Consider the following 127,945-nt stretch of genomic DNA (forward strand, 5'->3'; position numbering starts at 1 on the left):
GGCTTCTTTTGGTGTACCAACTCATGAAATCCTCTAAAGGTCAAATACCTAGGTACATTGGAGCAATTTGGAATAGCACTTGAGTGGGTGATAATTGTAACATGATCAACCACTTTTTCAAACAAAGATAATATCCTAGTTTACACTCTCTGATGGAAACCAAAAATTGTCAAAATGGAATTTCAAAATGTTTTGGAGTCAATTTGCAAAATGTATTTATATTTATAAATAATTTATTTAATGAAATGCTTTGCAAAAAAAAAATTAATCATAGGATCCATTCAAGCAGAGTGTGTGACATTGCATTTCACATATAGGGAAGAGGACATTCCCTATGGACGATATATAGATATTATAGGTTGAAAGGTTAAGAGAAAACGTCTTCTAGGATGAAACTTGATTAGACTTATTTCTCATATTAAACCACTTGTTTTGGGGTTCATAGGGTGGTTGAAACCCATATCCCACTTATGATTATGTGTTGGGCCAATTCCAAGTCCAATAAGATTGGGTGGGTGGTTCACAAGGTTTAACTAGTGAATTCGGCCCATTTAATTTATTACATGGTTTGAACCCACATGATTTAGTGTGAAAATTTATTGGGTCTCATGCCATACAATATTCGGGTAAAATTATCTATTTGAAATAATGAATTAAAATAACTCGAGAATGTTAATCCAATTCCAAAATTAGTCACATACTTTGTTTTAATTACTAGGAGATTGGATAATTGGATAGTTTGGATGGAATTGGGAATGGTTTGGATTTTTCAAAATTCTGGTTAGAATTGTTTCCTAGTTAGAAACTTCTAATGTTGGAAATTTGATTTGGAAACCCTTGTAGGATTGAAAAAGACTCTAGCTCTATATATGATAGAGTATAAGAGATTATCCTAGAAATCATCATCAATTCTCCTACCTCCAAACCCTAGTTTGACTAAGGCCAAAAGGAGAGCTCTCTCTCTTTTCTCTTGATTTTTCAGCAAAAACTATAGATTTATCAAGTCATTAACAACTGCATTCAACAAGAATAATTGGAAAGCACATTGATTCACAAAGAAATACATGATCAAGTTCTTGCTATTTTGTTGTGCCATCTTCAGTTTACAACTGAATTTTGGTATCACCACTTTAGGAGATGTAATTATGGTATCGACATCAAGTAACATTCCCACTTTGATCTAGACATCAAATTTGATTAAATAATCCTAGAAGAAAATTGTTTATTGTTGGAAGTTTCAATTTCTCCTTGGGGCTCAAATCAGTCCACATAACACTCAAAGCATTATGTTCTGATCTAGGACTGAAATTAATCTGGTTTGATTCTTGGTCCAAAATGTTTAGAATAGTTCTATCCAATTTGGCTAGTTTCCTTTTTATTTTGGGAATTAAGTTCTCATATTAATGGGCATATGGTCTGAATAATTTCAATTTATTTCTATTGTAATTTAACGATATCTTGTGTTGGATTCAATGGTTGAATGGCTGGAAAGTGGTGGTGATCAAATTAATTTTGTTTCATTCTAAATGAAAGCACATAAGACAATTTCCTATGTCTTGTGTTGTTTGTAATTAATTTTTGTTTTTCTTTTTAAGCAAGTTGTATTAGGATTTTTTCCAATGTAAGAATTAGAAATTTAGGTTTTTCTTTCGTTTTTCATTGGGAGAATTGGTGGAGAATTCATTATCAAGGAGTTCAAGTTTGATGCATGGTGGAGACCAAGATCAATGCAAAGAAGAAAATTTTCACTACTATCTTAATCAACACAAGAGTAGGTTTACATGCAAGAACAGCTTATCAATAGCCATATATAAACAAAACAACTCAAACTAACTTAGTTGCTAGAGTTCACAAATGATCAACTCGGGAAGGAAGATCCCAATAGTTGGGCAAGAATAATCTCAACGACTTCTTAAACAAGGCTCACCTATAAAATTGATAAAGCACAGGGATCTCTTCCTCCTCCTAATTAAAGACTCCACCTCTAATTTCTTCTCTTTGAAAAACAACTATATAGAATATGTACAAGTTATGCACAGGTTGTTTTTCACAAGCCTTGGTTCAAAACTTTGCTCTTACTTTCATGTCTTTTTGGATCAAGCTAAATACCTCAATTTATAGAGGATTTGAAAGCAAATGACCATTTGCTAGATGTTGGATGAATTTTATCTTCTTTGAAAATGATTCAAATTTCCCCCAACTTGTTAAAAGGCTTTACATTAATAGCAATAGTCATTGAAACCTTTAAATGGTCAAATTAGATAGAAATTTTTGAGAATGGAGGAAAAGAGATTGAGGGGAAAAGAGGTGAAGAGTCATAAGGAGAGGGAAGAGAGTGAGGTTTAAATTTTGAAAGTCAAAGAATGAAATGTGGAAGAACTTAGACTAAGAAGACTAGGGGATGAAGGCCATGTCGCAGGTGGCTAAGTAAATTGGTAAAAGCCCAAGAGTTGGGCAGAAAAGCTAGTGGGAAGGTAAGAAACAAGAGATATTGGGTGATGTTGTAGTTTTGAAAGTCAAAGAATGAAATGGGGATGAAGGCTATGTCGCGGTGAGCTAAGTAAATCGGTGGAAGCCCAAGAGTTGGGGGAAGGTGAGAAACAATCAATAGTGGGTAATTATAAAAGGAAAGAGAGGGGTGGGGATCACTTATTAAAAAAAAAAAAAACTTATTAGAAGTTTCAAGGAGAGAAACAAGAACAAGAGGTTGCAGAGTCTAAGGGGTATTTTTGGAAATTCTAGGGTTAGATCAAAGGGCTTGAGATTTTAGAACATCAGAAAGAAAAGGAGATGGCAGGGAACTTTGAAGGATGAATAGGTATGGGTTATGACAAAATTTGAGGAGGGTAGGAATATTGTAACAATTGGAGGAGACCCTGGGAAGGGATCCCTATGTCATGAAGATCTACAACCTAAGGAACTTTAGAGATGGGAGAGGAAGCGCCTCTTCAAAATCCCAAGAAAAAAACCATAATAGCTTAGTTGTGGTATCTCATTTAATTGCTAGAAGATTAGACTTAGGGTTGTTCACAGGTTGGGTTGGGTTGGGTTGGATTGGTTTACTGGTGTTTTTCCAATTGACCCGACCTAATCGGTTTACCTAGAAATGAAACCGAAATCGACCCAATACTAAGTAAAATCGACCTGGTCGGTTTGAATCGGTTTAGGTCGGTTTTGTGAATGATTCTCTCAGTGTGAGCGGCAAAGGATTCAAGTCTAACAAAGCAAAGGCTGGATGCTTGAAAATTAAAAATGATTTGATGGATTAAAACTAATATTTTATATATAATAGGTATATTTCTGAAATAAAGCTGAAATATATATAGTAAAACTGAAATATATCAGATATATATATAATATATCTGAAATATATTATATATAATTTATATCTAAGTCAGTTTGGGTCGATTTGGTTTTGGCTTCGAACCGAACTATCGGTTTATGTTTTTTGTAACCCGAAACCGACCAATACTGTAGAAAAACTAACCAACTCGGGTTGGATCGGACCGGGTTGGTCGGTTTGGTCAGTTTGGGTCTTGTTATGAACATCCCTAATTAGGCTTGGGTGGGGGAATAATAGCTGAAGGAGTTCAAGTTTGGATTTGTTGACCATGACACATTACTGGCCACGTTTATCTTGCCACACATCAGGAACACTAGTTGTACTTTACATCACCAATATTCCCTAAGGTAAAACTAGATGCACGTGGCCAACAATGTGTTGTGGTCAAAAGATCCAGACTCATGGTGGAGAACTTGAAACAATTCTTGCCTAGTTTGAAAGCTTTCAAGGTAGTCAGTCGTTTAAACACAGAGGTGAGTTCTACTACTTCTACTTCTCCAACTATCTTGGGGACCTCAAATAAAGAAGGGGAGGATGAAGGTTTCAATGTTGGAGAAAAGAAAGACAGGGAAAGCAAAAATAAGGGAAAATTTTCTAAATTGGGTAAAAGGGTCGAGCAACAACAAAGCATATATAATAAAGAGAGAAGAATTATAAAATTGAAGAATGGAGTTGGGGTTGAGTGGGTCATGCTTGCTTAGCCCGAAATCCCTAAAAGGTCAGGCCTGGCATAGCCCATAGTATGAGCCCAAGCAAGCCTGTGTCAGGCCAATTCTTGATTTTTTCTTGTTTTTTTTTTCATTTTTTTCTAAGTAAAGTCTAAAGAACATACAAATTTTGGGAAAATAAAAAATTTAACAAAAAATACTTAACAAAATACAAAATAGACAACAAATTGAAAAAAAATCAAAAGTTTTAATTATTTGAATATAATGAATACAAAGTAAAAAATAAATTGAAAAAGTGTAATGGAATATTAGAATTGGAATAAAATATAAAAATAATATAATAAAATTGCAAATAAAATTTATAATGGTATTGAAAAAACCATAAATAAACAATAACCTTTAAATAAAATTGAAAAGCAAATTTTACAATAATTTAAAAAATGCTATGTAATTATTAAGTATAAAAAGAATTTTATACAATAATTGAAACTTGAGATATGTTGAATTCTTTAAAAATAAACTATGTTTTCAAACCATAAAAAATGATAAAAAAAAAACTAAAATAGAATTTCAAATTCTAGAACTTGTTACCAATGATAAAACTGAGAGAAAATGAAATTTCTATAAATCCTATGGTGGAACCTAGAAAAAGTTAGAGACAAAGAAAAGAAAAACATTTAAATTCTAATTTTATTTTTTGTCAATCAATTGTGTTCCTCATAGAGGCTAAACAAAATACTCATTGTATTAAATATTGAGAGTGGCCCTAAAACCTATAATAAGTCTATAACTTCTAAAGATGTTGCCTTTTAGGAAAAATTTATAAATGATGAAATGGACTCAAAAATCTTTAATAACACACGGGTATTAGTAGATTTTCCATAGGGATTAAAAGCAAACATGTGTAAATGGGTATTTAGAAGAAAATAGAACATTGGTCATTCTACAAAAACATTTAAGGCTAGATTGATAGCCAGAGATTCAATTAAAAGGAACCATTGATTACATTGACACTTGTGCACTGGTGGCTAGAATATCTTCTATAAAAACACTCTTAGCATTAATATCTATTTATCACTTGTATGTTCATCAAATAGATGTTAAAACAATTTTCTTATATAGTAATTTAAATGAAGAATTCATAGAAATGAAAAGAAAATCTATAAATTAGTAAAATCATTGTATGGTTTAAAACAAGCACCCAAATAGTGGCATGAGAAATTTGATTTAAACATTATGTCTTTTGGTTTCAAACATAATAATGTTGATAAATGCTTTTTATTTAAAATTTACTAAGAAGTATGGTGTGATTGTGTGCCTCTTTGTTGATGAGATGCTCACAAATGGAACTAATATGTTTGGAATTAATGTAACTAAGAAACATTTGTTTTCTATTTTCAAGATGAAAGATCTAGGAGAAGTATACATCATATTGGGAATTCAAATTAAAAAATAAAATGAGGGTTTTGCATTAAGCTAATCATATTACATTGAGAAAATACTTGAGAAAGTCAAGCATTTTGGATTTAAAGAATATATCACTCCTTATGATTCTAGTATAAAAGTTAGTTGAAAATTCTGATAGAACAGTAGCATAATTTGAATATTTTAGTGCTATTGGCTATTTAATATATGCTATGCTATGTACTAAACCTAATATTGCTTATGTTGTTTGTAAATTAACTATATTTATAAGAAATTCTAGTGTAGAGCATTGGAAAGAAATTGCAAGAGTCCTATAATACCTTAGAAGGTTTATAGGACTTGTGTTATTTCATAATGATTATCTAGTCGTACTAGAAGGGCACACTAATGTGAGTTAAATTATCAATAAGGAAGATAATAAGTTTACATTTGGATGAATTTTTATCATTGGTAAGGGTATATGATTTCTTGAATATCCAAAAAACACACTTATATATATTACTCAACCATGACATATATCCAAATTCTCATAGCCTTGGTGGCTAATAGGAAGGTTGTTAAGTGGATTAGAGATTTATTGTTAAATACAAAACTATAACTTAGCCCCATACCTTCAATTTCCATTTACTATAATAGTAAAGCAACTCAATGGTAAGTTTAGGCGTATAAGTCTAAGACATGAATATGTAAACAATTAATTCATGATGGAATTGTTACAATATCATATGTAAGGTTAAGTAAAAACTTGGTCGATCCTCTTATTAAAGATTACCTAAAGAATTGGTAAAAATGACAACAAAAGCGATGGAATTGATACATTTTATTTAATTATCGGTAATGGTAATCCAACCTAAACTAAAATTGTTAGTCTTTTATTAATGGATAACAACAAGTTACTATCAACACTGAAATTGAAAAATTTTCCATCAAAATAAGGGCAAATTTCTTAAAGTACCCCTATGGAACCCACTTCTAAGTCCACTCTATTGCCAAGGTTAGTGACTAAAGGAGAACTTGTTGTTGTTGCGGAAGTGGTAGAGGTAAGGGCGCTGCATTTGTTGTAGACGTAATGGGCTAGGGTTATTCCAACAAGGGAGCTATTGATGTATATGGAATCACCATGTGGTGCAGTGCTAAATCTGATGATAGAAATCAGTAAAGTTTCTTCAAGAGCAACGGGAAAGTTGCATCTCCTAAGTGTTGATTACACTAATTTTTCTATTGCAATAATTGGGTATCTTTACAAAAATAAAAGAAAAATAAGGGAAATCCAGACATCCACCCAATTCATAGATGTCAACTATTTCAAACTTTCAGTCTTGGTGCCAGGTCATTCAGCATTTAAAGCGTTGCTTTTTAATGTTATTAATGGCTAAACCCACGCAAACATCATCCCCTTTTTTGACCCATCCGCTTCTCTTACTATTCATTATGAATTTCTGAATCTATGGAACATTTTGAGGAATTATATTTGTTTTAACGGAAAGAATTTGATATTAGATGAAATGATATAGGAGGAAAATAACGTATTGTTGACTAGATTCCATCTGCCCCAACTAGAATGTCACCTTCATGCTATTGGCCATCTTTAAGAATTACAGTAATCTGATGTGTATGAAAATATGTAGTTTAGAACATTTTGATCTCAACTTAAGAATGACAAAGTAGACTAGCTTCAAACCTTATCAGCCCACAAAGTCCACAACATTAAATCTATTAGAAACGATGTTTGACCCCATGGCATCCAATAATATGTCTTGTTCTGAACCTATTTAAATTTAAGATTTCCTCTTCTTTCGTCAAAGAACAACTATCGGTTCATTTTATCTAAGGAGTCGATCCTTTGCTTCTTCCAAGACCACCTCAAATCGGGAAGAATTTCGTTAAAGGCCTAGTTGAGTCTCCAACAATGAAAGTGAATTGCATCAATGGCTAGTCTCGTAGGGCATAGGGATAGGAACTAGCTAGTCTTGCAGAAACCTGAATCGAAGGTAAGGGTTGTGAAGAGCTTGGTCTCTAAACTAGATTTGGTGATCTAAAAAGGGAAAATATCATAATGACCCATTAGAGCAATCAAACCTTCCCCAAGCCCGAAGGTAGTCGTTAATTCATGCTTTCCAAACACACCACTAGAGATACAAAGAAAAAGCAGACTTCTACATGAATCCTCATCCATGATTTTGCTTCAATCCTCTTTAGTGTCACCTATCTGTCACCTTCTTTTGTCTCACTGTTCTCTTTCATTTTTCAGAAATTCCATTTTCTAATATAGACATTGCTTCAAGTTCCCAAAAAGTCTATGTCAATATTATCCTATTCTGTTCTCTATGCTCTGCTGAAGAATGATGAGAGATTGGGAGAGGAAAAAATGAAAAAAAAAATAGAGTACAATATTGTCTGTGGTCACATGGAATGAAGTTAGGATTTAGGATTACAATACAGAGAGGCGAGGAGGATCATGGGTGTAGTGGTGGCAATAGGAACAACAATGTTGTTTAGCAAAAGGGGAGGCTTGGGGATAACATGATCAAGTGAAGGAGGGTGTATACACTAGAGACAGGAGCTTAGGGTTTTGGGCGGTTGTCAGCCCTGATATCATTCATCTTCTACTATGTTTTCATCAATTGGGTTTTATTTTGAAAATTTTAAAAATAATAGAGGGAAAATTTGACATTTTCTTCTTTTCATCAATATTTAACGACAATAAAAATTGTCAAAAAACTCGGGGATACTTTAAGACAATATGTAAATAGTAAGGGTAGAGTTAGTCAATTTCCTAAACCATAGGGGTTCTTTAAAAAATTTTCCCTTAAAATAAATAATAATTAGTGTTGTCCATTACAAAAGGAGGTTGAGTTATACTCTTTATGAAATTCTAAAATATTAAGTAAAAAAAAATATATAATGAAATTTCATCTATGTGATGTTATTATGCATATAAGTGTTTCAGGTCTATCTTTAGAGTATTTTGTTTAAAATTTACCACTAATAATTTTGACAAGATTTTGAAATACTTGTACAAATTAAAGGTTTAAATTGGAAAGCACTTTCATGTATTCATAATAATGTAGGTTGATAGGAACTATGTAATTAATCAATTAAAGTAGGGAATTGTTGGATCTTAATCTTATTAGAAATTAAATTCAATAGGTGTTTGATTAATTAATTACGTAGTTAAGCACATTATACTTGCACTTTAAAAGTGGTTTTCATAATTCCCACTAAAACTCTTGTTTTGTCTTTTATTTTCTCTCTTTTTATAATTTGTACTTTGTTGCACATTGGAAAATTATAAGACTTGATTTATGTTATATGTAAGAGCTTAGCAAAGGAGATATAGAAACTTGATATTGTATATCCTATGCACACACAAGTGCATTTTTGTATATGACACAATGAGATGTTTTAGAAACACACATTGCTTGTAATCATGTAGTCACACGCAATGAAACTATATATTTTGTGACAACACTAAAACTGGAGATGTATCATTATTGTTTCCTAAATAACCTAACCCAAGAAGGGGGTTAATTGGGTTCTAAAAGATTTTCCCCCAACTAAGACCTTTTAAAACTATGAATGCAAAATTTGATGGAATGGAAGGTTGTGTGTACAATGTAGTGTGATGCAATTAACAAGATAAATAAACAAATAAAAAAAATCAATTGCACAAAGTAATACATATAGGGATTTATAGAGGTCCGACCAAACCTAATCCTATGTCATCTGCTTAGGCAACCTCTTGAGAATTTTCACTAAATTAATTGGATTTTTGGGTGCTACAAATCCTTCCAATAGTTGGACTTCCAGGTGCCAACAAGACTTGAATGGTTGAACTTGTGGGTGTCAACCAAACTTGAATAGTTGGGCTTGTAAGTACCAACCAAACATTGATTGTATTTACACAGATACAAATACAACAAGATAATAAACAATGTAAAACACAAATACAATAAAATTGCCTTCCTGACAAGCTGATGAAACTAATACAAGCAAACTATATAAAATGCAAAAGTTATGCAACGATGCTATAGGTTCAGCCGCTTAAAGAAGTAGTTTAAGAATTCTTAATAAAAAAACGAATAAGCCAAAAGGCTATACAAGCTTTTCTCGCTTGTATAAATTGATTAAGCTCAAAAAACTATTATTTCCTAAAATACTCTTGCTCAAAATGTTCTTTTTTTTTTTCATTTTGATAATTTTCACAATTCAAGCTCATTTTTTAATCCAAAAATATTGATTCATAGTGCTTGAGAGCAAGTAACATTATAGATTTCTTAGGAATGGATTAAACCAAACTTAGAAATCAAATTCCCAAAAAAAAATAAATACTTACTAGAGGAAAAAGTCATTGAGCCATCAAATGGTTAGATTTTTCGCCAAGTAGTCAACTATCATGAATTGGTAGTCTATTACTACACATAGTCTCTTTTATTTAAAAGTTGACTACTTCCTCTTAAAAGTTGAGTATTAGGAGCGACAAAACCAATTTGGTTCTAATTAACCAATATAAAAAACAAATGGTTGACCAAACATTCCAGTGTGTGTATGTATGTAGTATCTATATATTATAAATGAATATACATGCATTATATATAAAAATATATATATATATATATATATATATATATATATATATATATATGTATGTATGTATGTATGTATGTATGTATATATATTATTTTTATTATATATATATATATATATATTATAAATATAAAAAATTAAAAGCCTGATGAACTAAATTGGTCAAAAATTGAACCAAACAACCAGTTAACTAATTAGCTTCAATACAATTTCAATCATGGTTTTCCAAAAATCGGTGGTGCTAGTTCAATTTGGAAAATAGGCACATAGTTCGATTAGTCAAACTATAAACATCCCTAGCCAATACCTAGTATTGCCTATGAGGCATAGTCAACTATAACTAATTGATAGTCGACTATTGAGTAGTGTCAAAGTGACACTAGCCTTGGTTATTACAGATAGTCAACCATATTCTCATGGGTAGTCGACTATTGAGTGGCATCGATCTTTGTTGGTAAGGATAATCAATTATAGCTTTAATGGCAATTGACTATTAACAATTCTCAACCTTAGAAATTTTGAAATTATGATTCTAAAAGTTTAGAGATCATTTCCTTGCACTTTTAAACTTAGATTTTTCATTTTTTAAATCAATGAAAAAGTTCAACACACCTAAGAACTAGACCTAATTTTAGTCATTCGTCTCTAAGATTAAGTCAAATGAGTTTGGTCCGTGAGAGCCCATAGTGTACATCCTTTTGCAAAGGATTACATCAAGTCTTAAGAAATGAGATATAATAAAACATTGGAAGTCGATACTTATTCCTTCTATTCCTTTGTAGCATTTATCTTTTTTGAAAAATGCTTAGTTAATAAACAGATGCCCAAATCCATATGATTCCAAATTGATTCTTTATAGTAGATTATTATTCGTTTTAGTTCAATAAAAGTTTCTTGGCACAAGTACACACTTAACATTCATTAGTACTCAAAATGAATTTGTTATCATCAAAATACATATGGTTAATGGTAATCATATGTGAGATTGTTATCACAATCATAATTGCAAAGTGATATGAACATTACAAATCCTAATTGTAGGAGAGATGATCACTGTAGGTGAAATTCCATCATATTTGTAAATCACATATGCAATGGCAATCGTAATTGTAGAATGCAATTTGCAAGTACAATGACAACTGTAAAATACATTGGCAATCGCAAATTACATATGCCATGGTTTGTGAATTGTGCAAACTTGTGCAAAGATACGATTGAATATTTTTGAGAGGTCAAAACAAGACCGTTGACATTTTAAGTTAAATCCAATGGTCATGATTTGATTAGATGTAATTAAGGGACATCATTTAAAAGTTAACAATCATTAACTATGGACAATCACATACTTCAAATATGTGACTATATAGAGAACCATTTCAAATAAACTTGTTTCTTTCCATAGTGATTCTTTAGAATTTATAAAATGGGCGTGATTTAAGTCATTTTACACATAATTCACTCTGAATTGTTATTGTCCCATAAAAGGTTTTTCAATGACTCTTCAACCTTGTTGATCATAGATTCTCACCTAAGGCTCGGTTGTATTCTAGAAACAAATTTGCTTACAATCCCAACAATAAACTCAATTACTTAAATGGGGGCAAATAGCGTTTTAAATACAATATCTTTATATACACCTCAAATCTCTCCCTTGAGATTTGTAAAACTACATCTCTAACAACCATATAGGTGTTTTCTCCTTTTCTCTACATTTTCTTATTTGATTGAATGTTTTTAAGTGTTTTGAAACAATTTCAAGTAAGTTCATACATCTGGATCTATAAAAAATGTCAAAATGTACACATAACTATTATCAAATAACATTTAAAAATGTAGACAGAACCTAGGAAAACTTTGCCAAATTCCAGGGCATTGCTATTTCTTAAGAAAAGAATAACAATACCTGATGTTACGCGATCCGAGCACTCCTAGTTGTGACGAACGGCACCTGAGACGAAGAGGAGCAAGAAGGATTCCCGGGGAGCTCACCCAGCGGGAACACTCCGATGCTTAAGTTTGAACTCTGAGAAGATTCAAGGAAAATGCAGAGAAAGACTAAGAGTGCTGATAGTGCAAGCTTCAATACCTTTGCTTCGTGAGGATCGAGGTTCTCTTATACCGGAGCTCTGTCAAATCGGGTGTAACCGCCTCTGCTGCAGCCGTTGCAGGGTACAGATTCGTCAGGCATACCATACTTTTCAGAGATGGCAGGCACGACGCCGCCTGACAAGGGACGTGGGCGCTGCCTCCAAATCCGGCAGATATGGCTATGAGGCGAATCTTTCCTGCAGGTTGCTGAGCTACTTTGCACCGAACTACCTTGCACCGAGGTGCCGAGGTGCGCCAAGGTGCTTGCACAGGGTCTGGCCTCAGGCAAGTATGGATAGAAGTATTGACGGTGCTGGCCCGAAGTGTTTTTACCTCGGGGCACTTAGCCAAAGGTCGGGGTGTTCCCTTCTTAGGAAGGAAGAGCTCGAGATTCATTAAGAGGAGCTCGGATCTCAAGAGGAGCTCGGGTCTCTTCGCATGGAGGGAGCTCGGGGCACTCCACCCTTAGGGAGGATTTGGGGTGAGCTGGGTCTTGCTTCTAAGTGAGTTGCCACATCCGCCGCGTCATTCGATCGGGCTCCAGCGAGCTTGTCACGTCGAATTGTGGCCAGGCTATCATGGCTAAGTTATCACCTATGCCAGGTCATGTCCACATGTCCCTGTGCTACGAGGTCGGGCCAAATCACCCTACATCAATTGCCCCACACTCCCCGTGCTGGGGGTTCTGACCCAGTGCGGGGAGTCCACGATGTGCCAGGTGGATTTGGCTCGGGGCTTAGGCCTTCTTGTCCGCCAGCTCATTGGTCGGACCAGTTCACTACTCGGCTCAACCAGGAGCAGCCTGGGTCATGTACAGTTTACGTGCGGACGTCGCACGATCTATGGACTCTACGGACGTCAAAAAATGCACTAAACCGAATTCGCCTCGGGGGTCGTGTAGTCGATATTCTTGAGAACCGTCAGATCATTTCGATCTCGACCATTGATGCCCGCGTACAGTGGCTATAAATAGTAGGGGTCCTGGCCATTTTTCCCTCACCATAAGTTCTCAGCCTTCCTCTTGAGCTCGCGTCCAAAGCCTCTAGCTCGGGTCAGTTCTCCCCAGTTCAGTTGTCTTTCCTTGGTGAGTCACGTTAGCTTCCTTTTCTTCCAATTTCTTTTCAATGTCTAGTTTTGATAGTCAGTTAGACGAGCCCAAGGTGGGTACCTCGGCTCAGGGTGACCCCACCAGAATCCAGTCTCCCGAAGCATGGGAAGCCTCGGGTAATCTGGTGTCCACCTCTCACCAGGGCCGGATGTCAGATAGGCTTGGCCCTTCCACCATGACCTTGGAGAGGCTCCGATACCTTATCCAGCTATACAATCTGCCTAGGGAGTATACCTACAGTCTACCTATGGGTAACTTCCTATGGGAACATGGCCCTGACGAGGTCGTAATCTTCCAGAAGCAGCTTATAGCCAGGCTTCGTCTTCCTTTCCACCCTCTCATCGTAGAGGTCCTGAACCATGTCAACATCATAATACATCAACTTCACCCGAACTTCATCCGTAACGTGGTCGGAACCATTTCCCTCTGTTGTGAGTACGTCCTCCCCTTGAACTTAGATATTTTTTGTTCCATCCTGACAATAAAGAAGAACGCTTCATGCGTTCTCCCCAAGCACAGGAGGGCCTACTATTTGTCCCCTCTCCCAGGTTTCAAGCTGTTGCATAAGCTTCCTAGCAAAATTCCGGCCTGGAAGTAGGACTACTTCGTAGTCCGGAACATTGCGGGGTGGCCCTTCCCTACTCATTGGAGAGCAGCTATTCAAGACCCCGACATTATTTTGGATAAGAAGACAAGGGAGACGCTTCAATCATGGGCTAAGCTCGGGTTTAATTACAAGGACTATATTGCCGAGAGCAAGCTCATACAGGCCAGCTTGAGCCCGGGTAGGTCATCTTACTTAGTACCTTAGTCATTTGGCTTGTACTTTTTTGAGTTTTACTAGTGCCAAGCTCTGTTGCAGGTCCCATGGAAGCAAAGAAGCTTAAGGGGGAGAAGCATTTCGATAACATGAAGGGGAGAAAGATCGCATTGAGTCCCCACAAGCCCCCACCCCCGAGCCCAAGCTCCTGCAGGCTCGTACTTCTGAGCCCGAGCTCCCCAATGCTTCTCCGATCATCAATTTGGAGGAGACCTTACCACCTCGGAAGCCTGAGACATCGGCTGAGCCTGCTACGAAGGTAGTTGCGGAGCCTAAGGTCATAACCGGGGCCGCTGATGCAGTAGCTAAAGCCTCCATCGAGCCAATCCGCATAGCCGAGAAGGCGATTTCCAGTTCGGGGAGTCAAGAGGGAGCCCGAAGCATCCTAGTCCCTCAGTGCAGCCTTTGGAAGAGCAAGGGGGCTGTCTACGCTGAAGAGGTCTCGATCTGGGCCGACCTCACTCCTACTCAGCTCGGAGCCCGAGTTGCTACCCACACAATGGTGGTAAGTTTTTATTTATTTATTTATTATTATTACCTCTTCCAGCCTTTTTGTTAGGCGAACTCTGTCATGCATGCCTTGACCCTTCAGTCTGAGCCCAACCTGAAGTGGGCTCTGACTGCCGAGGAGTCGGCTCGTGCAGCCCATACTAATTTGAGGGCAGCTCACGGCTAAATCCACCAACTAGAGAGCGATGTTGTGGCCCAGAAGAACATCATCACAACACTGATGGCGAAGAAGGAAGAGTTGGCACGTGAGAGGGACATGCTTAGGAGCGAGGTGGACGCCCTCAAGGGAGAGGCGAAAGGCCTCAAGGAGAACAAGAAAGCCCTTTTGCATGAGGTGGAGTTCCTCAAGGCCGATATTGAGCAGAAGACTAAGATCTTCACCCAAGCCATAGAGGAGACAAAGATCAAGGTTGTTACAGACTACATCCAATCAGACAAGTTCGATGTCATGCTAGGGGAGGCCTATCGTAAGGGCATCAAACTCAACAAGTGGTTAATAGGGCATACATACCCCGAGCTCGACACAAGCGCCATCACCACCTCATGGATCACAAACGACATAGCCTGTCAAGCTACAGAGGATCCGAATTCCGAATAGGAGGATGGTGACAAAGAGGCAGATGTCACCGATCGAGCTGAAGCTTCTGAGGAGGTCCCGCGCAGAGATGATGAGCCCCTGAAACAGTTGTTCTTTGTACTCCGAGCCTACGAGCTCGGTTTTAGTTTCCTCTTTCCCTTCTTTTTGTCGGGCTCATTGTATAGAACTATCTATTAATGAAATTAGCTTTTTTTGCCAAGTGTTGTTACTCGCCAAAGTGATTGCTTTATCTGAGGTGGTTTTCATGACGTACACCAATGTGACTAGACCTGTTCATGGGTCGGGCTAGGCCGGGTTTGGGCCGAGCTTTCACTTGTCACTAATGAAAATATAATAGACCTGAGCCCGAGACCGGCTCGACCAACGGGCCTATCAGTTGGGCCCGAGCCCGGCCGTGGTAAAAAGCCCGAAACCCGAGCCCGACCGTGGTAAAAAGCCCGAAACCCGAGCCCAAGAACGAAGCCCGACCTAATTAAAAAAAAAAAACAATTTTCCCTATTCAAATTAGAATTAAAAATTCTGATAATATTTTTTTCTATTTAATTGAACAATGGGCCTACAAGATGGTATTTTTCCCTTTCTTTTATATTTTAAAACACAATTTTACATTCTTAAATAAAAAAAATTATTCAAATGAACATAATCACATAACTAATTTTAAGTTTAATATTAGGTCGGGTCGGGCCGGGCTATTTTGACAAAACTCGAGCCCGGCTCAAATTTACTATGGGTCGGGCTTTTTGGCCTGAATTTAAGCCCGCGGGCCTATAAGCATATTCAAGCCCGTCCAGGGGTCGGGCCGGGCCGGGCTGTCAGGCCACCCAACCCATGAACAAGTCTAGAGGTGACTGACATAGTAAGGCATATGCTTGAGCTGTCTTCCAGTTGTACGCCGAGGTGAGCTAAGCATCGTGGAATCCATACCGATCTGCTTGCGTTTGATGAACTATGTATTGCGGTGTCGAGACCCTTAGTCAGCTTGGTATTTTAGCCCTTTAGCTGGAGGGGGGGGAGTGGCTTCAACCACTCTTAGAGTTCACTCGTGTCATAGAGGCGACTGGGTTATCACGCCGAGGTCTTTGTTAGTTCGGCATTTTGGCCCTTAGGCTCTGAGAGTGACTCATGGTCTACTCTTGGAGTTTGCCCATGCCATAGAAGCAGTTGGGTCTTATCGCGCCGAGGTCTTTGTTAGCTCAGAATTTTGGCCCTTAGGCTCTAGGAGTGGCTGGTGGTCTACTCATTTATTTATAGGTAATATTGCCTTAGGTTGACAATATTTCATACTCGAGGTACTTGTTTCCCTTTTAGGGTTTTGAACTCATATGTTCCTTCCCCGAGCACCCGCTTTACTCTGTAGGGTCCTTCCCGATTCGGCCTGAGCTTACCAACACCGGGCTCAGGCACCATAACCTTATGAAGAACCAGATCGCTGACGTGGAAAGTTCGCTTCTTGACCCTGGCGTTATAGTACCGAGATACTCTTCGCTGGTAGGCCGCGGTCCTAATGTATGCGAGGTCTCGTACTTCATCAAATAGGTCGAGGTTGGTACGTAGCTCATCTTCTTTTGCCTTGTCATCATACGCTTATAGTCTCAGAGAGGGAACCTTGATCTCGGATGGAATGACTGCTTTGGTGCCGTAGGTGAGGTTAAAGGGGGTCTCTCCTATAGCAGTCTTCACCATGGTATGATAAGCCATAATACGCTGGGGCAGCTCATCTGCCCATAGTCCCTTAGCTCGGTCCAAGCGTGCATTTAGTCCGTAGAGGATAGCTCTGTTCGTGACTTCCACCTAACCGTTTGAGTGAGGGTGCGCCACTGAGGTGAAGTTCTACTAAATTCCCATATCTTGGCACCAGTTCTGGAATTTGATGTCCTCGAACTGCTTACCATTTCGAAGATCAGGACCCGAGGTAGCCCAAAATGACACACTATGCTCTTCCAAAAGAAGTTCTACACATTCCAGGTTGTGATTGTTGTGAAGGGTTCAGCCTCAACCCACTTGGTGAAATAGTCAACTGCCACCACTAGGAACCCTCTTTGCCCTGTTGCTGGTGGGAATGGCCCGTGTATGTTGATCCCCCACTGTGCGAATGACCACAGGCTAGTGAGATATTTTAGGTTGGCGGCAGGTTGGTGGTGGATGTTGGCATGCTTCTGACACTTGTCGCATTTTTTGACAAGCTCGGTCGCATCTGTCGCAGTGCTTTCTAGGCGAGGGATCTGCCCCCCAAGTGTCCGTCGCATAGGCCCTCATGAGTATTGTGGAGGACGAACCCGGCCTTAGAAAGTCGCAGGCTACGCAAATAGGGGAGTGTGTAGGATCTTCGGTACAACCGTTCGTCTATCATGACGTATTTGGTTGCCTGACGCTCTACCCTTCTGGCGGCTTTACGATTTGCAAGGAGGGTCCCGTGTAGTAAGAAGCTCGCGAGCGGATCAATCTAGCTCGGCTCTGTTTGAACGACGGGAGCGACCTCCTCTGCCCCCCCTCCCCCCGAGAATGCTAAGTCGAGGTAAGTTCTCTACATACACGATTCTCATGGTGTTATCACTAGTGCTGACTAACCAGGATAGGGCATTGACCTCAGCGTTCTCTGATCTTGGGATTTGCTGGATGAATGTGACTGGAAGTTGAGTAGAGCCCCTCTTACTTTGGCTAAGTAAACTATCATGGTTGGCTCATGAGCTTCGTACTCACCCCTAACCTGATTGACCACAAGCTAGGAATCAGTGCAGACGACAATGTGCTTGGCTTTCACTTCCTTTGGCAGATCCAGTCCAGCTAGTAGCACCTCGTACTTTGCTTCGTTGTTGGATGCCGCGAACTTGAAGCGTAGTGCATACTCCAGTTTCACACCGCTTGGCCCGTATAGAATGATCCCAGCTCCGCTGCCTTGCTGGTTTGATGAGCCATCTACGTGAAGGATTTAGGGCTCCTCATCCCAATTCGTGCTTGGCCTAACTAGGAGAGATGCCGCACTGGTTGCTACTTCGTGATGCTTGAGCTCAACTGGCCTGGGAACCTTGGGCTCGCTCGTGCTGGGGACTTCAGAGCTAAAGGTGCATTCTGTGATGAAATCTGCTAAGGCTTGGGCCTTGATAGCAGTTTGCGGCTTGTACTGGAGCTCGTACTCGTTGAGATCGATGGCCCACTTCGTCAACCTTCCAGAGACCTCGGACTTGAGCAAGACTTGCCTCAAAGGTTTGTTGGTAAGGACAACGATGGTGTGAGTTTGGAAGTACGGATGAAGCTTTCAGGCTGCTATGACCAGTGCATAGGCTAGCTTTTCTATCTCTGGGTACCTTGTCTCTGCTCCCTACAACACTTTACTAACATAATAAATAGGTCGTTGGACCCGATCTACCTCTCTTATTAGTACCGAGCTGACCACCTCGTCACTTGTCGAGAGGTATAGTTCTAAAACATCACCCTCTTTGGGTCGGGTTAAGACTAGGATGCTGGCAAGGTACTTTTTGAGCTCGTTGAATGCAAGCTGGCACTCTTCGGTCCATTCAAAGCCTTTGCCTTTTATGACCTTAAAGAAGGGCAGGCAGCGATTTGTTGACTTGGACATGAAGCGTCTCAAAGCGGCTAACCGGTCGTTCAATTTCTGAACCTCCTTCAATTTTCGGGTTGGTCTCATTTCTAGGATGGCCTTGATTTTGTCCGGGTTAGCCTCAATGTTATGCTGGTTAACGAAGTACCCTAGGAATTTACCCAAGGTGACACCGAAGACACACTTATTCGGGTTTAATTTCATATTAAACTTACGTAGAATTTCAAATACCAAATGCAAATCTTGTATTAAATCATGTGAAAATTCGGTTTTGATGACCATGTCGTCTATGTAACACTCTATTTTTCTACCAATTAATGGCTCAAACAAATTATTTACAAGTCTCTAAAAAGTTGCCTCAACATTTTTCAACCCAAAGGGCATGACCTTGTAAAAGTACAGGTCGAGCTCGGTTATGAAGGCAGTCTTTTCTTCATCAGCTGGGTCCATCCTGATTTGGTTGTAGCCCGAATAGGCGTCCAAAAGCTCAGCAACTCATGCCCCAAGGTCGCGTCCACTAGATGGTCGATCCTAGGAAGTGGGAAGTGTCCTTTGGGCAAGCTCGATTCAGGTCGGTGTAGTCGACTTACATGCGCCATTTACCGTTAGACCTTTTCACCAAAACGGGGTTGGCCACCCAACTCGGGTAATGGACTTCCCTGATAAAATCGGTTGCAAGGAGCTTCTTGACTTCCTCATCAACTGCCCTCCATCGCTCTGGGGCTTGGTTGTGTTTCTTCAGTCTAACGGGCCTAACTATATGATCAGTATTAAGCTTATGAGTTATAATGCTAAGGTCTATGTCGGGCATTTCTGCCACGGACCATGCAAAAATATCTAAATTCTCAAGTAAGAAACTTATCAGTTGAGATCGCAGAGGCTCATCAATAGAAGCGCCGATCTAATGTGCTTGAGCTGGGTCTCTGTTGAAGCCGAGATGGAGATGGTCTCTTTGGTGGGTGCGGCTCACTCCGCGCACTACTCTATGGGTCGCTCCAGCTCGAGGTCATCTGCTACCTTGGCTTTTCCTTTGAGGGCGGCTACATACCACTTGTGGGACTCAAGCTTATCACCTCGTGCCAGCCCGACTTCGAAGTCTATAGAGAACTTCATTGCCAGATAGTAGGTAGAAGCCACTGCTCGTAAGGCGTGGGTGATGGGCTGACCTACTATTGCATTGTACGGGGAGGGAGTGGCGACCACCAAGAAATCATGGTTGAGCCTTACCACACTAGGCCAGGTGCCGACCTCCACAATTATAGTGACTCTTCCCAAAGGCCTGACCTCCTCTCCGTTGAATCCGACCAGTGGAGTGTTTGTGGGCTTCATGTCACTTTCTTGGAGCTGAAGTTGGTCGAATGATGCCTTGAAGAGGATATCCGCTGAGCTGCCCCAGTCGACGAGGACACGCCTGACTTCAAAGTCGTTGATCTTTACCTTTATGACGAGCATGCCATCATGGGGATAGTGGACACCTCGCGTTCCATCCTCTATGAAGAAGATCAGGTCTTCCATCCTTGGCCGCTTCAAGGGATTCTGTTCTTCCCTGGCGGCCTCGCGAACTGATGACCGAGCTACAGCCGAAGTGCAGCCCGCTACAATTGAACCTCCGGCAATTACATGGATAGTCCCCCGGACTGGTCTCTCTTCGGGGGGCTACCTCTGCGGCTGTTCTGCCTACCTGCTGGATCGGGAGCATCTTTACTCTCTTCCCCTTGCCGACCTGCTTTATTACTATTATTGTTTTGTACAAAATTTCTCAGATATCCGCAATGGATGAGTTCTTCTATCTCATCGTGGAGGTTTTTACAATTCTCGGTACTGTGATCGTGATCTTTATGAAAACTACAATACAATTTTTTATTTTTAACATTAGGGTCAACCTTCAACCTAGGTGGTCACTTCACATACGAGGCTTCCTTAATCGCCATGAGGATCTCGGCCCGCTTCACGTTGAGGGGCGTGTAGTCCCTTTCTATTGCTGGAGCTCGAAAAGGCTGATTTGGCTTTGCCCTCCGAGCTTGGTCCTTCTTCTTCTTGTTGTCGCCCTGAGCTGGGGGCTCTGGTTCCCTCTTTCTTTTCTCAGGGGCTTGCTCACCCTTCTGGTTGATCTCTTCCTCCGTCTCTATGAACCGATCTACGAGCTTGAGGAACTCGGTCACGGTCTTGGGTTGGTTGACAACCACATGCCACTTGAACTCTTTATGAGTGATGCCTCGCTTGGCCGCAGTGAGCCGAACTACGGGGTCTAGGTCAGGTATTTGTAAGCAAGCGTCATTGAACCACTTGATGTAGCTTCAGATGGACTCCCCTTCCTTCTGAACTATGCCAAGGATGCTATCTTGGGTTCTTGGGCACCTCTTGTTGGTGACAAAGTGGGAGGTAAAGACTTGCACGAATTGCGCCCAACTTCTTATCAAACCGAGTGCGAGGTTTCGGTACTAGGTGCGGGCTACCCCTTTGAAGGTGGTGGAGAAGGCCACACACATGCAGGATTCACTGTCTCTTGTCAGGTGCATCTGAGACTAAAAGGCGTCCACATGATCATTCGGATCGAAGGGTCCATCATACTTGTCTAGTGGAGGGATCTTGAAGTCCCTTGGCATGGGGATAGCAAGGAGCTCTGGTGACAGAGGGGAAGGAACTGAAAGAAGCGGAGTAGCTTTTGCCTCACCCGAGCTTACCTCTTCCTTGCGTTTGAGTTCGGGCAGATCGTGGGTGGCATCTCGGCGAGCTCGGCGATGCCTTTGCTGCTTCTTAGCTGGCTCGGCGTTGGTGATGCTGGCCTTGGTATTACCGAGCTCGATGGGCCTAGGGAAAGACTCATACTACTGTTGGTAGCTGCGAACAGCGTTGTCCTAGGTCGGCGGCCAGCACCTCGAATCAGTTTTTGGAAAGTGGGAGCTCGAAACTGCAAACGTTGAGGCAACGCGGGCCTAATTGGCTGGGAAGCCTCCGACTTGAGTTGCAGGCTGCGAGGCAAGGGTAGATGGCCTCTCCTTCCTCCCGTGAGACGATAACGAGGTCTCTCCCCGATGGGAAGGAAGTTCGTTCCGGCGACAGGGCTTGGCTTGCTGTGTGGCTGGATGCCGAGGAGGGAGTGAAGGAAACTATTGCTGATACTGGTATTGGGAAACCTAGTGTAGCACTTGCTACTGATAAAGCTGAAGCTGCTGGAACTGTTGCATCTGAGCCTGCATGGCTCGCATGCACTGCATCAGGTCCTCAAGCTGGCCTTGGCTAGCCACCCAAGGGGGGATGGTGGGTTCAGCGTAGGTTGTTCCGATCGTAGAGGGAAGTGGAACATTCACGGGTGCCACTGTCTAAGGCACGTTCAGACTGGGAACTCCGTCCACAGAGAGGGGGATGGTGAACTGTCCGATGCAGATAGTGGGAAACTGGGGTTGTTCCTCATAGGCGTTTTGGCGTCCGGCATTGCTAGAGGAAGCCATGGATGCTGATGAGTTCTTTGGAGAAGGTTGCACAGAGATTAGAGGAAGGCCTTTTGAAGCGTTCCCACAGACGACGCCAAATGATGTTGCGCGATCTGGGCACTCCTAGCTGGCAGGAACCTGGCTCCTAGCTAGCAGGAACCTGGCTCCTAGCTGTGACGAATGGCACCTAAGACGAAGAGGAACGTGAAGGATTCCCGGGGAGCTTGCCCAGTGGGAACACTCTGATGCTTAAGTTAGAACTCTGAGAAGATTCAAGGAAAATGCAGAGAAAGACTAGGAGTGTTGATAGTGCAAGCTTCAATACCTTTGCTTCGTGAGGATCGGGGTTCTCTTATACTGGAGTTCTGTCAAATCGGGTGTAACCGCCTCTACTACAACCGTTATTGCCAGGGCTGAGGTGGCGGGTGCAAGCAGTCGTTGCAGGGTACAGATTCGTTAGGCATACCATACTTTTCAGAGATAGCAGGCACGACGCCGCCTAACGAGGGACGTGGGCACTGCCTCCGGATCTGGCAAGTACGACTGTCATGCGGATCTTTCCTGCAGGTTTCCGAGCTACTTTGCACTGAACTACCTTGCACCGAGGTGCCGAGGTGCGCTAAGGTGATTGCACCGAGGGCTGGCCTCAGGCAAGTATGGACAGGAGTATTGACGGTGCTGGCCCAAAGTGTTTCTACCTCGGGGCACTTAGCCAAAGGTTGGGGTGTTCCCTTCTTAGGAAGGAAGAGATCGAGATTCATTAGGAGGAGCTCAGGTTTCCTCGCATGGAGGGAGCTCGGGGCGCTCCACCCTTAGGGAGGATTTGGGGGTGAGCTGGGTCTTGCTTCCAGGTGAGTTGCCACTTCCACCAAGTCATTCGGACGGGCTCCGGCGAGCTTGTCACGCCGAGTTGTGGCCAGACTGTCGCGTTGAGTTGTCACCTATGCCAGGTCATGTCCACGTGTCCCCATGGTACGAGGTCGGGCCAAATCACCCTACATCAATACCAAACATGACCAATATATTATATGTATTAGATAAGGGTAAATCTCTTAAATTACCCTTAAGTTTTAACAAACGAACTAAAACTTTCCCTATTGTTTGCAAAATCCCTTAAAGTACCCCTAGGTTTTCTAACAATTGACATCACCATTAAACATTAACAAAAAAAATATTGAAAATGTCTATTTTACCCTTCATTGCTCTTTAAAATTTTAGATACATGCCATGCATTTGATAGTGCAATAGTAGAAAAGCTAAACAAAAATCCTCAAAATTCTTAAAATGTTTATTATACCCTTCATTATTCTATATATGCCTTGCCTTTGATAATGTGATAGTAGAAAAGCTATACCAAGTTCCTCAAAATTTTTAAAATGTCTATTATGCCCTTCATTATTCTTCAAGTTTTCAAGAAAACCTTGTACATAATCACCACCCACCTCTCGTCTCTCACCAATCAAATAAGTGAAAGAATAGAAAATAAAGAACCCTTTGTGGTTTTCTTAGTGGTTTATTCAATAGTTTCTTCATTAACCTTGTATGGCTAATGTCTATAAATGATCCATAAAAAATTACATCCCAAATCACATGTCAATTGATAACTGAGCCTTCTTTGTAAATGGAATTTTAACCGAAGATTCAACTAAGCAAGCAAATAACCTTGCCTAACTACAGCATTGGTCATTGAAACACTTTGAGCCACTACTTGTTTCAGGTTTTCATCATTTAGACTTTGGAGACAGAACCAAAAGTGAGAGACTATTTATTCTTTTGATTTTGATAGGGAGAAAGTTGGTCAATGGGATTATGGTTCCTATTAACCAAGTTACCCATACTTTTTTTTTAAGATTTATGTGGGGGCCCTGGAAAATTAATTTCTTTAGGTATCACTATCTCCTACCTCCTAGGTAGATAAGTAACTTTTTCACTTGGGAGAGAAATAAAAGAACATGGGTAAATGCATTTACCCGTATAAGTGTTTCTTAAGGAACACATACCTAGGTAAATAACTTATTGAAAAGGGGAAGATTAGAATTAAATGCCCATCAATGAGTATTGAGTATTAGAAAAATGTATTTATAATTTAGATCATATCATAGTCATTTGTAAATGAACTCTGACCTCCTAAAATAGTACTTCAATTGAAAATAGTGGGAAAAGATTGGTCTTCAGCACATAGTCTTTGATCTTATAACATCTCAAGCATAAAAATGCTCAGTTCAATGGATGATAATTTTTGCCATGATTGTGGTAGAGTTATCTTGATCGAACCTGATGGTGCGCAATCCGGCCGGTCCTATCTGTCAACGATCTTGTCTCTGACTGAAGCAACGGGGAGCCTGAAAGATGAGGGAACTCCGGGGGGAACCCGGTGTGATAACTCCGAAGCTCAAGTTAGTATTCTCTCAAAGGCAAGATAAAGACCAGATGGCGCAAAGTTCACATACCTTGTTGTTGGGGGTAGGGGGCCTTTTATAATTACTTCGTGCACTCACTCTGAGGCCTATGTTAGGTCGGGTATGATTACTTCTGTGTTTCTGCCAGTTCGGGTATCATCCTTTCCGCTGGGACATAACTGCCACTGCTCCTTGTTGGAGCCGTCTCTATAACTGGAAATGGCAGTGTCAGGTGGCAGTGGCAGATGGCCATTTGAAGTGTGGCCGTCAAGCGTCAGATCCCAAGTCAGTCAGGTGTGCCGCCCCTGGATATGAACTTCCTTGGTGTCAGTCATGGTATGGTTTGTTCAATTTGGCGTCCTGGAGGCGAAGTGCTGGAGTGGTGAGCGAAGTGAAGTCTTGAGTTTGGAGGTATGTCCTGAACTGCCATAGGGCAGGCCAGTTCGGTGAGGTGTGTCCCGAACTGCTATAAGGCAGGCCAATTCGGAGGTGTGTTCCGAACTGCCATAGGGCAGGCCAGTTCGGGTTTGGCTCGGGGCCTAAGGGAGAGTTTGGGTTCCCAGTAGTGAGTTCGGGCTCCTAGTAGGGAGTTTGGACTGCTAGTAGGGAGTTTGGACTGCTAGTAGGGAGTTCGGACCGCTGGTTCCTCCATTTGGTGCTCGCGCCTTAGGTGTGTTGTTGTGCCGAATTGTTGCCTTTGCCATGTGTTGCATAACTACGAGGTCGGGCCAAATCTTCTTTCATCAAAACCCAAAACAAAACTCGTGAGCTTTTTCTAACCATCATCTTCCTACATTTTTCAATTATTGTTGAATTTCCATGTTTTTGTGCTGGCACCGTTATGAATTGAATGAACTATGAAGAGGGCAAAATTGGGTTTCATAAAAGTTATAACAATAACGTCTAATCACATGTGAACGGAATATGATAGCATATTAATGATAAGTGCAGAGTTAGTCAATTGTTAGAAAAGTTAGGAATAATTTAAGGAATTTTGTAAATAGTAGGAGTGTATAAGTCCATTTCCTAAAACTTAATCATAGTTTAAGAGAATAGTTTAAGGTATTTTGGTTCGCATATTTAATATTTTACATTCTCACTCTATCCTTGTAGAGAATCTCTAGATTTAAGTATGATTGTCAATGGATTGGGTCTGAGTTGGGATAGGGTAGAATTAGCCCCAAATTGATTGGTTTTGGACCCAAATTTAGACCTAGAATTCAATTGATCGGTTTTGGACCCGATTTTAATAAACCTATTAAAAATATTATATATTTAATATATATAGCTCGGTTCGAAACAGGGTAGAACCGGTCCCAGTCCAACAATAATGATGACCAATAAACAATAACCAGAACCGACCCTCTCTAAACCCTAGAGCCAGAATCGATACAGTCGGTTCGGTCCTGTCGGGGTCTCTCGGGTCAGACCCGACCTATTAACAGCCCTTTAGATTTGAGAACGCGTTTCACGCTCCGAGAGCGCGCTGATCTGATCTCGGAACTAGTTCACATCAACGTCCTACAGCACATCCCCATATACACTGCTGGATTCCTGAAACTAAGTGTCTCAAATCTCACAATTCACATTTTCAGAGAAACAATGGCTTCGATGAACGGAGCAGTATCCATCGCCGAAGAGGATCAAGAAACTGGCGTTGCCTCCGTAAAATTCGGCAGCCGCGAAGCCCTCGAGCAGATCCGCAAGCTCACTGATGTTGGCGCCATGACCCGTCTTCTCCATGAATGCATCGCGTATCAGCGAGGCCTGGATGTCGAACTCGAGAAACTACTCACTCAACGCACGGATTTGGACAAACAGCTCCTCAATCTTCAGAAATCGGCCGAGGTTCTCGAGATTGTCAAGGCTGATTCCGACTATATGCTCTCCAACGTCCGCTCGACTTGCGACCTCGCCGACCAGGTGAGCGGAAAGGTTCGAGAGCTCGATCTCGCTCAGTCTCGTGTTCAGAAAACGTTATCACGAATAGACGCCATTGTTGAGAGGGGTAATTGTATTGAAGGGGTGAAAAGAGCCCTAGAGACTGAAGATTATGAATCGGCTGCCAAGTACGTCCAGACGTTTCTGCAGATCGATGCGAAGTACAGGGATTCGGGGTCGGATCAAAGGGAGCAGTTGCTGGCGTCGAAGAAACAGCTCGAAGGAATCGTCCGGAAGAGATTATCCGCGGCGATTGATCAAAGGGACCATCCGACTATTCTGCGCTTCATCCGGCTCTTCCCCCCGCTCGGCCTTGAAGAAGAGGGATTGCAGTTTTATGTTTCTTATTTGAGAAAGGTGATTGCTATGAGATCGAAAATGGAGTTTGAGCATTTGACCGAGATCGTGGATCAGAACTTGGGTGCACAGAATCAGGTTAATTTCGTTGGCTGTTTGACAAACCTATTCAAAGACATCGTGTTGGCTGTCGAAGAAAATGATGAGATCTTGCGTAGCCTTTGCGGAGAAGATGCAATTGTCTATGCCATCTGTGAGCTTCAAGAAGAGTGTGATTCTAGAGGTTCTCTCATCTTGAAGAAGTATATGGATTACAGGAATTTGGGTAAATTGGCGTCGGATATCAACTCTTATAGCAAGAATTTGCTTTCTGTTGGATCTGCAGAAGGACCCGATCCGAGGGAGATTGAATTGTATTTGGAAGAGATACTGTCGCTGACGCAGTTGGGCGAGGATTACACTGAATTCATGGTGTCAAAGATAAGGGGATTGAGTTCTGTTGACCCGGAGTTGGGACCCCGAGCTACAAAAGCATTTAGGAGTGGAAGTTTTAACAAAGTAGTTCAGGAAATTACTGGGTTTTATGTGATTCTGGAGGAATTCTTCATGATGGAAAACGTGAGGAAGGCTATAAAGATCGATGAGCACGTCCCAGACAGTCTTACTACTTCCATGGTGGACGATGTGTTTTATGTTTTGCAGAGTTGTTGCAGAAGGGCCATATCAACATCAAATATCAACTCGGTCCTTGCTGTTCTTAGTGGTACCATGAACTTGTTGGGCAATGAGTACCAAGATGCATTGCAACAGAAAATAAGAGAGCCGAACCTTGGCGCAAGACTGTTCTTGGGTGGTGTTGGGGCTCAGAAGACTGCAACGGAGATCACAACGGCTCTAAACAACATGGACGTGAGTGCTGAGTATGTTCTGAAATTGAGACACGAGATTGAGGAGCAATGCGTAGAGGTGAGTAACAAATTTCCTTTATTTATCCATTCATCTGCCAGTTAAAGTAGTGGGACATGTTTTCCTTTTCGAATTTCATGAATAACCATAAAAAAAATACAATGGCCTTTAGTCAGATTATCCAGTTGAGAACTCCAAGGAGCAAAGGGGTTTGAATATTCTTAGATCTAATTCTATAGGAAGGCTAATTGGTTGCTTTTACCTTTCGTTCCAAATGATGTGGATTCTTGGTGATCTATCAGGCATCCAGTAAGATGCTTCTGGTGCTAGTTAAGCTTAGTCTACCTTCCAAAAGCTATATGGGGTAGCTCTTGCCCATAATCTTTTTTTTTTTTTTCTTTCTTTCTTTCTTTTTGTTTTTCCTCCTTAACTTCTTCAATGGTATTTACTTGGAAACCTAAACTCAACAGAAACCTTTAAGAAATGGAGGTAGATGATATTAACCAATCTAAGCGGATCCTTAACAAGGCATTACTTTGTACCTCGTGTGTGACAAATTATTATGACCCTTTGTCATCTGCTGGGATCTCCTGTCTATTGCCTTAAATGAGTTCAGGCTGTTCAGTATATGCAGTTTATTTCAAAACGGAAGGAAAAGTATACTTCAGGTAAGAAGGAAAGCCAAAGGTACATGTGCTTAATGTGTAAGAAGGATGTGTTTACCATGAGAAAAGGAAAAAAAAAATCATTAAGGAAGAGCTCCTTAACCTAAAGCATTATGGTGAAATTCAAACCAATGGTAGTTTATACAGTGGCAGATTGAGACTGGAGCTTGCTTCATTATTGTAGTTGCAGTAACCAGTGGATATGACTGATATACCAAAAGAGCTTGTGCTTGATGGTAGGACAGATAATGGGAGCTAGATGGGTGTATGGCCTAGGAGAATGGCTAAATAACTATGAATTGCAGATATAAGAGGCTTATTCGAGCCATGTAAGATGTATTATCTTAAAAGCAACTAGAAAAATTCACAAACAACAACAAATAGAAGAAGGCAATTACCTGCACTATTTGTTTGAAGAATATTGATCTATTTGATCAAAATCAAAGAAGAACAATCCTTCTACAAAAATTGGTTCTGGAGAAAAAGTGGCCATCTTTGTTTGCCATCAAGGTTCAAAGTATCGATAAGCCTGATACTCACAAATGTATGTATTGGGTGTTTCTCTGACGTGCCACTCCTATTTTTAGCTTTTTTTTTTTTCAAAATTTCACAGGGGGTTGGTCTCAGGCCAACCTACACCATGAAAAACATTAAACCCCGAAACAACCCTTATTTAGCGTATCAGGGCGCTATTAATATGATACGATATGCCCCAATACATTGTGATTTTTTTAACCTTGTTTGCCATATATGGCTATGGTTCATGGTCTATGCTTTCTCCTACATTTGTTGTGTTAAAAAAGCAACGTGTGTCATTGTTGTCTATATGTTGGCTAGTAGCGGTCTTTGGTAATCTTCCTTGGGAGTTTTGTTACTGTCAGGGAGAGGTGGCAAAATATTTTTCTCTTTTCCTTGAGTGATTCCTTAATAAGAAAGCAGGGGCAATTTGGTAACAGCCGAAGTTGCTGAACTAAATTACTTATTGCTTTGTCTTGGATAAATCAATTAAATAGTAAAATATTCAATGGTATAGTAGCCTATCCAACTTCAGCGGCAGCATTAAGGAGCCCTTGACTTCCTTAAAATCTTATTCACTAAAAGACGAAGCAATAAGCTTCTCATGTCAGCCACTTCAGCTGTTAAGCTGTTATAAGAAAAAGACAAAACTAGACACTTCCCACCTTTATCATGACTCTACCATAACTTACATGTGCCTTAAGAAAAACTCGTGAAATTTCAACCACATATTGCACCCTGGGAAAATCAATTGCTGTGCCCACTTCAAAAAATACATATATACTTCCACCATTATCCATTGGCTGCAACTCAGTTAGTACTAAAATGGCTATAAACACATAACACATAGGCCACTAGGTGTAAGGGTACTTTTGTCAGTGTACCTTGTATTATGTTTCATCCTAAATACATAAGAGAGTGGGGCACCAACTGCTCTGATTTTTGGCTCTTAAGAAAAATACAAGGGGCTTTTCATGCTCAGGCACAAGGCACACTAGGCACACACCTTTTCAAAGGGGCCGTGCTTGAGCCTAGGCAAGGCATATACCTTGAAATGCACATCGTCTGTGCAGCCAGGCATGCCTTATTTTTTAAAGGGGGCTAACCATAAATTTTATTAACAGTCCAAGAAATAAACCCCGGGGGGGGATGTAAAAGTCTTACCCCTAGAAGAAGCTATGCACCGAGGTTAGCCCTCAAAGCAGCTAGAGGGCATGTCTTTTAAATCACTTGTTGTCATGGTGCTGTACAGTCACTTCATCTCTTTTTTTCACCTTCTTTTGGAATTTGGTTAAGACAAGACTGAACTACATCGGACTTGACCTATAAATGGTTCTAGGTCCAGTTCAGCAGTCTGCTGATTTCTCTGCCAGCGTTATCAATGTGGTGAAGGGCTTACTAGTTGTTTTGGCCTCTTTAGTCAATACAGTTACTAGTCACTAGTTGATGAAAAATATATGTTCTAAATTTAAAATATCAATATATTCGCATAAATAAGTTAACATAGTTGTGTTAGGCAGTCAAGAAACGACAAATGTCCAGAAAATGAATGTGGCAGAAATGTGAATGCTAAGATGGTTTGGGCACATGCATAGAAGACTGCCAACTGCACCAGTTAGAAGAAGTGATTTGTTACACATTGAAGGGGCTAGAAGAGCTCGGGGTAGACCAAAAAGGACATGTGTAGAAATAGTAAGAAATGAGTTAAGCACTAATACTTCACAACCTTTGGGATAAGGACATGGATGATGATGATGAGACTGCAACCATGTAATAAAAGAATGATATTTAAATTTAGTTTGCTTTGTTTTCCAAACATAAAATGTTAAGCTGGATAAGCTAGGATAAGGTATTACCATCTTTGTTCTTTGAAGAGTCAACTTTAACCATTCTTTGTGCCTTTTGTTTATGGAAACTCTGTACCAACAGGCAACTGATTGAAAGAAAAGTAGAAAACTTAAAAGAACTCCTTTACTACCTTATTTTATTTTATTTTATTTTATGTCTTTTTTCTATTTTATATATTTATATATTGGTAGCCAGAGTTCTAAATTGATACCACAAAGTCACCTTCTCACATCCCTTTTGTTTATTTGCATAACTTAATCTCTAAGTAGACTCACTAATATGTTGTGGAAGTCGACGAATTGTAAGTGAGAGATGTGCATTTTATCCCTTCCCACTTGAAAACCTTTCACCAAGTTGAGAAGAATTGACTTGTCAAAGAGATTAAGAATTGAGGTCGTTGAGTGGCGTGAGAGGGTGAGAGGGTGAGGAACTAAGATGGGAGGGAAAATGAAGGGGATGGAGTTCGTGCAGGCAGGTCAGTGGAGGAAATCCTTGAAGATAGAAGCAAAAAATCTCTTGTTCGAAGAGATGAGAATTAAGGGGAAGGTAAGCTTGAAGGTAAGGGAAGCGAAAAAGGGTACAATACTGCTGGAAGGATTAGAAGTGATCGAGTGGCTAAGAGAGTTCATAGCTGGAGCCTGTTCAAAAGGTAAGCAGATAAACTGGCAGGATTTTAGTACATTAGAAGGGAGAAGATATGTTGTTGAATGTAAGAGGAATAGAAAGGGGTTCTTCATAGCTTTGGCTGAATTCTTTGGTAAGGGACAAAGGCAACTGGTGTGTCTACCAGCAGGAAAACAGAACCAAGGTTGGGGGGAAGTTGACTGGTTGCTCAAAGAATTCTTAGCTCAAAGAGTAGCAAATGAGAAAAAAGCCTCCATAAGGGAGGAAAAGGTATATCTCAGCTACAGCAGGGTAGAACAAGGGCTGGTGGTCATGGCAAAAACAAAAGGCTATTGCAGAATGGTGGGAGGTCTAGAGAGAGAGGAGTGGGATAGTAAGCTTGTGATACAAGCCAAGGAAAAGGTTAATGATTGGAGGAGGGTAGCTGACTTACTGGCAACCAAGTTGAAGCTGAAGAGTGTCTTCATAGTAACCCCCTTCGATAACTGTAAAGCCATCCTAGATCCATTAGAGAATGATTTGGAAATATCAGCTATCAATGTTCAGGCTGAGTTCAGATCATTCACAGTCTTCAAATGGAATCCAACATCTAACTCCAAGGATTTTTTTGTCGAAGATGGTGTGGTGGTGCGTGTAATAGGTTTGCCATTCCATCTATGGAAACAAGAAATAGCAGAGTCTATAGCTGTGTTGTGTGGAGGAATCTTGAAAGGTGCTTTCTGGGGAGATCTTTACTCAGTAGCAATCCTGCTAAGTGGTGTGAAGCCAGAAGACATTCATGAAAGGTAGAGGTACGAACAGAGGGGAGCTTTGTCTCTGTATGGTTAGCTTCCTCCATTGAAGCAGTGCTGTGGAAGGAGGCTCGTATGGTTGGAGGGGAGAAGGAGGAAGAAGAAGCACTATGTGGACTTGTGAGAGTGGTTAATTCAAATGGGAAGGGATGTTTCACTAAAAAGGGCCAACAAATTCTGGGAAGCCAAAAAGTTGTGGGGCAGTTGGAAGGTCAAACCTGGAGAAAGAAAGAAAAAATTATGACAAATGGCAGATCATTTGCGCAGGTGGTGTCAGGGGAAACAAACAAAAATTCACTAGTTTCGAAAGGGAGAGGGCTGAACAAGAAACCTCAGATAGGGAAGGTTGCTGGTTCGACCATTAAATTAGGGGGGCGTGACCTTTTAAGTGGTCACGTGGGACGAAATGAAGGGCCCAATCGAGTGGATCTTCTTGATGAAGGGCCGGAGAAGGCATCTCAAATAAAGGTTGTAAAGGTGGGCTCCCATAGGCTTCAGCCCAAGGCCCATTACAAGATAGATGGGCCGAGGGGTACTTTAAGTAAGCACGTGACTGGGAGGAGGGACGAGTTGATAGACGAAATTAAGCGTCTATCTTCTTCTACCCCGAACCCCTCCTCTCGTTCGAATAGTTCATGCGTAAAAAAATCTCCAGATTCGTAGTCGCGAGGCTCTCTACAATGGGTCCCATCCAACCTGACGAACCGTCTCTCACCAGATAGGCGCAACCCGAGATATCTCAAGCCTAGTGATGAGAATAGAACATGGATTGAAGACTGGTCAAGTGAACAAAACAGCAATGACGATTCTGATAGAGACGAAATGCTAAGTCTGGGAAGTCTGTCTCTGAAAAGCAACAATGATTTTTTTGAAACAGAAAGTTTGCATACAGAGCTGTTGTTTCTAGAGGAAGAGACTGAAGGGCAGGTGGCGAGAAAGCTAGAAATGGTGAAGAAAATGGTTCTAAAGTTGTGAAAAATCCTCCTCCCTTCGTCGAGGGAGCTGACCCTAAGTCTAATGAACTACAGGATGTTGGTGGAGAGGGACAAGAATCGGCTGTGAGGATGGATGCAGGTATTCCAGTGTCGGAAACACAGAGAAAGGTCTTCCAAGTGGGTAGGTCGTCAAGAAGTGATTCGTTCACCATGTCTACTTCACAACCTTGTCCAAAAATGGGAAAGGCTTTAAGACCAGTTGCCGCCTGTCAGCAAGTCATTTCTAGTGATTCTAGTCCTACCCTCGTTCTATTAGGTATGGGTGTCAATTTTGTTTTAGGTACTGACTTGTTTGCTCTGCCTGTAACAGATATCCCAACTTCCCATCTTGGAGGTTCTGATGCAAGAAAGAGGGTGATAATGGAAGGAGGAGAGAGGGTGTTGGAAGGAAGTAGTAAGGGGGAGGCGGACAGAATTTGGGAGTTGATCTATACAATGATGGAGGAACAAAATAAAAAGGAAGGACTCGAAGAAAGATGCTGTAGCCAAAATAAGTGTGAGTAGGGTAAAATTCTTCCTCAAACATTGGCTGGAAAGGATGGAGAAAAGAAAGAGGATGATTGCTGTATTAGGAAGGGGGGGGGGGGGAAGGAACAAATAAGAAAAAAAGATCTGAAGTGGAAGGGCTAATTTCAGACATTGAGGGGGATTTAGAATTCAGTGGTAGAGGGGATAGGAGGAAGGGCCTAAAATAAGGAGAATATGGCCTCTTATTGGGTTCTTTTGCTACTTTGTCTCAATGAAAATTATTAGTCGGAATGTAAGAGGGTTAGGGAGTGCAAGGAAGAGAAGGGTGATCAAAGACCTACTCCGAAGGGAAAAACCTGATATTGTGCTGTTACAAGAATCCAAATTGATGGAATTAGATGGGAGATGGGTGAGGAGTTTTTGGAGGTCTAGAGGTTTAGGTTGGAGCTCGGCTCCTTCTTGGGGAGCCTCGGGGGGGATTGTAACACTGTGGAGGGAGGATGTGGTGGAACTAGTGGAAGAATTGATAGGCAGATTCTCAGTTTCCATTAAGTGCAAGAATGTAGAGAATGGGTGTGTATGGGTTTTAACTAATGTTTATGGTCCTAACTTTTATAAAGAGAGGAATGAGATGTGGAAGGAACTATATGCAATCAAGGGGCTATGTGATGGTCCTTGGTGCTTGGGTTGGGATTTTAACGTCATTATATTCTCTAATGAAACCAGTAATCCCCAACAGGTAATCTCAACAAGCATGAGGAAATTTAATGGTTTTATTGAAGATTGTGATTTGAAGGAAATACCTCTGTTGCAAGCCAGTTACACTTGGTCCAACCTTCAGGAAACCCCTTTGTGCTCGAAGTTGGATAGATTCCTATTTAACCTTGCCTGGGAGAATAGTTTGGAAAACTTGGTTGCTAGGGCGTTACCCAGGGTCACCTCCGATCACTCGAATAGAGAACTTGGATGTAAAGGAATCTCACAATGGGCTGACCGAGGAGGACAGAGTGTTAAGGAGACAATTAAAAAAGGATTTGGAAGAGGTGTTATTGAGGGAAGAAATTAGTTGGAGACAAAAATCTAGACACAAGTGGATTAAGGAAGGCGATGGGAACACTGGATTCTTCCATGATTTGGCAAATGGGAGACGAAGAAAGAATTTTGTGACCAAGCTAGAGATAGGAGAGGAGGTGTTTACCAACCAGGATGACATAGCCAGAAAATTTGTGGACCACTTCAAATCGATTTATAGAAGGCCTTTGAGAGAGAGGACAGTCATAGAAAGGGTGGATTGGCCAAGAATTGATGGAGTGGCAAGGTGGCTGGAAAGGGATGTCGAGGAAGAAGAGATTAAGAAAGATGTCTTTATAATGGATAGATCCAAGGCTCTGGGTCCAGATGGCTTTACAATAGGTTTTTATCAAGACTGTTGGGAGGTGTTGAAAGAGGATCTAGCTGAAGTCTTTAAGGAATTTGCAGACAATCACACTATAAGCCCTGGAATTAATGCCACCTTTTTGGCCTTGATACCTAAGAAGAATGATGCCAACCACCCAAAAGATTATAGGCCTATTAGTCTGGTGACAAGCATCTATAAAATTCTGGCTAAATAACAGATCATTAGTGAAACCCAGGGGGATTTCATTCAAGGGCGACAAATAACAGATCAGATCTTAATTGCGAATGAGTGTGTAGAGGAACTGAAAATGTCTAGTAAGAGAGGATTCATTTGTAAATTGGATCTTGAAAAGGCTTATGATTTGGTGGACTGGAAGTTTCTTTTTGAGGTTATGCAAAACTATGGACTTGGGGACAAGTGGTGTAGTTGGATTTTTGGGTGTATCAGTACTTGTCATTACTCTATTCTGGTAAATGGTACGGTGAGAGACTTTTTCCCAGCTTGCAGGGGTGTCAGGCAAGGGAATCCACTTTCACCCTTCTTTTTTACCTTAGTAGCTGATGTGATTAGTAGGATCATTACTAAGGCTGACAGCGAAGATGCCAATAGGGAGACACCAAGTCCCCGTTACCCACCTTCAGTTTGCAAATGACCTAATGATTTTTTGTGAAGGAGGTATTAGTGAAAAGGTAGCAAACCTAAAGGAGATAATAAAAGGATTTGAAAGTGTCTCTAATTTGAGAATAAATCTGGAAAAGAGCTGCATAGTGGGTATAAATTTGGAGGTAGGGGAGGTCGAGGCTATTGCGGAGTGTCTTGAGTGTTCTACCTTTGCTTGGCCTATGTCATATTTAGGGCTTCCTTTAGGGGAAAATCCTAGGGAGAGTAGATTTTGGACCCCAATGATAGAAAAGTTTGAGAAGAGATTAGCCTCATGGAAGAGGAACTATATCTCTTTAGGAGGGAGAATTACCCTAATAAGAGCTACCTTTGGCTAACTTACCTACCTATTATTTGTTTGTCATTAGGATACCAGTTAGGGAAGCCAGGAAACTGGAGAAGTTGATGAGAGACTTCTTATGGGAGTCAGGACAAGAAAAAAAAGGATCACTTGGTTAATTGGGAAATTGTGTGCAGAAGTAAAGAAGAGGGGGGCTTGGGAATTGGGAGGGTAATTAGAAAGAATCAAGCTCTGTTAGGGAGATGGTTGTGGAGATGGCCTCTGTAAAGAGAGAGATTGTGGCATGAGGTGGTGGGAAGCATTCATGGGAGGTCAGAGAACGGATGGGATGCTGGTGTATCGAGGCAAGCTAACCTAGCAGCACCGTGGAAGGCTATTCACAACACCCTTCCTCAATTCCTCAATTTTATCAGGTATGAAGTTTGTTCTGGCAACTCTGTTCTTTTTTGGGAGGATATTTGGGTAAGAGACTCACCGTTAAAGGACTTGTTCCCTTCACTTTTTCTATTTATTTGTACAAAAAAGAGGTGGTCTCAAAATTTGTTTCACCTTTGGGAACACTCTTAGATCCTACTTGGGATTTTGGGTTTCGTAGAGGACTTAGGGATGCTGAAATTGAGTCTCTTTCTATTTTGCTTGGTTGTCTTAATCAGGTTTGTTTGGATCCCTCCAAGCCAGATAAGAGAGTTTGGACTCCTAGACCCATTGGAACCTTCTCTTGTCCTTCTTTCTTCAAGTCCATCTCTCAACTTTCTTCTCACCAACCCTTTCCGTCTAAAGAAATTTGGTGCAGGCCAGTCTCCCCAAAAATTATGGCTTTTTGTTGGGAAGTATTCCATGGGAAAGTTAACACTTTAGACAACCTACAAAAGAGAAGACATTTTCTCTGTATTTCTCCTAATTGGTGTATCCTCTGTAGAGCTCACGGTGAGGATTGTTACCATCTACTAGTATCTTGTCCCTTTTCTGCAGACCTTTGGGCTTGGCTACTTTCGTTGTTTGGGGGTAGTTGGAGTCTACCAGCAGAAGTTCACATGCTCTTCAACCATTCTACCTTTTATTGGCCTACAAAAATAGGGAGAACTATGTGGAGATGTGCTCGTGCTGCTTTGACTTGGACTCTTTGGGAAGAAAGGAATCTCAAAATTTTTCAAGACAAGGAAAGGAACAACCAAGATTTGAAAGACTGTGTTAAACAGGGCAATACATTGGCTGAAGACCTTGGAAATCTTCCATCAATTCTCCTTTAATGACCTTTGGAGAAATTGGTCAGCAGTAGCAAGGTGCTCATCTTTAAAGGACAAATCAATTACAAGCTGGTCTCCTTCACCCGAAGGCTCTATAAAGTTGAACTTTGATGGAAGCAGCACGGGTAATCCGGGATTATCCGGAGTAGGGGGTGCTTTGAGAAATGAGAAGGGAGAGATTTTGTTACTCTACTCAGGTCCCTTGGGAATTGGGAACCCCATCAGGGCAGAACTCTTAGCTGCTGTACAAGGGGTGCAATTTGCAAACCAGCTGGGGGTACAACACCTAATAATCGAGGGGGATTCCAAAGTGGTGGTGGGTTGGTTAAAAAATTCTGAAGAGGCTATGTGGCGATACAAGAATGAAATGAAGAAATTTAGTTGGTTGACAAGGAATATGTTGGTCACTGTACAGTGGGTGGGGAGATCAGCAAATACTTTGTCAGATGTGTTAGCTAAGCAAGGGGAAAATAGGGAAGAATTATTTTGGGCTCAGTTGTGATTATTGTTTTTCTTTCCTAGTTTACTTGTAAAAAAAGGAGATTATCTTGGTACTCAACATAACCCAACCCCCTTTACAGAGGAAGATGGTTGATCTCCTAGAATTAAGAACACAAGATGTTTAACATCACTCTAGCTACTTGAATTCTTGAAGCAATGCAAGTATGCAACTAGGAGATAAATAAACAGATCAAAAGTTTTAACATGTTTGAATTTTTAAGTGCTTGAAGCACTTTAGTACAATCCACATATTTTGCTTTTACTTGTACATTTTTACTTTGGATATATTTTATGTCTCATGTGTATATATTTTAATTTGAACCACGGGCTTCTTAAAATATTTAATTTCTTTAATATTAAAGTTTTTATTTTTCCATTTTTTATTTTTTGATAAAAAATTTGCACCTCACTTCGAAAAGGAGTGCACCTCACCTTGTTCCTTGAGTGCTAAAAGGTTGTTGTGCTTTTCTTGTGCGTTGCCCTTTTAAAATATTGACTTGGATCAATCACAACGGATGTATCTTAAATTTGTGCTCACAGCTCACATTGTTTGAGGAGTCTCAAGGCTAATATTATCTAGCAAAGAGCCAAAGGGAAAAACTATGGCTGTAGGAGAGATACAAAACATAGAAGATATGGCATTGATGCTTGGCTGTAAGTTGGTGCACGTCCCTCAACCTATCTAGGGCTACCATTGACTGATATATGTATATCTAAGACAATTTGGAAACCAATCATAGAGTGTTCTGAAAGGATGCTAACATCATGGAAGATTATGTATCTTTCAAGGATGGTAAACTGCATTAATCAAAAGTGCTCTAGCTAACTTACCTAATATTCTCTCTCTCTCTCTCTCTCTCTCTCTTTTCCTATCAATAACAGAATTCCAGTAGATTTATGATAAAACAATTACAGGAATAGGAGAGGTAAACTTTCTCGACTCTCCAAAGTAGAACTTTGCTATTACAATTGAGCCCAAAACAAATGATTTCTTCACACTCCTTGCTTAGCTAATACATCAGCAAAACCATTCGCAGTTCTTTTAACTCAACTGAATTTCACATCCATATCTTGTTTCAACCACTTAAATCATTTATTTTCATTATTAAAAACCCAAAATCCTTTTTCTTCTTTTTGCAGCCACTCCACTACCAGCTTTGAATTGCCTTCTATATAATCAGCTTCCTTAGATTCATGTTGCCTTTGGCAGTCCCTCCATGACAGCCATAACCTCAGCCCTTAAAGAATCACCTACTCCAATTGGGTTGGCCTTACCTAATATTTTCTTTCCCTATTCCGTATTCCATTTGCAGTGGTAGAAAGATTGGAAAAACTCCAAAAGGATTTCCTATGGCATCACTGGAGGGATGGGTGAGTTCAACTTAGTCAATTGGGATAAAATTTCTATACCTAAACAGAAAAGTGGCCTGGGTTTGAGAAGATTTTAGCAAGTTAATATTTGCATCACTAGAAAAATGTTGGTAGAGGTTTGGCTAAAAAATCAAGTGGCATATGGAGATGAACTGTGACTGCTAAATTTGGATACCAAACTGTTGTAATGTGTAGCGGCATTTCTGCCCTTTCCTCTTGTATTTCTTATGAGCTGTCGCCCTAAGTATAAATACTAACTTAGATGCCGCCAGCTTTAGATTAATAGAATAGATTCTTCTCTTTTCTCTCTTCTCTGTCGAACTACATGGTATCAGAGCATCTCTGATCTGGGCGCAAGCTTCTCTTTTCAGATTGTGGTTTCTTTCCTTTCCTGGAAATCTGTTTTTTCTCAGAATGTGGTTTCTTCTTCTGGGCGCAACCTTCAGCCCCTGATTTTTTCTTTCTTCTCTCTTGGTTGCTATACCAAAGAGAAGAGTGTGGTCAGCCAAATGCAGTAAAAGATCTCTCCAGATCTTTGGTGGCAACCGGATGTAGTAAGAGATCTTTCTAGATCTGTGGTGGCAACCAAATGCAGTAAGGTATATTTTTGGATTTGTGGTGGCAGCTGAATGGATCAAAACTTGATTTTCTGAGGGTTTTTCTATGTGCTGTGGGTCGTGGAAGATAGGTATATATTATTACATTCATACATAAACATTTGACCACTGTGAATGTCACAGTTTTGAGGCTGTAGGAACAGGTTGTCTCCTCCTCTTGTAAACCGAGGTGTTTCAACTAAGAGTTATCACCTACAGTACTGTTAAACATTTTTTTGGAGACTCCTTTTTTTTTTTTTTCAGCCGAAAAACCCTCTAGGCCTCTATACCAGATTTGGTTTTTGAAAAAAAAAATAAAAACAGCAGTAGATTTTCTATGAAAATGGCTACTAAGGATTCAGCAACCTCTAGTATTACTTCCCAGCAAGGAAACTTAAATGGGGGGATGGACAGCATGAATTTCTCTATGTCTATTACCCCCTTTGATGGTCTGAACTATCTGGAATGATCCAAAGGCATCAAACTTTATGTTACAACCAGGGGGAAGGCTAGTTATATAAGTGTGGAAAAATAAAAGAACCAAAGTTTGGTACTGCTGAATATGATCGATAGGATCAAGAAAACAGCATGATTATGCCATGGCTATTAAGCTCCATGTTACCTCATGTAAGGAAAAATTTCATATGGACTGACACAACCTGTGAAATTTGGGAACAAGCCAAGGCAACCAATTCTAAACAGAGGCACTTTGCCAAGATTTATCAACTTCAAGCAGAATCATCTATGTGTAAGCAAGGGGACCGTAGTCTATCTACATACTACTCAACCCTTACATCTGTCTGGAAGGAACTAGACTATTATCAGACCATTGACTGGAGGAATGATAAAGATGCACAGGACTATAAAAAACTTGTCTCCCAACAAGTTTTTGCTTTCTTGCATGGGCTGAATCCGGCTTATGAGCCTCTTCGGGTGCAGATTTTGGGAAGTAGGGAACTTCCTTCAGTTCAGGAAGTATATGCTCTAGTCCAATCTGAAGAGAGCAAAAAAAATCTTATGAATGTTTCTAAGGGGGAATAATTTGTTGCCCTAGTTGCAAGAGGGGATAACACAGGAATGAAAAAGGGAGAACCAAGGAAAGGTGAAGATAAAGACAAACTGTGGTGTACTTGCATCTAGAAGCCTAAACACACTCAAGAAACTTGTTGGGAGATAGTGGGCAACCAAAAAACGAGACACTTCAAAGAAGTCTCCTCAGAAGAAATTTACTTCTGCAAATCTGACCACACAAGACTATCAACAAAATAATCGAGCTACTATTTTTCCCCCAAGAACAACCCAGTGGTTCCGATCCCAAGGAAGACATCATCAACTCCTTCAGAGATCATTTGGAATTGTATGGTAGGACACTCAGGCAGATAGATAGGTCGGTTCCTACCCCCTTCTACTTCATTCGCTTCTACATCAGGTAAAGATGCTTCTGCATTTCATGTGTGTACATCTGCTCCCGAGTCACCTTGGATCATTGACTCAGTGGCATCAAACCATATGACTGGTAAGTCCAATCTCTTTTTAGACCTACACTCTTCTCTCTGGAAGGGATAAAGTGAGACTTGTTGATGGGTCTCTATCCACCATCGTTGGTCAGGGATCTGTGTCCCTTCCTGATGGCATTATCTTATCCAATACCCTTCATGTTCCTAAACTTCCTATTAATTTGTTATCTATAAGCAATATTACTCAGTCCTTAAACTATTGTGTAACTTTTTCTCCCCATTCTTGTATTTTCCAAGATTTAACCTCGGGGAGGACGATTGGTAAAAGAAATATGGTTGATGGCCTCTACATCTTGGAGAATAAAGTTGGTCCTGCGGCATCAACCTCTGTGAGTCTTATGAATCAATCTACAAACAGTCAACTGTGGTTATGGCATAATTTCCTTGGTCATTTGTCCTTTGAGTCTTTGAAAGTTGTGTTTCCTGAATTGTTCAAGTCAAACATGTTAGTTGAGCAAGCATTGTAGAACAACTTTTTCATTAAATAATAAAAGATCTACTTTGCCTTTCCATGTTGTCTTTTCTGATGTTTGGGGCCTTGTAAACATACCTATTGAGGGTGGGTACAAGTACTTTATCAGCTTTATTAATGACTATTCGAGATACACTTGGCTATATCCCATGTATTCGAGAGAAGAGGTACCCAAGATTGTGCAAGATTTCCATTGCATGGTTTTCACTCAATTTCATGTTGAAGTCCAAACCTTCCAGTCGGATAATGCGAAGGATTATTTCCATCATGACTTAGCCGAGTTTTTCTCCTCTCATGGGTCTCTTCATAGAAGCTCATGTGCTAGAACACCACAACAGAATGGCGTTGTTGAAAGGAAGAACCGCCATCTCCTCGAAGTTGCCCATAGAATGATGCTTCACATGCATGTTCCAAAATGGTTTTGGGTTGATGCTGTGATGGCTGTAGCTTATGTTATTAATCATATGCCATTGTGCCTCCTACAATACAAGGCCCCACATCAACTTCTTTTTCCTCAATCTCCTTTATTTTCCATTCTTCTACATGTGTTTGGGTGTAAGTCTTTTGTTCATAATCTCTCTCCTAGTCGGGGTAAATTGGATCCCAAATCTGTTCCATGTGTTTTCTTGAGTTATCCCTCTTCTCAGAAAGATTACAAATGCTTCAATCCGACCACACATAATAACTTGTGTCGATGGATGTATCATTCTTTGAATCTGAACCCTTCTTCCAAGCCTCTCCTCAGGGGGAGAATAGTGTGAAGGAGGAGAGGCAAGGTCCAATTCCTCAAATTTCTCTTCCCTTTATTCCTAATTCCTCTCCATTTCATGTCTTCTTGAGGCGCTGTAAGGGAAAGCTGAATTCAAAGGCTGTGGAGCAACTTGAGACTATACATCCAACACCATCTGACTTCTAGGTACCCTTGTTCCTTTTGATATTACTGAACCTATTGCTATTGATGACTCTACTAATGATCTTGATATCCCAATTGCTCATAGAAAAGGGGTTTGATCATGTACCACTAAGCATCCTATTGCTTAGTTCTTGTCCTACGAAAACATTGCTCCCTCATTTCGTGCCTTTTTGACTTCCATTGGTTGTGTCTCCATTCCCAAAAGTGTTGCAGATGCCTTATCTATACTTGAATGGACAGAGGCAATGAAGGAAGAAGTTAGTGCTCTTCACAAAAACAACACCTAGGAGTTAGTGAATCTTCCTGAAGGCAAAGAACTAGTGGGATGTAAGTGGGTATTCACAGTAAAGCATAGAGCATATGGGTCAGTTGAGAGGTATAAAGCCAGGTTAGTTGCAAAAGGGTATACTCAGGTGTATGGGGTTGACTACGCTAGGACTTTTGCCCCAGTTGCTAAAATGAACACTATTCGGATTATACTATCCTTGGCTGTTAACTTTGATTGGGAGCTCCACCAATTTGACATAAAAAATGCATTCTTAAATGGGGATCTGGAAGAAGTGTACATGATTCAGCATCCTGGGTTTATAGCACAAGGGTGTGAAGGAAAAGTCTGCAAACTAAAAAAATCTTTATATGGTTTGAGATGTGATTCAAACCAATAAGATTAGTAGAATATTTTAGAATTAAGCAAAAGAAATTAGGGAAGAAGAAGACAACAAGAAAAAGAAGGAAGATTGGAGAAGAAAGGAGGAGTTCGATAATCTCCTCTTTCTCCCACTAATCCTTTTTAATAAACTTTCTTAAGTTACATAATTTACAAGATTGCCCTTAAGTAGGCGTCCACATCAGCATTATACTTAGAAAACATAAACAAGAGCTAAAGGCCCATAAAGAAAAGGCCCAATAAGAAAACATAACAAGAAAGAACCAATTAGAAAGACACGAATGGGGTAGGGCCCATTCGGCCTAGTCTCTTTACACTCCCCCTCAAGTTGAACATAGATATCCATCATGCCCAGCTTACTTATATAATGAGCCAACTTTCCTTTAGGAACACCTTTTATTAAAACATCAGCCAATTGTTCTTCAGAAGCAACAAATGGTAGGCAGGCTTCTCCTAAGGCAACTCTCTCTCGTATAAAATACCTATCAACTTCAATGTGCTTAATTCTGTCATGTTGAATATAATTATGTGCAATGTTGATAGCAGCCTAGTTGTCACAATATAACATCATTAGCTTCTCACAGTCTATACCCAATTCATCTATAAGTGATTTCAACCACAAAAGTTCAGAAACTCCATGTGCCATTGCCCTGTACTCCGCTTCAGCTGAAGATCTTTCCACTATAGACTACTTACTCTTCCATGATACAATGTTCCCTGCTACCATAACACAGTAACCCGAAATAGACCTCCTATCATCAATACATCCAGCCTAGTCAGCATCAGTGTATGCTTCCAGCTTCATGTGTCCATGCTTAGCAAATAAGATACCTTTTCCCTGGAGTCCCTTTTAGATAGCACAAAACTCTCTCAGTAGCTGCTAAATGTGCATCTCTGGGAGAATGCATAAATTGCCTGATTACACTAATTGCATAGGAAATATCTAACCGAGTCATGCAAAGGTATAGTAGCTTTCCGACTAGTCTTTGGAACACTCCCTTATCAAGCAACAGTTCACCTTTAGCTGTTGACAACTTATGATTTAGGTCAATAAGAGTAGAAGCAGGTCGAGCCCCCAGTTTCCTATTCTCTACAAGGAGATCAAGAACATACTTCCGTTGAGAAATGAAGATACCGTCTTTAGATTTGACAACTTCAATTCCTAAGACATATACCCCTGGAGGTAAAGACATATAGACCTCTTCATTTAGGTCTCCATTCAAAAAAGCATTCTTTACATCAAATTGATGAAGAGGCCAATCAAAAGTAGTAACTAAAGATAGCAAAAGTCGAACTGAAGTCATCTTGGCTACTAGGGTAAAAGTTTCTAAGTAGTCAATACGATACATCTGAGTATATCCTTTAGCAACCAAATGGGCCTTATATCTCTCGGTAGTACCATCAGAATGATACTTAATAGTGAACACCCACTTACAGCCAACCAATTCCTTTCCCTCAGGCCAATCCACAATTTCCCAGGTATTGTTCTTATGCAAAGCATCTAGTTCAGTCATCATAGCATCCTCCATTCTGGTTTGGACAAGGCATTTGGGACAGATCTAGGAGTTACATGCGTGGAAACAGAGGCAAGGAAGGAATAGTAGGAAGGGGAAAGAAGGCTGTAGGACAGGTGTTTGGAAATGCAATGAGTTGTACTTTCCGTTTGCCTTTGTGAAGGGCAATAGGGAGATCAAGGTTAAGGAAGGTATCCGAAGTAGTAGAAGAGGGTTGACCTGTTACCTCAATAGTGATGGGAGGAGCAAGAGGCACATCTGAAGGTGTAGAAACAACTTGCATGTCTCTGAGTCTTTGTCTCTGGTACCACCTCTGGGTAATAGGATGGGAAGGAAAAGTAGGGGGATGAAGTAGGAGGAGGAGGGCAAGTAGGGATAGATGACTCAACTAGAGGAGACTCTATAGAAGATTCAATGGGAATTGGAAGAGGAACAGATGGTGACAATGCAAACAACTTGTCTAAATGCTCTCCCTCAAGAGAAGTAGCAAAAAAAGGAATAGACTCTGCAAATGTGACATCTCTAGAAACAAAGCGAGTGCCACGAACTGGATCAAAACAACAGTACCCCTTTTGTGTGGAGGCATATCCCAAAAAGACACACTTGTGTGCTTTAGGTTCAAACTTATGTCTTTGATGACTATGAATATGGACATAGCAAGTACACCCAAACACCCCGAGAGGAAAAGAGAAGAGATCCTCATTTGGGAAAAGCAAGATAAAGGGAGTTTTAAACCCCATAACTCGAGAAGACATTTGGTTTATCAAGTATGTAGCTGTAAGGACAGCATCACCCCAAAACTTAATAGGAACATGGGAAGTAGAAAGGAGGCTCCTTATAACCTCAATCACATGTTTGTTTTTCCTTTCCGCCACTCCATTTTATTGAGGAGTGTAGGAATAGGAACTCTAATGAATAACCCCAAATGTATCAAAGTAGGAGGAGAGATTCTTCTCAAAATATTCCTTTGCATTATCAGATCGGAATATTTTGATCCAAGTGTTAAACTGGGTAAGTATAAGTTCATGAAATTTTTGTACAATATTTGGTACTTCATCCCAGGATTTCAGATGGTAAATTCATGTGTAACGGAAGAAATAATCAATAAAAAGAATGAAATATTTGTAGCCCCTCATAGCAGGTAAATGATATGGCCCCCACACATCAGAGTGCATAATATGGAAAGGAGAAACATATCTTTTATTGCTCACTGAAAAAGATTGTCTACAATTTTTTGTAAATTCACGACTCACAATGAAGACTCGATAGGGATATTCCCTTAAACATTTCTAGAAACAAATGACTCAAAGCTGGAAAAGTCAAATGACCAAATCTGAAATGACATATCACGACTCTATTAAATGAATCTGATAAAATAGACTCCAAAGCTACTCCACTAAGTAATCCAGGACTTTGACCGAAGACATCTAGCAAGTATATCCCATTCGCCTCATGGCCACTCCCAATCGTCCTCTGAGACTTTAGGTCCTAAAAAACACAATAAGTAGGAAAGAAGGTTATGCTGCAGTTCATTGATTTTGTTAAACTACTAATAGATAAAAGGCTAGTGCTAAGTTTGGGAACACGAAGGACAGAGGATAATACAAGTGAGTCAGAGGCTTTAATATTCCTCTTGCCAGAGCTGAGAGCAAGAGACCCATCGGCAAGAGAAATCTTCTCTCTACCTGAGAGGAGCTGGTATGAACAAAAAAGGTTGGGTATGCTAGTCATATGTTTTGGTGCACCAGAATCTATGATCCAAGGAATTCTACGATTACCTGAGGCTATAGCATGATTTGCAGAAGCACGAATGCTTGAATGGGCAAAAGTGGATGTAGAAGGGGTGCCTGAGGAGGAAGATGCAATAGTAGACTCCAAGTGGTTTATCAACTTCCCTTCTCTCTCAAATTCTACCTTCACTGTTGCCAACTATTCCATAGCAAATTTTTCTTCACATTCAGACAGTGTAGCAACATTTGCATTCTTGGGTTTTCCATACTGATCACCCTTCTTAAAGTTGTTGTTCTGAAACTTCTCAAGAAGAAGATCTGGATGAAGCTTCCAACAAGAATCCTTAGTATGTTTCGGCTTCTTGCAATATTCACATATCACCTCTTCTTTTTCATTTAGCCCCTTTGGTTTTATTCTAGCATGTGCAAAATGTTCTGGAGGAAGTGGGGTCTGTAGCTATACCTGTTGCTTGTTCTCTTCACTGCTCACCATAGAGTATGCTTGTGCAAGTAACACTTCACTGTTTCTTTCCACAAATTTCCTGAAAGTTTCAGCATCTTTGGTGCTTTCCCATACAAATGCTTCCATAACATCTATCTCCTGCCATAGTGACTTCAACATCGAATAATAGACAGCCACACTCTTCTCCCCCTGTCTTAAATTCTTCACATCACTCTTTATTTTGCAGGCCCTTGCAACATTTAATTTTTGAGAGTATGTCTCTGTCACACTATCCTAAATCTCTTTGGCTGAAGTCATCCATAGATAGTGTTGACTTATATGGGATTGCATAGAATTTACCAACCACCCAATAACTGCATATTTTATCCTGCATCCATTTCTCATATGTAGGATCAGTCTTATCCGGCATCGCCTTACTACCCGTTAGAAACCCTAGTTTACCTCTACTATAGACATGGATCTTAATAGATTGTGCCCAAGCAAGGTAATTTGTTCTGTCAAGTTTAATTGTCGTCATTCTTGTCAAAACGGAATCTACGGGATCAACCTCCGACACTGGGATCTACTTCACCTCACTTCCAGATTGCTCTATCAATCAGACGAAAATAAAAAAACAATGTTTTTAACCTTTATAGACCTAACTAAGGTCAGTCAAGCACTCAAAAGTCCCAAAACTAGGGTTTCACCGTACTTGGCCTTAGGGGAGAAAGAGAGAAGAGGTAGCCGCTCAAACCAGAGTTATCCAAACCACTTTCAACTGCAACTGCCCACTTTTGGAGATAAAAAGGAACCCTCCAAACCTTGAGCGCCACACCCAAATAGCCTCTTCAACCCGTAACTGGAAATTCTCTAATTGGCTAGGGTTTTGGGAAAAAAAAATCTGCAGTCCCACTTTCTTGGCAATCTTTAGCCAGATTCTGACTCTCCAAACCCTCTACCAACTAGGCAAATAAGATCTCTGAATAATCAACAATTTATCTCTTCATACACCTTTCGATTAGAAAAAAGAGTGTATGGAAAAAAAAAGAAAAAAAGGGGAAAACGGAAGGGAAACCTGCTCTGATATCAAGATGTGATTCAAACCAATAAAATTAGTAGAATATTTTAGAATAAAGCAAAAAAAAAATTAGGGAGGAAGAAGAAGACAGCAAGAAGAAGAAGGAAGATTGGAGAAGAAAGGAGGAGTTCGATAATCTCCTCTTTCTCCCAGTAATCCTTTTTAATAAACTTGCTTAAGTTACATAATTTACAAGATTGCCCTTAAGTAAGCGTCCACATCAGCACTATACTTAGAAAACATAAACAAGAACTAAAAGCCCATAAAGAAAAGGCCCAATAAGAAAACATAACTAGAAAGAACCAATTAGAAAGACAAATGGGCTAGGGCCCATTCAACCCAGTCTCTCTACAGTTTGAAACAATCTCCAAGGGCCTGGTTTAGTAGATTTCACTTGGCCCTTCAGCAAATTGGGTTCAAGTAGTGCCAATTTGACCATACTCTATTTGTCAAGAGAAACCAGATGAATGTTGTGGTGTTAATTGTCTATGTTGATGACATTGTGATTACGGGGAATTGGGACTCTGAGATTAAAAAGGTCAAAGAATCCCTTGCAATGCAGTTTGAGGTGAAAGATCTGCGACAACTACGTTATTTCCTTGGTATTGAGGTTGCTCACTCAAAAAAAGGCATCTTCATTTCCCAAAGGAAGTATGTCCTAGATCTCTTGTAGGACATAGGAAAGTTAGGAGCAAAGCCTGTAAATTCTCCTATTGAGGAAAACCATCGGCTTGGTGATTGTATTGGAGAACCTGTGACAAATGTCAAGAAATTTCAAAGGCTGGTAGGAAGACTTCTCTACCTATCAATGACTTGGCCAAATATAGCTTGTTGTTTATGTACTTAGTCAATTTATGCATGCACCAACATCCTCTCATTTAGAGGCAGTTGAGAGGGTTCTTAGGTATCTGAAGAAGTATCCAGGAACTGGGTTACTTTTCAAGAAACATGATTATATGAAAGTGGAAGTCTACACAGATGCAGATTGGGTTGGGGCAGTTGATGATAGGAAATCAACTAGTGGATATTGTACCTTTGTTGGTGGAAACTTGGTTACTTGGAGAAGCGAAAAACAAAGTGTTGTGGCCAGATCTAGTGCTAAGGTCGAGTATAGGGCTTAGCACTAGAGTTGCTGAAGTACTATGGGTAAAGAATTTGATTGGAGAGTTGGGTCTCTCTGTTGATGGCCCAATGTCTCTCTATTGTGACAACAAGGCAGCCATAATATTGCTGCCAATCCAGGTCTTCATGACAGGACCAAGCATATTGAAGTTGACAAGCACTTCAGAAGGGAGAAACTTGAAAAGGGGCCGTCTGTACTCCTTACATCAGTTCCAAGGAACAATTAGTAGATGTTCTTACAAAGGGTCTTCACTATTTATGGCATAATGAACTATGTAACAAGTTGGGCATGATTGACATATATGCTCCAACTTGAGGGGTAGTGTTGTAATGTGTAGCGGCCTGTGGCCTTGTAGGGGTATTTCTGTCCTTTCCTCCTGTATTTCTAATGAGCTGTTGCCCCAAGTATAAATACTTAGGCGCTGCAAGCTTTAGATTAATAGAATAGATTCTTCTCTTTTCTCTCTTCTCTCTTCTCTCTTCTCTGTCGAACTACATAAACAAAGTCAGAACCTTGTTCAGTTGCATTCGATGGCAAGGATTTGAGAAAAGTTGATTTGATACTCACATACATCTTTGCCATATCCAGAGCCAGGAGGCATTGGTAAGTGAATGCTATATGTTGGGCCCTGAGGCATTAACCACGTTACTCAAATATGGCAAGGACCAGGCTCGATAGGGTATTGGATATGAAATTTCTACTAACAACTCAAGTGCTCAACATATGGCACCCTTGTGCAGGTATCAAGGTATCATAGATAATTGATTATGAATATGAAGTCTTCTGATAATTAATTGTGTCCTCTTTTCATGAGTATGCAAAAAGATAATTAAATTATATCACTAATCTGGGATCTGGTCCCTTTTGGAGAGAGAAATTTTTTTTCCTTGTTTAAGCAAATCTTTTTCCTGTGTTCTCCTCTCCCTTGTCTTTCTGAGTGATGGAAAATCTCCAGTCTTTTTAAGAGTTGTGGAACTTCCAAGTTGTGGAACTTGAGAATAGAGACACCCCTGATTTAATTAAGAAGCCCATCAAGACTGCTGCCAACCTCAAGTTATACAAATGATATTCCCTGCTTAGTTGAAACATATGGGACTCTTGCTGATCTGAAAATCAAAATTCTCTTCTTGCCTATTATGCAGAACTAAGTGGGGTGGAGTTACATGCTATTTCCTGATGTGTCAAGATTTTTTAAAATTCCTTTTCTTGAGAGCAATGATTGTCAAAGAACATTCCATTATTATATCATGAGGTTCAAGAAACAGTCCTTGGATACAATGGGGACCATATTTTTGATATTTGCCAATATCTGGTAATAGTTCTGCCCATATCTTAGAGGATTCTAGTTTGGTGTACTTGAATGGTGTGAAGGCCTAGTTGGATCAGAAGTTTGAAATTACAGTTTTCTGTTGGGCTATACATGAACTGAAAGCCATATCTTAGAGGATTGAAATAACAGTGCAAAGGCCATTTCTGTAATGAGTGGGAATCGATATTATTAAAAAAAACATGACCTTTCTTCTCTTTTCTTTTTTTCTGGTAAAGGGCATTATTGTTCCACTTCTCTCTTTTTGTTTATGCAATACAACTAAACCACAATAATCAAAATATTTGGTGCATACTTGAGGAAATCAGTTCCATTTGACTGCATTCGTACTGTTTGTTTTGGTAGGCAAGTGGGCTACACAACAGGGGTAGCCCTCCCCCAACCACCCCCCCAGCCCTGGTGAAGGTGGGACTTTGATCCCAGGTCTCCGGTACAACCAATTGGAGACTTTGGGCCCATTTGGTGCGTTTGGTTTGTGGAAGATCTAGCCGCCAAAAGCCAGAGCACTGAAAAAACGCGAGAAGCTCATTTTGGGCTGATTTCAGGAAGCTCTTTGCGTCTTTCACATTTTATTCTTATGTGGAAAGACACGGAAAGACGTGTATCTGCCAAACTAGCTTCGGGCTGCTCAGATCTTACCAGAAGATCTTCCCAAAAAAACTTGCCAAACGGGTCCTTTACCAGTGAGATAGCCAGTGCCTCTGACTGTATATGTAATTTGGTGATACAATTTGTTCATAACCACATGTATTGGTTGGCTCTTATATAATTCACCAGATTGTGTTCTTGTGAACATAATTGGGTCTTAGCTTGCTGTAGTTTGTACATTACATGATTATTATGATTGAACCTAAGCCTGTGTTTGGTTTGAAAGATAAGGTAGGGAAAGGTGGGGAAACCTATACAAACCCTTCCGTTCCCTACCTTTTCTTTTCTTTCAAGCCAAACACAGCCTAAAGGAACTTAGTTCCCTTTACCATGTTTTCAGAACTGCTATTGCTGGCTCTGAAATCATTCACTAGATTGTGCTAGTACACATGATTGTCTCTTTGCATGTTTGGAAACATCATATGTAGTTTATCCATTAACATGATCATTAACTTTTTCATCAGGTATTCCCTACTCCAGCTGACAGAGAGAGGGTGAAATCCTGTCTCTCTGAATTGGGTGAGATGAGCAACAGTTTTAAGCAAACCTTGAATGTTGGCATGGAACAATTAGTGTCAACTGTGACACCCCGCATTCGTTCTGTGCTGGATAGTGTGGCTACCATTAGCTATGAATTGTCTGAAGCCGATTATGCAGAAAATGAGGTAAATGACCCATGGGTTCAGAAACTACTCCACGCTGTTGAGACCAATGCCGCATGGCTTCAGCCACTGATGACACCCAACAATTATGACTCATTTGTTCATCTCATCATTGACTTCATTGTGAAGAGGCTGGAAGTCATCATGATGCAAAAGAGGTTCAGTCAGCTTGGGGGTCTGCAGCTTGACAGAGATGTGAGGGCTTTGGTGAGTCATTTCTCTGGCATGACCCAGAGGACTGTGAGGGACAAGTTTGCTCGTCTAACACAGATGGCAACTATTCTCAACTTGGAGAAGGTCTCTGAGATATTGGATTTCTGGGGTGAGAATTCAGGACCCATGACCTGGAGATTAACTCCAGCAGAGGTAAGGAGGGTGCTGGGCCTTAGGGTTGATTTTAAACCTGAAGCAATTGCTGCTCTTAAACTGTAACCTCCCTTCACATAGTGTATCTTATTCATCTCATTTTTTTATTTTATTATGTAGTTGAGTTTCTTCTTTTTCCTTTGGTTGGATCCATTTTGTTAGCTTTACGTTGAAGGAAACATATTAGGAAATGGAGGAATACCTATCAATGAATATATTCTCAGATCTCCATTTTTTTTTTGTTGTAACAAGGAAGCAACAAAGAATAAAGATTATAAATAGGAACCATCTCAATGTTTTTCTGATCTTGCCCATTTGGTGTTTTTCATGTTATATGATTCTTCTTCACATTTGACATTCTCAACAGATGATTACAATACTTAGTTCCTTTACCATCTTCCTTTTATATCTCCGTTTGATCCCATCGTCTTGTAACTGAGAGGGACAGAATTTCACCCATTTCCATAATCAAGTTCATGATTTTCATCCATCTCTTTTTATATCTCTGTTTGATCCCATGAGTTAAAAGACTTGAAGCTTTTATTTCCTGTGCCTCACTATTGAGATCAACAAGAATTAGCATTCAACAGAATAATAAGAATCATTGCCACAGTCTGAACAGCTGTGGAAAGGTATTTGAAGAATCATTGCCATAGGACTGGGAGAAAAGCTTGGCTATTTGAAGAAAAATAATGCTTCAGCTGTTTTAAAACTTCTTCCACGAGTCCAAATTTTCATTCTCTAAGCCAGTGAGTTTGACTGATCTGTTGATCAATTTAATTTTTTGTGCCTATTTGCAAGGTTCAAGGTATTGTTACGTACGGGCTGATACGTATCGTTCAGGTACCCTTTCGATACGCCCCTACAGTGGATGTATCGGGGGTCTGACCGGTTCAGGGGATGCAGGGGTCTTAGACCGGCTCCCCTGAACCAATTTTGAAAAGAAAATAAAAAAATAAGTACCAAAATGTCCAATATGCCCCTACCGGTGTGTCGGACATATCGATATTTTGCCTATATGTAAAATGTCCAATGGAGGATTTGGGAAGGACAAATATACTTCAAACATTTTTTAAAAAACTCAGATCTCCTATCCACAAACTCTTCCCATAGGACACTACATCTGGACATTGCAAATCAAGGTTTTTAAAACCGGACCAGACAGGGAACCATTCTGGGTCCGATTTCCTGGTTGAATGACTTGACCGTCTAGTCCGAATGGATGGCCTGTTCTGACAGAAAAAATAAAAATATAAAATAAAAAAAGGTCAAAATTTGTTGTTTGGGTTGATGGTTCAACCACCTGGGTTAGTGGTTCGTTGGCCAAATCAACGGTTTTTGATCAAAAGCAATTATGGGATAAAACGGGGTGAACGGTTCCCAGTTTTTTCAGTCCTAGTATCTGGTTCAATTCGGTTTTGGAAACTATGTTGCAAATATCTCCCTTGTCATTTATGGGGAAATGTTTTCAATACATGTGGACATGCGGTAGTGTCTCGTAGAAGAGCTAGAATGCTATTTAAATTCAGCCATGTCATTTTTGTAATAACACAGAGAGGCATGGGAAAGGTGATTTTAAGACATTGAGATATATGCTTTGGACATGGTATAAAAAATTAAGATATATATGCCTGTATGGATATGTTAGAAAAACTGAAATAAATTATAAGGGTAATAATTTTCAACTCAACCTGGGCTTTGGCCCACATCAAGTCTGGAAATTTGTGGGTCGGGCCTGGGCCCAACACTTCAGGCCCAGCCCATCTTGTAATATATTCATAGGCCTGGGCAGGGCTGACCACAAGGCTAGGCTATGGTAAGGTTTTAAAAATTAAATCAGACAGAACTGTTTTGACCACTGGTTCCCGGTTCAAATGGTTCAGCCAATCAGTTCAAACAGATAGTCGATTCTGATTTCAAAAATAAAAAAACAGCCAAAATACTTTGTTCAGGTTGACAGATTGACAGTTCGATTGCCTAGGTCAGCAGATTGCTGACCAAATCAATGGTTTTTGGCCGATGAACAGTTTTAGGGTGAAACAGAACCAATTATCTAGATGGTTTCTGGGTCAACCAATCTAACCATCTGATACAGTCCGGTTTCAAAACTATGGGCTAGCCCTTACCGATCCTGGCCTCGCTTATGATATATACACATAAGAAACATGTTTTAATAGTTTATGTGAAGTGTGAACTATTTGGATACGTTGAATAAACATTAGAGAATAGTATAAGAATCAAAAGATGGCTTAAATTAAGAAAACTGATTAATTTCAACAATCAATTTATTATTTTTATACTTTTGTTTCACATTAAGTTGACAAAATTTGATGAAAATGAATTACAAAGTTAGAACTTAAAGCACATTGTGACTTGACAAGTTTTTATATTATAGTCTTGTATCAAATGTTGGTCTCACCTATTTGGAGCCTTAGAAAAGTTCAAAACATCTACACTTGATACAAGGCATACCATATAGGTATCTAAAGGTAGGGTATGGACCTGCTACATGGGTCAATAGATTGCAATTATAATCATTGCTAAAAGCTTTTAACCGCTAGCATAGGTCAATAGATTGCAATTCAATATTTATCGGAACTTTTTAACAGTTTTTATAGGTTGTCTTGATAATCCAATTACATTGGCAATCCAAACTTTGTTTGATCCATGAAACTTTCCCGAAAAATATGGAAAGCCCAAGCATTAGTGATTTTAATATATATTATAAATAATTTTCATGCAAGAAAGAACTATAATATGGATTCATCAATAGTATATTAAATTCATAGACCTAAGAATAATTTATGCCAAAAATGATTTTTTCTTAATTTTAAAAACAAAAATTAAAGAATAAGTTTTTTCTTTAAAAGACGTGGTGCTAAAAGAGTTTTGACCAATCAAAGCTCCACTATGAATTTTGATGAATACCACCTGATTGGTCAATCTCTTTTATGATATTGGTTGATTGGGTATAAGTTTTTTCGGTGTTACAGTTGAACCCTTTATTTTAAATATTCTAAATGATTTTCATGATAAATGAGAACCATAAGATGGATCAATCAATGATATATTAGACTCATTGATCTAGAAACAATTTGATATGTCTTGTAATGGATTTTTAGTAGATTGGAAGCTCAAATATTGTTTGTTGTTAGGATGGCAATTTCTACCCTATCCAATGGGTACCTACCCCAACATGGCAGTTTTTCTTTTTTTTTTTTCGCTTTAAGGACAGGTTTTGGTTTGGGAATGGGTTTTGGGCTTCTACAACTTGTACATGCATGGGTAGGGTACGGTGTTAAGCTAAACCTAACCTTTCCTGACCCGCATATTGTTAGAAAACATATAAACTTTATGCATTAGGCATTGGATTTAATAATATTTTGAATTTTATGTGAAGGATAATTGATAGTTTACATATTTTTTAAAGGTCTTAATCAAAAGATTGAAAATTTTTTGTTTGTTTTTGTTACTTTACTTATTTGTTGTTTATATCTAACAAGAAATAATAGAAAATTAGATGTAGATTCTAAACCCAACCACCCCTACCCTTGAATGCAGGAAGGGTAGGGTCAAAGAGGGTTTTGCATTTTCATGTGCAGGGGGAGTTTGAATTTTCAAAATCCAACCTGCTATGGGTTTTGGGGCATTTACAGTGGGGAGGTTTAGAGAGGCGGGTAGGGTCTAGAATTTATAGAACTCTCCCCAAACTTACCTTATTTTTATAGTATCTACATTTTAGACTCCCATATTGTTGATTGTAATGTTACTAATGTATTCATACAAATTATTAAAATGCATTTATGAGATTTATAAGACTTTCTTATTGTATCTAAACATATATATCCATATCTTTCTACTCTTATACATGTATATCCAAAGCGCATCCATATCCAAGCTTTCAGACATAATACATGATAATGATATTTTGAACCTTGGACCTTAGTAGGGCGGATTAGATTCAACCATAACTTTTGGCCTTTTATTTCTTTTTTTTTTTTTTTTTTTATAACAAGGTGAATATTCTTAGACTCGAACTTCTGTTCTCACGCTTGTCAGCAGGTTGGGTCAGGTCCCAAAGCATCAACCTTAACCCAAACAAAAGTTAAATTGGGTCCATATTTTAAGTATAACCTGAATTTCAACCTGACCCAAATCAACCGCTTTTTGTCACATACAGGCTATACCACCCAAATTTGTCACATACAGGCTAGGAGTACAATTAGGGCGGGTTGAGAATTTGTCAAAATTTGAAATATACCCAACCCAAAATCTCAAGTCCAATACAGTGTAAATTCTTGGTAAAAGACTTCTGTGGGTGTTTATTGAAAAAACTCTGCCACATCAATGCAACTTAGGCATTCGTGTTTTATTGTGAATGAGCCGTTTGGGAAAACTTCAAATTCCGATTTCTCCTAATGACCCATCATTTATTGAAATGTAGTGTTGGCCTACTGCATTGTAAATTGATGTGAAAAGATAGCTTTATGGGGTGTTACTTGAAACATCTAACCAAACAACAAAAAATAATAAACGTTTAAGTGATGTTTTTTGATAAAACATTTATTTGAGAAACAACCCATCTATAAATGCCGATGGAATCAAACACATACTTAAAACTTCCTTGAAATTTATAATAAATACTAAAGCCCCCTCTTATCCTTAATTACCAAAAAGAAATACTAAAACCTCCACTCTTTTTGAAAAAATCTAAGACCTCCCCTATCAAATTAACAGAGTTAAAAGACAAATATACCTTGGACAGAAAGCAAAACCTAATGTAAACACAACCGAGTTTGACTTTTGTAGACTTTTTTTAAGCATAAAGATCCATTTACAAGCATATCAAAAGTGAATACCATTTACACAGTATTTCTTTGAGACATGAAAAATCGCAAGAGGCAACAATTCCATGTTTGTAGATTGCAGACGACAATTCATATTGGTTTGTAGTGGAAATCTGAACAAGATAAAAGTGTTATATCTGATCTAAATTTGCATCCATTTATTTGTAATCATATGCAGAATTTGTACATTTACACACACCGACAGTGCAAATTTTGCACCACTTTACTCCTACCTCAATTTTCTCCCTATAAAGTTGGGACTGCATCATCTTGCTTCTTACCTAACTCCCAAATAAATAATTCTTCTGTTACGTCCATTTGTACATTTTACACGCACTGGTAGTGCAAAATTTGCATTCCAGAAACCAATGCAAATTTTGTTCCACTTTGTTCCTACCTCAATTCTCTCTCTCTGTTATAAAATTGGGATTGCATCATCTTACTTCTTACCTCACTCCCAAATAAATAATTCTTCTCCTATCTCCATTATCTACACTCTCTTTCATTTAAGGTGGAGATCAATACTTTTTACAAATAGATAGGGGAAGTCGAATTTAAAGCAAAAGTACACCATGCACTTCCATGCATTTACATCCAAAACAAACTGACCTTTAAATTACTCGATTAGAGTGTAAAATGGGCCGTGCTGCCTGTGGCCCGACACAAACTTGGATTGGCCTATCACGACAGTTTGCGGGCCATGCTAGGCTCGGCACGACCATGTGGGCCGTGTTGGGCTTGAGATTTTAGGTCCATGGGCCGACACGATCCATATATATTTATATATATTATATATATTTATATATATTTTATATTGTTATAATTATATAGTAATATATAGTATATAATATGTTAATAAAATAAATATTTTTTTAATTTTATTATACTAATTTGTTTAACTATTGCATATATAAACAATTTTATACACAAAATTCATATAAAATTAAAATTTTAAGTTTTTTTATCAAATTTTCTAAATAAATAGCTTTGGCCCGATAAACGGCCTGACCTGGCCAAAGGCTTGGCCCATGGGTCCACATGAGCTCGGGCCATGGGTCGTGCTGGCTTGACCCCCAAAATTTTCACAGGAGAGAATGGCATGGCCCGTGATGGCCCGTGAGCCAGCACGACACAGCCCACACAAAGTGCGGGCCGCCCAGCATGGCCCACTTTACACCTCTATACCGAACGTGCCATTTGTTGGAAGTTATTTGTCATTTTGCAATTTGGCTTTATTCCTACTACAATTCATAATAATTACACAAATTGTCAGCAATTTTTCATTTTATCTCATATTTAAATAATGTGTTCTTACCATTTCAATAACTAATTATCAATTTCAGATGTTTGCTATAAAGTAATTTTATTAAACTCTAATTAGTTTGCTTCAATTTTTACTCATCATCATATATAATGTAATTTATTGTCTAGATTTTTTTTTTTATTTCTTTATCAACTACGATGCCATGATACCGGAAAAACTTATAACCAATCAGGTGGTTTTTGTCAAAATTCACTGGATTTTGATTGTCATTGATCTTCCGGTATCATACCTTATTTAATTTTTTTTTTCTGTATTTCTGTTACCTCATCCGAGATTTCGGCTGCAAGATCGGTGAAAATGGTTCCGTTGTTTTGCAGCCGAAATTCGGTATTTAACAAGTCGGAATGTCGGATGGCCTGCCAAAATGACGGAAATTTCGCCCTCAAACTTCGATCGGCTTTGTTCAAGTGGTTGGAAACCAATCCGTGATTTTAGTGTTGGTGTCTGAAATGAAATGGGTTACCGGTGTTCGGTGGATTCGACTCTGGTATGGACGCTAGAAATGCGAACTTTCTTGTAAGTGCTATTTTTCCTTGCAAGCTTCTGAATTCTGATCTTATTCTCTTTGTATATGGGCTAAGAATTGCCATCTGGGTTTTGATCTGGAGTGTTCTCTGTCTTGAAAGTGGCTGATGTACTGATATGGTGGCAGATGGGATCTGGTTGTGAGAAGAGTGTGAACAGGTTTGTGTGCACTGGAAGCAGAGCATGGAAGGAAGAGACTCGCTTAATGTAGAGTGAATTTACTGGTTTTGTCAAGAATGGGAGGTCCCCTGCTATCTTTTCACTAAATCTTGGGTAATATTATCTTTTTTCCTTTTAGAATTACTTTGTTTTGATTGTTATCAACTTCATTCACTTTGATTTGGACTAATACAAGCAACTGTTGTGTAAGAGCTCGAAATTGTTTGGGTATTGAAGTTAGAAAACCACTTTAGAAATAAAATATGCCAATCACCGATGCTTAAGATCTCAATGATATTTGGAATGCTAAAATGGTTTTGTCCTAAACAAAGTAAAACAACAAGTAGGTGGATTTTTAAAAACTTTTGAAAGACCAATTGAAGGGGAGAAAAAAAAATCTCAATTCCATGAAAGTGAGATAGAGATTTATAATTTATAATGGTTTTGTAAGAAAAGATGCAGTAGGACATGGAAAAGTGAAGATTATAGGAGGAACCACTTTGAAAAATAACTTAGCTTCTTATCATTTTCTATGCTCTTCCTGAGAGGAGTTCGGAGAAAAGTTGATGAAGACCAAGTGCACTGACAATTTCACAAAAGAGAAGTGTGGACCCAGATAGAGAAATATTGATATCACTATGGAGAAACATAAGCGTACTTAGCCTTACTAGAGACCACGAACTGATATTCAGCTTCTACACTTATGAGAGACAATATATTGTTTCTCTGCACACCAAGAGACAGAATCAAACCCTAAAAAAGTGCAAAAGGGCTGTAGCCCGTAGTCACATGGACTCTCCTAAAGGATGATATGTCTATGTCAGACACATTGTTGGAGTTTGACACTTAATGGATTCTTGAGGACACTTCTACATAACATTTCCTTTTATCTCTTGGCTTATTTGACATAAATGAACAGATAATATACAAGACAAATTGCTATTTTTCATATCAGACTTTACTTAGGCTGCATTTTTTTGAAGGTGTTTAATGTTAGAGTTCAAAAAATATGAACTATTTTATTATATACTTTTCCATAGATGTTTCTGCAAGTCTACATTTTCTCACCTTGCTGAATAAGACTCTTGGGCACACACTCGTAAAAAAAAAAAAAAGATTCTTGGACGTACATCGGATTCTGATTCCTGTATCCATGTGACACTATGCTGTAGTATTGTGATGAATGTAGGGCAGCCAGCCTACTCTGCATCTGAGAAACCATAAAGATGATGACAACTTTGAGGATGAATAAAGAAACCCAAATGCAATGTTCCATGAACATGAAGAAGAATGTGCTTAATAGCTTGAAATTCACCCAATTGCGAGATCATTCATCTTCCGGTAAAGGAAATATTTGGTCATTTCATTGTTAAATATTGTGCATTCCATAATACTACAATAGAAAGTGATATCAGGAAAGGGGTCCTTTGGAATAGCCATTCCCAACAGTGACCCCAGCCAGCTCTCTGGAGCCTAAAGGGGGTAGATTAGATACAGAGCTAACATTGAGCACTTTTTACATAAAATGACCACTCTCACTACATTCTCACACCTATCAGCCTGACATTTTACCATCAAATTTAGAATAACCAATGTATTTTTTTGGAGCCATAGGAGCAGTAGGGTTTGCAACCATCCATCTGTCTTATTCAATAAATCAAGAGCATGTTTAGGCTGCATTTAGCATTCCTTATTTTAAGGACTTATCTCCTTTTTGCAGTTAAAATGCCCCTATGAACACTGAGTTTTTAACAGAAAAAAGGAGATAAGTCCTTAAAATAACGAATGCCAAATGCAGCCTTAGATTGTGTGAAAGTACTTATTAAAAGAAAGATTGTGTAAAAGTCATTCTAGAAGAAGAACATTATATCTTAATACCAAGAAAAATACTGCAGAGGTCCTGGGGGACTGAGATCTTTCATGGAAAATCCCTTGCCAAGTTGAATGATGCACCAGGCTTCCTCCATGCATAAAAGCAGTAACTTAGGGCCCGTTTTGCTTGCAGGAATAGGGGTCTGGAATCAGAATTGGAATGACCCATTCCAATTCCAACTGTTTGGTTGGGCGGAATTGGAACCCCATTCCCATTCTTGGTAGAATGACATTCCCCTATTTGAGGGAATGGCCATTCTCTCCCCCTCCCTTGGGAATGAAATCCCATTCCAGCTGATTCCAATTCCCATTCTGATTCTGTCTGAACCAAACAGACTATGGGAATAGACCATTCCAGTTCCGATTCTGACTGTGAGCTAAAAGGACCCCTAGTTCTCTCAGAGGATTGGAATACAAAGAGGAGTCAGCACGGCTACAAATAAGCCTCATAATATGAATATTGTCATGAAAGAAACCAAACCAGACCTTCAAAGCACATAAATGATCTTGAAAATTAGGATACTGGAATCCTAGATATTGTATGGAGATTCATTCTTATAAGACAATGTTTAAAAATGTGGTATAAGGTGAGGTACCAAGGCCGTTTAATGTATAAGTCATGGGAAACCTAGTTTTAAGAAAAGCATCGAGATGAAAACTAACCAGCAACTATTTCTTCCCTTTAATCAGAAAATACAGCAAAGAAAAGAAGTATGAGAGCAAGAGAGTAAGAGAAGACAATAGAGGAGAGGAAAAGGAGAAGAAAAGTCAATCATACTCTCTCTCTCCAGCCCTAGTATCTTTTATTTAAAATAAATTAGGTGTAATTGTAATCACATAAAACACCCTTGATGGTTGGCTGCTTCTAATACTTAAAGAAAAAAAGGTTAATAGGCCCATAACTAAAGGTCCATTAACATGAAAAAAAAACATAAGACTGAACTAAGCTATGGCCCATCCAGCCCAATATTTCTACAACCCCCTCAAGCTGAGCATAGATGTTAGTCATGCCCAGCTTGCTTACGTACTACTGCAATTTAGCTTTAGGAACTCCCTTGGTAAGTACATTGGCTAGTTGCTCTTCAGATGCAATGGAGGGTAGGCAAACTTCTCTAGACAGCACACACTCTTTCTCTCTAATGAAGTGCCTTTCCACTTCAATATGCTTCATCCGGTCATGTTGGAAAGGATTATGTGCTATATTAATGATCGCCAACATCAGGGGCTTTCATATTCAACACCCATCTCCTCCATCGAAGACCATAACCATAAAAGCTCAAATACACCATGTGTCATGGCTCTATATTCTGCCTCAGTTGGAGACCTAGCCACCATTGATTGTATTTTTCTCTTCCAAGAAACTAGATTTCCAACAACCATAGTCCAATACCCAAATGTAGACCTCCTATCATCAATACATCTTGCCCAATTTGCATCTATATATGATTCCAGTTTCCTGTGACCATACTTTCCAAAGAGGATATCTTTTCTTGGCGTACCCTTCAAGTAACACAAACTCTCTTTGCTGTAGTCATATGTGTATCTCTAGGGACATGCATAAACTAGCTAATGACACTAACAACATAAGAAATGCTAGCTCCTAGTTGTGCACAGGTACAACAACTTCCCCAAGCAACCTCTAGAACACTCCCCTATCCTCAAATAACTCTCCATCAGAAGCAGAGAGCTTATGATTTAAATCAATAGGTGTGGTAACAGGTTTGATCCCCAAGTTTGCCTGTTCCGGTAAGCAACTCAAGCACATACTTGCATTGGGAGATGAAGATGCCATCTTTGGAGCTAGCAACTTCAATCCCCAAGAAGTATCTCAATTTTCCCAAATCTTTAATTTCAAATTCAACATTAAGAAAGTGTTTGAGGCTATCAATTTCTTGCATATCGTCACTAGTAACTACAATGCCATCCACATAGACAGTTAAGAAGGTAACCAGAGCACCTCTCTTCTTTACAAAGAGAGTATGGTATGAATGTGTCTGTGTGTATTCAAAGTGAAAAGGGCAGCCCTGAACCTCCCAAACCAAGCTCTCAGCAGTTGCTTAAGGCCATAGAGTGACTTCTCCAATTTGCATACCTTACCCTACATTTCTTTCCCATACATCCTAGGAGGAAGAGACATATACACTTCTTCATGCAACTCCACATTCAAGAAGGCATTCTTTACATCAAACTGATACTGTGGCCAATCAAAATTAGTTGCCAAAGATAATAAGACTCTTACAAATGTCATCTTAGCAACAGGGGCAAATGTCTCCAAGTAGTTTATCCCATATGTCTGTATATACCCTCTAGCAACTAAATGATCCTTGTACCATTCAATAGATCCATTTGCATGGTATTTTATACTGTCAACTCATTTGCATCGAACAAGCTCCTTGCTCTCAGGTAAATGTCAACTCATTTGCACGGTATTTTATAGTGTCAACTCATTTGCATCAAACAAGCTCCTTTGCCAATCAAAATTAACTGTCAAAGATAACAAGACTCTTACAAATGTCATCTTAGCAATAGGGGCAAATGTCTCCAAGTAGTTTATCTCATATGTCTGTATATACCCTTTAGCAACTAAATGATCCTTGTACCATTCAATAGATCCATTTGCATGGTATTTTATAGTGCCAACTCATTTGCATCGAACAAGCTCCTTGCCCTTAGGTAAATCAACCACATTCCAAGTAGCATTCTTATGCAATACCTCTATCTCAATTTTCGTAGACTTAGGGATAGGCTGATATACTGATAAAAAAAAAGTGCCTCTGATAGACTTAGGGATAGGCTGATAAGAAATAAAGGCTAAGAAGGAATAATATGATGGGAAGAGCAAACCATAAGAGAGATACTTTGAGAATACAATGTGTAGTGCATTTTCTGTTACCCTTTCTTATGGCAATGGATATATTAAGGTCAGGGAAAGGCTGCTGGAAAGGTATGGGCTCAATACCTGTTGTCTCTTCAGCAACTTGGAATGTAGGAGGCTCAATTGCAGAAGTGGAAACAACCTATTCATTCCTAAACCTTTGCTGCTAGTACCACCTTTGAAGGATAGGAGGAGGCACAAATGAAAGAGGACATGGAGGCAATGGTCAAGGAACTGGAATGGGATAACTAGGAGATGGCTCAATAGGAGGAGACACACAAGGAGGTGACTCAACAAGAGGCTCAGATGAAGTCTCCCCCTTAGGAGAATGACTATAAAAGGGAATGGAGACAAAAAAAAATGCCACTAATAATAGTAACCCTTTTATGTGGAGGCATAATCAAGGAATATATATCTATAAGCCTTTGGTTCAAATTTGTGTCTTTGTGAGTTAGGGATATGAACGTAGAAAATGCAACCAAAGACATGAAGAGGAAGAGAAAAAAGATCTCTATTTGGAAATGACAGGCTAAAAGGAGACTTGAAACCCAATACTCTGGATGGCATACGATTGATAAGATAAGTTGCTATAATAGCAGCAGCCCCCCAAAATTTGGTAGGAACATGTGAGGCAAATAAAATGCTTCTAGGTACTTCAACAATATGACAGTTTTTCTGTTTAGCAAGTCCATTTTTTGTGGAGTGTGTACACAAGGGATTTGGTAAATAGCCCCAAAAGTATCAAGATAAGAAACAAGACTCTTCTCAAAATATTCCTTTCATTATCCAATTGGAATATCTTGATATGAGTATCAAATTGGGTAAGGAATTTTTTTTTTGATAATTGAGAATTGAATTCATTAATCAAAAAGAATAAGACTTTACAAGCATCCCTTGGAGAGGCGCGAAATGCAGCCTCTCCTAAACATTATAGAAGACCAGAAAGAGAGATTACAGAGCTGCCCAAAATAACCCATCCCTAGAGGACCCTTATTTAGCAAGAGTATCAGCCAAAGCATTTGCCAACCTACCCACCCATTGGACTCTAAGAGTTATGTGTCTGATTAAGCATTTGACTTTTTTTATGATATCTTTATAACTCCAAACAACTGAATCTGGATTCAACAACCAGCCCACAATCACCTTAAAGTCCCCTTCAATTAATAATTTCTCTACTCCTAGTTGGTTGGCAATTTGGATTCCTTGTATTACAGCAAATAACTCAACCCTTCATGAAATTGTTTCACAATCTTTAGGACTTCATCACATGAACGCATCAAATATATCCAAGTGTCCCAAGAAAAGTCATCAATAAACAAAATAAAGTATTGGTAACCACCCATGGAAAGTAAATGGTAAGGCTCCCACAAATTAGAGTGCACAAATATGGAAAGGAAAAGTAGATCTTTTATTACTCAAAGGATAAGTGTTTCTACAATGCTTTGAAAACTCACATAGCTCACAATACAAACTTGACATGCCAACTTCTCTAAAAAATTCTAGAAATAAATGACTCAAATCTGAAAAATACAAATTACCTAGCCGAAAATGGCATAACATAACATGACTGATGGACTCTGAAGAGGAAAATCCAAAAGCAACCTTCAAGGGTTGTCATTGGCATTGCTCAGGAACATCAAGCAGGTATATTCCATTCACCTCATGGGCACTCCCAATCACCTTCCAAGATTGCAAATCCTAAAAAAAATGCAATAAGAAGGGAAAAAGGTTATACAACAGTTTAACGATTTAGTCAGGCTACTTACAGACAAAAGGTTGGTGTGGAGTTTAAGGGCATGAAGGACAGAGGTAAGGGTGAGGGAATTTGTGGTCTTGATGTCTCCCTTGCTAGAAATAAGAGCAAGAGAGCCATCGGCTAGGATTATTTTGTTAAGACCAAAAATTAAGTTATAGGAATTAAATAAGGTAGAAATAGTAGTTATATGATTAGAAGCTCTAGAATCTAGAATCCAAGGAATTCTACAATTACCTAAGGTAGTTGCATGGTTGGCAGTAACACATATACCCCAATGTGCAAAAGTAGTGGAAGTTGAATTACTTGAACGATTAGAAGCTGATGCAACTGTGCTCTCAAGGTGATTAATCATCCTCCCATACTTTCAAATTCGGCCTTCACTTCTGCCAACAGTTCAATAATAATCTTTTCATTAGAACCCTTGTCACTATCTGGAACCATGGCTGCATTAGTGTTCCTGGTCTTTCCATTTCCATCTTTCTTATTGTTATTAGCATTCTTGAACTGAGTCAGCAAAAGTTTTGGGTGTAAGTTCTAGCAAGTATCTGTTGTATGTTTTGGTTTTTTGCAATACTCACATATAGCATCCTTCCTTCCCTAATATCCCTTAGGTTTCACCCCTACATTAGCAAAGTAGTTGACTAGAAATACCCCTTGAACCTATACTTTCCTTCTACTTTCTTCACTACTCACAATGGAATAAGCTCGAGAGAGGGTTACATCATCCTTTGCCAATAGATTTTGTCTAGTAATGTCATATTCTGGATTCAGCCTTGTAGAAATTCAAATGCTCTATTTCTTTCTACAAGTTTTCTATATGTTTCAGCATCCTTTTTACTCTCCCAAACAATTACCTCCATCAAATCAATGTCTTGTCACAACTTATTTTTTATCAATGACAAATAGCTTTCATTAGCAAATAGAACTTAAGTATAAGATTTTTTTTTTCATTAGCAAATAGAGTTCATTTTGGCTACAAGAGCAAAGGTCTCTTGATAGCCAATCTCATATGTTTGGGTGTATCCTTTTGCCACCAACCTAGTTTTGTGTCTTTCAATTGATCCATCAGCCCGATGTTTAATGGTATACACCCACTTGCAGTTCACTAGGACTTTGCCTTCAGGAAGAGGAACAAGTTCTCAGGTGTGGTTTTTTAAGAGAGCCTCTATCTCTTAGTTCATAGCATCCTTCCATTGAGGTAATTGCACTGCATCTGAAACATTATGAGGAACAGAAACAGAGGAGATAGCAGTAACATAGGCATGATAGGAATGTGAAACCGTGAAAGAGCATCATAAGAAACATAGTGATGGGGTAGGCAGTGCATTTCCTTTTTCCTTTTCTAACTGCAATGGAAAGATCAATGTCAAATTCTGAGACATCAGGCTCAATAATAGCAAGAGAAGGAAGTTTAGGGTTGCTTTCAGAGTTACCTGGAGCCGGGTGATTTGATTGTTGTGGACATTCAGCCTTAGGAGTATCCTTCTATGCCTTATAAACCACTGTTGCCAGGACCGTTGGAGAGGAATAGGAGGAGGAAGAGGAAGAGGAGTAGGAATACTATTACTACAAGGGGAAGACGAACTAGGTATGTCCATAGAGGTAGGAACATGAAAACAAAAGGGAGTCCGATCATCACAAACACTCTCCCCTGAAGAAAAGGACGAGTGGACTGAAAATATGGAGTAGACTCAAGGAATGTAACATCCTTAGATACATACCTTTGGCCAGTATGGGGATCAAAGCAGTTGTACCCCTTTTGGACTAGAGAGTAGCCCAAAAAATATGCATTTGACAAATTTAGGGTCAAGTTTCAGGCGAGAAGGACTCATGTCATGAACAAAGCAATTACATCCAAAGACTCTGAGAGGCAAACTAAAAATAGGATCTTTAGGAAACAAAAGTTGATGAGGTGATTGAAGAGAAAGGGATTGTGAAGGATGTCTATTAATGAGATACATTGCTGCTTCAATTGCACCTCCCCAAAATCGAGTTGGTACGTTCATCTAGAAGAGTAGGCCTCTTGCCACCTCAACAACATGTCTATTTTTTCTCTCTGCTACACCATTCTATTGCAGAGTATGAGAACATGAACTTTGATGAATTGCTCCCTTTCCTTCAAGGAATAATCACAAATGCTTTTCAAAATACTCCTTAGCATTGTCAAACCATATTATCTTGATGTGCCTTTCAAATTGTGTTTCCACCATCTTGAAGAAGTTTTGAACAATGGAAGGGACCTCATCTCTACTCTTCATCAGGTAAAGCCAAGTATATCATGAGTAATTAATCATCAATGAACAATATAAAATATTTATAGCCGCCCATACATGGAATAGAGTATGGGCCCCAAACATCAGTGTATATTAAGTTGAAAGCAACATCGTTCCTATTACTTGCAGGATATATAGTTCTACATTGTTTTGAGAGATGACAATCTTCACATTGCATACCCAAACTAGACCCAGACTGACATAAGTTTGGAAACAAAAATTTAATGGACTTAAAAGACACATGACTGAGGCGACAATGCCACAACTTCAAAAGATTCAAATTTTCATCATGACATGACTCAATCTGGCACAGTAATCCTTGCTCAGAGGTTTGATAAGAAAGGTAAACTCCATCATCTTCATGTCCAATTCCAATCGTCCTTCTCGTTCTCAGGTCCTGAAAAACACAATGAGAAGGGAAAAAGGTCACTATAAAGTTATGTGATTTGGTAAAGTGCTAACAGATAAAAGATTCTTGTACAAGTGGGGAACATGAAGGATAGAGCTTAGGGAACAATCACGAGTAAGCTTAACTCCCCCAGACCAGAGATAGGTGTATGAGATCCATCAGGTACAGTGATTTTTCCTTCCCCTGGAGCCAACTTATAAGAGGTGAAGTGGGAAGACATACCAATCATATGTGCACTAGCTCCAGAGTCCACAATCCAGGAGCTAGTAAGAGATGATTGACAAGTAAGTGCAGTACCTGTTTTTGCAAAAGCATTGGAAGAATTACTAGAACTAGTAGAGGCAAAGGGCCCAGACTTCTCAAGCTAAGTCAACAGAATCCTAAGTTTCTCCATCACATATCATGTGTGGGAGCCTATACATTAGGAGGGCAATCAGCTCCAACAGTAGCAAGATGAGCATTAACCTTCTTTGTGGTTTTAAACTTGTCAGGCTTTAAATGTGGATTCAATTTCCAACACCTATCCTTCGTATGTCTCGGCCTCTTGCAGTAATCATAATCACATACCACATCATCATGCTTTTCATTAGTACCCTATTTGTTTGTACTCGGCTTGGACCTTGAAGACATGTAGGCAGAATGATCCATCACTGGGGTCTGCATCATAGCAGCCCTTGTACTCTCCTCTCCCTGCACTAAAGAGTATACCGTAGCAAGGGAAACAATATCTGCACTCAAAATGTTTTATCAACTAAAATCATTCTCACCCATTCAATCCAGCCAAGAAGACAAACACTCGGTTCTTCTCAACATACTTCCGATACTGTTCACTGTCCTTAGGATTCTTCCATTCCAAGTTCTCCAAATGGTTCATTTCTTCCAATAGAGACTACAAAGAAGAGAAGTACATGGCTATAGTCCTCTCCCCTTGACGTATATTACAAGCTTCTCTTCAGAGTTAATAGACTCAGGCTGTATTTTTTGCTTGAGAGTATGTGGCTTTAACACGATCCCAAATATCCTTGGCAGTGGAGAGGAACATATAATTACAGGCAATATGTGATTGCATTGAACACACCGATCATGACATAACCAAGGAATTATCCTGTTCCCTTCTAGAAAGTTTGGGGTCATCATCTTTTGGCTTCTCCTCTCTACCAGTAATAAATACCAGCTTACCCCTACCTCCGATAGTAAGCTTGGCTGATTGAGACCACTCTAGGAAGTTGGTTTCATCAAGTTTTTTAGTGGTTATCATACCACTAGAGACATTGGCATTACCCGGAAGCACTCCGGAAACAGTTTGTAACTCCTTAGGCACTTCCATTTGAGATGGGTAAGCCTCTTAACAGTTCTACAGCACTCCAACAACCAACCGACACACACAAGACCCACAAAAGATGGGAAACACTTGGCTGGAATCCAATGGGAGGCCCAAAACTGAACTGGCGGCAATATAGGAAGGAAAAAAGACCTCCCATAGAAAGATTAGAGGTTATAAGGATGTGGAACCACTTCCCATACCTTTAGCGATGCCAAATAAACCAAAACCAATAAGTTTCAAGCATGCATTGAACTTAGACAAGGAAGAAAAAATCCAAACATCGAACCAGTATTTTTCTGTAATTTTTTATCGTAAAATCCAGGAAAAATCAGACACATCAGATGAAGATAAGAACCATACCAAAATTACCCTAAAATCAGGGCGCACCAGAGTATATCAGATTCAAGGGTTGCCGCTGATACCTGTACGGACTTCTGACATCATCCAGCGGCGGTCTGACGTCAGCAGATCATCTTGAGTTCAGGAGTTGGCGTCCAAGACTTCTTCCCGCTCTAAGTTGTCAAGTGTAGGAAGAGGAGGAAGAGGAAGAAAGAAGAAGAAGAAAAGAAGAAGAGTTACGAGAGAGAATGGGGTGTTTCTATTCACACCCAGAATATTTCATTATATATTAAGTCAGAAATTACAGTCATGTCCCTATAAGGGTGCCCAAAATACAAATAATAGGAAAAGACAACAATACCCCTAAAGCCAAATGCACATTCTCAACAGAGTCAAAAGGATCAATATGAACTAATTCATATTCAGCTCACAAGTCAAGGAACCCAGCATAATACTCCTTTTATCTTATCTCCTTGAGAATAAGCAAAGATTTCAGATTCTATTTGATATTGCCTTGACATGTTGGACTGACAAACTTTCTTCAGGTAAGCATACAAGACTAATTTCCTATTGTCAAGATTCATTGCTGAAAAGCTTTCACTTCAGTTTCATCTAGTTTAGTAACAGTCCCATTCAAGTAACCCTCTAATCCTTTTCCTTCAACAAAGAAGTCGAAATGGAACTTCCACATGGTGTAATTAGTTCAATCAAACTTCACAGGTATGATCCATTTTTTCAGCCATCTTCAAGAAATAAACACAGTCAAGAGAGAGAAAACAGCACTGAAATCGATATTAGAACTGAGAAAACCAAGCAGACTACCAACTAAAACTGATCAGGTTCTGTTAGACACTTGAGAATACTAACCACTGAAGGAGAAAAAGATTCTTTAAGAAAAAAGTCCTTAACATCAAGTTTTCAGTGATGACAGTCCAAAAAAGAAAGGTTTCAGGACTGCCGATCCAAAGGAGGGATCAAATACCCTTCAAAAAGTAATCCAAACTCAAATGAAACAATAGGTATGATACATAACCCTAGGGCAACACCAAATCAGAAAACCTAGGATGATTGGATCAGCTGATTGATAGAAAACTATAAAATACCAACCTGCTAGGCATCTTTTCCAGGTAGAACAATAGCTTTTTGGACTGATCAAAACAGCCTCCAGAGAGCTCTCAATCCAGCAGCTGAAGATGGAATAAGAAGCCCTGGTTGAAACACTTCTAAACCCAAGAATCAAACTTCTTTCTCTGTTGATCAAATCACCAGATCTGATACCATGTCAACTTGGTGGTTGAACAAGAGAGAAAACAAACATTTTAGGGTTGTTAAGAGAATGACTCGACCCCCACCCCCAAAGAGCCCCTTATATATATACAATTACAGAAAAGCCCTTACAGGACTAAAGAGAAAGAAAAGAAATAAAGAGTACATAAAATACAATAGGGGCTATGATAGTACAGTATATCATCAGTAGGGGTGATCAAGAAAAAACGAAAAAACTGAACCGAACCAACAAGACTAAACCAAAAATTCTGGTTGACCGAACCGATCGGTTTGGTATTTTCAAAAAACCGAAGGTACCAGTTTGGTTTTGGTTAACCAATATAAAAAACTAGCAGTTAACCGAACCGACCGGTATATATACATATTTATAGCATATAACATATTATTTATTCTTTACAATATAATCTTTTATATGTGTTTCTAAAAGTTTTACTATATATTTGTATATTTAATTATAATATATTTTATAAAAATAAAAAAAATAAAAAACCAATGAACCAAACCGACAGTTAACCAAACTGATCAACCGGTTAACCGATCAGCTTCAATTCGTTTTGGTTACCAATTTTCCAAAATACCGGTACAACCAGTTCGGTTTGGAAATTAGGCCCACGGTCAGTTAACCGAACCATGAGCACCCCTAATCATCAGGATTCTTCACATTTAGCATGAGAATGCCACTCAAGTGGTTCTCAAAATGTACCAAGTAGCAATTTAGATGCCACCTACATTATGTGCTAACAAGACTTGATAACTTGTTCCACATATGGCTGACATGAATTTTGTTTGTTGTAAATGGGTCTTTAAAATTAAGTTATGATCTAATGGTTCCCCAAAGTATTTGAATGGTCAATTTGTTGTTAAAGATTGTAATCAAGTGGTCGTTGTAATTATCATTATTTTTAGATAGCTTACCTTTAGCTTAATCATTAAACCTACAATGATACAGTTAATTCTCTCCATTGATATTGGTAGTGGTTAGGAGGTTTAACAACCTGATATCAAGAATACTATTTTTTTTTCTTTGCATTGATGTCTTAAAAGAATCAGTCTTCATGGAATGACCTCGGATTTCAAAATCCTATATTTCCTGATCATGTCTACTCGTTAGTAAATGCTCTGTATAGTATTAAACAAATTCCCAGGCATTGGTTTGACAGATTTCGTGGTTACATCTTAACAAAGGGTTTTTGTTTAATCATACTAATTTTTCATTATTTATTTGTTATTCTTTTTATGGGACTATTATTTTACTTCTTTATGCTGATGGTATTATTGTTGCTAACAAAAACGAGTCATTTTTGGATTGGTTTGTTTTTCAGCTTAGGAGGGAATTTATTATCAAGGACTTGGATCCTCTTCATTATTTTCTAGGCATTTGATAAAAAAAATTATTTTCTAGGCATTAAGGTACATCGTTCTCCCTCTACTATGGTCATTGCTAAATCCAAATATTCTCTTGAGAAGATTATTCTTGTTTTTTTTCTTATTTCTTATTTTATATGTTGTACATATATTAGCAGGCAAAAGGGTATTTTTTTATACACACTTCATTTAAACAATAAAAAATAGGGCTGCACACATAACCCTAAGAGGATTCTCTTTTCCTCATTCTCTCTTCTCTTTTCTCTCCTCTTCTTCTCTTGCTACTGATTCTTTATCAAATATTTCTCTGTTTTTATTTTGACTAAAACTCTAATCTGATCAAACTTTCAAGTTTTGTCAGAGCAGAGTTTTTTCTCCTTTCTCCCTTGCATTTGGCCCATGTGCTGCTCAGATCAACTAGGTGTATGGGGCTATGAGTTGCTGATAAACACTGCTCTGGATCACCTGTTTTTGTGGACGGTTTTGGAGAGTTTTCAGTTTCAGATCTGAAGCCTAGAGGATGTGGCTGCTGGGGTCTAGTTACCTTTTTTGTTTGTGGCACTTAATGCTCTGTCTGTTTGATCAGTTGGAACTAAGGAGGAAACCATAGTGATAAGTTCTGTTCTCTGAGTTGCTTATAGGTTGTGGCACCTGTTCTCCAGTTTAAGTTCAGGTGGTTTTTGATCTGTGGAGACATAGAAAGGTGACTGTAGGTCACTTCTGTTTTCCAGGTTAAAGATATCAGAGAAGGAGAAGAAGAGAGGAGGAAGGGAGAAGAGGAAGAGAGAAGAGAAAAAATTTTGGATTCAAAATCCCATAGCTGGCACTGCCAGCTATTAGCTTTTAAATTAGGGTGACCCAACTAATAATAAAAATAAATAAAATTACAAAAGTGCCCCCTACGGCACTAAAGGACAGAAATATAAATAAAAACTGAAAACAACTAACTGATTTCAACTCTCCCCCTCAAGTTGGGACAGATATCATCATGCCCAACTTGTCACATAAATCGTTGTGCCATGGATGATGTAATCCCTTGGTGAAGATGTCTGCAAGTTGATCTATGGAACTAACATATGGAGTGCACACTTCCCCATTTATAACTTTTTCCCTAATAAAATGCTTGTCAACCTCAATATGTTTAATTCTTTTATGAAGCATTGGGTTGGCAGCAATGTTGATAGCAGCTTTGTTATGACAATACAAGGATATGGGACCATCAATAGGAAATCCCAACTCATTCAACAAGTTCTTTATCCACATTACTTCAGCCACTCCATGGGACATTGCTCTATATTCAACTTCAGCACTAGACCTCGCCACAACATTCTGTTTTTTGCTTCTCCAAGTAACTAGGTTTCCTCCTACAAAGGTACAATACCCACTAGTAGACTTTTTGTCATCAACTGAGGATTCTATTGGCTGCCTCTAAGTGTGTTGTAGTCTTAGGAGCATGCATGAATTGGCGAAGAACACCCACAACATAAGCAATGTCTGGCTGTGTCGTAGACAAATATAATAGTCTACCCACAAGTCTCTAGAATTGTTTTACATCCTTGATAGTCTCACCTTGACAATCACATAATCTGTGGTTTGGATCATGGGGGAGTCAACAGACTTGATTCCAAGTTTTCTTGTATCCTGTAATAAATCTAGGATGTATTTTCTTTGAGAAATGAAGATCCCCTTTTTCGAACGGGCCACTTCAATTCCAAGAAAATACTTCAAGGGACCCAGATCCTTCACCTCAAATTGAGTGGCTAGTAACTCCTTTAGTCTCTGAGTTTCCACCTTCCAGTTTTCTGTGATCACTATGTCATCAACATACACTATCAAGGCTGCAATTTTTCCCTTTCCTCTTTTCACAAATAATGTATGATCAATCTGACACTGTTTATAGCCAATCTGTTGTACAACTAGGTGAAACTTGCTGAACCAAGCTCTCGGTGATTGTTTTAGTCCGTACAATGACTTCTTTAACCTACACACCTTTTCCTCTTGGTCTTGGGCATAGAAACCAAGAGGTTGCACCATGTACACCTCTTCTTCAAGATCACCATTTAGGAAGGCATTTTTAATATCTAACTAGTGGAGATCCCAATCAAGGTTAGCAGTAAGAGAAAAAAGAAATCTGATAGAATTCATCTTAGCAATCAGAGCAAATATCTCTGCATAGTCTAATCCATACACCTGAGTAAACCCTTTTGCCACCAACCGAGCTTTGTACCTTTCTATTGTGCCATCAGCCCTATGCTTTATTATAAAAATCCACTTACACCCTACTGGTTTCTTTCCTACAAGAAGATCCACTGATTCCCATGTACCATTTTTATGTAAATCATTCATCTCTTCTTTCATTGCATCTGTCCATTAAGGTACTAAAAGAGCTTCTGCCACATTTTTGGGGATAGGGACACTGTTAGTGGAAGAGAGAAAAGCACGAAAGGAGGATGAGATGTTCTCATATGATATAAAGTGGGAGATAGGATGTTTGGTGGTACATGACCTAACTCCCCTCCTTTGAGCAATAGGGATGTCAAGGTCATTGGCAGAAGAAGAATCGATAGCAATAGGATTAGGAATGCCAACATGAATAATAGTACTTGGTACGATGGGATCTGTCCCCGGTGAATCTGATGATGTTGGCGGTACAGTTTCAAGTTGCTCCACAGCTTTTGACCCCGGCTGGCCCTTGCGGTGATGGAGAAAGACACGGAACAGAGGAGAGTCAGGTAGGGGAGGTAGCATTTGAAACTGTTTCTCCTCCACCCTATTCTCCTCTTGAGGAGAAACAAGAAAGAAAGGATCACTCTAAAAAAAAGACACATCCATGGAAACATAGTATTTCCAAGAAATAGGATCGAAACAACGGTAACCCTTTTGAGAAGGGTAGCCCAAGAATACACAAGGAAGAGCATGAGGGTCAAGCTTACCACGGGTAGGAGACAAGTTTTGAACAAAACAACAACAACCAAACACACAAATGTGAATAGAAAAGAGGGGGGGAATAGGAGATGATGAGGGGACTTGTACCCTAACACACGAGATGGCATATGGTTAATGAGATAGGTAGCAAATAACACAACATCCAACCAAAAACGTTTTGGAACACTCATATGGATTAGTAACACACAAACCACTTAAGTAGATGGTGGTTTTTTCTTTTTGCAACGCCATTTTGTTAAGGAGTTTTTGCACAAGAGTTATGGTGGATAGACCCACACGAAGCAAAGAACTCCATGAGATCACTGTGGAAGTTTTTGACAGTATGGCCGGCCAGAAATAAGAGGAAGAGAAGAAAAGAGAAGAGGAGAAGTGAAGAGAAGAGAGGAGAGAAGAAAGAAGGGTTTTGCAATGTAACAGTGCTGGCGGCACCAACCTTTATTTTAATATATATAGGGCGGCAGAAATAACAAGGGAAAAGACCCTTGTGCCCCTGAGTACAATAACAGACATAACAGAAAGAAAAAACGAAATAAAAAACACTTTAATTAGCCAAACAGACCCTAACATCAGCAACTAAATTATTTTAACACTCCCCCTCAAGTTGGAGCATAGATGTCAATCATGCCCAACTTGTCACACAAATCTTTGTGTCGCACATGATGAAGACCTTTGGTGAAGATATCTGCAAGTTGTTTTTCTGAGCTGACATATGGTGTACACACTTCTCCACTTTCAAGTTTCTCTCTAATAAGATGCTTGTCCACTTCAATGTGTTTCATCCTATCATGCAAAACTGGATTAGCAGCAATATTGACGGTAACTTTATTGTCACAGTAGAATGACATAGGATTGCTCACTATGAAACCCAATTCACCTAACAGATTTCGTATCCACATGATTTCCGCAACCCCATGTGCCATCGCTCTATACTCTACTTCAGCACTGGATCTAGCCACCACACTTTGTTTTTTGCTTCTCCATGTGACAAGGTTTCCTCCTACAAAGGCACAATACCCACTAGTAGACTTTCGGTCATTGACTGCTCCTGCCCAATTTGCATCAGTATATACTTCCACTTTTAAGTGATCGTGTTTCTGGAACAACAAACCACCTCTAGGAACTTCTTGAGATATCTCAAGATCCTCTCTGCAGCCTCAAAGTGAGTTGTCCTAGGGTTGTGCATGAATTGACCAAGGACACCCACTGCATAGGCAATATCAGGCCTGGTCATAAACAAATACAAAAGTCTCCCCACGAGTCTCCCAGTTTGTGATTAGGTTCAATAGGTGAATATCTGGAACATCTTTACATCTTTACATCTTTCAAAAACTCTCCCTGATTGTCTCCCAGTTGGTGATTAGGTTCAATAGGTGAATCAAATGGTTTTACCCCCAACTTGCCTGTATCTTCTAGTAGATCTAGTAGATCAAATGGTTTTTCAGTCTCCGGATTTCAGCCTCCCAATCTCCTGTGATCACTATGTCATCCACATACACAATAAGAGTTGCAATTTTAACTTCACCTCTTTTTACAAATGGAGTATGATCTGACTGGCATTGTTTGAACCCCATCTGTTGAACTGCTAAATGAAACTTACTGAACCAAGCCCGAGGTGATTGTTTCAACCCATATAGAGATTTTTTTAACCTGCACACCTTTTGTTCACTGCCTTTGGCACAGAACCCTGGGGGTTGGGTCATGTACACTTCCTCTTCCAAGTCACCATTCAAGAAAGCATTTTTGATGTCCAATTGGTGAAGATCCTAATCAAGATTTGCTGCCAAGGAAAGAAGAATCCTGATAGAGTTCATCTTGGCTACTGGAGCAAAAGTCTCTGCATAGTCCACTCCATATACCTGTGTAAAGCCTACCTTTCAACAGTTCCATCAGCCTTGTGTTTCACTGTGAACACCCACTTGCACCCCACTGGTTCCTTTCCTTCAGGAAGGTCTACCAACTCCTAAGTGCCTTTTTTGTGTAAAGCATCAATTTCTTCCTGCATTGCATTTGTCCATTCATGTTTAGACAAAGCTTCTGTCACAATCTTAAGGAATGGGGACACTGTCCACAGAAGATAGAAAGGCACGGTATGAAGGCAAAACATGCTCATAAGACACAAAATTAGAGATAGGATGATTAGTGGTACATGTAGAGAACATTGATGTGGGCCCCACAGCTGTGGTACCACTCTATCCGTAGGGTAGAATGTATCTAGTCACAGCTGTGGTTATTTTGTTGTTTTGTTATTTCTAGTTTCAGTTTTATATTGGTTGTTATCTAGTCACAGTTATGATGTAAACACCAAGGGTAGATATGTCCTTTCATGTAACTAGCATAACCTATATATATTAACTTAAAGTGGCGGCGGCAGAATGATTGACATTCTGTTCTTCTCCTCAAAATCTGTGTTCTATTGCTCTTCCGTCACTCTTTCTTCTACATCTTCACTTTCTCTTCTCATTGAACCTAAAATCTCTTAGTGATCAAGACTGAATAGCAGTCTTGAAAACCTACATGGTATCAGAGCCAAGTTAGGGTTTTTCATGTGAGTCTAATACCAGCCGACCACATGAGAATCTCCTAGGACTGAAAGCTGAAAAGGAGGAGTTCGCAGACTGATTCTTGGAGATCGCCAGAGGTACTAGCAGCTGTTAGAAACTTGCTAGGGTTGCAGAGTGTTGGTGGTCAGGAAGGATCAGAGAAGACTAGGGTTCAGGTAACCCTAGAAGGCAGCGAACTATTTTTTCCTTGTAAGTTGTTACTTTTTAATAGAAGTTCTTTCAGAGAAGATAGGTTGGACCTATCTGGAGGGAAAGGCCGAACCATTCTAGCTCTTTCTCTCTTCGATTTCCTAGGGTTTCTTTCTACTCTAGGGTTTGAAAGTGATCTGCGGCAAGCTCTAGTGGTTGACTGAACTCTGTGATCTACCTAGAGCTACTCTTAAGTTGATTGGTAGATCCGATCAGATTCTAGGGTTTCTTATTAACCCTACTGCAAGCTCATCTATACAGTTTGGACTGTGCGACTGAATTGCTTCCTCTCAGGACTGATTAAAACCCTACTGAAAGCTCATCTATATAGTTTGGACTGTGCGACTGAATTGCTTCCTTTCAGGACTAATTAAAACCCTAACTTTCCCTAGCATATCAGTTTTGTTTTAAAGCTGTTCTCAGAGTTCTAAGGGGGTTAGAGATCTACAGACAGCTACTGTTGTGTTGGCTAGTTGGTTTCAGATCAGAATTACTTTGGTTTTGCGCACATACACTGAGAATACAGATCAGGCCTATACTGTTTTGATTGTGATTGGTGATTCAAGTACTATTTTGAGACTTGACAGAAATGGAGTCTAAAATTCAGGCAGAAGGCAGTCTTGGGAACATCAGTTATGGTGGTATTTCTGAGATGGGTGGTCAGATTACGACCGTAAAGTTTGATGGATCAAACTATTTGGAATGGGCCCAATCAGCCATGATGGCTATTGGTGGAAGAGGTAAATTAGGGTACCTCCTGGGAGATATGAAAGAACCTTCCAAGGGAGACCCGACATATACCAAGTGGATGCAAGAAAACTACTTGGTTATGACATGGCTGTGTAATTCTATGCAGCCTCATATTAGCCGGAATTATTTGTGGGCAAAAACAGCTAAGGAGATATGGGATGTTATGAAAGAAACTTACTCCCAACCCCTTAATGTTGCCAGAGCATATGAATTGAAATGTGAAGTGAACACCCTTAAACAAAGAGAGAAACCGGTATCGGTCTACTTCTCTACCTTGAAGTCCCTGTGGCATGAGATTGATCACTTAGAGACTCTTGAGTGGGAGAGTCCCAAAGATGCTCAGACGCATAGAAAGCACATCGAGACAAACAGAGTGTTTGAGTTCCTGGCGGAACTGAACTCCGAATATGATATTGTGAGGCCGCAGATTTTGACTAGAGACAATGTGACCTCTCTCAGGCTTACACATTTGTACATAGTGAAGAAACCAGAAGGAAGGTTATGATGCAACCCATATCAGCCTTTGTAGCGGCTACACCCAAATCAGGGGGTGATTCAGAGAAGGACAAGAGGAAGGAAGACAAGAAGGATGTAGTATGTGAACATTGTAAGAAACCCAAACATACAAAAGAGACATGTTGGAAACTGCATCCCCACTTGGTTCCTGCGAAGTTAAGAAACAAGAAGGGCACTGCTCATGTAGCCATGAACACTGATTCAACATCCTCATCTGGCACAAAAGGAACATCTTTGGAGACCTTAGCTGCAGTTCGGGCTGCCCTAATACAACTAGAAAAGGAGGTTGGAAATTCAGCTCAGCCACCGCAGCCTCCATCAGCCCCTGTCACATCTGCCTTCGCCCATTCAGGTACTCGAGCTTCAGCCTATCATGCCTCAGCTCCAGGTACTACTGAACCTTGTTGGGTAATAGACTCAGGTGCATCTGATCACATGACTAACTTGCCTTCCCTGTTTACTACTTACCATTTGTCTTCTGGTAGGGATAAGGTATCTATTGCTGATGGCTCCTTAGTTCCTATTTCTGGGAAGGGTGACATCAAGCCTTCAGATACTATCTCCCTATCATATGTTTTGCATGTTCCTAAGCTTGATACTAACCTTCTTTCAGTCAGTAGTATTACCAAGCATATGAACTGCTCAATAACCTTCTTCCCTAACCGATGTGTTTTTCAGGACTTGGAGACGCAGAAGGTGATTGGGACTGGCCATGAGACGAATGGGATCTATCTGCTCGGGGAGCGGTTTCGTCAGGGAGAGTTAGTAGAGAAGTTGTCTTTTGTTTCTAAGAGTGTGAGTCCGGTTATGCTTTGGCATAACCGATTAGGTCATTTGTCTTTTCGATCTTTACAGAGTTTGTTTCCTACTTTATTTGAGTCTATTGAGTTGTCTCCGCTACAGTGTGAAAGTTGTGAATTTGCTAAGCATTGTAGAAAGCCTTATTTACTGAGTAATAAAAGGAGTGATAATTCTTTTGATATTGTGCATACTGACGTTTGGGGGCCTTATCATATCCCTTCCATGGTGGGTACAGATATTTTTTGTTATTTGTTGATGACCATACCCGCTTTTCTTGGGTTTATCTCATGCGTTCACGAGATGAGGTACCTTCCCTGACCCAAAATTTTCACCAAACGAACCTAACCCAGTTTGATGCCAAGATCAAAGTTCTCCGATCTGATAACGCAAAGGAATACTTTGCTAAATCATTGACATCTTATCTTCTTCATCATGGGGTTATCCACCAGAGCTCTTGTCCTCATACACCTCAGCAGAATGGAGTTGCCAAGAGGAAGAATAGGCACATTTTGGAAGTGGCTAGAAGCCTCATGTTTACATCTAATGTCCCCATTCGCTTCTGGGGGGACGCTATCCTCACGGCGGTATACCTTAATAATCGGGTCCCTTCCAGGGTCCTTGATATGTGATCTCCTTTTTCGCTTCTACACCCACGTGAGAACTTGTTTTCTATTCCCCTTAAGACATTCGGTTGCACTTGCTTTGTTCAGCTTCTCGGACCCCATCCCTCCAAGTTCGAACCCAAAGCCTCCAAATGCATCTTCCTTGGTTATGCACAAACTCAAAAGGGTTATTGCTGTTATGATCCTGTCTCCAGGAGGAAGTTTGTCTCCATGGATGTCACTTTCTTTGAGGGGACACCCTATTATCCTCGGGTTGCCCCTCAGGGGGAGAGTAGTGAGAGTGGGGGTTTGAGTTCTTGTCTTCAGGGGGAGAGCAGTGAGAGTGGGGCAGTTCCTTTACCTATTCCATTGGGTGATGAGAACTGCAATGGTGAGGGTGGTCAGAGGGATCAGGAGTTGAGGGTTTATCACAGGCGGTGCAGGCAGGTTGATCCTGATCATCAGCAGTCCAGACCAGCTCCAATCTCATCTTCAGCTCCAGGTCCAGATACTTCAGTCCCAGAGCCCACAGAGACTTCCCCTACAAATGATCTTGACCTTCCAATTGCAGTCCGTAAAGGGAAACGACATTGTACCACATCCACAGCCCACTGTATTTCCCATTTTTTATCTTATGATCGCCTATCTCCTACCTACAGGTCCTACCTTAGCTCCATTTCCAATGTCCCTATTCCAAGAACAGTGCAAGAAGCCCTATCCGTCCCTGAATGGAAAGATGCAATGCAAGTTGAGATGGATGCTCTGTTGAAGAACAACACCTGGGAGGTAGTTGATTTGCCAAAAGGAAAGAAACCAGTTGGGTGCATATGGGTATTTACGGTGAAGCATAATGCAGATGGATCTATTGAGAGGTATAAAGCTCGGTTAGTTGCAAGAGGGTTTACACAGACTTATGGCATAGATTACTTGGAGACATTTGCACCGGTAGCCAAGATGACTACTATTCGAGTTCTCTTGTCCCTTGCAGAAAGTCACACTTGGCCTTTATACCAAATGGACGTGAAAAATGCATTTATGAATGGAGATCTGCAGGAAGAAGTTTACATGCGTTTGCCTCCTGGCTTCTATGATGCAGAAGTAGGTAAGAAGGTCTGCCGGCTCAACAAGGCTTTGTATGGTTTGAAACAGTCACCTAGGGCTTGGTTCGATAGATTCAGACTAGCACTTGTGAAGTTTGGATATGTACAGGCCCAGTCAGATCATACCCTATTCATCAAGAGGGTGGAGTCCTCTTTGACACTGTTGGCAGTATATGTTGATGATATTATGGTCACTGGGAATGATAGCCATGAGATTGAGTCTCTTAAACAGCTTATTCACCAAGAATTTGAGGTGAAGGACCTTGGTGTACTCCGGTATTTTTTGGGTATTGAGGTTGCTAGATCCAAACAGGGGATCTTTATATCTCAGAGGAAATATGTCCTAGACCTGTTGGCAGAAACTGGAAAGTTAGGTGTCAAGCCTGCAGATACACCAATTGAACAGAATCACAGGATTAGTGCCGAGAGTGGGGAGCTTCTTGAAGACAAAGTTATGTTCCAGCAACTGGTAGGAAAGCTCCTATATCTCTGCCTCACTCGGCCAGATATTACTTATGCTGTTAGTGTTGTCAGCCAGTACATGCATTCTCCTAGAACCACACATCTTCTTGCGGCAGAAAGAATCTTAGCCTACTTGAAGAGATGCCCAGGTAGGGGTATACTTTTCAAGAACAACAATCACATGAAGGTGGAGGTTTATACTGATGCAGATTGGGCTGGGAGTGTTGATGACAGAAGGTCTACCTCGGGATATTGTGCCCTTGTGGGAGGAAACCTTGTCTCCTGGAGAAGTAAGAAACAAAGTGTGGTCTCCCGGTCAAGTGCTGAAGCAGAATACAGGTCCATGGCCAATGGAGTGGCTGAAATCCTATGTCTAAGATCTCTACTTGAGGAGTTGGGTATTGAGTATGAGAAACCCCTGATGCTGTACTGTGATAATCAAGCCGCCATTAATATAGCACATAATCCAGTACAGCATGACAGAACCAAACACATTGAAGTTGACCGCCATTTTGTGCGAGAGAGGGTCTCATCTCAAGAAGTATGCCTCCCTTACATTACATCCAGTATGCAACTAGCCGACATTCTTACTAAAGCCGTATCAAGAAAGAAGCTAGAGGCGGATCTATCCAAGTTGGGAATGATGAACATATACTCCCAACTTGAGGGGGAGTGTAGAGAACATTGATGTGGGTCCCACAGCTGTGGTACCACTCTGTCCGTAGGGTAGAATGTATCTAGTCACAGCTGTGGTTATTTTGTTGTTTTGTTATTTCTAGTTTCAGTTTTATATTGGTTGTTATCTAGTCACAGTTATGATGTAAACACCAAGGGCAGATATGTCCTTTCATGTAACTAGCATAACCTATATATATTAACTTAAAGTGGCGGCGGCAGAATGATTGACATTCTGTTCTTCTCCTCAAAATCTGTGTTCTATTGCTCTTCCATCACTCTTTCTTCTACATCTTCTTCACTTTCTCTTCTCATTGCACCTAAAATCTCTTAGTGATCAAGACTGAATAGCAGTCTTGAAAACCTACAGTACAAGACCTAACACCCTTCCTCTTAGCAATAGGAATATTAAGATCATTGGTGACAGGTGAATCAACATTTAGAGGAACAGATATATCAATGGGAGCAAGTGTACCTAGCTGATGAGACAGATCTGCCTCGGGTGAATCCGATTATGTTGGTTGCATAGTATCAGGCTCCACGGCTCTTGAACTTTACTGGCTCTTATGGCAACGATGAAAAATCCGGAATGGTGGAGGATCGGGTAAAGGAGGTAGTTGAATTTGAGTCGTCGCCTATTTCTCCTCAACCCTACTCTCCCCCTGAGGAGAAAACGAGAAAAAAGGTTGATTCTCAAAGAATGAGACATCAATGGAAACATAGTACTTGCGAGCAATGGGATCATAGCAGCGATACCCCTTTTGAGATAAAGGGTAACCAAGAACAACACAAGGAATAGCCCGAGAATCAAGCTTACCACGAGTTGGGGACATGTTATGGACAAAACACGACACCCAAAAACACGCATCGGAATGGTGGACAGCGGGACTGTAGGGAACAAGAGCTGATGTGGAGCCTTATACTCTAGTAGCTGAGAGGGCATGCGATTGATGATATATGTCGCACACAAGACTGCATCCATCCAAAACTGTTTTGGCACAATCATATGAATCAATAAGCCACGAACGACTTCGAGAAGGTGACGGTTCTTCCATTCAGCCACACCATTTTGTTGGGGTGTCCTGGCACAAGAGCTTCGCTGAAGTGACCCACTTGAAGCAAAAAACTTCGTGAGATCACTATGGAAATATTCCTTCGCATTGTCCGATTAGAAGATATGGATTTTCGTTTGGAACTGAGTGAACACCATGCGTTGAAAATCTTTCACAATTTGTGGCACTTCATCTCGATATCGCATAGGGTAAACCCAAGTGTATTATAGTCAGCCACAGTAGGTAGAGTAACAGGGCCCCAAACATCAGAATAAACAATATGAAATGGAAATTCAGATCTTTTATTTCGTAAAGGTAAAGAACTTCTACAATGCTTACTCAACTGACAAGTTTGACACTGTAACTGACTCACTGACAAGGACTCAAACAACTTTGGAAACATAACTTTTAACGACTCAAAAGAAAGATGACCAAAACGACTATGCCATAAATAGGCTTGACTCTCACTTGACGAACTCATGGACTCTATCGCCACTAGACCAGCATTATTCTCCAACACATAAAGACCATCCACCATGCTTCCTCTACCAATCGTCTTCCCCGAGGTCAAATCCTGAAACACACATGAAGACGGAAAAAAGTGACTGAGCAGTTCAAGGAGTGAGTTAGACTACTAATAGACAACAAATTAATAGGTAATTTCGGAACATGCAGTACATTAGGAAGAGTAAGGCCAAGTGGGAGAGGTATGGTGCCTCGGCTAGCTATGGTAGGAAAAGAACCATCAACCACTCTTACCTTATCTCTCCTAGAGAGAAGGTTATATGTCTTAAACAAATTTGACTTACCGGTCATGTGATTTGAGGCTCCGGAGTCAATAATCCAAGAAGAATCAGTAGTATGAGATGACACATGGAAGGATGTGGCATTACCTGATGTAGACGCAAATGAGGTAGAGGGAGTAGAACTAGAATCCATCTGGCGGAGAGTCCTACCATACAATTCCAAATGTTCACGGAAGGAGTTGATAATATCTTAGGGTCAGAACTGGGATGCCTCTCCTGAGTTACCAAAGGACTAGACTTTGTCGATGCTATATTAGCTGAGTTATACCTTTTTTGATTCTGCTGACTTGGTTTCTTGCCCTAATCAGGTGTTGACTTCTTACCCAAATCCTGTGCCCATTTAGGTTTTCCATGGAGATCCCAACATGTATCTTTCGTGTGTCATGTCTTCTGGCAGTGAGTGCACCAAAGTTTGCTCTTATCATCTGATTTTTTTTTAGTGTCACCCTTTTTAAAACCACCTCCGACATTTGTATCTGAATTTCCCGGACAGCTAGGGCAACTGACTCCCCTTCTACACCACTCATCACACTTCTGCTTTCTTCTGACTGCACCAAGGCATACACCTCCTGAACTGATAGCAAGTCTTTACTACCCAAGATTTGCACCCTGATGGACTCATACGAAGGATTCAGCCCTAGGAGGAAGGCAAACACTTGTTGCTGAGATACAAGTGACTTATAGGCCTTTGCATCTTCATCACACTTCCAATTCACATTCTGATAGTGATCAAGTTCTTTCCATATTGATGCCAAATCAGAATAGTACATCGAGAGACTCCTCTCCCCCTGCTTGCAAGTAGAGGATTCAGCTTGCAGTTGATATATCTTGGCATAGTGTCTCTGCTCTGAATAGGTGGACTTCGCTTGTTCCCATATCTCACAAGCAGTTTCAGCCCACATAAAAGTCCTCCTTACTTGTGGCAGCATTGAAACCAAGAGCCAAGACATCACCATATTGTTATCTTGGTTCCACCTATCATGCTCAGCACTTCCATACTTCGGTTCCTTCACTCTGCCATTGATGTATCCTATTTTCCCCCTAGTAGTGATGTAGAGTTTTATTCCCCTAAACCACTCAAGGTAATTCAGACCATCAAAGGGAATAACAGCCATGGGAAAGCTCATATCCATTCCCCCACTCACTCCATTGTGGCTCCCTGAAATCTCTGAAGTAGCAGAATTCTCAATCGACATGGTCAAACAGATAATCAGTCCCAAACACCGGACTTAGGACCCCTCCTTACTCCACAAAACAATACTCCACTCAGTCCACACCCACACACTTGGGTTTTGTAGAGAACACTGATGTGGGCCCCACAGCTATGGTCCCACTGTGTTCGTAGGGTAGAATGTGTTCTAGTCATTCTAGGGTTAGTTGGTGGTCAGTTGGTTATTTCAGTTGTTATTTATTTCAGTTTTATTTTGTTCTATTTGTTATGTAAATACTAAGGGTAGATCTGTCCTTTCCATGTAATGAGCATAACCTATAAATACTAAATAAAAGTGGCGGCGGTAGAACATTAAGATTTTGTCCCTCCTTTCAACCCTTGTGTTCTACTGCTCTCTCTTCTCTTTCTCTTCTCTTCTCTATACTTTTTCTTCTACTTTTGAACCTGAAATCTATTAGGGTTCAAGGCTGATAGCAGTCCTGAATGTCTACTTGGTATCAGAGTTGGGCTTTCTCATGTGAGTTTAGTCCAGCCGACCACATGAGAACCATCTAGGGCTGGAAGCTGAGAAAGTAGAGTTCGTTGACTGATTCTTGGAGATCGCCAGAGGGTTTAGCAGCTGTTGAAGATTTGCCACGGTTGCAGAGTGTTAGTGATCAGGAAGAATTAGAGAAGGCTTGGGTTTGGGTAACCTTGGAAGGCAGAGAACAGCATTCTCTTGTAAGTTTTTTTATTTTCTGAGAGAAGTATTATCAGAGAAGATAGGTTGGACCTATCTAGAAAGGGCGGCCGAACCACTCTAGGGTTTTCTTCCTTCTATTCTCTAGGGTTTTTTCTTAACCTTGCGGCAAACCCTAATGCTGGGCCGAGCCTTGTGATTTACCTGTGAAGCTCTTCTTAAGTTGTCTCCTCAACATTGATCAGTTTTAGAGTTTCATATTAACCCTACTACAAGTCTTATCCGTACGGTACTGCCTGTAATGTGTGGCTGAGAATTTTCTTTTAAGGACTGATTAAAACCCTAATTCTGCTTCAGCATATCAGATTATTCTCCAAGCTGTTTTCAGATCTTTTTTGGGGTTTCGAACTCTTCTAAGGGGTGAAAACTGTATGGATTGTTGTTGTTGTGTTTGCTAATTGGTTTCAGATCAGACTTATACCTTTTTCATGCACATATACCGTGAATACAGATTGGTTCTATACTGATTTTTTATTGTGATTGATAGTCCAAGTGTTGTTTTTGACTGTAGTAACCCTAATTTTTTAGACTACTGGTTCTTGACCGAAATGGAGTTTAAGAATCAGGCAGAAGGCAGTTTTGGGAACAACAGTTATGGTGGTGTTTCTGAGACAGGTTTTCAGATTACAACCGTAAGATTTGATGGATCAAATTATTTGGAATGGGCTCAATCAGCCATGATGGCTATTGGGGGAAGGGGTAAAGTAGGGTATCTCTTGGGAGATGTGAAAGAACCCTCCAAGGGAGACCCCATGTATACCAAGTGGGTCCAAGAAAACTACTTGCTTATGACATGGCTATGTAATTTTATGCAGCCTCATATCAGCCGAAATTACTTGTGGGCTAAGACAGCCAAGGAGATATGGGATTTTATGAAATAAACTTACTCCCAACCTCTTAATGTTGCCAGAGCATATGAATTGAAATGTGAAGTGAATACTCTTAAACAAGGAGAGAAACCGGTTTCGGTCTACTTCTCTACCTTGAAGTCCCTGTGGCATGAGATTGATCACTTAGAGGCTCTTGAGTGGGAGAATCCCAAAGATGCACAGACCCATAGAAAGCACATCGAGACAAACATGGTGTTTGAGTTTTTGGCAAGCCTGAATTCAGAGTATGATATTGTGCGGCAATAGATTTTGACCAGAGATAGTGTGACCCTCTCTCAGGTATACTCCTTAGTGCATAGTGAAGAGATCAGGAGGAAAGTCATGATGCAACCTCAGCCTCTTACACTAGCCCTTGTGGCTGTTAAACCCAAATCAGGGGGTGATTTAGAGAGGGACAGGAAGAAGGAAGATAAAAGGGATGTGGTATGCGAGCATTGTAAGAAACCTAAACACACAAAAGAAATATGTTGGAAGTTGCATCCTCATTTGGTCCCGGCAAAGTTGAGAAGAAAGAAGGGTAATGCTCATGTGGTCGTGACTACTGATTCAGCATCCTCGTCTGGCACAAGAGGCACACCCTTAGAGACCTTAGCTGCAGTTCGGGCTGCTCTAATACAGTTGGAAAAGGAAGTTGGGAACTCAATTCAGTCACCGCAGTCACCTTCAGCCCCTGCCACATCTGCTTTGCACATTCAGGTACTCGAGCCTCAGCCTACCATGCCTCAGCTCCAGGTACTACTGAACCCTGTTGGGTAATAGATTCAGGTGCATCCGACCATATGACTAGCTTGCCTTCATTGTTTACCACTTATCATTTATCTTCTGGTAGGGATAAAGTGTCTATTGCTGACGGCTCTCTTGTCCCCATTTTTGGCAAGATTGACATCAAACTGTCGGATACTATCTCTTTGTCTTCTCTCTTGCATGTTCCTAAACTTGATACTAACCTTCTTTCAATTAGTAATATTACCAATCATATGAATTGCTCAGTAACTTTCTTCCCTGACTGATGTGTTTTTCAGGACCTGGAGACGAAGAAGGTGATTGAGACTGGCCGTGAGACAAATGGGATCTATCTGCTCGGGGAGAGTTCTCGTCGGGAAGAGTCAGTGGACAAGAAGTCACTTGTTTCTCAGATTGTGAGTTCAATTATGCTTTTGGCATAACCGATTGGGTCATTTGTCTTTTCGATCCTTAAAGAGTCTGTTTCCTACTTTGTTTAAGTCTGTTGAGTTGTCCCAATTGAAATGTGAAAGTTGTGAGTTTGCTAAACATTATAGAAACTCTTATTCATTGAGTAATAAAATGAGTAATAATTCTTTTGATATTGTGCATACTGATGTTTTGGGGCCATATCACATCCCTTCTATGGGTGGGTACAAATATGTTTTGTTATTTGTTGATGACCATACTCGGTTTTCTTGGGTTTATCTTATGCGTTCACGAGATGAGGTTCCCGCCCTGACCCAAAACTTCCATCAAATGATCCTAACCCAGTTTGATGCCAAGATCAAAGTTCTTAGATTTGATAATGCAAAGGAATACTTTGCTAAGCCATTGGCATATTACCTTCTTAATCATGGGGTTATCCACTAGAGCACTTGCCCTCATACACCTCAGCAAAATGGGGTTGCAGAAAGGAAGAATAGGCACATCTTGGAGGTGGCTAGAAGTATTATGTTTACGTCCATTGTCCCTATTCGCTTCTGGGGTGATGCTATCCTCACGGTGGTATATCTTATTAATCGGGTTCCTTCTTGGGTTCTTGATATGAAACCTCATTTTTCCCTTCTATACCCAAATGAGGAGTTGTTTACTGTTCCCCTTAAAACATTTGGTTGTACATGTTTTGTTCAGCTTATCGGACCGCATCACTCCAAGTTTGAACCAAAGGCCTCCAAATGCATCTTTCTTGGTTATGCACAAACTCAAAAGGGTTATTGCTACTATGATCCTGTCTCAGGGAAGAAGTTTGTCTCCATGGATGTCACTTTCCTTGAGGAGACACCCTATTATTCTCAGGTTTCTCCTCAGGGAGAGAGCAGTGAGACTGGGGATTTGGGTCCTTTTCTTCAGGGGGAGCACAGTGAGGGTAGGGTTAATACTTTTGGGGCTGTTCCTTTACCTATTCCATTGGGTGATGAGGGTTGCAGTAGTGAGGGTGGTCAGAGGGATCAGGAGTTGAGAGTCTATCATAGGCGATGTAGGCATGTTTATCCTGGTTATTAGCAATCCAGGCCAGCTCCAACCTCTTCTACGGCTCCAAGTCCAGGTATTATAGTCCCAGGGCCCACAGAGACTCCTTCCATTGTTTCCACTTCACCTTCTGTAGACGACCTTGACCTTCCCATTGCCATCCGTAAAGGGAAACGACATTGAACCACATCTACAGCCCACTGCATTTCCCAGTTTTTATCCTATGATCGCCTATCTCCCTCCTACAGGTCCTATCTTACTTCCGTTGCTAATGTCCCTATTCCACGAATAGTGCAAGAAGCCCTATCAGTCCCGGAGTGGAGAGGTGCAATGCAAGTTGAAATGGATGCCCTGTTGAAAAATAATACCTGGTAGCTTGTTGATCTGCCCAAAGCAAAGAAACCAGTTGGATGCAGATGGGTATTTACCATGAAAAACAATGCGGATGGCTCCATTGAGAGGTACAAAGCTCGGCTAGTTGCAAAAGGGTTCACCCAGACTTATGGTATAGATTACTTGGAGACATTTTCCCCAGTAGCCAAGATGACCACCATTCGAGTTCTATTAGCTCTTGCAGCAAGCCACACTTGGCCTTTGTACCAAATGGACGTTAAGAATGCTTTTCTAAATGGAGACCTGTAGGAAGAGGTTTACATGCAGTTGCCTCCTGGATTCTATGATACAGAGACTGGTAAGAAGGTCTGCTGGCTCAATGAGGGCATTGTATGGTTTGAAGCAGTCACCTAGAGCTTGGTTCGATAGATTCAGACTAGCCCTTGGGAAGTTTGGTTATGTACAGGCCCAGTCAGATCATACACTGTTCATCAAGAGGGTGGAGTCCTCTCTGACACTACTTGCAGTATATGTCGATGATATTGTGGTGACAAGAAATGATAGCCATGAGATTGAGTCCCTCAAACAGCTCCTTCGTCAAGAGTTTGAGGTGAAAGATCTTGGTGCACTACGGTATTTTTTGGGTATTGAGGTTGCTAGATCTAAATAGGGGATCTTTGTCTCTTAGAGGAAATATGTTCTAGATCTATTGGCAGAAACTGGAAAGTTAGGTGTCAAGCCTGCAGATACACCCATTGAACAGAACCACAGGATTAGTGCAAGGAGTGGGGAGCCTCTTGAAGACAAAGTTATGTTCCAGCGATTAGTGGGAAAGCTCCTATATCTCTGCCTCACTCGGCCAAATATCAGTTATGCAGTTAGTGTTGTCAGCCAATACATGCATTCTCCTAGAACCACGCACCTTCTTGCAGTAGAAAGAATATTAGCATACTTGAAGAGATGCCCGAGTAGAGGTATACTGTTCAAGAACAATGACCACATGAAGGTGGAGGTCTATACGGATGCCGGTTGGGCTAGGAGTGTTGATGACAGAAGGTCTACCTCTGGATATTGTGCCCTTGTGGGAGGTAACATTGTCTCTTGGAGGAGTAAAAAACAAAGTGTTGTCTCCCGATCTAGTGCTGAAGCTGAATACAGGTCAATGGCTAACGGAGTGGCTGAAATTCTATGGCTAAGATCACTACTTGAGGAGTTGGGTATTGAGTATGAGAAGCCCCTGATGCTGTATTGTGATAATCAAGCGGCTATTAATATAGCACACAATCCGGTACAGCATGACAGAACTAAACATATTGAAGTTGATCGACATTTTGTACGAGAGAGGGTCTCATCACAAGAAGTGAGTCTCTCGTACATCACATCCAACATGCAGCTAGCAGATATCCTCACCAAAGTTGTACCAAGGAAGAAGCTAGAGGCGGATCTTTTCAAGTTGGGAATGATAAACATTTATTCCCAACTTGAGGGGGAGTGTAGAAAACACTGATGTGGGCCCCACAGCTATGGTCCCACTGTGTTCGTAGGGTAGAATGTGTTCTAGTCATCCTAGGGTTAGCTGATGGTCAGTTGGTTATTTCAGTTGTTATTTATTTTAGTTTTATTTTGTTCTATTTGTTATGTAAATACTAAGGGCAGATCTGTCCTTTCCATGTAATTAGTATAACCTATAAATACTAAATAAAAGTGGCGGCGGCAGAACATTAAGATTCTATCCCTCCTTTCAACCCTTGTGTTCTACTGCTCTCCCTTCTCTTTCTCCTCTCTTCTCTATACTTTTTCTTCTACTTTCGAACCTGAAATCTATTAGGGTTCAAGGCTGATAGCAGTCCTGAACGTCTACTGGTTTAACAACCAGGTTGAGCACAAACAATACCAAATTCAGGACAAAACAGAGGTAGTATTCGGCAGATTTCAGACCTGTATAGTTTTAACAGTCCCAACCTACCAGAATTCCAGAATGTCTAACAACCACTAATCAACAGGAGAGATCCTTATTACTTATAGTCAAATCAAATCATTGAGAAGACAGGTCATCCTTGACCTACAGTTGTCTTAACACATGAACAGGATCACACGATCCAAAAAAAACTGGGGGTATACAGATTCGACAGCATTTAGCTGCCCAGACTCATAGGGTTTTCATTCAGCACATGACCAAGGAGGGTAAAGAAGAGAAAACAGGGAGAACTGTACTAGTTGTAGAGCTATTTTTTCAGTCCAGAATCAGATTTCTGTTCCGCCCAGGTTCAGCAAGTCTGTTTTATCTGTTCTCTCAGTAAGGTTGTTCGATTTGCTCTCTTTAATCAGTATTCCCGCTCTGATACCATCTTGACAGTATGGCTGGCCAGAAATAAGAGGAAGAGAAGAGAAGAGAAGAGAAGAGAAGAGAAGAGAGGAGAGAAGAAAGAAGGGTTTTGCAATGTAACAGTGTTGGCGGCGCCAGCCTTTATTTTAATATATATAGGGCGGCAGAAATAACAAGGGAAAAGACCCTTGTGCCCCTGAGTACAATAACAGACATAACAGAAAGAAAAAACGAAATAAAAAACACTTTAATTAGCCAAACAGACCCTAACATCAGCAACTAAATTATTTTAACAGAAGTATTCTTTAGCATTATTAGACTAGAAATGTTGGAAATCTTTCACAATCTTTGGGACTTCATCCCTGGACCGCATGGGGTACACCCATGTATATCTGGAATAGTCATCAATAAAAGTAATGAAATATTTATAGGCAAGCTCATATGGTAAAGTAACAGGGCCCCAAACATCAGAATAAACAATATGGAAAGGAAAATTGGATTTATTATTTCTTGAAGAAAAATGGTTTCTACAATGTTTTCTCAACTGACAAGTTTGACATTTGAACTCAGACACTGACACTAATTTAAATAAATCTGGAAGTAAGACATTTAGTGACTCAAAAAATAAATGACCCAAACGACTATGCCACAAGTAGACTTGACTCATACTAGACTAACTCGAAGACTCAATGACCACAAGACTAGCTTTGTTCTCCAACATGTAGAGACCATCCACCATACGACCTCTACCAATCATCTTCCTCAAGTCCAAATCCTATAGTACACAAGAAGAAGGGAAAAAGGTCACTGAACAGTTTAATGAATTTGTAATGCTACAGATAGAAAACAACTTTATAGGTAATTTTGGAACATGTAATACATTAGAAAGGTAAGTCCAAAAGGAAGGGATATGGTTCCTTGACTAGCTATGATGGAAAAAGAACCATCAGCTAATCTCACTTTGTCCCCACTAGATAAAAGGTGATAGAGTTGAAAACAATTTGACTTGCCCATCATATGGTTTGAAGCTCCATAGTCAATTATCCTAGGGGAATTAGATGAAGGCGGTGGCAGGATTACCATTACCTGAAGTAGATGCAAATGAAATCAAGGCAAGAGGAGCAGAATTCATCTGGCAGATTGCTCTCCCATACGATCCAAGTGGTCATGGAAAGAATTAATGATATCTTCTCGGGGATCGGCAATGGATGGGCAGTCTTGGTTGATAGCAGTAGATGACTGAGGCTCATGAGAGGCCAAATTTGTTGTATTGAACTTTTTTTTTACTCAGTTGTCCCGGGTTCTTATTCTGATCTGATTTCTTACTCAACTCCTAATCCCACTTTGGCTTTCCATGGAGGTCCCAATAATTTTCTCGAGTATGTCTAGCCTTCTGGCAATGAGTACACCATAATTTATCCTTATCATTCACTCTCTTCTAGAAGTCACCCTTCGTAAAGGAATTATTACCTCCTACACCCACACTCCCTTTAGCCGCTGAGGCAATCTTCTCCCCCTCGGAGCTATTCATCACACTCCGCCTGCTCTCTTCGGACTGTACTAGAGCATACACTTGTATTGAAGGAGGATCTTTACTTCCTAATATCTGAACTCTGAGGGACTCATATACAGGGTTCAGCCCCAAGAGGAAGGCAAAGACCCGTTGTTGGGAAACCAGAGACTTGGCCTTAGCATCAGCATCACACTTCCAATCATTGTTCTAATAGTGATCTAGTTCTTTCCATATTGAGGTCAAATCTGAATAGTAAGCTGAGAGGGTCCTCTCCCCCTGCTTACAAGTAGAGGAGGCAGCTTGCAACTAGTATATTTTGGCATAATGACGTTGCTCTGAATAAGTAGATTTTGCCTGCTCCCAAATCTCAAAAACTGTTTCAGTCCACATGAAGGTCTTCCTGACTTGAGACAACATAAAGTAACAGCCATGACATCATCATGTTGTTTTCCTGATCCCACCTATCATGCTCTAGCCCCTGAGACTTCGGTTCTTTAGTTTTACCATTAATATAGCCTACCTTCCCCCTAGCTGTTATGTATAGTTTGATTCCCCTTGACCATTCTAAGCAGTTAAGACCATCAAAAGGTATCACAGCCATGGGGAAACTCATGTCAAATCACCCACTCACTGCACCTTGGCTGGAGGACCCACTAGATAGGATAGAATCCTCAGGAGACATGTTATAAGATTTAGATTCACAGATCAGTTCTGTTCAAAATCAGTCACAGTTCAGCCACAATTCATTAACATTTCAGTTCAGATTAGTTCATTTAGCCACAGTTCAATCCCCAATTCAGTTCAGTTCCACAGTTCAATCCTCAGTTCAATCTCAGTCAAGAATAAATTATGGGGATACCACACAGATCAGCTTGCTTGCACACTGCGGAAAGACATTTCAGGGAAAAAAGAGGGCAACTCTGGAGCTAGGCCGACTTTGTATCTACCCTTTCATCACTTTTCTTGGATATACTGCTACTGAAAAAATTCCCAAGGAAGATAGCCGACTACTGTCTTACAGTTACAGGTCATTTAGACCTACACTGCCCAGTTATCTGGGTACAAAAAATATCAGGGTCACACGATCCACAGTTCAAAGAGAACATAGCAGTTTCAGGTCATCTAGACCTCCAAAACCCACTTACCTGGGTACAAGAGAGGATCACACGATCCACAGAAGAAAGATCTATCTTCACATCAACAGAGTTCCCTTCCTTTAAGGGTTTCTTGGCACACGACCGAGGAAGGGAAGAGGACTAGTAGAACCCCCTTCAGATCAGTCCGATCTACTTCTTGATCAGATTCAATCCACAGCAAGATGAAGTCAAAAAAGGAAGGATTCAGAAGACTTATCGCACTCTTTCTAATCTCAGAAAACCCGCTCTGATACCATTTTTCAGGTTAAAGATATCGGAGAAGGAGAAGAAGAGAGGAGGAAGGGAGAAGAGGAAGAGAGAAGAGAAAAAATTTTGGATTCAAAATCCCATAGCCGCCGGCGCCAGCTATTAGCTTTTATATTAGGGCAACCCAACTAATAATAAAAATAAGTAGAATTACAAGAGTGCCCCTGTGGCACTAAAGGACAGAAATATAAATAAAAATTGAGAACAACTAACTGATTTCAACAACTTCTATTTGATGAGAGTATTGTTTTTTTTTTTTTTTTTGGTTCAGTTGTAGTTTTTATTGGTTCAGACCTGATGGAGGTGAAGTTATTGGGGACTGATTTGAAGCAAATCTTAGATGGTAGCATGATTTCAGGAGGGATAATTGATCTTTCTTTGGGCTCAGTTACCACTGCAATACCAGATGGGAACAACCATATAGAGTGGTCGGTGCAGGAGCATGAAGGGCATACAACCCGTAACTGTAGTATCACTGTTCATGGGTACTGTAGCAGATTGTAGCCAGGGGGTCTTTTGAGGGTTTTTTTGTAATTTTTATAGATTAAACGTTTTGTTGTCTTTTGTTGTTAGTTTGTGGCTTTTTCTTTAATGTGGCTTGCAAGGCAAGCTTCTTTTCAATCAATATTATCAAATTGAAAGGATTGTTACAGCCCTTTCAACATATTCCTTGTTCTGATCATCCTCACCCTCTAAACCTCTCTCTTCCCCTACTCTCCCTGCATCAGTTTGGTACCAGAGCAAACTGATCTATTGCCATGGCTGCAAGAGGAAGAGTTGGTCATGGAGACAGAGGACAGCAAGCTTAGATTTTAGATATGCGACATATGATCGAACAGTTTTCGTGCCAAGTGCACTGCAAAGGCGGTGAGCGGAGGCCCAAATGGAGGTACGGGAGGGCAACCATGAGCCTGCTGGTGGACCAGAAGGTGACCAGAAGGAATATGAAGGATCTAATTATGAAGAGGATATTAATCCTTTTCATAATCTTCAAGGGAGAGACAAGATCATGGAAGTTTAGAGGAAAGGCTGGTAAGAGCTCTGGATTTGAATATGGGAAGAGTTAAAGTACCTGATTTTTATGGGATGTCAGGTGCTGAGGTTTATTTAGATTGGGAGACAACTGTTGAAATTTTCTTTGAATGGAAGGCAATGTCAGAAGAAAGAAAAGTTAAGTTTGTTAAGATAAAATTGAAGGGAACTGCTCTTCAATTGAGGAAGAAAGTTGAGGAAGTATGCTTTCGTCAAGGAAAAGAAAAGATCAGTTCGTGGGAAGACATGAAGAGAAAGATACAGTAACAGTTCCTGCCTGTTGATTATTTAAGGGACCTGTACCACCGCTTCCATGAGTTGAAACAAAAGGATCGTATTGTTGAGGACTATTCTAATGAATTAAATAACTTCTTAGTGTGTAAAAGTCTCCAAGAAACTAATGGTCAACTTACTGCCCATTATTTATCAGGCCTGAATCTCTCAATTCAAGATGAGATTGGGGTGGTGTTGCTCACAAATCTGGAGGATGCCAAACAGCATGCCCTTTGGGCTGAAGCTAGAATCAGAGGATTAGGGTCAAGGAGAGTTCCAGCTGTATGCATGGATGCCAGATTCAAATCAGAGGTCTTACAGGGCTGCTAGGAACACAAGGACTGAGCTTATTGCTTCCTGTTATGATAGAGGTGCTGCTGGTGGCAGCTAGGCTGGGTTCAAGGGTGTTGGAGGTATGGACAGAAGCGAGAAAGGAAAAGAAGTTGCCAAAATCAATTGGTTGCCCAGGTGATGGATCTTCCAAGGATGTCAGCATGCCCTCAATACATTGTTATACATGTGGGGTGTAGAGAACATTGATGTGGGCCCCACAGCTGTGGTACCACTCTGTCCGTAGGGTAGAATGTATCTAGTCACAGCAGTGGTTATTTTGTTGTTTTGTTATTTCTAATTTCAGTTTTATATTGGTTGTTATCTAGTCACAGTTATGATGTAAACACCAAGGGCAGATATGTCCTTTCATGTAACTAGCATAACCTATATATATTAACTTAAAGTGGCGGCGGCAGAATGATTGACATTCTGTTCTTCTCCTCAAAATCTGTGTTCTATTGCTCTTCCATCACTCTTTCTTCTACATCTTCTTCACTTTCTCTTCTCATCGATCCTAAAATCTCTTAGTGATCAAGACTGAATAGCAGTCTTGAAAACCTACATGGTATCAGAGCCAAGTTAAGGTTTTTCATGTGAGTCTAATACCATCCGACCACATGAGAATCTCCTAGGACTGAAAGCTGAAAAAGAGGAGTTCGCAAACTGATTCTTGGAGATCGCCAGAGGTACTAGCAGCTGTTGGAAACTTGCTAGGGTTGCAGAGTGTTGGTGGTCAGGAAGGATCAGAGTAGACTAGGGTTCAGGTAACCCTAGAAGGCAGCGAACTATTTTTTTCCTTGTAAGTTGTTACTTTTTAATAGAAGTTCTTTCAGAGAAGATAGGTTGGACCTATCTGGAGGGGAAGGCCGAACCATTCTAGCTCTTTTTCTCTTCGATTTCCTAAGGTTTTACATCAAACCCTGGACCAAACTGTGTTCCTTTCTACTCTAGGGTTTGAAAGTGATCTGCGGCAAGCTCTAGTGGTTGACCGAACTCTGTGATCTACCTAGAGCTACTCTTAAGTTGATTGGTAGATCCGATCAGATTCTAGGGTTTCTTATTAACCCTACTGCAAGCTCATCTATATAGTTTGGACTGTGCGACTGAATTGCTTCCTTTCAGGACTGATTAAAACCCTAACTTTCCCTAGCATATCAGTTTTGTTTTAAAATTGTTCTCAGAGTTCTAAGGGGGTTAGAGATCTACAGACAACTACTGTTGTGTTGGCTAGTTGGTTTCAGATCAGAATTACTTTGGTTTTGTGCACATACACTGAGAATACAGATCAGGCCTATACTGTTTTGATTGTGATTGGTGATTCAAGTACTGTTTTGAGACTTGACAGAAATGGAGTCTAAAATTCAGGCAGAAGGCAGTCTTGGGAACATCAGTTATGGTGGTATTTCTGAAATAGGTGGTCAGATTACGACCGTAAAGTTTGATGGATCAAACTATTTGGAATGGGCCCAATCAGCCATGATGGCTATTGGTGGAAGAGGTAAATTAGGGTACCTCCTGGGAGATATGAAAGAACCTTCCAAGGGAGACCCGACATATACCAAGTGGATGCAAGAAAACTACTTGGTTATGACATGGCTGTGTAATTCTATGCAGCCTCATATTAGCCGGAATTATTTGTGGGCAAAAACAGCTAAGGAGATATGGGATGTTATGAAAGAAACTTACTCCCAACCCCTTAATGTTGCCAGAGCATATGAATTGAAATGTGAAGTGAACACCCTTAAACAAAGAGAGAAACCGGTATCGGTCTACTTCTCTACCTTGAAGTCCCTGTGGCATGAGATTGATCACTTAGAGACTCTTGAGTGGGAGAGTCCCAAAGATGCTCAGACGCATAGAAAGCACATCGAGACAAACAGAGTGTTTGAGTTCCTGGCGGAACTGAACTCCGAATATGATATTGTGAGGCCGCAGATTTTGACTAGAGACAATGTGACTCTCTCTCAGGCTTACTCATTTGTACATAGTGAAGAAACCAGAAGGAAGGTTATGATGCAACCCATATCAGCCTTTGTAGCGGCTACACCCAAATCAGGGGGTGATTCAGAGAAGGACAAGAGGAAGGAAGACAAGAAGGATGTAGTATGTGAACATTGTAAGAAACCCAAACATACAAAAGAGACATGTTGGAAACTGCATCCCCACTTGGTTCCTGCGAAGTTAAGAAACAAGAAGGGCACTGCTCATGTAGCCATGAACACTGATTCAGCATCCTCATCTGGCACAGAAGGAATATCTTTGGAGACCTTAGCTGCAGTTCGGGCTGCCCTAATACAACTAGAAAAGGAGGTTGGAAATTCAGCTCAGCCACCGCAGCCTCCATCAGCCCCTGTCACATCTGCCTTCGCCCATTCAGGTACTCGAGCTTCAGCCTATCATGCCTCAGTTTCAGGTACTACTGAACCTTGTTGGGTAATAGACTCAGGTGCATCTGATCACATGACTAACTTGCCTTCACTGTTTACTACTTACCATTTGTCTTCTGGTAGGGATAAGGTATCTATTGTTGATGGCTCCTTGGTTCCTATTTCTGGGAAGGGTGACATCAAGCCTTCAGATACTATCTCCCTATCATCTGTTTTGCATGTTCCTAAGCTTGATACTAACCTTTTTTCAGTCAGTAGTATTACCAAGCATATGAACTGCTCAATAACCTTCTTCCCTAACCGATGTGTTTTTCAGGACTTGGAGACGCAGAAGGTGATTGGGACTGGCCATGAGACGAATGGGATCTATTTGCTCGGGGAGCGGTTTCGTCAAGGAGAGTTAGTATAGAAGTTGTCTTTTGTTTCTAAGAGTGTGAGTCCGGTTATGCTTTGGCATAACCGATTAGGTCATTTGTCTTTTCGATCTTTACAGAGTTTGTTTCCTACTTTATTTGAGTCTATTGAGTTGTCTCCGCTATAGTGTGAAAGTTGTGAATTTGCTAAGCATTGTAGAAAGCCTTATTTATTGAGTAATAAAAGGAGTGATAATTCTTTTGATATTATGCATACTGACGTTTGGGGGCCTTATCATATCCCTTCCATGGGTGGGTACAGATATTTTTTGTTATTTGTTGATGACCATACCCGCTTTTCTTGGGTTTATCTCATGCGTTCACGAGATGAGGTACCTTCCCTGACCCAAAATTTTCACCAAACGAACCTAACCCAGTTTGATGCCAAGATCAAAGTTCTCCGATCTGATAACGCAAAGGAATACTTTGCTAAATCATTGACATCTTATCTTCTTCATCATGGGGTTATCCACCAGAGCTCTTGTCCTCATACACCTCAGCAGAATGGAGTTGCCAAGAGGAAGAATAGGCACATTTTGGAAGTGGCTAGAAGCCTCATGTTTACATCTAATGTCCCCATTCGCTTCTGGGGGGACGCTATCCTCACGGCGGTATACCTTAATAATCGGGTCCCTTCCAGGGTCCTTGATATGTGATCTCCTTTTTCGCTTCTACACCCACGTGAGAACTTGTTTTCTATTCCCCTTAAGACATTCGGTTGCACTTGCTTTGTTCAGCTTCTCGGACCCCATCCCTCTAAGTTCGAACCCAAAGCCTCCAAATGCATCTTCCTTGGTTATGCACAAACTCAAAAGGGTTATTGCTGTTATGATCCTGTCTCCAGGAGGAAGTTTGTCTCCATGGATGTCACTTTCTTTGAGGGGACACCCTATTATCCTCGGGTTGCCCCTCAGGGGGAGAGTAGTGAGAGTGGGGGTTTGAGTTCTTGTCTTCAGGGGGAGAGCAGTGAGAGTGGGGCAGTTCCTTTACCTATTCCATTGGGTGATGAGAACTGCAATGGTGAGGGTGGTCAGAGGGATCAGGAGTTGAGGGTTTATCACAGGCGGTGCAGGCAGGTTGATCCTGATCATCAGCAGTCCAGACCAGCTCCAATCTCATCTTCAGCTCCAGGTCCAGATACTTCAGTCCCAGAGCCCACAGAGACTTCCCCTACAAATGATCTTGACCTTCCAATTGCAGTCCGTAAAGGGAAACGACATTGTACCACATCCACAGCCCACTGTATTTCCAATTTTTTATCTTAAGATCGCCTATCTCCTACCTACAGGTCCTACCTTAGCTCCATTTCCAATGTCCCTATTCCAAGAACAGTGCAAGAAGCCCTATCCGTCCCTGAATGGAAAGATGCAATGCAAGTTGAGATGGATGCTCTGTTGAAGAACAACACCTGGGAGGTAGTTGATTTGCCAAAAGGAAAGAAACCAGTTGGGTGCATATGGGTATTTACGGTGAAGCATAATGCAGATGGATCTATTGAGAGGTATAAAGCTCGGTTAGTTGCAAGAGGGTTTACACAGACTTATGGCATAGATTACTTGGAGACATTTGCACCGGTAGCCAAGATGACTACTATTCGAGTTCTCTTGTCCCTTGCAGAAAGTCACACTTGGCCTTTATACCAAATGGACGTGAAAAATGCATTTATGAATGGAGATCTGCAGGAAGAAGTTTACATGCGTTTGCCTCCTGGCTTCTATGATGCAGAAGTAGGTAAGAAGGTCTGCCGGCTCAACAAGGCTTTGTATGGTTTGAAACAGTCACCTAGGGCTTGGTTCGATAGATTCAGACTAGCACTTGTGAAGTTTGGATATGTACAGGCCCAGTCAGATCATACCCTATTCATCAAGAGGGTGGAGTCCTCTTTGACACTGTTGGCAGTATATGTTGATGATATTATGGTCACTGGGAATGATAGCCATGAGATTGAGTCTCTTAAACAGCTTATTCACCAAGAATTTGAGGTGAAGGACCTTGGTGTACTCCGGTATTTTTTGGGTATTGAGGTTGCTAGATCCAAACAGGGGATCTTTATATCTCAGAGGAAATATGTCCTAGACCTGTTGGCAGAAACTGGAAAGTTAGGTGTCAAGCCTGCAGATACACCAATTGAACAGAATCACAGGATTAGTGCCGAGAGTGGGGAGCTTCTTGAAGACAAAGTTATGTTCCAGCAACTGGTAGGAAAGCTCCTATATCTCTGCCTCACTCGGCCAGATATTACTTATGCTGTTAGTGTTGTCAGCCAGTACATGCATTCTCCTAGAACCACACATCTTCTTGCGGCAGAAAGAATCTTAGCCTACTTGAAGAGATGCCCAGGTAGGGGTATACTTTTCAAGAACAACAATCACATGAAGGTGGAGGTTTATACTGATGCAGATTGGGCTGGGAGTGTTGATGACAGAAGGTCTACCTCGGGATATTGTGCCCTTGTGGGAGGAAACCTTGTCTCCTGGAGAAGTAAGAAACAAAGTGTGGTCTCCCGGTCAAGTGCTGAAGCAGAATACAGGTCCATGGCCAATGGAGTGGCTGAAATCCTATGTCTAAGATCTCTACTTGAGGAGTTGGGTATTGAGTATGAGAAACCCCTGATGCTGTACTGTGATAATCAAGCCGCCATTAATATAGCACATAATCCAGTACAGCATGACAGAACCAAACACATTGAAGTTGACCGCCATTTTGTGCGAGAGAGGGTATCATCTCAAGAAGTATGCCTCCCTTACATTACATCCAGTATGCAACTAGCCGACATTCTTACTAAAGCCGTATCAAGAAAGAAGCTAGAGACGGATCTATCCAAGTTGGGAATGATGAACATATACTCCCAACTTGAGGGGGAGTGTAGAGAACATTGATGTGGGCCCCACATCTGTGGTACCACTCTGTCCGTAGGGTAGAATGTATCTAGTCACAGCTGTGGTTATTTTGTTGTTTTGTTATTTCTAGTTTCAGTTTTATATTGGTTGTTATCTAGTCACAGTTATGATGTAAACACCAAGGGCAGATATGTCCTTTCATGTAACTAGCATAACCTATATATATTAACTTAAAGTGGCGGCGGCAGAATGATTGACATTCTGTTCTTCTCCTCAAAATCTGTGTTATATTGCTCTTCCATCACTCTTTCTTCTACATCTTCTTCACTTTCTCTTCTCATCGAACCTGAAATCTCTTAGTGATCAAGACTGAATAACAGTCTTGAAAACCTACATGGGGAAAGGGGACACGCCTGTTATGCATGTCCACAACGAAGGGTTAATCTTGTTGAAGGAGATAATGAAGAAGAACTTGTGGAGCCTATGTATGATGACTATGAAGTTGAAGAGGAAGAAGTTGATGTATCTCCTTCCCAAGGTGAGAGTTTTCTGGTGAGAAGGGTGCTAATATCCCCTAAGAGTGAAGAAGAGGATTGGCATTGTCAAAGCATATTCCGTACATGTGCCACTTCTGGTGCAAAGGTGTGCAATCTTATTTTGGATGGAGGGAGCAGAGGAAATATCATCTCCAATCCAAGGATGCTGTAAAAAAGCTAAAGCTGCCTATGGAATGTGGAGAGTTTTAATGTATTCTGTTATTATAGTCCCTGTTATATTGTGTTATTTTATTCGTTTATTTTTCTCCTTCAGCCCTATAAGGGCTTTCTTGTAATCTATTATCCCCATAAGGGCTTACTTGCAAATATACATAATATAATAAAAGCTCTTTGGGGGTGAGGGTCAAATTCATTCTTTGACACCTCTTAAACCTTGTGTTAAGACTCTCTTCAGTTCAGCTTATTGTCACGGAGAAACATCCACAACCTTACAAGGTTGCTTGCTTCCAAAAAGGTATGGAGTTTCCCATTACTTCACGTTGCCTTGTAAGATTTACTTCTGGTGATAAATATGACGATGAAGCATGGTGTGTTGTGGCTCCTATGGATGTTTGTCATATACTTTTGGGAAGACCTTGGTTATATGATCACAAAATGGTGCATCTTATGGATGCCAATACTTACACCAACCGGAAGGATGGGAAGAAGATAACTTTGCATCCCATGAAGGAGAAGCTACAAGTCCTAAGGACAGCAAGGTTGCAGGTTACCTTTCAGCCCATAAAATTGAGTAATGCAAGAAGTCAGGTGTGATGTATATGCTGGTTGGTAGGAATTTAATGGCTAACCAGTTGGAAGAGTTGATAAAAATCCCCAAATCCAGCCATTACTAGAACAATTTGATGAGCTTGTTAATGGGGAGTTACCAAGTGGTATACCTCCATTATGCAATGTGCATGCCATAGATTTGGTTTCAGGTAAAACCTTGTCAAGTCTTCCTACCTATCATATGCCACCTACTCATAGGACTGAAGTGAAGTGGCAAGTGGAAGACCTGATTGCAAAGGGGTTGATTCGTGAAAGCGAAAGCCCATGTGCAGTCCCAGCATTGCTTACACAAAAGAAAGATGGCTCATGGAGGAGCCGCCTACAAGCTACAACAAAAGCAAGGTCATATGGTTGGGAGATGGAGAATCAATGTGAAGAGCTCTTTGTTCCAGCCAGGAGATGAAGAACTGAATGGCATTTGAAGCGAAAAAACTTCATTCTAGAGAAAGGTAAGAGTCGAAGTCTGACGGTGCTCAAGGTTCAAGAGGAAGGAAGAGCTAACATTTTCCTAATAGGAGAAGCAGTTTCATGGTTGAAAGGTTTCATTGACATGTCTATCTTCTCTGTAAAAAAATAAGGGTGTAGCAGTTCTCTGGAGTTTACAATGAGAAAATATCATGTGGTATTGAAGAATAATTAGAAATGTTGGTATCTGGTAGTGTCTGAGATTTTCAGAAATCATAAGAAGCAGTTAATCCATATTCCTGAAGGAAAATAGATTGGGAAGGTTGGTATTTGATTTCTCTCAAAACTATTGTCTTCTTAAATCCGCTTTTGCTATTGTCTACTTATCCAGATGCTAGTGAAAGTAAAGATTCTATTAGGCATGCCACTATACATACTGTAGGGTGGTCTAGATTGGTATTGTGAGAGTCTTTGCTTGAAAGACAGCAAATGACACTTGGAGATAGGTATGAGGTTGAAGAGGGAGGAAGAGCTGAGGAAATCATGGCAAAAAGAGTCTCTAAGAGCAGGAATGGTTGCAACTGCCTCAAGGATTCGAGAGGGAAGTGTGACAAAATGATCATGTTCAGGTCTCTTCAGAGGCCCCCTATTTATAACTTTCTTAGAGGCCTTTTCTTTCTAGAAAGTTACTTTCTGGACTTGTTTCTATAAGGTTAAGTCAATTCACTCCATCTAGACTAGTGATGTGCTTCCATCTAGACTCATGACACTCTTTCCTGGATTTGGATGCGAACATGCTTTGATGATGTGTGATATGGCCAAACATTGACCTGAGAATATGCGATTTATGTGTCGGGCAAAGTGATCTATTAAGAAAAGTATTATAAATTGTGATGCGATGCGGATGACTCACAATGCACTTCAGATCACGAGCTATGATCACTTGAGGTCGCTACTCTTCACTATTATCTTCATCGTATCTCATGCAATGTGTGATCGTTGATTGCATATCCTACACATCCCGGTGCTCATTTCTTTCTACTAACTAGTGGGAGCATTACCGTTGATCTTTACTACCATTTTCTGCAGTCTGCACCAAAGTCTCACCCTATTGAATCAAAATAACAATCCCATCCATTAAACCATTCAAAAGTTGCTACATTCTTTTGAACCTTCAGAAGGAAACTGGTGATAGGATAGTTATGACGATTGAGCGGGCTAGCTTTCACCCCAGTCATCTAAATGTGATCCTTCAAATATTGAACCAAAAATTCCCATGTATGTACCATCTGAATGGCCTAAGAGAAGTTTTTTCTTGATTTTCCATTAACACGTGTTATACTACTATTCTTTTTTTTTTTTTGCCTTGAAATTAGTATGATAAAACGCTACAAGTTAGCAATATTTCCCTACATAATAATATCCAGCTTTACACTGTTCACTTTCTACAAAAATTTTTCGTTTGAGTAGGACCATTATGTGCTATTTCTTTTTCTTTCTCTTGAAGACCTCTTAGGCTTGTCAATTCATTACTTCTGATCAATTGATTATGAAGTTTGAACTTCAATTTTTATTCTAAAATGTATTGATAGAAGTGGAATGCTTCATTCTAATATTTGTTAAATATTAAACAGGTTTTTACCCAATGGTGAAAGCTAAAAGAAGACATTCGATTGCAATATCCAAAAATGAAGACAACACTAGGGCAGAAAGTGACTTTTTTTATGAAGATGGTTGGGTGATTGTTAAGAAACAAAGAATTACCATTTTGGTTCCTCCTCTACTAGCACCAATTAGATCTGCATCTGAGAATCAGAGAAAGAAACAAGTCAACTCTAAGGGGACAGTTAAAAGCAGACCAGTGGTCCCAACTGAGACCCATACTCAAAATTGTCCAATGGATGAAAAGAAGTCTTTGTCCTTGGTACAAAAAGTGAATGTCCAGATGAATAGAGGAACTCTTTCCACAAAGTTAAATCCTATAAAAGAGAATTTACCAAAGCGCACCATTAGAACAGTTTTAGAATGTCCATATCAGTGTGTTAGAGAAACCATGCAGCAACCACCATCTTCAGATCTTATTTGTGACAAGAAAATGCAAAGTGCACGTAGATCGTCAAAAACAGTTGGGTTGTCAAGAGCCCCAAAATCTGTTGTGGATCCATGCCTTCCTCTGCAGATTTGTCCAACTAGGTCCACATTTTCTCATGGATCAGTCAGTTGCCTTTATGGAGGTGTGTTGCAGAATAATAGGATGCGGGCCTTGGGCCTTGAAAGAAAACTAGCAATAGCTGGTGGGTTGAGCAGATGGCTTGTATCACTGGGATTGGGGCAATTCATACAAATATTCCAAAGTAGGAATATTGATAAATTTCAGTTAGTAAATCTAACCATGAACAAGCTCAAGGATATGGGTGCAAATGCAGTAGGACCAAGGAGAAAGTTGTTACATGCCATAGACTGTCTCTACCAGCCACATCCTTTGAAGACCTTCTAGATTCCATGATGATTCAAGAGATATTGGAACCACCTAGAATAAATGGATGGAAATTATGAGCATCTTTTGTCCAAGAAATGGCTTTCCAATAGAATTATATTTATCTTTTGCATAGACAAGAAGAGAACGGCCACATTGAGTAAAAAAATTTCAAATGTTAGGGCCATATTCGGTCTACTCCTCCCAAGACCCCAAATAGCTGGGACCAACATTCGATAATGACCCTTTTTTCGTATAGGTAGGAAATAGGATGTCTTGAAGATTACAACATTTTGGTCCCCCAGTAATATGCCTCACTTCCAACTACCAATCCTTTGTTTGCATTGGAAGGAGTATCATTCTAAAAGCAATGTGGAACAACACAAATAGTTACTCTATTCAGTGTCTCCCCTAAATTTCACTAGCTTATTTTGTAATTGCTAGTATAACAAAAATTATTGTTCTCAAATACTGATATCATGATAATCAGTATATCACCTCTTGCAGTCTGATGTTTGGACATTTTTCTTATTGCAAAATCATTGACAATCTGTTTTCTAATAAGTCAAATTCAATCTGTTCTATTATGATGGAATTTGGATTATTTCCATTCTAGGCTCTCATCCATGGCTCAAACGATATATATGGGTATTTGCTTCAGCTGCTTATATAGTGGAGGAAGGGACATGGAATTTATCCCATATTTGCTTCCTATGAGCATTATTAATTTCTCATACATAATCCCTCTAATGGTTCTTCTAGAGTAAATTCCTAAGGGCGACATTAATGTGATGGAAAATTTGTCAACTTCATTCCCTCATAGGATCAAGGGTTAAAATATCAATACATGGTTTATCAAATCAGTACTGGTGTACCCAGATGCACTTGGATACACCAATACACGTTTTTGAAACATTTAAAAGGTGTCAGTACTCTTCCCCAACCTGTTGATCATTACAAAATAAAAATTAAAAAAATAAGAATGAGTATCGACTATATGATATACACAAATATTGGGTACCGAGCATATTGATATTTTAATCCTTGCATAGGATTATAGCACTATATTAAGCTAGTACTTTGACCATAAATTAGTTTTTCTATCGGCCTAATTATTGGGTGTTAACCGATAACAACTCATGGGACTAAAATCCTGGCAAGAGCTATTTAGCAAAATCTAAAAGGTCGGTTGGGACCAGGGGCCAAAAGAGGGCGATCCATTTTGTTCCGTCTACAGTGGAGAGTTTGCTTCCATGAATCCCATGAGCGTGGAACTGAGTTTTGGGTTGGCTTTCGCCCTCGGAGAGACATAACCCTTAGGGCGAGACCCTTCTTCACTAGTCTTTCTTCTGCTATTAATTCTCTCCAACTATTACCTCTGTGTCAACCTTAATGACTTCCCAAGGGGGTATTTATAGCTGCCCCAACCTTCCCTTCCCTTTGTCCCCTTGTACATGGTGGAGGGGAGAGTCAGCTTTAGTGTCTTCATTATACCTATCCCTTCCCCGAGGTCTTTTCAAATACATGGTCTTTCCCAAATTATCCCTCTTAATCTTGCATGCCATCTTGGTTTAACCAATAATAGGTCTCACCATGGTGCGGTTTCACTGGGTCATAAATGTGCATCACCAACTTCACACCAGATGGTCTCCCCAACCTGGTAGACCTTGTCTGTTTCATCACACATTCGGGGTTTCTTGTACAAGTGAGCCTACGAGGGTGCAACAGTTCATCTTTTGGCCTTTTTACCCAATTTGCGTGCCAAGTGAGCATGCTAACTTGAGTCTTGTCCATCGTCCCATCCTCTAACACGTGTTGCACCATATTCCTTTGGATGACTGGCCTCGATTCGGTCTACTGCCCTATCATCTTGATATGGACATCATGATATGTTCAAAATCTAGATTCTAGACCATTAGCTTGATGTTGTGTTAATTTCCTAATGAATGCAAATAATGGAAGTAGATTGATCCTCAATAGAGAGATTTCCTAAGAATTCAAAGGCACATTACGAATATTTGTTATATGTTAAATCAAAATTTCAACCAATCATGTTAAAGAAGTCACATGGTTTATTTACTTTTCTTTGGTTCATATTTCACAAGGTGTATTTACCATTAAAGACTTCAACAATGTTAAAAGATTCAACTCTTACACATTGCTTCATCATTGGTTTAAGTTTTTCAGTTCATGGTTTAATTCATGCACCATAGATTTTGCCATTTTTTGTAATAAATGCAAATATTATTTGGAGCCAAATGTTAATCTAATTAAGCAAAGGTCAGCTTAATTCTAGGGATTGGACATTTGGTGACCACTTTCCAATAAAAGTAGATAAATAACCTCACATCTTCTAGGTTTGCCACTTGAGAGTATTTCTCATGTCATCTTTTTTTTAAAAGGCTATCATACAGAAAATCATTAATCAAAACCTCCACTTCATTGTCATTCTTACTTCTCTAATCGATTTAAGGATTCCATAGGTGTTCATCTTCTTGTAAATCAAGACCTTGCCAAACAAACACACTACACTATTGTTTTGCCATATTTGCTTTCTTTTGTCCTACAAGCATGCATCTGTCTAAAATCTCCTATTGCAAGGTTCAAAGTATCTGTACGTATCAGCTCGTATCAGCCGATATGTATCATGCCAGGAGCTTCCCGATACACCGCTACAAGGATTGTATCAGACCAGGCCATGGTTCAGAGGGTAGCCGGGACTTAAACCGACCCCTCTAAACCGATTTTGAAAAATAAATAAATAAAACATAAAAAAACACCAACACAAGCCGATACGCCGGTATTTAGAACCTTGAAAAACTATTGATGGTTTGTATATCAATGTCTCACTGCACCTTTTACTCATAGGAGCTTTTCTACAAAAATAAAAAGAAAATCAACATAGAAAAGGTGATTCAAGATCCTCATACTTGGGTTTGTTGTGAGCTTATTTATTAGCAACAATCAAACTCTTAATAAGGATTTGGATGAACTCTACTAATTATACATCTAAAACTCAGCCAACAATAGAAATCCCAAAAAGTGGGGATTACACCTTTTTTACCATGACCTCTTTTCTCAATTTTGAAGAATAAAATTATCATATTTCTTTATTCACATAAGTTTCTTTCCAAAGATCAAACACTTCAATGCTGAAAATCTTTCAATTTTAAGGGGACAAGGATCATCCTAGCCAAACAACCTGATCATACTTTAGCTTACTAAAAACATTCCTGGTTACCTTATACATAGACCCCACAACATGGTTTTGAAAACCAGATCAGACTAGATGGTTGGACAAGTTGACCTGAGAATCAGTCATGGTTCCAGGTCCGGCCCGTAGCATACTTTAGACCAAACGGTCAGACCATTTGACCCAGAAACCAATGGTCAAAGTTGTTGAATTTCCGGTTTGGTTTTCAAAACCATCCTCCACAATGAAGTTTCCTTTTTGATTAGGACCCCATAAAAGTTTGTCAAGCTTGTCATGATCCAAAGTTTTTATGAAAATTTTATTTTGAGGATACCCATCTGCAATGGCTGAAGAGATTACCAATGAGGGTCAAATTCCACTTTCTATTTTGGAGGTCAATAAGGTGCCTTTCTGATTAGTGTTCATTTGCATTTGGTTTTGGACCAATAACTTTGAAGCTTGGAATAATGAGGCTTTATATTAGCTCATATGTTTAAACTAAAACCTAGATCCAATTATTGCCCAATAACCATGACACTTGAGCACTTTCTTTACCTATGGAATACTTTTGCACGTCCAATAGGACAATTCTTATTACTAGGAAACATCCAATGGGCCAATTCTTATTACTAGGAAGTTGGGATGAGATAAAGCTTCCTCTAGGGACATATCTCATTGACTATTTGCTAAGAAAATATATTTTGTTCCCACAAAAAACCATTAGTAGCTATTGGAGAGTGGCTTAGCTACAAAGAGATATATAAAATAAGGAAATATAGAAAACAAGTAAAAGAACAAATAAGAAAAAACCTTTGTCTAGAGTCTCAAATCTATGTCTAGTTTTCATTTGTTGCAACAAAGCACGAAAATGGGGAGAGAAAGCAAGAGTTGAGACATAGATATTCGGTTTGGAATTTTGAAATATCTGTTTGTAGCTTTCATTCAATGCAACAAAGTATGGAGATGGAGAGAAAAGTGAGAGTTGGGACTTAGAGATTGGGTTTGCAGATTTCAAAATTTGAAGAATAATGGAGAGTAAAATCAAAATTGGTTAATTTAAAATTTTTCAAATGCTTTAATTTGAAATTTTAAAGAAGAATGATAGGTAAAATAGTATTTTTCTACCTTTCCATTAATGGAGCTAATGGTAGGAGGATTTTGTCAATTGTTAGAAAGTTGGGGGTACTTTAAGTCAATTTCTAAATAGTAGGGGTCAACCCATGTCCTTAAAAATCATTTTTTTCCTTCTCATTATTGCACATGGTAGACCAAGGTTGTGTAAACCCACATATCCAAACCAACCATAATTTAAGAAAACAAACCACCACTTTGAGATAAAATTGGGTTGGGCCAACCTATATACCTGAAATTTACCAGCATAGACATCGATGAAAAAAAAAAACATATGATTCACCAAAAAATCAAAATATAATATATATTTCAACTAAAAAACATAGAAAATGAAAAATGTATACATTTCAAAGAACGAAAAGACGTAAAGATGATAAAAAATATAAATATATATACAACTAAAAAATAAAAAAAAATGTATTTCATTATAAAACAACATAACTTGCAGAAAACATACATAATGATAAAATATTAAATAAAGGTATACATTTTAGCTCCAAACATAAATTATAAAAAAATGTAGGAAGTGAAAAAAAAAAATTAAAGGAAAAGTATATATTAAGGCTAAAAAAGAAAAAAAAAAATCAGATGTCAAGTTTTACGGCGGTTATCAGGAGATGTAAGTAGGATTAGTAGCATTTAAACTACGAAAACTTGAAGCAAGATACAAAAGGACTAAGCAAATATAGAGATTTGGTAGAAACCACTGCTTATATCTTCTACCTCAGGCCAACCCTGAGGATTTCCACTAACTAGTTGGACATTCCCATGTATACACCATCTAAATGGCCTAAGAGAGATGATTTTTTTCCTGATTTCCCATTAACACATGTATTATACTATTATTCTTTTATTTTTTTTGCATTGAAATTAGTATGATAAGACCCTACAGGTTAGCAAATTTTCCCTACATAATAATATTTATTTTTACACTATTCACTTTCTACAAAAAAAAAATTGTTTGAGTAGGACCATTATGTGCTATTTCTTTTTTTTTTTTCTCTTGAAGACCTCATAGGCTTATCAATTCATTAATTTTGATCAATTGATTATGAAGTTTGGACTTCAAATTTTATTTTAAAGTGTATTAATAGAAGTGGAGTGTTTCATTCTAATATTTGTTAAATATTAAACAGGTTTTTTTTCTAATGGTGAAAGCTAAAAGAAGAGAGCTGATTGCAATATCCAAAAATGAGGACAACACTGGGGCAGAAAGTGACTTTTTTTATGAAGATAGTTGGGTGATTGTTAAGAAACAGAGAATTAACATTCTGGTTCCACCTCTACCAACACCCATCAGATTTGCATATGAGAATCAGAGAAAGAAACAAGCCAACTCCAAGGGGACAGTTAAAAGCAGACTAGTGGTCCCAACTGAGACCCATACTCAGAAGTGTCCAATGGATGAAAAGAAGTCTTTGTCCTTACTACCAAAAGTGAATGTTCAGATGAACAGAGGAACTCTTGCCACAAAGTTAAATCCTATAAAAGAGAAGTTACCAGAGCCCACCGTTAGCACAGTTTCAGAATGTCCAAATCAGTGTGCTGGAGAAACCATGCAGCAGCCACCATCTTTAGATCTTATTTGTGACAAGCAATTGCAAAGTGCACATAGATCGTCAAAAATAGTTGGGTTGTTAAGAGCCCCAAAACCTACTGTGGATCCATGCATTCCTCTACAGATTTGTCCAAGTAGGGCCACATTTTCTCATGGATCAGTCAATTGCCTTGATGGGGGTGTGTTGCAAAATCATAGGATGCGGGCCTTGAGACTTGAAAGAAAACTAGCAGTAGCTGGTGGGTTGAGCAGGTGGCTTGTATCATTGGGATTGGGGCAATTCATACAAATATTCCAAAGTAGGAATATTGATAAATTTCAGCTAGTAAATCTAACCATGAACAAGCTCAAGGATATGGGTGCAAATGCAGTAGGACCAAGGAGAAAGTTGTTACATGCCATAAACTGTCTCTACCAGCCACATCCTTTGAAGACCTTCTAGATTTGATGGTGATTCAAGAGATATTGGAACCATCTGGAATAAATGGATGGAAATTATGAGCATCTTTTGTCCAAGAAATGTCTTTCCAATAGAATTATATTTTATCTTTTGCATAGACAGGAAGAGAGCGGCCACTTTGAGAAAAAAAAATTCAAATGTTAGGACCATATTCGGTCCACTCCCAAGACCCCAGATAGTTGGGACCAACATTCGATAATGACCCTTTTTTCGCACAGACATGAAATAGGATGTCTTGAAGATTACAACATTTTGGTCCCCCAGTAATATGCCTCCCTTCCAACTACCAATCCTTTGTTTGCATTGGAAGGAGTATCATTCTGAAGGCAATGTGGAACAACACAAATAGTTACTTTGTTCAGTGTCTCCCATAAATTTCACTAGCTTATTTTGTAGTTGCTAGTATAACAAAAATTATGGTTCTCAAATACTAATATCATGATAATCAGGAAATCATCTCTTGCAATTTGATGTCTGGACATTTTTCTTATTGCAAATTCATTGACAATCTGTTTTTCTATTAGTTCAAATTCTAGCTCGGATTTAGATAGTTGTACAGCATTAATTCGGGTTATTTCAATTCCAGTCTCTCATCCATGGCTTAAACGATATAGATGGATATTTGCTTCAGTTGCTTATACAATGGGGGAAGGGACATGGAATTTATCTCATATATGCTTCATATGAGCATTCCCAATTTCTCATGCATAATCCCTCTAATGGTTCTTCTAGAGAAAATCCCTAAGTAGGACATTAATGTGATGGGAAAATTGTCAACTTCATTCCCTCTTAGGATCAAGGATTAAAATATCAATACATGGCTTATCAAATTCGTACCAATGTAACTAGATGCAATTGGATACACCAATACACGTTTTTGAAACATTTAAAAGGTGTTAGTCCTCTTTAGACCTGTTCATGGGTCGGGTCGGGCTTTCACTTGTCATTAAGGGAAATATGCTAGGCCCGAGCCCGAGCCCAGCCCGACCAACAGGCCTATAACTTGGGCCCGAGCCCAGCCCTAATAAAAAGCCCGAAGCCCAACCTAATAAAAAAAAATTCCCTATTTAAATTAGAATTAAAAATTCAAATAGTTTTTTTTCCTATTTAAATGAACAACGGGCCTACAAGATGGTTTTTTTCCCCTTTCTTTTTTATTTTAAAACACAGTTTTACATTCTTAAATCAAAAAATTTATTCAAATGGACATAATCACATTATTCACTTTAAGTCTAGTATTAGGTCGGGCCGGGCCGGGCTATTTTGATAAAACCCGAGCCCGGCTCGAATTTATTGCGGGTTGGGCTTTTTGGCCAGAATTTATGCCCACGGGCCTATAACCACGAACAGGTCTAGTCCTCTTCCCCAACTTGTCGATCATTACAAAATAAAAATTAAAACAATAAGAATGGGTATCGACTATATGGCACACACAAATACTGGGTACCAAGAATATTGATATTTTAATCCTTGCATAGGATTGTACCATTATATTAGGCTATTACTTTGACCATAAATTAGTTTCTCTATCAGCCTAATTATTGGGTGATAGATGATAACCACTCATGGGATTGACTAATGGATCATGTTCCAAATCCCATCTCAAGTATGTGGGAATCAAATCTTGGTAGGAGCTACGTGGAAAAATCTAAGAGGTTGGTTGGGACCAGGGGCCAAAAGAGGGTGATGTAGTCTGGTTTGTCTATAGTGGAGACTTTGCTTCCATGAATCCCCTAAGCGTGGAACTGAGTTTTGGGTTGGCTTTTGCCCTCGGAGAGACCTGACCCTTAGGACAAGACCATTCTTCACTAGTCTTTCTTTTACTTTTAATTCTCTCCAACTATTACCTCTGTGACATCCATAATGACTTCCCAATGGGGGCATTTATAGCGCCCCAACCTTTCCTTCACTTTGTCCCCCTTACACTGGAGGGGAGAGTCAACTTTAGTATCTTCATCATAGCTATCCTTTCCCCAAGGTCTTTTCAAATACATAGTCTTTCCCAAATTTTCACCCTTAATCTTGCACGCCATCTAATGAGTCTTCCCATCTTGCCATACCTTGTTCGGTTCAATACACATTCAGAGTTTCTTGTACAAGTGAGCCTACAAGCAGGCATCAGTTCATCTTTTGGCCTTTTTGCCCAATTTGTGTGTTGAGTGATGTTAGTATCCATCATTAATGCGTTGTCAATAAACTAACTCAAGTCTTGTCCACCATCCCACCCTCTGACACATGTTGCACCGTATTCCTTTGGATGACTGGCCTCGATTTGGTCACAACAAAGTACGATCCTATCATCTGGATATGGACATCATGATATGTTCAGAATCTGGATTCTAGACCCACCACATTAGCTTGATGTTGTGTTAACTTCCTAATGAATGCAAGTAATGGAAGTAGCGTGATCCTCAATAAAGAGATTTCCTAAGAATTCAAAGGCTTATTTCGAATATTTGTTGTATGTTAAATCAAAATTTCAACCAATCATGTTAAAAAAGTCATAGTCTATTTACTTTTCATTGGTTCATGTTTCACAAGGTGTATTTACCATTAAAGACTTCAACAATGTTAAAGATTCAATTCTTACATATCGCTTCATCATTGGTTTAAGTTTTTTAGTTCTTAGTTTAGTTCACGCACCACATATTTTGCCATTTTTCTTATAAATGAAAACATTATTTGGAGCCAAATGTTGATCTAATTAAGCAAAGGTCAACTTAATTCTAGGGATTGGACATTTGGTGACCACTTTCCTATAAAAGTGGATAAATAACCTCACATCTTCGAGGTTTGCCACTTGAGAGTATTTCTCATGTCATCTTTTCTTTGAAAGACTATCATACAGACAATCATTAATCAAAAACTCCACTTCATTGTCATTCTTGCTTCTCTAATTGATTTAACGATTCCATAGGTATTCATCTTCTTGTAAACCAAGACCTTGCCAAACAAACACACTACACTATTGTTTTGCCATATTTGCTTTCTTTTGTCCTACAAGCATGCATCTGTCTAAAATCTCCTATTGCAAGGTTCAAAGTATCGCTACGTATCAGCCCGTATCAGCCGATATGTATCATGCCAGGAGCTTCCCGATACACCCCTACACTGGTTGTATAGGGTTAGACAATGGTTCAGAGGGTAGCCGGGACTTAAATCGACCCCTTTGAACCGATTTTGAAAAAAAATATACAACATAAAAAAAACACTAGCACAAGCTGATACGTTGGTATTTAGAACTTTGAAAAACTATTGATGGTTTGTATATCAATGTCTCGCTCATGGGAGCACCTTTCACTCATAGGAGCTTTTTCCTACAAAAATCAACCATGTTTTCTTACCTAGAAAAGAAAAAAGAAAATCAACATAGAAAAGGTGATTCAAGATCCTCGTACTTGGGTTTGTTGTGAGCTCATTTATTAGCAACAATCAAACTCTTAATAAGGATTTGGATGAACTCAACCAATTATATATCTAAAATTTAGCCAACAATAGAAATCCCAAAAAGTGGGGATTGCACCTTATTTACCATGACCTCTTTTTTTCAATTTTGAAGAATAAAATTATCATATTTCTTTGTTCACATAAGTTTCTTTCAAATGACTAGACACTTCAATGCTAAAAATATTTCAATTTTAAGGGGGACAAGGATCATCCTAGCCGAACAACCTGATCATATTTTAACTTGTTAAAAGCATCCTTGGTTACCTTATACATAGACTCTACAATAGGGTTTTGAAAACCAAACCAGACCGGATGATTGGACTGGTTGACCTAAGAACTAGTCATGGTTCCAGGTCCCATAGCAAACTTTAGACCAAATGGTCAGACCATTTGACATAGAAACTAGTGGTCAAAGTGGTTTAATTTCCGATTTGGTTTTCAAAACCATGCTCCATAATGAAGTTTTCTTTATGATTAGGACCCCATAAAAGTTTGTCAAGCTAGTCCTAATCCAAAGTTTTTAGGGGGAATGATGATTCAGCACAAGGTCAGAATTTTTAGGCCCAAAGTATAGTTTGGGCCAGTGCCATCTCAAGATTGATACCAATTCACGGGCGGGCATTGGTGTGTAGAGTGGGGGTTTTTGACATTTTGAATGTTTATAGCTCTACAGTGGAACTCAGAAATCTGCATTGGGCCTGTCCGTACTTCTCCGAAAGTTTTTATGGAAATTTTATTCTGAGGATACCCATCTGCAATGGCAGAAGACATTACCAATGAGGTTCAGATTCCACTTTCTATTTTGGAGGTCAATAAGGTGTCTTTCTGATTAGAGTTCATTATGGACCAATAACTTTGAAGCTTGGAATAATGAGGTTTTAATATTAGCTCATATGTTTAAACTAAAACCTACATCTAATTATTGCCCAATAGCTTCTTATTACTAGGAAGTTGGGATGAGATAAAGCTTCCTCTAGGGACATATCTCACTGACTATTTGCTAAGAAAATATATTTTGTTCCCACAAAAAACCATTAATAGCTATTGGAGAGTGGCTTAGCTACAAAGAGATATATAAAATAAGGAAATATAGAAAACAAGTAAAAGAACAAATAAGAAGAAACCTTTGTCTAGAGTTTCAAATCTATGTCTAGCTTTCATTTGTTGCAACAAAGCACGAAAATGGAGTGAGACAACAAGAGTTGAAACATAGAGATTCAGTTTGGAAATTTGAAATATATGTATGTAACTGTCATTCAATGCAACAAAGTATGGAGATGGAGAGAAAAGTGAGAGTTAGGACTTAGAGATTGGGTTTGCATATTTGAAAATTCGAAGAATAATTGAGAGTAAAACCGAAATTAGTTAATTTAAAATAGTCTTTTTCTACCTTTTCATTAATGGAGCTAACGGTAGAAAGATTTAGTCAATTGTCAGAAAGTTGGGAGTACTTTAAGTCAATTTCTAAATAGTAGGGGTCAACCCATGTCCTTACAAATCATTTTTTTTCCTTATCATTATTGTACATGGTAGACCCGAGTTGTGTAAACCCACATATCCAAACCAATCATAATTTAGGAAAACAAACCACCACTTTGAGATAAAATTGGGTTGGGCCAACCTATATACCTGAAGTTGACCAACATAGACATCGATGAAAACTAGAAAAACATATGGTGCACCAAAAATCAGAAAATAATATATTTCAACTAAAAAACAAAAACAAAATGTATACATTTCAAAGAACGAAAAGACCTCAAAACGATATAAATTCTAAAAATATATATCCAACTAAAAAAAACAGAAAATAAAACATATTTCATATAAAACAACATAAATTGCAAAAAAAAATATACACAATGATAAAAAATTAAATAGAGGTATACATTTCAGCTACAAACATAAATTGTAAAAAACATAGAAAGTGATATCCAACTAAAAAAACAGAAAATAAAACATATTCATATAAAACAACATAAATTGCAAAAAAACATACACGATGATAAAAAATTAAATAGAGGTATACATTTCAGCTACAAACATAAATTATAAAAAACATAGAAATTGATAAACAATTTTAAGGAAAAGTATATATTAAGGTTAAAAAAGCAAAAAATTGGATGTCAAGTTTTGCAACGGTTATCAAGAGATGTAAGTAAGATTAGTAGCATGTAAACTACAAAAACTTGAAGCAAGATAAAGAAAGACAAAGCAAATATAGAGATTTGATAGAAACCCCTACCTATATCTTCTACCCCAGGCCTGAGGATTTCCACTAAGTAGTTGGACTTTATGGGTGCTAGCAAAGCCTTTACAACTAGAAAAACTCTCAAGTCTTGCAATACCTTTTCTAGCATGACTTGCAAATGCCTGTAATATCTAACCAGTATGACTTGTGGGAGCCTACAATGCAACAGGGCTTATAGGTGCCTACAATACCTTGTAGTTGGGCTTTTTTCTTGGTGCTAACAAGACCTTAATAGTGCTTAATATTAAACACTTACCTGCAGACAAGATAATGCATGTATAGCAAGAGACCTCTAAGTAGGTAGATATATCAATACAAAGTTCAAACTAATCAATTGCAAGAGTTTTCTCAAGATGCTCAGCCTAGTGAAGGGATTTGCTACAAATAGATGAGACTATACAAGGTCAAAGGCCTTTAAAATTTTCTTACCTCTAAAACTATTAACGCTTAAGAATCTTTTCAAAACAATGATTCTTGCTAACTTTTTCTCTCTAAAAAATAATTATACATTATATACAAGGACAACACAGGTTGTTTTTTCTCTTGATTTCTCTTTCTTGCTTTGAATCAAATTAAACACATCTATTTGTAGAGGGTTTAAAAGCAATAAGTCATTTTCTACCCATTTGAGGGGTTTTTACTTTCTTAGAAATGATTCAAATTTGCTCGAATATGATAGAAGGCTTTCCAAATATGGCAATAATTGTTTACGCCTTCAAATGGCACTAAATGCTTTGAAGTTGTTGATTGCCAAATTTTTTACTAGTCAACTACGATATAGAGGAAATAATCTTTTTTTCCACTTCTAGTAGTAAGTTGGTTCCTTCAATCAATTGATTGATATCAATTTGAACTTAGTTTTCTTGGGTTAGTTGACTATGCATTTTTTAATAGTCGATTATCTCTTTCAAGAAAAACATTTTTATGCCTCAACCATCCAGTTAGTTGACTATGCCTTTTAGGGTAGCCAACTATGTCTCATAGTCTTGGCAAGACATGTATTTCAAATAACCCAACACTTAGAAATCTTGGAATTATCCATCCTATGGTTTGGAATTTCTTCCTTTGTCTTTCAAACTGAAATTTTAAGATTGTGGTCTCTTATTTAAATCCACAAAAGCTTAGAAACCAAATCTATTATAACCATTAGTCTCTAAAATTGCCTAACCTATGTTCAATATTATTGATAAAGATTGCATTTTAAACAACTATTACATCAAGATCCTAAAAGACCAATTCATTTGAGCATAAGTTTATGTAGTTTTCCTCCTTAATAAGTTGTTATAGCAAATATCCATTTGAGCAACTCCAAATCATTTAGTTCTTGTAATAACCTTGTCAAGCTTGATTTTTCTTAGAGCATCCACACTGAAGAGAATTGATGATGGTGATGAGATCATGAATCTCAAGCAACTAATCAAGTAGAATTTTCAATATTCATATTTGGTAGTAGCCTTCCTTTTACACAATTAAGGCTTAGGGAAACTTACTTGAGATAACGACAATATTAGTCACACCATTAGTACTCCCAATGAGTTAGTTATCATAAAAGCACATAGGGTAAACACCTTCATCATAATTCATTTAACATAAAGGACTTCTTGGGTTTAGAAGTTCACTGTAGTGATTAGGGGTATTTTGTCTATTAGCAAAAATGTCACTAGTCTTGTCAAATTGGCCAAGATTACAAATGATAAGCATGCTGATACTCCCTTAAAATTGAATGTTAATTAGTCTAAATCAAATGGCTCCTTACTTCTTAATGCCACTTTATATCGGAAAATTGTGGGATCTTTTGTTTATTTAATTATGACTCGGCTTGACATCTATCATGATGTTCATGTTGTAGGTTAGTTTGTTTCTGCTCCTCGTTTTCTGAATCAAATGGCTCCTTACTTCTTCTTCACCTATACAATTGAGAGGCAATTGTATATTAGGCTAGTTTTCTGAACACCCATCATTCTACTATCGAGTGGTATGTGTTTATGGATGATTCTGTTTTCTCTTGGAAGTGCATGAAATAATAGATTGTCTCCAAGCCTTCTATTGGAGTAGAGTGTAGGGCAATGTCTTTTATGTGCAATAAGACAAGTTAGCTCCAATCACTATTTATGGATCTTGGTGTTTAGATTCCTACCCCTACTCCTACTTATGCTAATAATATTGATGCTACTAAGATTGCATCTTGTGTTTCATGAAAGGATTAAGCATAGACATGTTTCTTGTTGGGTCTATTTCTCCTCTTAATGTAGCCTTTAACATGCATAGATTGGTGACATCTTTATAAAGGCTATAACTAGATCCTAACATATATATTCCTTGTAGACAAATTGATGCTTATGTCCACATATCAACTTGAGTGGTAGTATGAAGGGATTTAATGCATCCTATTAGGAGCCCTTATTGTACATTATATATATCATATTTATTATTTTGTTTTTTGTTCCCTTTTTCAGCCTTGTAAGGGGACTTTTACATAACTTATTCTCATTAATATATAAAGGCCTTTTGGGGTGGAGTCAACTGATTCATTGGACACCTATGAAATTGTCTTTTCTTTGTTCGAACAAAGAGATTGACAGTTGATAGCATCCATTTAGCTCTAGGTTGAGGTTCTTAGGTAATTGCATTAGGTCAAAAAAAGCCATCTTTGCTCCTCTAGTTAGGGGTGAGTATTCTTTGGTTAAAACCAAAAAATGAACCAATTTTTTTTTATTTCGACCTTTTTGGTTCATTTTTTTGGTTTTTGGTTATTTTAGTCTAGCTATTTCAGTTTTATAAAATTCTAGTCTTGATTTTGGTTTTTAGGTTTAGAAATTCAATTAATTGAAAAATTTTGAATTAATTGGACTTTATTATCTATATAATATATAATATGTGTAATATATATTGTATTGTATTGTATTATATTAAAACATATAATTCATTATATATTGTCTATGATATTTTTAATCTCTCTCTCTCTCTCTCTCTCTCTCTCTCTCTCTATCTATCTATCTATCTATATATCTATCTATCTATCTATATATATATATATATATATATATATATATATATATTACCCATTAAACCAATAAGGAAATCACATATCCTTAACTATTTCTAACAACCATAAAGAAAGAGAGATTTGCTTTTCTAATGTTTAGCCAAGTGGCACCACTTCCGCCTAAATTGTCTCTAATTCCTATTTATCTCCTAAATTATCTCTAACTCCCATTTATCTCTTAAATTATCTCTAATTTAATAGAGAGATTCTCTCCTAAATTGTCTATAATTCCTATTTATCCTCTCCCCCACTTTTTATCTATATCTATCTAAAGAAAGTTTTGATTAAAAAAATTCAGAACTATTTAAATGTTACTAGCGGGGACCCATGCGATGCACGGGATTTATTAAGCAAAAAAATAATAATAATAAAATGGGTCATTTATTAAAATACCCCCTATAGTTTCATGGATTTACTAAAATCTACCCTACAGTAAGCATTTTACTAAAACACCACTTATAATTTGCAATAGATTTCATCAATCTTCCATTAGGTGACAATGTTGACCCTAATGTTCATTTAAATAAATTTAATCAAAAGAATATAAAAATAAAAATACCGTTTTTCCCTTAATAAGACACGGGCAACCACTCTATTGGCTATATTTGGTCAATTTTGTTTTCTATACAAAAAATGTTTTAAGGGTATTTTTGGAATAAAATAATCATGGGCCTAATGGCAAAAAAACAATCCTTAATGAAAGGATGATTAAGTAAATAAGTTGTAGAATATATGAGATGTTTTAGTAAAATGAAAACTATAAGGTAGGTTTAAGTAAATATGTAAAACTATAAGGTGTGTTCTAGTAAATGAACCTAATAGAAACACATAAGAGTATACAATTGTTTTATATTTTCAACTTTCAAATAATTAATAATTAATCATATTTTATATATTACTTTTAATAATTTTTTATAATACAAAAATAACAATAATTAATTTCAGTTAGGTTTATTTATCAAATTGATGAAACCGACCAACCCGAACAACTCGATCCAAGGTCGGTTTTCTAGTATTTTAGGCTAGCCTTGGTTAAAAAAAAAATTCCAATTTGACCAAGTTGGATTAGTTTCACTTTGGCCATTATATATATATATATATAAGTACAGATTACGGGTTTAAAATTACTATTAATAAATATTATTTTTTTGAAAGTTATTTTCTCAAATTATTATTTGATAGAAGTGAAATTAGTTATTTACAATATTATGTAAAAATATTAAATTATTATTAATTTCAATATTATGTTATAATTATTTTTCTATTTTTCAGATTTTTTAAAATTTATTACATAATTTCTTTATTTTAACTATTTAAAATCTAGTTATGTTAAATATTTTGCTATTTCAAAAATATTTAGTTATTTAAATACTTAAATGATATGTAAAGTATTTACATTTTAAAATATTAATTATTTATTGAACTTAATTATCCAAAAAATCATAATTTATACTTATATTACATAATTTCGTTATTAATTTGTAATATATTAAATTATTATAATTTCAATATTATGTTATAACTATTTTTTACTTCAAAGATTTTTTTTAAATTTATTACATAAATTCGTTATTCTAACTATTTAAAATCTAGTTATGATAAATATTTAGTTATTTGCACATTTAAATAATCTATAAAATATTTAAATTTTTTTGTTATTTGAATTTTATTTATTTAATATTGTTAAATATTTGAAAAAATATTTAAATTGATAATATGGAAAAACATAATTTAAATTGTTAGTACATAATTTTGTGATATATTTTGTAAAAACATAAAATTATTTTTTGTGAGAATATTTAAATAATTCTTAAATTTTTTGATCCAAACTTTATTTAGATAGATATAGATAAAAGGGAAATTGTCTAAAACTCACCATGAGTTTTCAACATTTCCCTTAAACTCACCACAACTTTTCAAAATGTCTAAAACTCACTATATCGGTAAAGTTTTATTTCCAAAACTCACCTTCCATTAGTGCAGCATTAATGCTTCTTAATGGAGGTGTCCATGTCAACATAAATAACAATTTTCATGACTAAATAACCCTTGAATGGCGAGTTAGAGGAAAAATGGTATTTTTAGTTTTCAATTTACTTTTTTTTTTTTGCATTTTTAGTATTTTGTTATAATTTCCAATGTTTTTTACAATTTCTATTTTCTACAATCTATAAATTTTCTTGTATTTTTTGTTATTTGTTTGTAATTTCTGTGTTTTCTATAATTTTTTGTGTTTTTTCTACAAATTTTATTTTCTGATTTTGTTTTTCAATTTCTATAGTTTCTATAATTTGAAAATAATTTTTTGTTTTGTTTGAAATTTTATAATTTTTTATATTTTTTTGTAATTTCTATGTTTTTATGTATTTTATATTTGAAAATATTTTTTGATATTATCCTATTTTCATGTCTAAATATAAAAATGGTAATATATTAACACCCATTAAATTGTTTAACGCCAAGTTAGTGACATGGTGAGTTTAGACATTTTGAAAAGTTGTGGTGATTTTAAGAGAAATGCTGAAAACTCATGGTGAGTTTTGGACAATTTCCCTAAGTAGGGGAGAGGAAAATAGGAATTAGAGATAACTTAGGAGATAAACTCTGTACTAAATTAGAGATAATTTTGGAAATAAATTGGAATTAAAGATAAGAAGTTAAATAGGAATTAGAGATAAATTTCAAGAAATAGGGGGAGATAATTTAGGAGAAATTTTAGGAGAAGGGATTATTTAGGTTGTTGGGAAAATGCATCTCATTGGCTATTTCAAAAACAACATGGAATAAAAAAAATAAAAATTTCAAAAAATGGAGAAAATCTCTTGACTACGTCGTTTTAATACATAGATAACAAAAATATATACTAAATTTAAAATATTTATTCAAAACAAAAAATAAATTACAAAATTCATCATGAAATTATGTAGTAACAATATAAATTGTAATTTTACAAACTATTCAAAGTAAATGTTATTCAAATATTAAAAATTTAAAAATAAAAATTAAACATTATTTAAATATTTCAATAACTAAAAATATTAAATAAAAACATTAAAAATAGCTAAATAATATGACAAAAAATTTAATATTACATAATAACATTAAAATAAATAAAATTCAAATAATGAAAATTTTTAAATATTCTACATATTTTTTTAAATATTTAAATAACAAAATATTTAACATGAAAAAATTTTAAATAGTTAAAATAACGAAATTATGAAATAAATTAAAAAAATCTTAAAAGTAGAAAATTAATTATAATACAATTCATGATATTCATATTAATAATAATTTAATATTTTACAAAATTAATAAAAAAATATGTATGAATAGTACAATTATAATTTTATGGATTATTAAATTCAATAAATAATTAATATTTTAAGAATTATAAGAATATCATTTCAATAACTAAATAATATTGTAAATAACTAATTTCACTTATATCAACTAATAATTATAAAAAGTAACTATCAACAAAATTATATTTATTAGTAATAATTTTACAATAATAGTGTATATTTATTATATATTGAAATATACTATAATTAATATTTATTTTATTTTTAGTAATTATTTATTTTTTATAAATATGCTTTCAATAATTACTTATTAATCTATTTTTATTTTGATATTAAATAGAAAATTTCTCAATAATTATTAGAGATTAAAAACTATTATTTAGATTTTGAAACTTAATTTATCATATATATTGTATTTTTTATAAAATTTATTTTTAGTAATTATATATTTTTATAATTTATAGATTAATACCTATTAGAGATTAAACTATTATTTGAGATTACATTATTTATTGACTAATTTAGTATATTTTCAGTATTTATTATATTTTTATTATATATCTATTGTATTTTCATTATAAACTTATTTTCATTGATTGTGTACGTTTGCTATAAATATTCAATAATTATTGGAATTTAAATTATTCTTATTATATATTAGAGATTAGACTATAAATTTAGTTGAAATTAGGAGTGTTTAGTGATTGGTTTCAATTTAGTTGTAGGCTATTTCCCCAACCAAATCGATCTGATCAAGTCTGTAGTTTGTCGCTCGAAACTGATTGACCATTAGTAAAAACCCACCAACATGGGTTGTATTGATTTGGGTCTATTTTCAGTTTAGTTTGTCTGTTCAAAAGATTTAAACTTAAAAGTTAACTTTAAATTTCATAAATTACAATGATATTATTAAAAAATAAACTACAAAAATTAAATCTATGATATAAAATATTTTAGACTAAGAAATATGGGAATTTTCCTATTTTCCTGTATTAAAAAATTAAATCTAAAATATAAAATATTAATATATAGTTATTAAACCAAAGTCAATCTAAAATACTAGAAAACCAACCAACTCGGGTTGAGTTTGATCGGATTGTTTATTGAAAAGTTAAAATATAAAACAATTATATACTCTTATGTATTTTTATTGTTTAACTTTCGCTTAACAAAGCCCATACATCGCTTGGGTCCCCATCACCATGCCTCTCCTTGCTACATTATTCCCACCCTACATTCTCTTTGACTTTCTATCCTCTCCCCTTTCCACCACTCCCATTAAGCCATGTCACCCAACTACCTAAAAATATTCCTATAATCTCTCTCCTAAGGTATTTAAACCAATAGGAAAGTATCATGTTGGCCCACTCACTAATCAATTCCTAGAATACATCCCCCCCCAATCTATATCCACTCTCCCTCATTTAAAATATTCATATTAATTAATAAATAGTTAAATGTGATTAATATTTAATCCCACCCATATTCAATGAATATTAAATAGTGTTATTACCAAAGTTAATAAATATGATTAGTAAATTACCAAAAATTAAATATTCTTATTAGTACGGTTAGTAAATTACCAAAAATAAATAAATATTTTTATTAATTAATTCATTAACAACATTTTATAGAAATTGAAAATTTTTTAACTAATTTCTATAAAATTGAGAACTATATTTAACAATTGTCAAAAGGTATAAAATTTTAGTTATTGTTATTATCATAATTAATAACCAAATACAAATGGGGGACCAAAATATTATAATGTTAGAAAATGAAATTATTTATTAATTTGTATTGAAAAATAAAAGATAAATTAGTGTAATTTTGTTAGTAAACTACCAAATAAAAATGTATATTTAATAACAATATAAAAAAACCAATAAATCCCCATAGTTACACAAATGTAATAAACTTTTCATAAAACTATGTTTTCATAAAATAACATTTTTGAAATTAAAAGATATAAAGTATTTGGAAGTTTATTTAAAATGCATTAAATAATTATTGAAAATTATTAGAATATTTTTGAAAACTTAGGAAAATTTATTACACTTTATAGATTTTGGAAAACCATTGAAAAATTATATAATTTTCATTAAAAATTATATAATTTTCATTAAAAATTATTGAAAATTATTAAAGATAAATGACTATGGGAAATGGAAAACTATAATTTGAACAAATAATTAAGATAAATTAGTATAATATTGGAAAAAGGAAATTATTGGTTAGTTTATATTAGAAATTATAAGATAAATTAGTATAATTCAATAAGTAAACCATTTAAAAAGAAAATAAATTATTTAATATAAATTTGAATAAATTTTCAAAATTACACAAGTACAATAAATTTTCATAAAACTACATTTTTGAATATTAAAGGTAATTTAGTGTACTTTTAGAAATTTACCATGTGGTTGATACTCAATATGTCCTTTTGATCATTTCTATCATCAAATTGAATATTGGGTTGACGGGGACAGTATTTTCATAACTAGGTCAAACCATATGGTTAGATCGGAAAAATTGGGAATCGAACACCGTTTCACCTCATAAC

General features: G+C 38.7%; 2 protein-coding genes across 2 annotated transcripts; both read left to right on the top strand.

The window, feature by feature from the left end:
- Positions 1-26,017: 26,017 nt before the first annotated feature.
- Positions 26,018-52,436, top strand: LOC148871450 (conserved oligomeric Golgi complex subunit 4). Its single transcript, XM_088972186.1, has 2 exons — positions 26,018-27,743; positions 51,561-52,436. Exons 1-2 carry the CDS (start codon positions 26,142-26,144, stop codon positions 52,188-52,190), a joined length of 2,232 nt encoding a protein of 743 aa, XP_088828312.1. The 5' UTR covers positions 26,018-26,141; the 3' UTR covers positions 52,191-52,436.
- Positions 52,437-72,501: 20,065 nt separating this feature from the next.
- On the top strand, positions 72,502-113,802 carry LOC148871451 (Sterile alpha motif (SAM) domain-containing protein). The gene is made up of 3 exons (XM_088968053.1): positions 72,502-72,524; positions 88,762-88,878; positions 112,455-113,802. The coding sequence occupies exon 3, from the start codon at positions 112,467-112,469 to the stop codon at positions 113,316-113,318; it is 852 nt and encodes a 283-aa protein (XP_088824179.1). The 5' UTR covers positions 72,502-72,524; positions 88,762-88,878; positions 112,455-112,466; the 3' UTR covers positions 113,319-113,802.
- Positions 113,803-127,945: the final 14,143 nt, after the last annotated feature.

This window comes from Nelumbo lutea, chromosome 2 (genome assembly GCF_056320005.1).
Source record: "Nelumbo lutea isolate HS-2025 chromosome 2, American lotus-T2T, whole genome shotgun sequence".
In the NCBI taxonomy this organism is placed as follows: Eukaryota; Viridiplantae; Streptophyta; class Magnoliopsida; order Proteales; family Nelumbonaceae; genus Nelumbo; species Nelumbo lutea.

Bases quoted from the DNA above. Each gene is read 5' to 3' on its own strand.
- LOC148871450 (XM_088972186.1), top strand. From the start codon at position 26,142: ATGGCTTCGATGAACGGAGCAGTATCCATCGCCGAAGAGGATCAAGAA. The intron at 27,744-51,560 runs GTGAGTAACAAA...CTTTTTCATCAG, and splicing joins TTGAGGAGCAATGCGTAGAG to GTATTCCCTACTCCAGCTGA.
- LOC148871451 (XM_088968053.1), top strand. From the start codon at position 112,467: ATGGTGAAAGCTAAAAGAAGAGAGCTGATTGCAATATCCAAAAATGAG.